The sequence below is a fragment of the Terrapene carolina genome, unplaced genomic scaffold, assembly GCF_002925995.2.
Source record: "Terrapene carolina triunguis isolate 2854851 unplaced genomic scaffold, T_m_triunguis-2.0 Scaffold62, whole genome shotgun sequence".
NCBI classification, from domain to species: domain Eukaryota; kingdom Metazoa; phylum Chordata; order Testudines; family Emydidae; genus Terrapene; species Terrapene triunguis.
Window position 1 is genome coordinate 49,460,177 of NW_020664413.1, and position 108,725 is coordinate 49,568,901.

The 108,725-nt window shown below is 43.1% G+C and overlaps 2 protein-coding genes across 4 annotated transcripts; one reads left to right on the plus strand and one right to left on the minus strand.

Moving 5' to 3' along the window:
• The first annotated feature begins 7,211 nt into the window (after positions 1–7,211).
• MFSD6 (major facilitator superfamily domain containing 6) lies at positions 7,212–46,522 on the plus strand. Of its 2 annotated transcripts, XM_024197758.3 has the most exons (8): positions 7,212–7,328; positions 10,137–10,203; positions 20,143–21,717; positions 30,819–30,916; positions 39,826–39,987; positions 40,646–40,744; positions 42,536–42,816; positions 46,172–46,522. In XM_024197758.3, the coding sequence occupies exons 3-8, from the start codon at positions 20,198–20,200 to the stop codon at positions 46,334–46,336; spliced, it is 2,325 nt and encodes a 774-aa protein (XP_024053526.2). In that variant the 5' UTR covers positions 7,212–7,328; positions 10,137–10,203; positions 20,143–20,197; the 3' UTR covers positions 46,337–46,522. The 2 variants fall into 2 exon arrangements, with proteins under 2 accessions (XP_024053526.2, XP_024053527.2); XM_024197759.3 differs by lacking the exon at positions 10,137–10,203.
• A 3,491-nt stretch (positions 46,523–50,013) lies between these two features.
• On the minus strand, positions 50,014–78,615 carry NEMP2 (nuclear envelope integral membrane protein 2). Of its 2 annotated transcripts, none has more exons than XM_026647637.2 (9): positions 78,407–78,615; positions 66,467–66,582; positions 64,832–65,060; positions 64,571–64,643; positions 63,022–63,115; positions 62,165–62,279; positions 60,292–60,517; positions 57,684–57,860; positions 50,014–50,224 (listed from the first exon to the last, which is right to left on the minus strand). In XM_026647637.2, the coding sequence occupies exons 1-9, from the start codon at positions 78,492–78,494 to the stop codon at positions 50,212–50,214; spliced, it is 1,131 nt and encodes a 376-aa protein (XP_026503422.1). In that variant the 5' UTR covers positions 78,495–78,615; the 3' UTR covers positions 50,014–50,211. The 2 variants fall into 2 exon arrangements, with proteins under 2 accessions (XP_026503422.1, XP_026503421.1); XM_026647636.2 differs by lacking the exon at positions 50,014–50,224 and adding an exon at positions 50,830–53,535.
• Positions 78,616–108,725: the final 30,110 nt, after the last annotated feature.

Below are 108,725 nucleotides of genomic sequence, written 5' to 3' on the forward strand. Positions count from 1 at the left end.
CCTTTGACCAGAGTGGCTCCGAGGCTCTCCCACGACTGTAGTTCAGCAGCGGGTACTGGTACGGGGTGCGGTGGAGTAAAGGAGGAGGCTGCAATAGCCAATGTGGGCATGGCTAAGGGTAAGACGGCAGCCATCTTGGCGGAGGCGTCAGCCAGGGCATTCCCACGGGTGACGGGGCTATCATCTTTAGTATGGGCCCGGCAGTGAACTACAGCCAGGACCGAGGGTTCTTGGAGGGCGTCCAAAAGCTTGTGGATGAGGGGGAGGTGCTGAATGGGTTTACCGGCAGCTGTCTGGAAACCTCGAAACTTCCAGAGGTGGATGTGACAATGCACAACTCCAAAAGCATACTTGCTATCAGTAAAAATGGTAACGGTCTTACCAGCGGCCAACTGGCAAGCTCGGGCCAGGGCATAGAGTTCGGCGGCTTGGGCTCCCCAGTTGCCTGGCAGTGAGGCGGCCTCTTGAATGTCCCATTCAGAGGTGACTGCATAACCGGTGAAACGCTTGCCATCAACATAGAAGGAGCTTCCGTCCGAGAAGAGGATGCAATCAGGGTTGTCCAGTGGCACGTCAAACAGGTTGTCCCTTATCTGTAAGATGCTATAAACTACTTCCACACAGTTGTGCTGATCCTGGAGGACTGGCAGGTCAGGAAGCAAGGTAGCTGGATTAAGGGGCCCACACCTTTCAAAAATTAGGTTAGTGTCTTTTAAGAGTTCGGCCTCTAGCTGTTGCTGCCGATGGGCCGAAAAGACTTGGGTTGTGCCCCTACGCAGAAGGGCTGACAAGGCATGAGAGGTCCAAACCGTGGTAAAATGACCCAGGGTCAGGCTCTTTGCCTTTGTGATCAGCAGGGCAGCTGCTGCCAGAGTCCGGGTGCAGAATGGGGTTCCCTGAGCGACAGGGTCGATCTGCTGAGACTAAAAAGCAAGCGGGAAATGGTGGGGCCCGCTCAGCTGGGTAAGGACGCCACTAGCAATTTCGCCCCTCTCGTGGACAAAAAGGTGAAAGGGTTTGCTGTAATTGGGGGGGCGGAGAGACATGGAGGAGGCCACACTGTCCTTGAGTAACTGAAAGGCTTGGATCGTGTCCGGGGACCACTGCAAAGGGTCAGGAGCAAGGTTAGCAGTGAGTCGGTGGAGCGGTTTGCTTAACTCCCCGCAGGACGGCAACCAGGGGCGACAGAAGCCAATTAATCCTAAGAAACCTCGAAGTTGTTTCTTGGTGTTTGGCAGAGGGCAGTTTTGGATAGTCTTTATGCGGACTGGGTCCATTTGTCTCCCCTCTGGGGTTAACAGGAAGCCCAGATATTGGACCTTCTGTGAGACCCACTGAATCTTGTTAGGGTCTACCTTGTGGCCTCTGGTGTGTAGGTATAATAAAAGTGCCTTACCATCGATGCGGAGGGCAGCTTCTTCGCGGTTACCTAATAGGATGTCATCTACGTATAGGACTAACGTGGATCCCTGCGGACTGGTGAAGCCTTCCAAGTCGTGGCGGAGGCATTGGCTGAAAATCGTGGGGCTGTCTTTGTAGCCTTGAGGAAGTCGTTGCCAGACATAACTTTGTCCCTCCCAGGTGAAACCAAAGAGATACTGAGAGTCTGGGTGCACAGGAATGCTGAAAAAGGCTGATTTTAAGTCAATAACAGTGAACCACTCAGCATCCCAGGGGATTTGGCTGATGATAGTAGCTGGATCAGGAACTACTGCATGAAGAGGGACCACATACTGATTAACAACCCGTAGATCCTGTACAAAGCGCCAACGAATAGGGTCTCCGTCCTTTTTAGGAGGCTTTTTGACAGGCAGTATGGGGTGTTACAGGGAGTGCGCTGAGGGCGGACTAGCTTTTGTGCAATGAATCCCTCGATAATGGGGCGGATGCCCTCCCGGGCTTCCAGCGACAGGGGGTATTGAGGGACTGACGGGGGGGTTAAGGAGGGCTTCACTTGAATCCTTACTGGCTCTGCCGAAAGGAGCAGGCCAACATCAGTGTCAGAAATTCCCCAGAGGGTTAAAGGCAAGTCAGTGAGGTCACGGGAGAGAGAGGGAGGGGTTTCCCAATTACCCTGAGTTGGGGCTGAATCTCCTAACACTGTCATCAATAATCCTACCCCTTCAGGAGTGCAGGTTAAAGTAGCCTCAAGCTTACAGAGTAAATCCCGGCCCATCAAAGGGATCGGACAAGCTGGGGAAAAAAGAAAACGGTGAGAAAAACATTTATCAGCACAAATAACATTTAGAGGCAAAGTGAGTCCCAGAGACTGTGGGTTGCCCTCCACCCCAGTTGCAGTTTTAACCTCAGAGGATAGCCAGGGAGAGGGGGCATGATTTAAAAGAGAGAAAGTAGCTCCAGTATCAATGAGGAAAGAGACAGGCAGTCCTTGGACTGAAAGGGTTAGACGAGGCTCTTTGCTGGGAGGGGAGAAAGTGAGGAAGGAGCCGGCTAAAGACATTAAGGAAATAAGACCATCACATTGTTTGCCTTCGCCCCCGGGGTACCGTCATTGAGGAGGCTGAGTTTGCTGCAGCTGCTGCTGTTGCCCGTAGTTGATCCAGGCCTGGGGAACGGGCTGAGCTGGTAGTGCAGGGGTGTATTCGTCCCTGGTGTAAGTATCTGCGGATGCGACCGGACCCTCTGGGCGTCCCCAGGGGCATTCACGTTTAAAGTGACCGGGCTGTCCGCACTGAAAACAATTTCCTGGTGGCTGGGGTTGCCAGGACCCTCTTCCCCGAGCACCCTGAAATCCCCTGCCACGGCCACGGCCACGGCCTCTGCCTCGAACACCACCGCGAAAAGCTAAAGCCATCAACTTATATTTTTCCTTTTTCTCTTTCTTTTTACTACTTTCCCTTTCTTTCTCCCATGCAAAATCAGCTACGTCCAACACTGAAGTGACTGACTCACCTCCCCAACCAGGGCGAAACTTTAAGAAATAATCCCTTACAGGGGGCACTGACTGATTCACAAAAAACGAAATAAGCCTTTATATTCCACAATATTAGTATGTTGTCCACAAAAGGTTGGTCGTGCACCTGTAAAGGCATTTCTCTACTTACACCTTTATCACTCACAAAAGGTTTGGCGGAGGCAGCCTCTGGGCTATCCTCAGGGGAGGGGTATGCAACCTGCTGCATCTGCTTGATCTTTTGCCTAGTAATTACTCCTCCCGAGGTGTGCCCTTCCATTTCCCCCTTATCCCTCTGCAGAGATTCCGATCTGGAGTCCTGCAGATTCCCCTCTGCGCCCTGGAGAGAGTTCCCCTGCGGAGGAATAGGGGCAGGTGCAGTGGGGACCAACTGACGAGTCAAAACACGCCGTGGTTTACACCCTTCATTGAAATAACATGGAGGGGGTTCACTCTCGGGAGAATACCTGACTGCCATAATTTTTAAAGATTTCCACAGCTCTGCTGCTGTGTCCCAACAAAACCAGTAACATAACTGTCCCGGATGGTCTTTTTTGATCTGGCTCCTTACTCCTCTTAAGGCAGCCTGTTCGAAAGAGCCATACGAAGGCCACCTCATCTCCGGGTCGGCCAATACCGCGGTATACCCAGTCCAATTCCTTACACACAGTGTGTACAACTTCCTCCTAGACATTCCTGTCTGTACTGGGAGTTTCCCTTTGTTCCATAACTTATTTACAATCCCCAACGGACTCTCAAGAGGCATGCTAGTCCCTTGACCCATGGTGTCTGACAGGAGCCCTCCAACTGGCGTTTATCCTGCTGTCCAGTACACGACCCCTCAATATTGAATTAGCTGGGAGAAATCTCCCGTGGCGCCTGCCAATTCGTATATGAGTGGTCTGACCACTGGACAGAGGCACCGCACCAGAAGGAAATCCCGGACGAGCCCCCAAATTGTTAGCAAGTCCTTACTCACCTCTCCAGCACCCGAGTTTGTGCGGAGTTGGTATGGGCTTACAATCTGTCAGAGACCAGACACCAATTCATTGATCAACCGGCTCACACTATTCTTAGCTTAAAAGGCTTCAGAGTAATGTGGCAAGTTTATTAGGGGTGAGCATTAATATTTATACACAGAAGTAAACAAAGTGATTAACAGATCATAATGGTCATGCATAATCAATCAAGATTCTACAGGATAAAACAGGTTAAAATGTAGATTTAAAAAGACAAAAGGGGAGATGGCTACTTAAGGGGAGGGGGGTGTCATGAGTAGTTCGCAGGTCAGAGCTTTGAATAAAAGTTCAGACAGAGACATCAAGTCTGGGTTAAGTTTAAGCTCATCAAAAGTTCAGACTCAACAAAAGTGCAACTTACAAATGTAGATTTGTTTTGGTTACATAACTGCACTCAAAAACAAAACAATGTAAAACTTCAGAGCCTAGCAGTCCACTCAGTTCTACGTCTTGTTCAGCCAATCGCTCAGACAAACAAGTTTGTTTACATTTACAGCAGATAATGCTGCCCTCTTCTTATTTAAAATGTCACCAGAAAGTGAGAACAGGCATTTGCATGGCACATTTGTAGCCGGCATTGCAAGGTATTTATGTGCCAGATATGCTAAACATTCATATGCTCCTTCATGCTTCGGCCACCATTCCAGAGGACATGCTTCCATGCCGATGACACTCGTTAAAAAAATAATGTGTTAATTACATTTGTGATTGGACTCCTTGGGGGAGAATTTTATGTCTCCTGCTCTGTTTTACCTGCATTCTGCCATATATTTCATGTTATAGCAGTGTTGGATGATGACCCAGCACAGTTTGTTTTAAGAACACTTTCACTGCAGATTTGACAAAACACGAAGAGTGTACCAATGTGAGATTTCTAAAAATAGCTACAGAACTTGACCCAAGGTTTAAGAATCTGAAGTGCCTTCAAAAATCTGAAAGGGATGAGGTGTGGAGCATGCTTTCAGAAGTCTTAAAAGAGCAACACTCCAATGCGGAAACTACAGAACCCGAACCACCAAAAAAGAAAATCAACCTTCTGCTGGTGATATCTGACTCAGATAATAAAAATGAACATGCGTCGATCTGCACTACTTTGGATTGTTATCAAGCAGAATCCATCATCAGTATGGAAGCATGTCCTCAGGAATGGTGGCTGAAGCATGAAGGGACATATGAATCTTTAGCGCATCTGGCACGTAAATATCTTGCAACGCCGGCTACAACAGTGCCATGAGAACACCTGTTCTCACTTTCAGGTGACATTGTAAACAAGAAGCGGGCAGCATGATCTCCTGCAGATGTAAACAAACTTGTTTGTCTGAGCGATTGGCTGAACAAGAAGTAGGACTGATTGGACTTGCAGGCTCTAAAATTTTACATTGTTTTAATTTTGAATGCAGTTTTTTTGTACATAATTCTACATTTGTAAGTTCAACTTTTATGATAAAGAGATTGCACTACAGTACTTGTATTAGGTGAATTGAAAAATACTATTTTTTTTTTTTTTTTTTTTTTACAGTGCAAATACTTGTAATCAAAAATAATTAAAAAGTGAGCACTGTACACTTTGTATTCTGTGTTGTAATTGAAATCAATATATTTGAAAATGTAGAAAACACCCACAAATATTTAAATACATAGTATTCTATTATTAATAGTGTGATTAATCACACGATTAATCGTGATTAAAAAAATTAATCGTGCGATTAATTGCGATTAATTATTTTAATTGCCTGACAGCCCTAGATATTACATAGTGTGGAGGGAACTAGCTGATTAGTTCAACCAGTACGGATTGCATGGGATACTGGTACTGGCTAATCTGTGGTGGGTATCACACAGGCATCAGTAGTAGTTAATATGTGGAGAAGATCACACAGTGTGTTGGTAGTGGATGATATCACATTGGTTTAGGGTGACCAGATGTCTTATATAGGCAGAAAAACTGTCCCGATTTTTCACACCTGCTCTTCTGGTCACCTTACATGAATTGTTGGTATTGGATGATCAGTGACACTGGCTGATATCACCTGGGGTATTAGTACTAAGTGATTAAGGGACGATATCAAGCGGGGTATTGGTACTGGGTGATTGGGGCAGATATCACATGGAGTAATCTGTGGTGGACACTGCATGGTGTGTTGGTACTGGATAATCCTGGTTAGATATCATATAGGGAGTTGGCACTGTCTGATACGGGCAGATATGTCCCCGGTGTCAGTACTGAGGGATGGGGGCAGATATTACAGTGCCTGTCAGTATTGGATGATCGGGGCGGAGCTCACCCAGGGTGTCGATATGGGGTGATGAGAGTGGATAGACAGGGGGTGTTGGTAGGGGGTCATGAGGGGCATATACCATAGGGGGTGTCGGTACCAGATGATGAGGGCGGATACCACAGGGGGAGTCATAGAATAGCAGGGTTGGAAGGGACCTCAGGAGGTCATCTAGTCCAATCCCCTGCTCAAAGCAGGACCAATCCCCAGACAGATTTTTACCCCAGTTCCCTAAATGGCCCCCTCAAGGATTGAACTCACAACCCTGGGTTTAGCAGGCCAATGCTCAAACCACTGAGCTATCCCACCCCCCCCCCCAGTCAGTACCAGATGATGAGGGTGGATACCAGTGGGGTGTCGGTAGGGGGTGATGAGGGCGGATATCACAGAGGGTGTTGGTAGTGGGTGATGAGGGCAGACACCACAGGGGGTGTCGGTAGGGGGTGATGAGGGCAGTTACCACAGGGGGAGTCGGTACCAGTGATGAGGGCGGATACCACGTGGGGTGTCGGTACCAGTGATGAGGGCGGATACCCCAGGGGGTGTCGGTAGGGGGAGATGAGGGCGGACACCACAGAGGGTGTCGGTACCAGTGATGAGGGCGGACACCACAGAGGGTGTCGGTAGGGGGTGATGAGGGCGGATACCACGTGGGGTGTCGGTAGGGGGTGATGAGGGCTGAGATCCGAGGCTTTCACCGATACCCCTGCGCCTGGGCGGACGGGGGCAGGCAGGGTTAAGGGCCCCCCCTGGACGCGCCCTTCAGACTGTTAGCGGGGCTGATATGCCCAGCTCGCTGCTCCTTGTCCCGGCGCACGCCGCGGGAGGGCGCTCACGCTGTGCCGGGGCTGCCCCCTGGCGTGCGGGGCGCGGAGCGCCGGGAGGGCGGAGTCCTGTCTGACTGGGTCGGGCCCTGCCCTCCGCGCTGTAGCTCCAGCCGGCACCTTGCAGCAGCCGCCGCTGGAGGCCGGGTCGGCTGCTGAGCCCCGCCGCGGTCGTGCGCAGAGGAGTTGGCAGCGGCGGCTGGGGATGGTGCGCGGCCCCCGCCCGCAGCACAGCAGCAGCGCTCCGGGAGCAGCGGCGGGAGGGAAGAGGCTGTGAGGGACCCCCCGCCACGAGGTGAGTCATTGCCCGTCGCCTCCACACGCACTCGGGGGAAGGCAGGGAAATCTGCCCTGGCTTGCTGCCCCCCCCCCCGCCTGCAGCTGGCTGAGCACTGGAGGGCCTGGGCAGGCTGCGGGGTGGGTGGGATTCCCGGGGGGCTGGCAGTGACTTGGGTCTGGTGTGACTCCATTGGGTCCGAGACTTGTGCCGGCAGCTGCTGTTGCTTTATTCCAGAGGGCGTTTTATTTACCCGGGTTTAACCCCAGTCCCCATCCCTTCCCCTCCCCGCCCCGGCTGAGGTGGACACGGGGCTTTGCGTGCTGCCCGGTCTGGGGAAAGCATCGCCGGCTCCACCATTGGTGTCACAGCTGCAGGGAGGTGAGACTGAGGAATCCGGTTCGTATTTGTTTTGTAATGTGGAAGCTGCTGCACCGCCCGGGCATGGACTTCCGCAAACGTAACTGCCCTTGCAAACAAAGGCGCTGCGGAGCCGGGTGCCTGGGGCTGCGTGCGGAGGAGCCATCGCTCCCCCGACACGCACCTGTCCGTCGGCACGAAACCCCCTGCCCGGCCAGCCAGCTGTTGTCTTTTTACATCGACAGATGTCATCTCTGTCCCACTGCCAAGCTGGGTCCGTTTGAATGAGTGACACCCCAAACTGAATGAATTACCTAGCAAAATGGAGTGAGATTTACATCTCTCTTTATCACAAGGAGGTGGCCTTTAAAATAACCAGAAATGAGAGTGTGGCCCTTCAAATGGGTAAAACTGGAAGAAGGGGAGGAGCAGGCATAATTGCTAGGACCAAATGTTTTTGTTAGCAGGCTTTTTCTGTGGTGCTGGGCCACTGTAGTATCTGAGTCGTACATCACAAACATTAATATATATATCCTCTCAACACCCTGTGAGGTAGGGAGGTAAGGCACTGAGAGAGAATAAGTGTCTTGCCCAAGGTCACTCAGGGTGTCTGTGGCTGAGCTAGCAATAGAACCCCCTCCCCTTTTCCTGAGAACTAGTCCAGAAACTCCATTCCATTTCTCTTCTCTGAGGGCCGCAATGGTGGGATGAAAGATTTTTGACATCAGGAAGATGGGTCAGGGCTCTTGGATGGAAGGAACAGGGTTTGGAAATTAAGAGGAGTGATCGGGTATTTCCATATAGGGTGATTTGGGGGTTCAGTTGAAGTGTTTTTCAGCGGTGTGTGTGCTGTTTGTGGGGGTGAGATGGGTCACAATTCTTCTTAATTGTGCAGGAGGATTTAGCACTTACAGGGATTGCCTTGAGGGTGTTTCTCACTGTGATAATGGGGACTTGCTTTGCTTCCTTTTTCTGACCACACACCAGTCTTCCAGCTTGTTCTTCCCGCATGTGGGGACCAGTCAGATTTTCTTTCTATATAAAGTATTAAGAGGCTGATAATCATCATACAGTAGTAGCTAAGCTTCTCTCCCAGCTAGTGCAGCCCTCTCTTCTCCCCTGTCCTGTAACCTGCAGTGCCTCCCGTCTACTTTGAAGACTATCTATATCCCCCACCCCCATTTCTCCAAGTATTTGCTCCCTTCCCTTACGCTGTAGTTGGGAGATGTTTAGGTATTTTCCTCAGGGTGAATCCTCTCTCATAGCACTTTCCTGGTATCTCTGAGATTTATTCTTCAAATATGTTTGATCTTTCTGATTGGCAAACAGGTTTCTGTTTAACCAGTTTTCCCAGGTCTGTTATAAGAACATGAATGTTTTGGGTGGATTGGCACACTTGCTGCTTTTTGAGGAAACTGGTCACATCCAATCTTTCCTCTTAGTTCAAATCTTTGGCATCTGCTGTGGTTAGACTATAACCTCCATCGGATGCTAGCCTCATTCTTTAGGGGCATGTCTTCACTACCCGCCGATCCGGCGGGTAGCAATCGGTCTATCGGGGATCGACTTACCGCGTCTAGTGAAGACGCGGTAAAATCGATCCCTGATTGCTCTGCCGTCGACTCCGGAAATCCACCTCGGCAAGAGGCGGCAGCGGAGTCGGCGGCAGCGCGGCAGCGGTCGGCTTTCCCGTGTCCTCACCGCCAGGTAAGCCGACCTAAAATACGCAACTTCAGCTACGGTATTCACGTAGCTGAAGTTGCGTATGTTAGGTCGGACCCCTGCTGTAGTGTAGACCCAGCCTAGGAATTGTAGCAACACAGTATTCAGTGTTGTGGGTGAGGCCTAACCACAGTCTATGTAATTGAGTCATTCCATGCCAAATTAACCAGTATTTCCCAGTTGAACGTCCAGGTTTTGATGGAATGTACTGTGCTAATAGCTCACATTTTACTGGAGGCACTGACCAAATGCCAAGTTTCCTCTAAAACATCTTCAGGGGGTGTGTGTGGGGGGAGCTGAAGCACAAAGTCTTCATCCTCATGTGGGGGTGGGGCCTGTAACCTGAGGTCCACCACCCAGGGCTGAAGCCCTGGGCCCCAGTAAGTCTATCACCAGCTCTGGCGACCCCATTAAAATGGGATCACGACCCACAGTTTGAGAACCGCTAGTCTATACATATAATAAATGCAGGGTCTCACTGCCCACTGTCTTGCATCTTGCGTTGTCATTTACATGGGCAAAGTGAGTGTAAAATGTTACCAAACCAGAAGGGTAGCATTTACATCCACTTTGCTCAGGTGTAAATAAATACACAAAGTGCTGGGTAGTGGAGAATTTACTGTTATTTCTTTGTTGTATTGCCTTAATCCCCACAAAGGGATTAGAGGATTTGGACAAATAAATAACACAGAGCCAGCCCCTGATCCAGAGGGCTAACAATCACATTCTCTAAATACAAAACAGGTGAATCAACAGAGAGATGGAGAAGAGGGAGGATGAGGCAAGAGCAGAGACCTGGGTGTTTGCATAAGTAAGTAGTCATAGAGGTCTTGGAAGTTTCAGGTGGTCACCAGTGTAACCAATGGTAGTGATTTGTAGGCACCACACCAAAGGACCTTTTAAAAATGGATTTAAAGGAGGATAAAGTGGTGGCTTTAGAAATTCTGATAGTACAGTACTGTGAGTCTGAGTCTGTTCTCTATAGCAGTGTTTTGGCATGCAAACTGATGCCCAAGCAATCAAGTTTTGATGAGTATACTCCTAAAAGGCTATATGAAAGGTCCCGCACATCTGTTTGTTTGTAACGTTAAAACAACAAAGCATAATACAGATATAGAGCACAATATTATGAAGACTTGCATATGTAATTTTGTTAAAGGGGGTAGTCCCATTGTAGTCAACATGGGACTACTTGTTTGTCATTGCAGATTCAGCCCTATTCTACTGGCGTTTCAATGGCAAAATATCCAATGGCTTTAGTAGAAACACCATTTAGCCCATAATTCTGCATTTGCTAATATTCTTTCATTTACGCATTCTTTGAAACAGATTGTCTTGTCAAGATGTTTGTGGAGGAAAGTTAGCTCTGTTACTTCTACAGCTCAACACTAGAAACAGAAACACCACTTCCGATACCTTACATAGGTTCATGCACTGTTTATTGGCTCTGATGGCTAGCAATGAATATTTAATAACTGTTAAGATAGAATTGCACAACTTGTAAGCATTGACACAGATGCATCTTCAACTGTAGCACAGGGGTATTTCTAAATTAAACAGTGATTAGCAAAATATTGAGTAAATTTTATGAAGTATTATTTTAGAGGAATGAGTGACTGAACACTTGAAAATCTGCTAATAGAAAGTTTCCTGTGAAATTTCTCTTGTTTCTTGCAATCCTGCTCTACTTGCCAAGTTTAACGAAAATTTGAGAGAGTTAAATGGGAACTTGATGCCATATTGGTAAGTGTGACATGGAAGGCCTGACTGATAAACTCTCCTCTGATTTATCAACGCCATGCAGACTGCAATCCAATCTGCTCTTTTTGCTATAGCTACATATGGGTTTGAAGGCTTTAGTTAATGCTTCCTGTTTTGGATGCTCTCAATGTATTAGTTTTCTGTGACATGTAAGTATAATTTTGTGCACATATTGTTGAAGATACTTAACTCATCAAAGTCCTTCTGTAAGTGTCTACCCTGTGTGTATAACAAATTATGGCTTTTGCACTTAATATGCTTCACCATTTGCACTTAATATGCTTATTTTTTGAGGCTTTCTAACTTTATATTGCTTTTTGATTCTTAACTATACCCAATTTCTTGTTAAAATCAAATATTTATGCTATATATTTAAGTATTAGCAGTTCCCCCTAAGGTATCAAACCTAATCACCTGTTGGTTTCTAGGTGGAATTTAAGGTGCTGGTTTTGGCCTATAAAGCCCTACGTGTATGTCTACACTGCAATTAAACACCTGTGGCTGGCAAATAGCCCAGCTGACATGGGCTAGCCACAAGTATTTAATTGCAGTGTAGACATATCCCAAGTGGCCTGGGATCTCCCTCCCTGGGAGGTTGCTGCTGTGTCCCTGCTATATTGCTGCATGGAGGCACTTCAGTTGTGTACTCCTTGGTTTAAATGAGATGGGGCTAATGATAGGACACTTTCTACGAAGGGGGGCCCCTCAATTCTGGCATTAACTCCCCTATCAGATTTGTTGATTTCAGGGCACACTGCAAAGCACACACGTTTTCTCAAATTTTTGGCAAGGGTAAGTGCAGGGGGAGAATTGAGCTTTGATGTACTCGATCCTTTCCTTTGATTATAGGGATTGATTTGTAGTGCCAGGTTGAGCTGTTGGGAATAGATTGGCTCTTTGTATTTTCCAATTCCTTGTATGATTGTGTTCTTTTAGCTATGAGAATGCCTAGAGTCAGTGTGAATAAGCACCTTTTATGAAATTAAAAATAAATAGAAATAAGTGTTTTAATGAGATACTTTAATGTGAAGAGAAACTACTTTGCTTTGTGTGCAACCTTCTTTATATTACTTTGAGTTTAAAAGCCTGCTATTCTCTGCTTGGCCTCTCCAAAAGATTCTGCTTGTTACAGGCTTGTATATGTTGTATGTCACTATAAGACAGTGGGGTGCCTCAAAAAACACATATATTTTCTATGGTTTTTCTAGCTGCCTTAGGAACAGATCAGATTGTTTTTCTCTTTTAAAGATTTTTTTTATAAATTTATCTTCATTTGATTATCTAAAACTCATTCTTTAATGTTAAGTATTAAAATAATCTACATAAGATGTCTGGTTAACATATAGTGGGAAATATTGTGACAGCTGGCTTCTGCCAGCCAATTGACTATAACAAGTCACTGGGGTTTTCTCTTAAGGGTAATATTAGATATTAAAGCTAGCACCAGACACCCACTTTATCTGTATTCATTTCTCAGAGCAAAGGGTTGCCTCCCTTTTCTTCCTGCATTTAACAGTTATTGTGGAAGATCATTATTAAGGCTAGATGATCCTTTTGATAAAATCAGCCACAAAAGGAGTAAAATGGTTATAGATTTGAATGTTTGAAATAAAACCTAAGTAAATACAGCAGAGGTGAAAGAATAGGAACACTGACTTATAACAGAAGGAATCCTTTATTTTTCAAAGTTTTTCTTGCATATAACTGATTATTTATCCTTAACTAAAAAGAAACAATACACAGTCACAAAAGAGAGAGGAAGGATAGGTTTGTAGTTAAAAGGAAGCCAGTGTACATTTACGTAAGTAGTCTCAGAGGAAGGGTGGTCTCATAGACTGAGTCTATGCATCTATTCCTGGAACAGCCACAGACTTCCTGTGTGATTTTCGGCAGGTGGCTTTCTCTCTGCATCTGTAATATGGGAAGAATAATACCTCATAACTGAGAGGGAGTGTTATGACCTTTATGTCAGGGAGGTGTTCAGATATTGGGGACCTACATACATAGTTCTCCCTTATGTTTGTGTGAGTGATTTGGGCACTTTAACTTCTGGGAAGTTTGTTTATTTGCCCTGTATGTTGGGGAACAAGATCCCTCTTGGTGGTATCACACAGGCGGATTTGTGCAACGTGCTACACCTCACCTCTTTGAAAAAGGTTTATTAGGCTGTTCAAGATCTACCACAGGCAATCCTTTAATCACTACAACTAAATTGGAGCCCACATGATCTTTGCTAGCAGCTATTCTTCACTTTAACCTTGTCACTTGGGTAAATTGGTAAAAGGTGCCTTCAGAACTTATGTTCACGATTTCTATGATGAGGTCAGAAATCAGTGTTCAGTAGCCCAGGGCTAAAACTCCACACTCCATCACCATGTTCTTCTAAGGCCTTGTCTTCATTAGAGTTTTTTTGGCTCCAGTTAAATGCCAGTTAGCTCAAGATAGTTAATACATTTGTAAGGGATCTAGTCTGGACATTCTCAACATGTTTGTTCCTGGCTACAAACATTTGTAGTTTGCCCAAGCTGATCCTTAGAACTATAGTCCACACACTGCCTCTTAGGACTACAATCTTGTAGATATGGAAAATGTTTTTATAAAGCAGTAACGTTTGTAAAATTTCAATAGTGATGTTGTAGTTAAACTAACCTTGGAATGGGGAAGGTATAGTCTATTCCTCTCACTTCAAATTATACATAACTTTAGAAATGTTTTTGCTGCTGCTTAGTTTGATTTCACTGAAGAGGTGCCCAATGGCCAAGCTGTGTTGCCTTTTTGTTATAAATTGGAAAGCCATTGTTAGAACCATTGTAGGAAATTCCAAGGAACCTGTTTGTTAGTTTGTTCATTTCCGCTATCTCCCCCCACCCTTTAATTAACACCACATCTTAAAAATTGACTCTGCTCAAAATCTGAAAAGTAATCCTGTGAAATTTCTGCTAATGCTGATACTGTGTCCTATTACTGAAGGGGTACATAGTGCATTACTAATAGAATTCAATGAAATATTTACTTTTTTATGAAATATTTTTCTATAACATTTCACAAAATACAGTGAAAATACAGGTGTTTCTATCACATTACACCTACATAACAAATTTAGAAGAAAATGGATGCAATAGCAGATGTAAAAACATCTGTGGAAAAGATCCATTAGCTTAATATTTTTAAACCCCAACAATAATAAGCAATTGTAATATATTAGTTATCCATAAACCTTATAAAGTTAACATACTCCAGGAAACCTAAATCTGAAACCTATTGCAATTGGAAAGGAAACTGAAAATAAAAAGACAAATTAAGAATCATGTTTGTTGTGTTTAAAAATTCCTTGTACGTTGCCACCCATGTATTTTTGGTGCTAAATCAGATAGTTTTGAATCCATATGCATAGGATTAGGAATACAATGTGTTTGTTTTTGTTTTTAATCAAGATTATTCTGACTTCTCCACATCAGGGTGGCTTCTCTTGACCTAAGAAGAGCTGATATCAAACTGCACAACATTTTGCCACTTGATCTTGCCATGTAAGAGAGAACTTGTCTATAACCGAGAGAAAACAAACTCTGACACACTAACTCTTAGCAGCTAGAATTAGATGAGCATGTAGATACTTGCAGGTCCGGCTCTAGGTTTTTTGCTGCCCCAAGCAAAAAAATTTTTGGCTGCCCCCCACCCCAGCCTGGGCTCCCCCCGCACCCTCCTGCCGCCCCAGCCCTGGGCTCTCCCCCCCACCCGCACCCCCTGCCACCCCAACTCTGGGCTCTCACCCCCACCCCACCCGCACTGCCTGCTGTCCCAGCCCTGGGCTCCCCCCCACCAGTGCTGACTCTGCCCGCTCTCCCCTCGCCTCCAGCCGGTCCAGCGCTGGCAGGGTCGGGGTAAGCAGCGGGGCTCCCGGGCTGCGCCTCAGCCCAGGTCCCTCCAGCTGGGGCTCCCGCCTCCAGGACCAGCCGGGACCCGGGAGGGCAGAGCCAGGGGACCGCCCGGCAGGGGGCTGAGGAGTTGGGACAGGGCAGCCCCAGAGAGAGCGGAGCCCCGGAGAGCAGCATGCGGGCCCCACACGGCAGTGCCCCGGGCACCGGTCCCCACTATGGCCCCGCTGCTGCTGCTGCTGCTCCTGGCCACCCTGCCGCAGTCCCTGGGCGGCTCGGGCTGCTTTGCCCAGCCCTGGCTGCAGCGCTGGGGGGCGGCCGCCCTGTGGCACCTGCAGCCCCCAGCCTGAGTGTTCCACGCTCAGAGCCTGCCCGGCCATAAGGTGCGGGCGCTGCTGCCCGACGTGAACCGCAGCGGCCCCAGGGCGCCCCCTGTGCAGGACGCGCTGCTGCTGCCAGGGTCGGCTCTAGGCTTTTGCCGCCCCAAGTGCAAAAAAAAAGGCTGGCTGGAATGCCGCCCCTGAAAATGTGCTGCCCCAATCACGTGCTTGGTTTGCTGGTGTCTGGAGCCGGCCCTGGATACTTGTATAGGTTCATAAGGTTAATCTGAGGGTAGAGAGTAAGGCCAAGATCCTTCAATTGACTCCTATTAAAGTCAGCGGGGTTCCACACACGTGTAGGGGTCTGCCCACTCACAAGTTGCAGAACCAAGGCAGGCCTAAAAGAAAAACTGAAGAACTCAATGGCAAATCTAACCTGGTAATCAGTAGAATTTGTTTTGTCTGTTTTTCAACCAAAAATGAGCAATAATAGAAAAAGTCCACTGTAAATGTGCAAAAGAACTTGCCTCAATGATTCCAGCACTCTAATTAAATTGATTAGTAATAGTATTTAACGTACCAGATCTAATGTATACTCCAAAAACTGGTTTTAAGAGTATCTTATGATATTAGTGAATAAGAGCAAGAAAAATTATTTTCAAATTTGACAACAATGTGCATCAGTTAATTAGAAATCAGTGTAAGCTTCTGCAGTTAGCAGTACTGCCAACTCCAAACATTTAAAAATCAAGATTCAGGCCACCAAAATTATGACACTGATTTAAAAATCATGAGTCTAAAAAAAAAAAAGACTTTTTGTTCTTCTTTGTCTTCTGGTTTTAGAGCCTTTAGGGTTCAACCATGAGGGATAGAACTTTTTTTTTTTTTTTTTTTTTTAAATGAAAAGAGATTCTCAGGTAGTAATATTCATCAGCTGGGGTTGGTGAGAAAAACACCAGATATTGCAACATTCATGGTAAAATCCTGGAATCGGCAACACTGAACTTGTTTTAAAATTGCAAATTCTCAAAGATGACTTTGTAATAAAAAATGCCTGCAGATAAAATCAACCACAATGCTGGAGTCTAGAGAAAGGGAAGAGCTTTCCAGAATAAATTTTAGATTATATTACTGGGCCCACTGCAGCTTATTCCACAAACATAAGAATGGCATATGGGGTCAAACCAATGCTTCATCTAGCCCAGTATCCTGTCTTCCAACAGCAGCCAATGCCAGCTGCTTCAGAGGGAATGAACAGAGCAATTCTCAAGTGATCCATCCCCTGTTGTCCAGTCCCAGCATCTGGCAGTCAGATGCTTAGGGACACCCAGAGCATGGGATTGCACTCCTGACCATCTAGCTAATAGCTGTTGATGGTCCTATCCTCCATCCCAATTTTTTCTTGAACCCTGTTATACTTTTGGCGTTCACAACATCCCATGGCAATGAGTCCCACACGAGTATACGTTGTGTGAAGAAGTACTTCCTTTTGTTTGTTTTAAACATGCTGCCTGCTAATTTCATTGGGTGACCCCTGGTTTTTGTGTTATGTGAAGAAGTAAATAACATTTCCTTATTCACTTTCTCCACACCTCTATCATATCCCTCCTTAGTCATCTCTTTTCCAAGCTGAAAAGTCCCAGTCGTCTTAATCTCTCTTCATATGGAAGCTGTTCCATACCCTTAATCATTTTTGTTGCCCTTCTCTGTACCATTTCTATTTTTAATATACATACTCAAGGTATGGGCATGCCATGGATTTAGATAGTGGTTTTATATTTACTGTCTTCTTATCTGTCCCTTTCCCAATGGTTCATAACATTCTTTTAGCTTTTTTGACTGCTGCTGCACATTGATCAGATGTTTTCAGAGAACTATCCACAATGACTCAAAAGATTTCTCTCTTGAGTGATAGTAGCTAATTTAGACACGATCATTTTATATGTATAGTTGGGATTGTGTTTTCCAATGTGTATTACTTTGCATTTATCAAAATTTACTTTGATCTGTCATTTTGTTGCCCACTCACCCAGTTTTGTGAGGTTCCCTTTGTGACTCTTCACAGTCTGCTTTGGACTTAACTATCTTGAGTAATTTTGTGGCATCTGCAAATTTTGCCACCTCACAGTTTACCCCTTTTTCCAGATTTATGGCTATGTTGGAAAAAACATTGGTCCCAATACAGACCCCTGGGGAACACCACGATTTACCTCTCACCATTCTGAAAACAGACCATTTATTCCTACCATTTGTTTCCTATCTTTTAACCAGTTACTGATCCATGAGAGGGCCTTCCCTCTTATCTATGACCGCTTACTTTGCTTAAGAGCCTTTGGTGAGGCACCTTGTCAAAGACTTTCTGAAAATACAAGTACATTATATTTACTGGGTCACCCTTGTTCACATGTTTAATGACCCCCACAAGGAATTCTAATAGATTGGCATGATTTCCCTTTACAAAAGCCATGTTGACTTTTTCGTTCATGAACTAAATCGTGTTCATTTATGTGTCTGATAATTCTGTTCTTTACTATAGTTTCAACCAATTTGCCTAGTACTGAAGTTAGGCTTACCAGCCTGTAATTGCCAGGATCGCTTCTTGAGCCTTTTTAAAAAAATTGGTGGCATATTCGCTATCCTCTAGTCACCTGGTACAGAAGCTGATTTAAATGATGGTTACATATCACATTTAGTAGTTCTGCTATTTCATATTTGAGTTTCTTCAGAACTCTTGAGTGAATACCATGTGATCCTGGTAACTTATTACTGTTTAATTTATCAACTTGTTCCAAAACCGCCTCTAATGACACTTCAATTTGGGACAGTTCCTCAGATTTGTCACCTAAAAAGAATGGCTTGGGCATGGGAATTTCCCTTACATCCTCTTCAATGAAGCCTGATGCAAAGAATTCATCTAGCTTCTCCATAATGGCCTTATCTTCCTTGAGCGCTCATTAGCACCTCAATCATTTGGTGGCCCCACTGATTTGTTTGGCAGGCTTCCTACTTCTGATGTACTTAATTAAAAAAACACCACCACCTAATGCACATTGTTTTAATATGGAACAGAACTTAATAAACATCACTGAACTAGACTAATACCTGTGAATACTATTAGGCCAGAAAGAAATCTTTTAAACTTACATCCCTTGTCAGTTATTGCCCTTAATGTTTGGGAGAAAATTCTGAACTATAATCAGTTATTTAAAGGGATAAACTCGGCTTATCTCAATCAACAATGAGTTTGTAAGCAGGCAAAACTAAGCTTCCAATTTGATTCTAAAATATTAGAGATTGGAATCTTCTGAGGGCTTCTTAGCTTTTTGAGAATAGGAAGTTAAGTTCCTTACAGAATATTAAAGGAATCACTGGAGAAACATGTTCTATATTTCACAATTTAAATATTATGACGTTAATAAATTTCAGTGGAACAGTTTATCAGCAATCCAAAAGAGCTTGAAACCACTATAATTAAAACTTAGTCCTTAAAAAATTCTACTTTGGAATGTAAGTTGATCCAGAGTGAAAAACAAAAATATATTGCTTCAGGCAAGAGAGTATCTATTAAATATTTAAGTTAAATTGTTTTGTGGCATCTTTTGACTTATCCAGAAACATGCACTGAAATATTTATTTAGAATGAAACATATTTACATTATATAGTTTGCTAATCTAATATTTTTTCCAGGTTATGCTCACAAATATTAATACTGCAAAATTTCAAATTAATGCAATATGTCTCCAATCTGGTAGCCAAGAACTAATGGACTGCACTTCTGTGTGGGAGACCAATTTTTTGTTCCCAGTAAGGAAAATTACTAATGGCTAACTCTACTATTATTAATAATTATTATTGAGTATGAAAGATGCTCTTAAAACTGAAATCTAAATCCTGCTGGCTTTTAACATTGGTTTTTAAATGAATTATGATTTGTAAAAAGGTACAGGCCTGACCTTCCTGAAATCCACTGTTTCTCCACAGAATAAGTATGGGCCCTGTAGTGGCAATATGATTTCTCCTCAGTCCCTCCTGTATTTCTGAACCTTGATTGGAAGGGAAAAAAGATCAGTTTAGTCCCATGTCTGTTCAATCCTTGCCCCCTGCTACTGAGGCTTCCAGCCTAATTGTGAGGATGATTTTTATGATGTAGGTACCTGTCCACTAGGAACTAGGGGGTCTTACTTTTCTTTTTCCCAGAGGTGCTGAGCAACCACAGTCCCACTGACTTCAACTGAAGTTGTAGATGCTCACCATTTCTGAAAATGGGACTCCAGTTGGAGATGCCTTCAGGTGGAATGGATATGACTCATTACTTGTCCCCTGAGTCACCTCATTCCCTGTCCTACGGTTATTTAAGCAAAACTGTAAATACTGGAGCTAGATTCTTAGGAAAGCAAATGATTTGTAGGGGGAGATTTCAAAGGCACAAATTGCAGTTAGTTGTTTAGCTCCTATTTGTGCCTTTGAAAATCTCTCCTGTAATAAATGTATAGGATGGTTATTGCAAAGAGCTACAGAACTGCTACTGGAAGATAAGTTGCTATAATAGTGGCAGTGTCGGTCACTAAATCCACTTTTTCATGATTGCCAGTATTGTCTATCATTATCAAAGTGAATGAACAGTTGAATACAATGTTTTTCTTTCCTCAGCTCCTGAGGTATTTATGGGCAAGGCATGTAGGTAATAAAAAGAGGCTCTCTTTCTTTTATTCCTTCGTGCCTGACCTTCCATGATTGCACCCTTCTTTCTCTGTGTTGTGCTTTAACCGTAGTCTATTTTATTTGCCCTACAGGATAGCTGCAGTCATTGTGGAGAGTGTGTTGAGTATCGGATGCTTGTGGTGAGCTATGGCGGCTGATGATAAAGTTGCCATTTTAACTGATGATGAAGAAGAGCAGAAGAGAAAGTATGTGCTTGCTGATCCTTTCAATGGAATTTCCAAGGAGCAAGATCTCCAGCCCCAAAATGAAACCCCTTCAACTGAGACCACCACTGTCCCAGATGAGGAGCTAGACTGGTTAGAAAGGCACTGTGTCAAAATAAACAATGATCTTCTGATCTCCAAGGTCTTTTATTTTTTCTTTTATTCTGCATATGGCTCCCTTTACCCATTGCTTCCTGTGTATTATAAGCAGCTGGGCATGTCGCCTAGTCAGAGTGGACTTCTGGTGGGCATTAGGTACTTTATTGAATTCTGCAGTGCTCCTTTCTGGGGAGTGGTGGCAGATCGCTTTAAAAAAGGGAAAGTTGTCCTTCTCTTTTCGCTTTTATGTTGGATTTTATTTAACCTGGGGATTGGATTTGTTAGACCAGCTACCTTAAGATGTGTACCAAAGGTCCCTCCACCACCACATCCTTCCAATGCCAGCCACCTTTTAACATCGCTGCCGCAAAATGCCACCATTTCTTCTCTACTAACTACAGCTAGTGCTACATTACAGAAGGGTCGTGGGAAGCGGGACCTGTTAGCCAACAGTCCCCCAACTTTGGAATTGTTTCCATTTTCTGCTCAGACCAGAAATGGAGACCTTGCCTTGGATAACAACAATACAAATTTTATTTTAAAGAATACCACCACTAACCCAGGACTGCCAGGAAATATGACCCACCCTACACCACCACCTGTTGTCACCATGAAACCAGTATCTTCTGACCACGTCATGCTGGTTTATGATCATCAAGAAGTAGAAGCTATCTTTCTACTCATTCTCTTGGTCGTTATTATAGGAGAGTTTTTCAGTGCCTCATCTGTTACCATTGTGGACACCGTGACTCTCCAATACCTTGGCAAACACAGGGACCGCTATGGCTTGCAACGGATGTGGGGCTCTCTGGGCTGGGGACTGGCCATGCTTTCGGTGGGAATTGGTATAGACTATACCCGTATAGAAGTGATCATCGAAGGTCTGGGGTGTAAAGCTCCTGAGTACAAGAACTACAGGATTGTTTTCATAGTCTTTGGTGTACTGATGTCAATGGCGCTTATTGTGGCCACTCAGTTCAGATTCCATTATAACCACTACAAAGAAGATGAAAACAAGAGGAAGGAAGTAGAGATCCCACAGGTGGATGGAAATGCCTCCACTGAATCCTCTGATGACACCCCTAGCAGCATAAGCCAGTCTCAGTCATTCAGTTTTTGGGACCTGATAAAGCTCCTTTGCAGTATACAATATGGGTCTGTGCTGTTCGTGGCTTGGTTTATGGGGTTTGGGTATGGGTTTGTGTTCACCTTTCTCTACTGGCACTTGGAAGACCTGAATGGCACTACCACCCTCTTTGGAGTCTGTTCTGTCTTGAGCCACGTGTCTGAGCTGACTGCCTACTTCTTTAGCCACAAGTTGATTGAACTGATTGGTCACATCAGGTAAGCAAATGACAATAATCTCTAAAGAACTGTGCATGTGTTAGTGGAGCTAAGTGTGTAGAGTATTAAATTGAGTTAGCCTCACGTTTCTCTATTTTAAAGAGTCTCCTCCTGTGAATCTGTTTTTTGACTATATTTGTGCTGCTTATAAATGAGACTTCTTTTAAGTTGTGCTCTTCCTGGTTGAGCTGGACCAAGAATGGTTCTGCCTGGAGCTTATACCCTCCCCTAGTCTTGCAGATAAGTGGGATATTTGGGCCACCTCACTTATCTCTTAACTGTTGGAGAGCACCATCTGTGAAGATGTCAGTATTTGCCAGCACCATCCCTAGAAGTATTTCAGGGAGTGATATTGTGTTGGTGCTAGAAAACCGTACATCCAGAAATAGTGTAGTCTCTCTGATACATCAGGCAAGGTAGGAGTCCAGTGCAATAGAAACAGAAGAGATAATATAAAGATCCCTGTAGCATTTACCCAATATTTAAAAAAAAAAAAAAAATGCTAGAAACTGGTGAAAGTTTACTATGAATTTTTTCTAGCAAGCCTTATTTTTAATGTGATCCTTTCCCCCCAATCTCTTTCAAATTCCTAATGTGACACAGTGAATCAGTAATATATTCCAGTGCTATAACTTTATATTACAAAAACGTATATAAATACCTTGAATAAATTCTCTAGAGAATGGAACTAGGTTACAGTCTCTGAATTGCAGCACTCTGTTTTACTGTGGATTTAAACAGTGAGGCAACACTTCTCCAAAACCACTCTTGCCCCTTATTTTAAAGATCTCTGTCCTGACCTGCGTACACTCAGATACATGACTGCCTGATGAAGTAAATGTTCATTTTAAACATGTATATAATATAACTTATTCATAACACCCAAAATGTTTTCTCAGCACTTTAGTGATATTTGGCAGTTTAACCTTGAAAGTATTACTTTAAAGTGCATCCTCAATGATTTTGCTTCAAAACTCCAAGATTTGTTTGAACAACCATCTCTTCTGGGCTTGTTTATCTTAAAGTGTGTAATATTATAACATCTCACGGTGGTCCCCTAAACAGAGGCAAAGCATATTTTCACAGAACTGTATATGTAGTCTTGTTCCCATACCCTCTCTCAATACACCTGAGGATCTGTTATCTAGATGTCAGTGCATTTTCAACCATATGGGTCATTCAGGTTTTTTTCTGCATCCTGTCCTGTTTGTTTTCAGTGAGTTGATCCCACTGTTGTGTTTCTTTTGACCTCCGTCAAAGGTATGTATCAAGTGATCTCTCAAGTTACTGTGCCTGGCACATGGGATATCAAATTTTATACCAAGTAGTCTTTAGGCTTTTAATTAATCTAGATCCATTATTTTAAGCAAACCAATATACATTTTTCTGTGCTGATCACAAGATGGTCTCTCCCTTCCCGTCGCTTGTTTTTATTGGTGAAGCAGGAGTTGTCATATTTTCATATCTTTCTTCCATTTAAGCGGGTTGCATAATAAGGATAAATAGCTTTCATAACTTTAAATTTTAAACATAATTAGTTTGACAAAATTTACTGGCACTTCGCAGGCAAAGGAAAAAAGAAGAGTTTCATTTTCAGCTCCTAGACCATGCTGAAACCTTGAGACAGTCTCTACACCTGCAGCATGAAAACGTCTTGTTTGGCATACTACATTTTGCTTTCCTCCTCTCATATGAAGTGTATTGAATATTAGCTTTGTTATGTGACAGGCACTAGATGGATTGCAGTCTAAAAAATATGTATTTCTCCTCTGACATTTACAGTGTCTGTTGGGAAAAGAAACATAAATAATCTGGTGGAGTAATGAGGCACTATGTTTTGACAAGAGGTCTTGTGCCAGATGTGTGAATGTAGTATATTCATTACTCTGGATCTAGATGCATTTGGATGGAAAAGGGAAGTGGAAGGAGTGATCATGGAAGGGAAAGTTTTCTTTTTAAGTAGAAGATTAGATTCAAGAATTATTTATTTGACAGTCCATGGCTAAATTCTATATACTGGAGGTTTTAGTAATGACATGGCCTAGGTAAGAGATACATATGTAGCACCTGATGTCACCAGAAAGTACTCCTTGATGGAGCTGAAGCCCTGAAATTTACATGTGTATATTGACTATAAAGGTATATAAATGAACAAGAGAGAATAATTAAACTTGTCTGTTTGTGTGTATGCAATGTAATTGTGGAGATAATCTGGACCTGGGACTTACTCATGTTAAATGCATAATTTTCTTTTAGGGTCACAGTGACATTGAGAAATGTATAATAATCATGGAAAGAACCGTCATTAGCAGACCATAGTCAAAATGGTTTTAAATCTGGGTATGATGCAATCGCTGAACAGGAGACTGCCAGTTTTGACATATATCTCCTACATGCAAAATTCTTTGGAATCTACAGTTCCATAGCTCCTGGCTGCCTAGAGTACCTTTAAACACTGCTTTTTTCATTAACCTTTGATGTTTATAATCTTGATATCAATAGGAGTTAGTTTACACAACACTAATTATAAAGCTCTGTAGTATAATGCTCCCGTGCAACCTTGGGAGTTAAGATCAACTCTTAACATGAGATCTAATTCCCCCTCTTAATGTTTTTCTTTATACTGCAGTAGAACCCACAATGTGCTATATATTGTACGCACATATATAGGAAGAAATTCCCTGCCCTAAGGACCTTAAAGCCTCTAAAAACATGTATGGGGAGGAGGAGCTAAAATATACAAGCAAAGTGGTCAGCGCAGTCAGTCATAGGGCTACATCAAGTTACTTCCATTTTCTGGTGTTTTCAAAATGTGCTTGATTATAGTACAAAAACTTAGGTTTAGTCCTTTTTCTTTCATGTGTGGTTTAAGTAGGAAAGAGAAATGGCAGGATTGTGGAAGTAAGAGGGTAAAATGGACAAGAATGGAGGTGTAGACCTTGCTGCTTTTGCTCTACATTTCCCATATTAAGGATTTCTTTTTAAAAAGAAATTCCATCTCTTCTAAACTTAGATGGATATTGGGCAGAGTGTATTGCGTCACTCGGCCTAAATTGCTTAGATACTAACAGTAGCTAGTGTCAATTTAACACATGTCCCTTTATAACCACAGCCAGAACAATGAATGTAAATGAACTGTTGGTCCTATTCTTTTCATATTTTAGTATTATCTAATACTTATTTATATTTTAGTCATAGCAACTTGCAAACTGTCCGCCCCAGATGCTATCTTTCTCCACTAGCTCTTTGAACTTTGCAAAATAATGTAGACTCTTGGTCCACTGCATTAAAGCCCCTTCTCCCAAAAAGTGAAAACGAACTGGCAAAGGTGAGGAGTTAATGATCCCGTATGTGATCCCCTTTGCATTGCTTTATACACATTGATTGGTATGACTGCTTTATTTTATTTTACTTTATTTTAAGGTTACTCCACCTATTAATAAAATGAGTAGCATTAGCTTTCAACTATACTAATGCATTAGGGATGTTTAATGTATCTTATGGAAAACAGGGATAACCAGATGAGACCAGGGCTGTATGTTGTACATCTGTATAATTTTTTAATGGCCCAAAACAGAATGTGAACAATTTTGGCATATACAGGGTTAAGTGTCTCCAGAAACTGTGCTGTAAGGTCTCATATAATAGTGGGCGGGGAAAGGTTCCTGCCACTCCACACCCAGCCCTGAAGACTTCCTAGGTCTGTTGTGAAAGAAATGACTATGACTTTTCTGTTACGGTGTGGAAAGGTCACAGCAGAAGTTTTTATCTTCCTTTAACTCCTACTACTAGCAAAGAAGTACACTGATGTCTACGTATTCTTCCTCCCATTCTAAAGAATAGAAGTTCTTGCTGTAATTTTTCTGATAGCTTAGCACTAATACCTTCACTATCCCTTCTGCCTGAGTTTTTGAAGACAGGCACAGGCTTGATTCTTGTAATCACAAGCTCTGACACAGATAAATAGGGGGGGAAATGTATCGGCACTTTTCACAGTAAGCTGTGCTTAGGTAGATCTGGGAGCTAGCTGAGCAAACACTTGTCTCCTCTCAGCTACTCACACAACTGTCATCCACCAGTATCCTGAAACTGCTGATTCCAGCATTCCAGGCTCAAACCCCTATGTGAGCTCTGAGTAGATCTGGGAGGGTAACTGATTTTTTGATTTGATGGAAGTTCTGAAAAATCAAAAATAATTGATTTGAGTTGAACTGAATCTTGAAAAAGTTCATTTTGGATTTGTTTCTGAGTTGGGATTCAAACCTGGGTTTCCCTCTATCACAGGTGAGTGCCCAAACCACTGGGCTAAAGACTACAAGAGGGGGGCAGTGGTGGCATCACCATCTCCAGCTGCCTCCTCCTCTGTGACTGGCCAAAACTATTCATGACAAATTTGCATATAGTTTTAGGTCCACCAGAGCTGCATTTTTCAGCAAATAAACTATTCATCTGAAAAATGTTGCCCAACTCTAGCTCTGAGACACACAGCAGGTTCACATATCACTGTATTGATACTCAAATTATGTTGTAAACATTTTAGAGATTACCATAGCACTTTGTGCACAATTCAATGCCAGCGAAGTAGTTATAAGGCTAACCAGAAAGTTGTTAAAACAGTGTTAATAGTATTTGTACTTCATATCTAGTGCCTTCCACTTGTGTCTCCGGGTATCTCAAAGCGTTTTATAAAGGTGGGCAGTATTCCCCATTTTACAGATGGACAAAAGAGGTATTTGAAAGTTAAATAACTTGCCCAGTACAACAGAACAAATCCATGTCAGAGCTAGGCTTAGCACTCAGGTGTCCTTATTCCAAGTCTCCTTCGTTAACCCTTATACCATGCTATTTGTCACTCTCCCCCTTTCTCTTCAGCAAATTGAGGTTTTGTGACTTAATTGAGTGATTACTCAGGTTAAGAAGAAGCATATGAATGCATTTCCTTGGCATGCTCTCTGATGAAGAGGTATGTAGGTGGTGGTGGGGTGGTTATTTTGCAGGATGTCTTGCTGAGAGTTCTGTGCTATGTTGCACTGAAATTCTGCTTCCTTTTTAAAAAAATTTTTTTTCATAAAGAAGCAGACAATAGAAAGGTAAATGACTTACAGCTTTTATAAGTTTCCAAATTTCACATGCTTCACAGGAGCTCTAATGGAATTATGCAGTCTTACAATTTGTCAAACCTGCAAGACAAGCCAATACAAAACCAGACAATAACACATAGACATAACATGTCAGGGTGGGGTTAACAGTAATAAGCTAGGAGATGATCTACATGAATAGGGAGAGGAGGGGGTAGGGAAAAAGAGGTTAGGTGGAATGAAGGTATGGCATTCTTTGAATCATCTCAATATTTTATGTCTAGATGTATCTAGAGAAGGGGTCCAAATTTCTTCAAATTGAGATAATTGCTCTCTCTGGCAATGAGCACTTCTTTCTTGGTTGCTAACTCAGACAGTTCTGAATACCACTGCTCTATTCTGGGCATAAGCCTACTCTTCCAGTTGCTTCCTAGTTTTTATATGCTGGCACTTAGCTGTTTTGTCTGCATGTCATATGGAGGGTAGGAAGTTTAAAGCATCAGGGCCAGATTTTCAAAATAGCTCTCATTTAGACACCTAAATTAAGTGGACAGATTTTCAAAATTGTTTAGCACCAATTGTTCTCCTGGGGAACAGTTGAGTGATGACTAGAGTTGGGCAAAAAATTTCATGTGTACAGTTTATTCAGTGAAAAATGCAATTTTAGTTGACCAGAAACTATTAGTAAATTTGACAGAAATTTGCCAAATAGTTTTGATCCCCATCTTCCCCCCCCCCCCCGGCCTTAGATGCCATTCATAAAATGGCAGGAGGAGGTGGTGGTGTACTATAAATTGTCACTGTGAATGACAATGAATAGTCATTGGGCCAGGGAAAGAGCATGAGAATGACTCTATAGATTGGTGGTTAGGGTCCTCACCTAGGATGTGGGAGGTCTCAAGTCAAGTCAAGTCCCTGCTCCACATGAGGCAGAGAGAGCAATTGATCGTGGGTCTCCCACATCCCAGATGAGTGTCCTAACCACTGGACTAAAAGTTTTATAAGGAGGGCAGTGGCTCCTCCATGTATTTTTGTAAATCTAGCCCTTTACAACTGCCCCAAATGGATTTTTTTTCCAGTTTGAAATTTTTCAGTTTTGGTTAATTTTTTCATAACTGTCAGTGAACAGAAAAATCAAATATTTGCCCAGCTCTGCTAAGGAGCTGTGTCCTAAGATATGAAAGATCATGGAAAGATGAGAAAAATCAAACAAGCAGTTGCTCAGAGGTTATGATGAGGGCTCCCTAAGTACTTACTAGCTCTTGAATTCAATGGCTCAGCCCTTCTAAAAATCAGGCCACTTTTAATTAGGTGCTTAAACTTTTGACACTCAAATGTGATCATTTTGGGTTCGATTTATAAATATCTAGCTGAACATTCTGAAAGACAAGTAAACAGGAGAACTCTGTCCGTATTCCTTACTTGATTTTTTGCTTCTGAGCTAATAGAGGCTGGCAGAAAGGAAGAGAAAGGGGTGAGGAGGGATATGAAAAGTGTGCTTCCTGAATAGGGCCATTTTTCTCTTTGGGAGAAAGTTGGCAAGAAATTGTATGCACAATCAGGGAAAAGAAGTGAAGTTGTTGGACAGAAAGATGGTAGAAATGAATGGATGAAAGGAACAAATTTGTTATAGCTCTTGTTCACTACAGATTTAATCTCCCTACCCGCTTTGCCTGTTAGTGTCCGGCCTTGCCATTGCTCCCCATTTTCTGCTCTAAGTGGTGATCCAGTGTCACTATCCTGGCAACACACATCGGCTATGGACCCCCTCCAACCTCCTGCCACACCTGTGGAAGCAGAGAGTCTGGAGCCGGCCTGTTGGGGTGTCTGGTAAGACTTTCTGCAAAAATACATGAATTACTATAAGGTATAAAATATTACAAACCTGGGCATTATTGCAGAAAGCACAGGCTTACCTGATGCCAGTAGGCTGGCTCCAGTGTAGTTATGTTTGGGTAGTGATATCATGAGCATAGTACATGCTGTGGAATTTGTTGAGTGGAAGCCAGAAAGACTGAACATCATGGGACCTCTTTTTAAAAAATATATATATACTGCATTTGTATTAGCACTTTCCATCTTAGATTTTTCAAAGTTTCTTAACACAATGTTGATTTAAGCTTCACAATACTTATGTGAAATAGGAAAGCATTAGCCCATTTTTACACATGGTAAATTGAATTAAATGACAATTAAATTACTTTGCTAAGAGTGCATAGTGAGTTCGAGGCTGTGGAAGAAATAAAGCCCTGATACTCAGAGACTCAGGCCTGTGCCTTAACCCCCAGGCCAACCTTTCCTTTTTAATTTTCCTGTGGGTCAATCCTGAGTAGCCCTCGTACCCTGGTTATTTAAGAGGTGCAGTGCATCATTCGAAGATTAGGGTTTTGTTTTTTTTAACATCTGTGGGTCCACCTTGAATGTTCTGCAGTCGCTCCCACTTGGAACAGGTCCACTAGAAACCTGCAAGTTGAATAACAAGATATTTTACAAAACACCTGAGTGCAGATCAGTAAATACTGCAGTCTCATCTTTGCCTTGTAGGGAGATGTAATAAGCAGGGTGCTAAAAGAGTGGCTGAAACCAAGAGCCAAAAATAACCTATTTTTTAAAAAATCAGAAAAGGTTATTGTAAAGTTAGGTGAACCTGGTACCTGTCAAATGCAAACCAGGGAGGAAGTTAATGTTACCCCTGTATGTATGGGTGAATGGTACGGGGGTTTAGTCACGTTCCTCTTCCTTTCTGATTTTAGAGATTGCATTTCCAGTCAGTGATGGACAACAAGGGAAAGTGACTTGTCACTAATTTAGACTAATTTAGTCTGTTATCCAAATCTACCTCTTTCCCTGGTCCTGGAAAAGAGATGATTTATCTCCGCCTACTAGAATATTTCCTTTTTAGAGCCACAGGAAAGATATGATGTACAACAAAGGTTGCTTCTAGTAATGACAGTTTAGCTTGGTGAGGAAGAAGCAATTGGGTTGAAGCCTGAAGTCAGGAAAAGAGAGAAAACGTTTGGTTAAATAGTGTGATGAGAAAATCAACTGGGAAAACTGGGCTTGAGCTTTCTGGTCAACAGTTATTTTAAAACCTGACTCTTAACCTCTTGCTTCCAAACTGGATTGTCCTGTTGAAAACAAGACCGGTGACAACAGTAGTGTTGTCACTACATGGAGTATTTATTGTTTTTTGTGGAAGAGTACATATTTCAGAGAAGTAGTGAGCTGGATGCAACTCCTGTAATGCTAACTTTACATGAGCATGGATGAAATAAATTCCTATAATAATATGGACCTATACTCATCTTAAACTGTACGGCTCTGTTACTAATTACAGGACATCATGATGTCTGAATCATTGAGGCATTTAAAAAGGCTGGTGTCAGGTGTGATGGAAACCATATTCTCTCTAAAATATAATGCAATAGGACATTGCATAAAATTAGAATAGACACTACACCTCTACCTCGATATAATGCTACCTGATATAACACGAATTCGGATATAACGCGGTAAAGCAGTGCTCCGGGGAGGCGGGGCTGCGCACTCCGGTGGATCAAAGCAAGTTCAATATAACGCGGTTTCACCTATAACACGGTAAGATTTTTTGGCTCCCGAGGACAGCGTTATATTGAGGTAGAGGTGTACCTAGTCAGAAGCTCAGAGGGTCTGTTAACCCTAGACAGAAACATCCCTCTACTTAGGATTAATTTGTTTTCCATTAGTGGTTTGAAAAGAATTCTCCTGGGGTTTTGTTTAAATTTAATCAATCACATTTTTATTTTTAACTTGGAACAAGTTTAACTCAATGCCTGCAGAGCGGGAAGAGGTTGCGTTTGGGTGTGGGATCTTTGTAAAGTAAGATTTTTGAGTAAGAAATTGTTATGTGTGAGCACACACTTCCTTGCGCTGCATTTCGCTTTCTTATTAGGATTTAGAAAGCAATCAGGTGTATTTATGGTACCATACAAGACATGGAAACTGCAAACCTCTATGACTGTTTTTTTCCCTTCCTCCCTTTAGAGTGCTCTATATTGGCCTTGCCTGTAATACAGCTCGCTACATTTATATCTCCTATTTGGAAAATGCCTGGACTGTTCTCCCTATGGAAGTACTTCAAGGTAAGATGATGCAGTTATGATCTTATAGTTTAAAGCGAGCCATTTAATTATTCATGTTGCTATCTGAGCTGTGATTAAGAGAAAGTCCAGTAGCTCTTTGCTTCTGACTATAAATATCCCAAAAGACTTTATGGTCTCATAAATTTTTACAGTGGTTGTCATGGAAAAGGTTTGACGTCAGGAGGTTGGTTCTGCATTTGATCCGCACACTGTTCTGTTTGTTGATCCAAACAGATCTGCTTGAGATCAACACACCCTATAACTAAACAAAGCGACAGAAGCATGGGTTGAATACACACCTGCGTATGCTGCTTGGTTGCTGCGGTTCTTAAGCTTCTTTATATCTATTAAATGCAAAAATCTACATGGTTGAAAGACAGCAGTTAAAAAGAATGGATTTATGCTTGTGCTAACCTTTTTTTTTTTTTTTAAATGCCCTAGCCACCAAAGAGAATGTTCTGGAACGTCCTGTCTGTTAAAATTTTCTGCAATTGTTTTTCTGTGGCATTGTGTGATTTATAGCTTAGGCTATTGTAACCTGACAGGAACTTAGGTTTCAACAAAGCCCTGTATGTGCTTGCAAGACAAGGCAAGCCTTTTAGTTTTACTTTTTATTCAAATCAATTGCTTACAGGGCCGTTATTTTAAATTAGAGATATTAATGATGTGTGGTCTGTGCAGAAGCATCATTTTGAGTCCTACTGTCAGATGAAAATTAATATTTTTTTAAAAAAGACCTTAGCTGTGTTACTAAAAGCATACAGTATTAGATTACTATAATTCAGATTTACTTTCTACCATTTATACTCTTAATTTACTGTAGCATGCAACACAGTTCACAGAAAGATCACCCCCCACACCATATTACCATTTTTGAGGTGGTTCTAATCTGAGACCTAGATTACTTGACTCTCCCATTTAAAGTGAGCAACATCCGATGAATCACTACAAGTTGTGGTGTTAATGAATCTTCTGTTTTGATCTAGTGCTTCTGGTTTCCAAATGTTTTTTTTTTAATTATATACATCACATGAGCGCATTTTAATGTAATATTTCAAAATTGTTGATTTGATAAGTGTCTTATCACAATATGCTCTAACAGTGTTTCCAATGCCTAATGACTTTTCTGTAGAATTATATACTTAGCAGAACTGATAGAGTAAAATATGGCAAACTTGTGCTGTTTATTACCTAGGGTGGGATTTGACGTTTGTGATGCCTGACGTTCTCTATGTAAAACTGTTTCATTTATTGGTCTCTGATTGTCAAATCAAAGTAAATGAAATACTTGTATGTAATGGTGGATAAGTTAATTTTAAAGAAGATTAAATATTTAATGAACATAAAATTAGAAATTTATATTGCATTTCTAGATAAGAATTCAAGGCCACCGCAGGGCATGGGGAGATTTTTGTGCAAACTGCATCTATTGATTGTAATTTTAACCATGCTACAATTTCGTTGCTATCAGTGTATATAAGTTGGTGAGAGCTGCTCCAAGCACGGCATCTTCTTAAGACAGAAAATGAGAGGAGTTTATTTTACACTTATTTCCTAATGAAAGAGTTTGGAAACTATAAGCCTTGTTTATTCACACATGCACGGTTATATGAAAATAAGGGGTTGGATTAACTCTTAAATTGCTAGAAGTGTCAACGCTGCCTGCCAAATGAGTGCCTATGAGGTATAAATACAATTCTGCATGTGTTAATTCTCCAAACATGCAAGGACATGAGTTAATGTAACCTGTCTTCAGTTCTTGTCAGGTTACAGTAGAGCATTCAGTAGCCTAAATTATAAGTTCAGAAAGCCATTGAAAACTTTAACAGAGACAGGATGTTCCAGAACATTTTTCTTGGGGGCTAGAGTATTTAAAAAAGTTAACACAAGCATAAATCCACCCTTCTTAACTGTTGTCTTTCAAACATGTTGACTTTTTGCATTTAATAGATATAAAGAAGCTTAAGAGCCTCATCAATCACTTTTCTGTCTCAATACAGTGACTGTCGTTTTAACACTAAAATACTCAGGCCATGTCTGTTTCAAAACAATGGGCTGAACTCTGTTCTGGCAAAGAATTTTTCCCAGTATAAAATTACCTCATCTGTCAAACAGCAGCCATTCTAAATTGGCCGGCTGGGTGATGAGACTAGTGACCTGAAAATATCAATTTTAAAGATATGGAGCTGTTACAAAGTGGCAACTGGCTAAAAAGCTCCAGAAATGAGTACCAGGACCAATCTTGCTTTCCTTTTGCACCTGAAGCTCCAGTTTAAGTTAGCAAAGATGGTTACTTTTGTGGAGTAAATCACTTTGGGGAGGGAGGGATGGTTTGTTTACCACAGTTTTATTAGACTCTGCCAGTTTTTTGGATAGGCTATGATACTAAAATCTTTTCCTTTTACACAATCCCAGTTTGTTTGAAAGCTCTTTATATAGGCGCTGACCATCTGGTTATATAAAGGTTATGATTTGATTGTGACTCTTCAAGGAGGAGCAATGCACAGTTGTTATGATCTGAGAAACAATGCCAGATTTGTTCCAATAGAATAGGTAACTGACATAAAATGGAACAGTGCTCACAAGACAAGACCAGCCAAGACAGAGCAGGTCTCTTCATGTGCCTTCTGCAATAGAGCTTCCTTTGTACATCAGGATTGTGTAACAGTGGAATGGGGTCACAGAATCAATTTGTGGCTATTTTAAACAGCTAGGTGGGAGAGTCGGAGTATATGTATCTGACTCCCCAAAGGAGAGAGGGGGATGTGGGTAATTAATAAAATATCTTTCCTTTTTTGTTTGGATGAATTACATCCCATAAAATATCCATGCTCTAAAGCTTAGTTTGCTAGAAGTGAGCATGAGTAGAAAACTTTGGTGTAAATTGTTACTGTAGATCTTGTGTCCAAAGAGATGCCAGTGGCTAAAGCAAGATAATGTATTTGATTTTTGATTTATATTTCACATGGACAGTCTCTCTTGAAACACTTAACTAGTTCTAATCCAAACAGATTTCTTACTAGGGTTCGGTTTTAAAGTAGTTTGAAATTGCCAATGCTATATAGACGTCCATCGCAAAAACCAAATGATTTAGTAACGCACAGAAAATAAAAAGCTAACTTCATCCTATTTGGCTCTAAAGGAGGGATTAGGTTCATTTTGAAGGGAATTAAAAACACCAGGCATTTCTCTGGACCATATTGTTCTAGACTTGGGGTGTATGTGCCTTTTTAGTATTGTAGCCTTTGTTTTCCTTACCAAATTAATTAGCATGGTACTCAAATTATTAAAAGTACACCAGAAATGTTTTGGATTTGCCAGGTTTTTAACTTGATGATTAATATTTTATTCTTTTTTTTTTTTTTTTGTAATGGACCGTCTGAATGCATTACATAAGCTTTTAAGTGATTTCCTTAATCAGCATGAGACATAGTTTTCTGAAAACTGAATCACCCTTGTTAGTTTACGCCTTTAAATTGGAGATCAAGAAGACAATAGTTACTTTCTACTTACAATGAGATCAATCAGGAATCTCATCATTATGTAACCAGTAGGTTTTTCAATATTAGTACTTTTAAAATTATTTTGGACCCATGTGTACTGTATAAAGTAGTCTGAAAATCATTCAGCATGTCTAGCATAAGTCATCTTTCAACAAGCTTGATGTGTTATAAGTAAGAACAGACTCACAATTCAAAAATTATTTCTAGATGTGTACTTAATCATGGTGTGTTCTGTAATCTGCTGACTAACCCTCCATTACTAAGTTTCCTGAAGCTCCCAGATATTTTTGTTGTAAAGTATCTAAATCAGACTTTTTGCAGAGTGAAAAATAAACATAGAACTTTCTAGCCATCAAATAGGCTCCTGACCAGAAGATCAATTCCAGTATATTGCCATTCATTAAATGAATACTGTGGAATTTTGTATGTCAGTATGCAACCTACAGATTTGTTACTCTTCTCTTATTTAATTTAGTTTATGTGGCTGTTCAGTCTATCTACACTGATCAGCAATTGCAGAACCGAACTGTCTCTCCCTGATGTTGGTTAATAAATCAGGTACATAGGACTGATCCTTGTTGGTTAAATCATCCATTCTCCAAACCATTTTTCTAACTGGCAATTGGACAAATGCTAGCAATGGCTAGTCAGGGGACAAGCTGTGACTATATTTAATTCCACCCAACCTCGAAAAAATATCACCACCCAATCCATGAGGGTTTTTTAAAGCAGAACCACAGTAAAATAGCTTCAGGTGTGTTCACCATGTAACTCTCTACAAAATTGCCATTTTATTCTTGCCTCTTGCCCCAAAGTCAGGATTTCAAATTGAGGCTGCAGATAGCAATCTTCCCCTCTCCCTGCCAGCCGATTGGTTTTTTTTATTTTTATTTTTTCTTGCTCCATGACATCTGACCACTATGTTCTGCCTTAGGCAAAATTGTCTCTGCATATTCTGTTTTTCCATGGTAAGAAAAAAAATAAAGGCACCCAAAATGTATTCTAATTTGATTAGCCAAGAGTGCTTCAAATGCATATGCATTATTTATATCTGAAAGGACCGCTACCACTGTTAGTAATGGAAACTGGTGATGTCTGACAGCCGGTGGGCAAAACTGTTTTGTAATGGCATGCTTAGTCAAAGCAGACTTACAACAGTGGGAGAAATCCTGTTGCGTCTGACTCAAAACAGCATAAGCAAAGCTTACTGTACCTTGCCTAACCCTGAGGAACCTCTGTGGTCTGTCAGCCAAGATCTCCCAAAGCCAAGTGCAAATGCAAAGTGAGTAGTGCCAAGAGTTTGGAAAGAATTGATTTTGAGATGGTTCTTAGAACATGCTTTTATTTTATTTTTTTTTAAACAGTTTGATTTCCATAGTGGTATGTCCGTGTACATATAAGGATTAGCCTTTGAACTCCTTCCAATGTGGCAATAATGTTAAGGCTTTTCTACAGTTAAAACATATATCAGCATAACTGTGTCAGTCATGGGGTGTGAAAAAACCAAAGCCCCAACAGTAGAGCCAGACTGACAGCACCCCGGTGTAGATGCCGCTATGCCAACAGAAGAGTGCTTCTGTTCACATAGCTAGCGTTGTTTAGGGAGGTGGTGTTCCTACCCTCGCAGAACTCCTTGTACTGTAGGTGTTCGCTGCGTCTAAACTACAAGGCTGTGCTGGCAGCTATAGCTATGCCTGCACAGGCTCAGTATTGCAAACGTAGCCTAAGAAACATTGTCAATGTGATTGCCCGTAAGCTATGAGCCAGTCTTAGGGTTTGTGAAGCCCCCAGCTACTTTCATGAGGAGGAGGAGCTATTGACAGAAAGATGGGTTGTTGCTAGGGCTGTCAAGTGATAAAAAAAATTAGTCGTGATTAATTGCGCTGTTTAATAATAGAATACCATTTATTTAAATATTTTTGGAAGTTTTCTACATTTTCAAATATATTGATTTCAATTACAACATGGAATACGAAGTGTACAGTGCTCACTTTATTTTTTATTAAAATGTTTACACTGTAAAAAAGAAAAGAAATATTATTTTTCAATTCACCTAATACAAGTACTGTAGTGCAATCTATGTATCATGAGAGTTGAACTTACAAATGTGGAATTATGTACAAAAAATATCTGCATTCAAAAACAAAACAATGGAAAACTTTAGAGCCTACAAGTCCACTCGGTCCTACTTCTTGTTCAGCTAATTGCTCAGACAAACAAGTTGATTACAATTTGCAGGAGATAATACTACCCGGTTCTTGTTTACAATGTCACCTGAAAGTGAAAACAGGCGATCACATGGCACTGTTCTAGCCAGCGTCGCAAGCAGGGCCGTCCTTAGGATTTATGGTACCCTACGCAGTATTATTAAACTGGTGCCACTATGCCGGACAGCAGCCTGGGCTCGCAGCCCAGGGGGGTGGGGGGGGAGGGACGAGTCAGCAAGGATACTAGGCTCCCCAGCCCACCTCTTCTGCCTGTGGCTACACCCATACTCCACTCCTGCTCTGCCCCAGGCCCTGCCCTCTCCCCACTGTCTCCCTCCTCTCTCCCCCCCCCCCCCCCCCCCACCCCCTTCCAGCCAAATCCCTGAACCCAAAGAAATTGCAGAAGAGTGTTTTTTTTTTTTTTAAAGAAAATGGAGGATGTTTTCCACTGCATGCCAGATGGTGAAGACTGCACATGCAGAAGGTACCTAATTAAAAGCACTAAACTTGGGAATAAAAAATGTCAGTTGCAGGTATTTTGATATGCCCTGAAGTTTGTCAGAGATTTATTTGCAGAAACTTTGTAGTAAGGGCAAGTCAGCTGTCTTGCTGAATACAACATTAAATATTATGGAATACACGATGCAGCTCTTCTCTGTTTTACATTTTCTTAATCAGTATTTCTAAATTGATTTTATATTTTAAATGTACTCTTAAGCCTTCATAAAGTAATCATTCCAGATTAGTACATATTTAACTCACTGAAACAAAGACATTATTTTAAATTAATCAGTCACAGAGGTTTAGTGTGTTCAAAACAATATTCATTGCTTTTAGAAAAAGAGAACACTAATTTACTTTGTGTGATCTCCGTACCAATAGACTTGTTTATGAAATTTCACCAACTTTAAAAAATGTTTCCAAAGATTTTAGGCATAACAAAGGATTTTATATCTTACTAAGTACTGATTTTGCTAGAGGGTTCTCTAGTTCATCAAATAGTCAGCAGTAAAGAAAGGGAAACTCATTTGTCCAGCTATCTGGAAGGAAAGGGGTGTTGTCCCTTTAAGGGCTCTTCAACAGAGCGGTGAAGGGAGATAGGGATGGACAGAAAGGACAGAAGACTTTGGAAGCAAGTTTTGTGTACTATAATAATTAATATTAAAATGTGTATTTTAGATAAGGATGGTCCTTTGAAGGATTTATTTCAAAAACTATGTCTGAAAATCTAAGCATTTAAGGCTAAAGATGAATACGGAGATTGTGCATCTAATAATCTATGCAAGAATTTTTTTAGAGATGTGATTTTATAATCTTCTAATGAAATATTTTTAAAGCAAATTTTAAACTAAGGTCCTGTAGACTAACATGTTCTGAGTAAATATTACAGTAATGCACAACTGTTTTTGTCAGTAAATTCAGAAACTGACCATATATACAGAAGCTCCCCGACTTAGGCAGTGTTCCGTTCCAGATCACATTGCATAAGTCGAATTTTGCGTAAGTCAGGAACGTATCTTTGACTATTGTGCGCGCACCAAAAAAAAAAAAAAAGCTTACAGAACTTGTTTCGTAAGTCCGGATTTCCGTAAATCGGGTTTGCGTAACCCAGGGAGCATCTGTACCTAGGGGTTGGCGAATGCCTGTTAAATGGCTTCATTACCACTTGAATGGCTCTTTAACAGTTTCAATGTTGTGCTAATAGGTCTGGAAGGCTTTTTCATTTTAAGTTACTAGATCCCCTAGGGAGGAAGACTCACCAGGCTAGCTGTGGGAGCCTGCAGGAAGGGTCAGAACAAGGATAGGAAGAGGTGGGAGGATGGACACTAAGACCCAGGGGTGCCCCTAATTTCCGGGTGCCCTAGGCAGCCGCATATGCCTAAGTATGGCCCTGGTTGCAAGATATTTACGTGCAAGATATGCTAAAGATTCATATGTCCCTTCATCTTCAACCACCATTTCAGATGGATGCTGATAATGGATTCTGCTCGATAACAATCCAAAGCAGAGCGGACTGACGCATGTTCATTTCATCATCTGAGTCAGATACCATCAGCAGAAGGTTGATTTTCTTTTTTGGTTGTTCGAGTTCTGTAGTTTTCGAATCTGAGTGTTGCTCTTTTAAGACTTCTGAAAGCAGGCTCCACACCTCGTCCCTCTGAGATTTTGGATGGCACTTCAGATTCTTAAACCTTGGGTCGGGTGCTGTAGCTCTTTTTAGAAATCTCACATTGGTACCTTCTTTGCGTTTTGTCAAATCTGCTGTGAAAGTATTCTTAAAACAAACGTGATGGATTATCATCTGGGACTGCTATAACATGAAATATATGGCAGAATGTGGGTAAAACAGAACAGGAGACATACAATTCTCCCCCAAGGAGTTCAGTCACGAATTTAATTAATGCATTTTTTTTTAACAAGTGTCTGCGTGTCCTCTGGAATGGTGGCCGAAGCATGAAGGGACATATGAATGTTTAGCATATCTGGCATGTAAATACCTTGCAACACCGGCTACAAAAGTGCCATGCGAACGCCTGTTCGCACTTTCAGGTGATGTAAACAAGAAGTGGGCAGCATTATTTCCTGCAAATTGTAACCAGACTTGTTTAAGTGCTTGGCTGAACAAGAAGTAGGACTGAATGGACTTGTAGGCTCTAAAGTTTTGCGTTGTTTTGTTTTTGAGAGCAGTTATGTAGCAAAAAAAAATAATCTACATTTGTAAGTTACACTTTCACGATAAAGAGATTGCACTACAGTACTTGTATGAGGTAAATTGAAAAATACTATTTCTTATCGTTTTTACAGTGCAAATATTTGTAATAAAAAATGAGCACTGTATTGTAATAGAAAGCAGTATATTTGAAAATGTAGAAAAACATCAAAAATATTTAATAAATTTCACTTAGTATTCTATTTTACGATTAATCGTGATTTTTAAAAAACGCAATTAATTTTTTGAGTTGCGTGAGTTAACTGCGATTAATTGACAGCCCTAGTTGTTGTATCTCTAGGCAGGTTGGGCATCACAGAAAAAATTGAAAGCTTTGTTATTTCATGAAAGACTGAGGAATATGGCTGACTTTTGTACTTTATTATGAACACTTCCTTCCCAGGACATTTAACTGCTGCTGTCAACTAATAAATGAAAACCGATCATGACAGCATACTTAGTGCTTTCTAAAATGTTTCCTCTCCATAGGTGTAACCCATGCAGCCATATGGGCAGCTTGTATTTCGTATCTTAGTGCTGCAGTGCCTCCAGAATTAAGAACTTCAGCTCAGGGGATTCTACAAGGTCTCCACTTAGGTCTGGGCAGAGGATGTGGGGCTGTGATCGGAGGGGTTTTGGTCAACTATCTTGGTAAGCAAACATTTTATTTAAGTGTGATTGCAGTTTCTTAGTAGTGCAGCAAAACTGGACTAAAAGCATATGTACACTTAATGTATTGCTAATGAAGCCATATTTGTTACACTCAGTCACATAAAAAATCTATTTATACACGTGTAGCTTTGTACATTGATATATGTGTATGTGTTTGTAATATTATGCCTTGAATTTTTAGTATTATGTGAGCAAATCCACTCCTAAGCACTGCCCTGTCCTCAGCTAGGCAGCTGGATGAATCCTTCATGAGATGACCAATGGCTGTTCACTATTGTGTGGTTGTCATGCAACCTCTGCACACTCAATCGAGAAGTGAAAGCATAATTTGTTCAGAATCCATGTAAAATAACCTGCTGCTGAAAGTGCCAGAGGGGGGGTGGGAAATAACCTAATGAGTTTGATCTTGGATGGACTCTGATGTGGTATCCGGAGTAGATCAAAAGGACTGTTCATCCACAAAGAGATTAGCAGAAGATCATACAAAATGGGCTGCTATGGTTGCAAACCTCCAGCAATGGAGATGCCATATAAAAAGAAAGTTTAATGGGATATTAAGCACCGAATGAAGTCATCACAATATCTGTCTTTTCCTGTATTACCTAAACAAATGCTCTAAAAATAATTCTCATTACAGGGGCTGCTGCAACATTCAGGGGGATAGGAATGGCCTGTTTAGTGATCCTACTACTCTTTGCATTAATCCAGTGGCTAGCTGTTCCTGATGAAAAAGAAGGTAAATACTCAGGTCAATGAGACCAAGACTGTCCCTATGTTCTTAACTCGAGACACTGTGTGATATTTGAGATATGTGGTCATAATACAGGAAAACTAGCCCAGAATCATTCCACAGGAGCTGTGACATTTTTTTCATTAATCCTATATATTATTATTTTTACAGACAGAGAATAAACCTGTTTCATAGAGATGAAAAATAATAAGCAAACATTTAGTGTTTTACCCAAATGTTATTTTTATTCCATACTAAAACCTAGGTAGATCTGAAGTTCATTTTTCTTTATCCTAAAAATACAAGTGTTGTCCTTCAATAGTTCTTGAGTTGCCTGGGTTTAAGAACGTTCAAATATTTGTTTTGCCTTAATTTCTTCCACCTGTGTTCAAGTGATAATGGCACAAAAGAGAAACTTGGACGGGATAATCGCTGTTTGTTGCATATGGAGTATATGTGTGAACCTCCCAAATGGATTCATATTTTTCTCTTGGGACATAGTTCTCTAGAATTTAATATTCCAATTATTCTTTTTCCTTCTGCATCTGTGTACTTGTTTGTAAATCTTAAACATAAATCTTGCATCCACTTAAATGTAAGCCTAACTTTAAGCATTGTAATAGTCTCATTGATTTAAATGGGATTACTCACATGAGTATAGCTAAGCATGTGATTAATTGTTTGCCATAGCAGTACCTTAAGTATTTTACTTGTTTGTATTTTATTTAAGCTTTCTTTTGAAAATGTCTGAGGAAAAATTAGTATATGTCATCTCTAGACTGTTTTACATGACACAGAGCTATTGCTATTTAATATATATATTAAAATAAAATAATAAAATAAGTAGGCTAGATTTTTTTAAGCAATATATATATTAAATTAATATCTATCTATCTATCTATCCTGCAGCAATCCAGAATCTTTAGGGCACAGTTTTAGGCAATAAATCACTGCATTGATCAGATATTTCCAGGCAATTGTTAAAACCATCTTGGTCTGAAACAGCATCATGTCACCTATAAGAACTGAGGGAAAAGTGGATCATTTCTACCCTGTGTTAGAACTGGCTGCTTGTAGCCAAAACCACCACGACAGATGCTTGGGTTTCCTTTGTTGTCACCAACTCCCTAATTTCTCTGTAACTTCCTGGAGAAGGGTTTTTCTCTGATCTGTCCATCAGAAGAACAGTAAATGCATAAATTTAAAGTCAAAAGACACTATCATGATCATCTAGTCTGATATCCTGTATAATAACAGGCCACAGAATTTCACCACATGATGCCTAGTGGTTATAACTATGAATGGTCAGTCACAAGGAAAGAGTTGGGTGTAAAGAGTGAAGTTTACTTTTTTGTTCAAAAGCCTTACTAAATTGCACTTAACATGGAAATACAAACATATACTGAAACAAAAACAGATTCCTGGAAACCACTCCCTGGACTTGTGGATTACCTTTTGGTGGTCTGTCTGAACTTGCAGACCTAAAAGAACATAATTTTTAGTGTATATGCATAACTCTGCATATTTTCCAAACATACATCTCACGATTATTTGATGACCAGTGTGACACGGGCTTTCATTAGAGACCTTACATGACATTCTTTTGGTGAGCCCAGAGGAATCCCTGTACCCACTGCCAGTTGGTATCAAGAGGTCCTTGAATCACAGTTAGGGAACAGAGTAATCCTCAGTGTGTTGCAAAGCATGTTTGTGTATGTTCATGTTCAGTGCTTTGATTCTCAATTTCCTTGTAATGATCACTGACTTCATTGATGATTATGTTGCCCTATACTTCAGAGAAGACAATGCTGGCAGAAAGGATCCCAGTGCCTTCCAGCCCTGTTCCCATAGCAACCATCGACCTCATACATCAACAGTCAGAAGATATCATGCCTCGAACTGAGCCCAGACTTCCTCCCAAGAAAACGAAGCACCAAGAAGAACAGGAAGATGTGAACAAGCCTGCGTGGGGGATCAGTTCTTCTCCCTGGGTTACTCTGGCTTACGCTGTCTATCAAATAAAGGAGATGGTACAGCTGTCTAAAAGCAATCTGATGCCTGAAAACCAGCCTTTGCAGGTAACCCGCTCTTAATACACAATGTTCATATCACCATTAATGTTAACCTAAAAATATCCTGCTGAAGGTTTTAAGACCAAATGTAATCTACAGCACCATAACATTTATTAATATCTGGCAAGCATTCTCCATCAATATATCAGAAACTTGGAGTTGTGTAAAGCAATAGTTGAACAATAGTAACAAATACAGTTGTTGCATGTGTATGATACAGGGGGAGTGTTCAGTAATTCATTTGAGCAGATCTTTCTGCTACTTATAGTCTAATTTCCACTTTCTCCTCTTCCCCTTTGTCATGACAAGCTGGGATATACTGGGATTGCCTCTTAAATTGACAGTGTTTTCATATTAGTTTGAACACATTTGTGTACTTGCAGAACTTTTGTGGCTTCAGGGTGAGCATTAACAAAGTTGCATAATTATTAAGGTGTAACATGCCTGTCTATCTTTTTTTTTTTTTTTTTTTTTCGTTTTAATTAAATGTTTCCTTTTAGAGATTAGCCTGGAGGCATGGGGGGAGTGAGAATTGCCAAACATCCAAACTATGGTGGAAATGGGCACCCCAGCGAATTAATAATGGAATATGAAGCCCTTCACCCACTGGAGCTTGGCCTGGGCTTGTGGTGACTGAAAGTGACTACGACTTGAGAGCTGTTCTGTGGCCTGTGTGAAATGAGTTGTTGTTTTCCAGTGTTCACATTACAGAATCCCCCAGCACCCTTATTAGGAGTCTTGGCAGAGGGGCCAAGGATTGGACGGACTCAGAGACTGGACTATCATCCGATCTTTTGGGGTGCTCCCTCCAGAACGGAGTTGGAGCACAATGGTTGTTGGTGAGGCAATGTAGGGAAACTTGTGCTGCTGCTGTCAATGCTGGTTTTTAAAACAGTGTGGGTAATAAACTTCCTGTCTGCCTGGGGGAGGAGTGGTGCAGTTTCCCCCTTACATATTTGCCATCCCATATGCACCCAGATGTCATTTCCACCAGTCCTACCTTTGGAAGGTGATGATTTTGGACATGACTTTGCAGATGTGGCAAAGCAACATTTGAAGAAATCCCAACTTCACCAGCTGTCTCCCTCCTCCCCCATTGGCCTATATTCTTGTAAACATCCCTACGCATATATTCCCTTCTCAGTATGCATGCTGAGCTTGCATTAGCTTTAATGAGACTAACTTGCATGCCTCAGGGAGGTGAGCATCCATATTGAAATGACTCTAGAATGTCTGTTTATACAAGAAGAATTTCAGACACACATCTTGGAAAAATCAAATGTCTCCTTTTGAATGACAATGAAATCCTCATTGACACAGTGCTGTCATGTTACTCTCTACACATGCCACTCGCCCAAGCAGTTTTCCATCAGTCTTCTCTTAAGCAATTATTAATATAAGCCCAGCCCTGTTGGTGGCATCAATTGGAAATTGGAGAATGGCAGTCACACAGAATCTGCCATACCTCCCAGGGCAAGAAAACTGGTTTTTTGTTTGTGGTAAGCTCTAGGAGAGAGAATCAACAAATGTTCATAGTGTTGGAGATACTCTCAGTAAATGACTTGAGCAATTAGGAAGGACTCTCAAGTCTTTTATTGCCTCCTATAACTCTCTGCCATCTTCAGGAACATGTTCTCTTAATAACCTCTTTCCCCTTCTCATAACTTCATGCAGCTATTCATGGAGCCTTTTTATTAATGCTATTAAATTTTGGGCATCGCATTATCTACTCCACACGTGACTGATAGAATTGAGGACCATTCCTTAGATAGGATTGTTAGTATTTATGGGAACAACAACATCTTTATTAGGAGAAAATTGTTTTATTAAGGCCCCAATCCTGCAGTTGGATCTGCACTGGTATATCTTTGCACCCATGCAATGCCCCACTGTCTCTCATTAAGGCCTGTGTTTTTAGGGTCAGACATCAAAAACCCTATTTCTTGCTCAACCAAATCCAAATTTTAAAGTTAGGCTAAATAGGACTCTTAATGTTTCCTCCCTCCCCTGGCTGGTTGCACTCGTATCAGGGCAGTCTGCTGTTCTGCAACTGGCCAGTTTCAATGATCTCTGTCCTCCAGATTGTGAATAAAAGATGGCCAATGAGCATTCAACCCTACCACGACAAGAAGGCACTTAAGCACCTGCAAAGCATAGCTTCTTTTCCCACTGTATTGTATGTAAATTTTTGGTATTTAAAAACTAGTGTAGACCCAGAATGAAGCAGTATTCCACACGCATGATGCATCTCAGCTCCATGAAGCTAAAGATATATTTAATCATTTCAGCTCCTTGGAGAAATTGCCTGCTTTTACAGAACACACCCACATTTTAATTCTAAAAATTAAAAAACAAACTCCCTATGCATTGCTGTTGCTTTATTTCACCTTATTCTTTTAGCCTGAATTTAACAAAACACTAAACCCAGAAAAGGCTGCCTAGCTATCTTGTTAAACATTTTAAATGGCATTCCTAAATAATTCACATGAAAGTTGGTCATTTGAAGGAGAAACTTGAGCATAGAAAAGGGGATTAATGACAGAAAAACTTCGGTTCCTCCTCATTTCACATTACTGCTTGCTTATAGTAATCCTTCAAGGAAAGAGCATGCTCACCACTCTAATTACTTGATACAAAACAAATCTTCCAAGATAAATCGTGAGGTTAGAAGATGTTGTAGTACTAATATTGTACAAGACTTTTTTTTGTCTTTGGCCCTCAGGGAATGCAGCTAGCATTTGTCTTTAAAATAAGATCACATAATCTGGGAAAGCTTTTAAAAATGTGCACTGAGCCTTTTAGAAAATTGTTCTCAACTATTTTCTTCTTGACTGAACCAGAGAATTGCCTGCTTGAATCACTGACCTAACTGTTATTACTAAGAAAAGGCCTATTGCTAAGTAAATTGGATGAAATTTATGTGCTTTTACTGCAAAAGTGCTGTCACTCAGTGGCTCTGAGAAATATCTTACTTAGAAAAAATGTTAAGGAAATATAGGTGGAATTGCAGAAGGGAGAATGAAGTATGTTTTTAGCAAACAATGCAGTCATAATGATTATTGTTGTCTGTATACAGTAGAAGACTATTCATAGTTTTTGTCTTAAAACATAGCGAGTTTGTTTTTTGCATGCTTCTTGTGGAAGTGCAGTTAGGAAAAAAAATGGAAGGTAAGTTTTCTGCTTGTTGTTACGTTCATATGTAGATAACATTACTATCTTATTGCTTTCCTGCTTTATGTTCACTTGCTGTGTTGCATGCATTCAGTGTAAGAACACTTTCCGAATGTGTCTGAATGCATTTTCCCATAGGGTAGTGTAATGAGAGTATGCACTTACATTTGCATGTGTTCTCTCTCTTTAGAAAGCCAGTGAGAATCAGAGTGCTCCAGCAGCCAGTCCAACAGAACAGCCCCCAAATCTGAGAGAAACTGATGAATCCAGAGATTGTTCAATACCTGCAGCGACACTCAACTCCCAAACTGACCCAGAGCCCCCTAGTGTTGGATCAGCTTCCCTTTCTCAGTAATGCTCCATCTGCTGCTGCAGGGCACTAAGATGACTTCATCTTATCAAATCCACTGCATGAAATTGTGCTGCTCTGCTGGGAAATGGTGGAACAAGAGCTCAAAAGAGCCCTTCACCTTATGTGACTAGGAACTACAGGCGCTCAGCACGTCTTGAAATCAGACACATCACATGATGCAGCACAAGCTTTTAAGACCATTTATATGACAATATACAGTAGCAACATTGCAGGGGAAGCTAAAGGTCTGGAAGGCTTGGTAGAGGAAATGGGACTGAATCTCACTGCCTTAGAAATTCTCAGTTGCTTTGCTAAAGTTTGGTCAAATGTTATGAGATTCTTTGCAATCTGTAGAGAAAGGGGAGCTTATACTGACAGTTGTGTAATATGAAGAAAAAACACTAAGTCACTTGATATAATTTCCCCTATTTGATGAGTTAGTTTAAATTTAATTTTTCCCCACAGAGAAACTAAACTGGAGAAGAAAACACTATGGTCTTTCTTTTTAGGAGAAAAATTGCATTTCCCTGGAAAAGTTAAATAAACTAAGAGACACTAGACAAAGTAAATACATAAATAAAGGTGCAGCCTAGTCTTTTGCAAAGACTTCTCAAAAACCTTGAATAGCTTCAGCAAGAATGTTTTTATAATGTGGTGATGGATGAAGTGACACCAAGTGGAATCTTTGAATAGTTAAGCTGCCATTAACGCTCTTCCGAGAGGTAGGTTTAGTTTGGCAAGGCATAAACTTTTGAAAAGGGCATTTTAGAAAGAACCAAATGGAGGTGAGGTTAAATCAACTCAGTATGCTTACAGCCCTTCACTAAACGGGGTGTTTGCTAAATGTATGTGTGTATAATTTTAGGTTTGATGATATGCCCAAGACCACAGACCTTGGTCAAGATTGGGCAGTTTGAGATTGATTGAGAGTGTCCACTGGAAACATCTTTTTATTTTATTTTTTATTTCATCATATTAAATATTGTTGAACTAAGTGTTCCTACTATGGTTATGTATAGAAGATAATAAGAGCTTCAAGTGCCTGGGGAGGGAATTGCCTATAAATCATGATGATTGGGGGTAGGGAGGGGGAGATGCTATTAACAGGAGTTTCAATGAGCAAAACCCTCCGAAATAAAGAAACATGATTAAATTGACCGTATGTTTAGAGACTTGTTTTACACAGACAGTGTCAGACACTGGAAGATTTTGAGTTATGTCTAGTCATGCTTTTCAATGTTAACTGTAGCCAGCCCACTGGCTGGTTCATAACACAGATTGCTGCTGAGAGGAGAACTTGGGTTCAAGGTTGAAATCAATGGGGTGTAAGTCAGGACAGTATTTGGCCCAGTGTCTCACATCCGTGAACTGATCCGGAGGGGCTGAGCCCATGTAGCTTCCATTGAAGTGACTAGGAACGGCAGGTGCTCAGTCTGTCTTGGAATCAGACACGTGCTCAGCAGGCTTCCTTGCGGAAGGTGCATGCTGCCTCACTTGACTTCAGTGCACAGCCTGTGGCATGATACAGCTGGGTGTGAGGGAGGAAGAGAAGAATGATGGTTTAGAATGAAGCGGTGAGTGGAAATTCCAGACCCTTTGATCCCCAGTTGGATGAACTAAAGCCTCCCCTGCTATCCTCGCACATGCCTTAGCAAGGCCTATGGGGCTGAGGTCGAGCGCACACATTGGTGCCTGGGACCAGCACCACAAAGAGAGTACAATTAAATGTTAATAACTAGCCACTAGTTATGTTTTGCACTTGAACTTAAATGTACTGTACTGTAAATTCTCATGACTCGTTGAAGTGTCCTTTAAAATCAGAAATGTATTTATTGTATGTTTGTATAACATTTTGGGAATGGAGAACTGAATGGGTGACAGGCTAAAGGTGTTAAAATTTTCTCAGCTAAGCGAAAACATTTATACAGAGTTAATGCAATATGGTGTTACCTCAACTTCTACTGAACAGCACCTACATTGTGAGGTGGAGATCTTACATATTGTGTTTACACTTCCAAATTGTTTTTTTGAAATGCCTGCTCTTTTGGAACTGTACATTCATTCCCGGTTGCAAAGTGAACATGTACACATGGGTTTTGATATTTGTGAAAATTGTAAAAGTGCAGTAAGAAAAATATAAAATATCTATAATGTGTTTAAAAGAACCTGTCTGAATATTTTTATTAAATTTCCCATTTTGCGTAATCACATATTGGCCACATACATGATGATAATCTGAGTTAAAAAAAATCAATCCTAAACAGCTTTGGCAAGGTTCTCCCATGAAAGATTTTGCGTTGCCTTAATGTATATGAGGTGAAAGGCAAATCAGTGTATCAAATCAAAATCTGTTTGTGAGGAAGAGCAGAATGTAGGAGCAAATCACCCAAGTCTCATGGTAATGGAAAGCTAGTAGTGGGATGATCTATAAGGGGTCAGTGCATCCCAAACAGCCCGGCATAGATGGATGAGTGTGGTTTGAGTTATGCAAGTTCTTCTTATTGCAGGCCAAGAGATAAAGTAGAAAGTGGTCTGAGCTGCCACTTGTAACCACATTTTCATAACTTTCTGAATATTTGTATCTTAGCCCCAATAAACCCATTTAAGCAGCCATCTTCAACGTCTGATTCTAGTCCTCTTAACTGCGAATTCCTAACTAAATGAATATATTTGCACCAGTGTGTCCAGTAGCAGTGTTTGTTGGCACAGTGAAGTTTATCTTCACAGAACAAATTTAATTTGCTTTTTTCTTCTGACTGCTTAATTTGTGGGGCATGTGGGAGCAGCAGAAGGGGGAGATCTTGGGAATCTATCGATCTTCCATACTCATTAAGTGGAAATCTCCTACAAAGCCCAACCAGAAGCTGGGAGTGGATGACGGGATGGATCACTTGATAATTGCCTGTTCTGTATATTCCCTCTGAAGCACATGGCATTGGCTGCTGTCAGAAGTCAGGATATTAGGCTAGATGGACCATTGGTCTGACCCAGTAAGGCCATTCTTATGTTCCTCCTCTTCAACCGTACCTATCTTACTATCACCACACTGTGGTTCTGCTGAGGTCTGGCTCTTCTGTGGGCATGGAGAAGGCTGGGAAGATTTCACTCTATGCAAACACTCTCTGGGGGTTGGGGGGAAATAGAGAAACACCTCTTTGAAGCAGCAGGGGAACTGCACCCTTTAGATGTGTTGTGAGGTACAAGACCAAAGGACCTCAACCTCCCCCCGAAGGACAGGTGCACCCACCTGTCTGACTGCTCTTTGTGACGTGTACTGTTTTCATAAAGTGATTAAAATGAACCAAGCAAACGTTGCTATTTTTATTTAAAAGCTTGACACAGCATAGTATGTCGAGTGCACTGTACATGAAATTCATATATTTCCAAAACCTGAAATTGTTGAAAAAAATAAATGAAGCAGAGGATAAAATAGTATGCAAGCCTTCGTTAAGGGAGGAAGGATGCTCTAATGGTAAAGACACAGGCCTGGGGCTTAGGAGATCTGGGTTCTGCTCTCACAAAGACTTAGTGTGTGACCTTGGGATGTCACTTTCAACTCTCGCAGTGCTCCTCTAAAATGGGGATAGTACCGACCTATCTCACAGGAGTGCCATGAGGATAAATTCCAGTGTTCTGTAAAGTGCTCAGAAACCAAGTGGGTGACTGGGGGAGAGGGGAAGGGGGGTTGTTTACATAGATAAACATTCATAAATCCTCAAAGTTCATGATCTTAGCGATATTTGGAGGCTTTAAAGGTTTGTTTTAATGTTCTTTCTGAGCTAGTCATTAAAACATTCGTGTGTATCTCGGGCTGCTGTTGCTCTTCTCTCCTGGGGGTGCGGGGCGAGGTGTTTGAAGCAGCCGCCCTACTTGATCATCTACTGAAAAATATTGAGAAAACAGGTAAAGTGCAGGAAAAATTCAACTGTATTGAATTGTTTTTTTCCCCCTAGTGAACATATTAATGTTAATAGTGAGCTATGTGACTATATCATTATGGAGGTGCAGGCAGTCCCTGTACATCACCTTGTGGCTCAGTTTGGTACTGCAGCAGTGCCCCCCTCCTTCATTTCCCCTGATTGGGGGGGCCATAGGTTTGCTTTAACACCCGGAGGGGAGCTAACACACACTAACAACATAAAGTTCTCTTTTATCAAGGCTTCAGGAGAGGAGTAATTCAATTAAAACCCGCCCATAAGGTCCTCACCTCAGAACCTGTTTCAACTTCAAAATTTAAATCCATAAACAAAGCCTCTAGTTAAGCTCCAGGACACTGACCAGCCTGAGAGAAAACAACCAACACCTGCTATCACATGCACAGTTTCTACTTCCCTCTCTCTTGCTCAGTTTCTTTTCTGTTTATCTAGCCCAGCCCTAGGGTGGAGCAGGGTCTCCTTGATTACACCCCAGGCGGTCCTAGCTGTAGGTTCCAGCCTGTCCCTTAAAGGGGTAGTACATTTCTTCACAAGGATAATATACTCCTGTGGGGGGGGGGTATCATCACCAATCTATTAGCTGCTTTGTTTCATAAAGCTCAAGGGGGTTGCCTGGATTTAAATTGGGACAAGATATGTCCCTTTAAAAAAAAAAAATCATGATTGTGAACCTTCAGCTACCTGAGCACTGTGGCTGAAAATCCTTTACTTGCTTCAGTATGGTGCAGAGAGCCTGAAATGTGTCATACTACGCTGCCTTTCCTTGACAGGCCAGATATTTATAACAATACATTTCAAGTACTTAGCTTCAACTATGTAGGTGTAACATAAACCTCCTCCAGCCATGTAAGGCCATTGTGCTAGAGGAGAGATCCACCACTCTGCAACGCAGCCAAAGACCTTGGACTTTATCCACCTCTCCTGTGGTTCTGACCACTGTTTGGTGAATGTATCTACTAATGTGATGGGTTTATCTTGCTAGTAGTAGAAAGCACCAAAGCAAGCCCAATATGATGCTGGGACTGGGATGGAGAGATGTGGCCGTGAATCTAGCAGAGTCCTCCCCCAGTATTTTATTGGTGACAATTACAGACTTGCTCAGTAGAGCCCTCTTGCTGCTAACACAATCATGGTCCCAGTTTGGTTTATAAATTTTAATAAGTAGGGCTTATCTTCTCTCACACACCCGCTGTATGGCTATAGAATGAGCTTGTCTTCCTGAATGAGCGAGATGGTCTAATGGTGTTTAATTAGGTGTTAGGCTTCTCTTTATTGAAAAACAGAAAAAATCTCATTTTAAAATTTTAATTTAAACTCTAGAGCTTCCTGGAGTCTCCCTATAATTCTCTCTGGGAAGTGCTAATATAAAGGCAAGCTCTGAAGACTTTTCAGTGTAAGGAGGCACCCATGTATATGGTAAGCTGTTTCTTTTTAGCACTGTTTTATGCTATTTGGGTCCCATCTCGTGTCTCCCCCCCGCCCCCCATGGGGAGACTAGCAACTGAGACATCTCCAAGCATGTTCACCAGCAAAGGGGAACTTTCCTTTTGAGTGTGCCCACAGAGTCAGCCTGGCTTCAAACCCAGCGCAGCCTGTTCTGTGGAGCGACACCTTTTAGAAAGAGGTGAATGTTGGAATGGGACAGTTCCTGGAGGGTTTGGAGTGGCAGTTGGGGGGAGAAATGATGGCCCCCGTTCTCCTACAAAGAGATACTTAGTGGGGTTAATGGGAAACAGAGTGTGTATGAAAAGTGAGGGGTAAGGGACACAGTCTGAAGGACAACAGAGAGGGAGATCCCATTTGTACAGGGGTAAGGGGAGGATAGATACCCACAGAAGGAATCTCCTATTCTCATATGGATGTTGGCTGTTGACTCTAATTATTTTCTTGCCAGGGTAAGATCCTCACCTCCTGAGGTAAACCCTGGAGAAGGCCACGCGGTCAGATCTCCAGGAGGATCTATCCAGCACTTCCTCCCTGCTTGTGGTCCTGGGGGCGAGGTTTCTTCCCAATCATGAAATGAGCTGCAGGACCCACTGCCAAAGCTGGTGGATTCCCAGGACACCAGGGCCACTTATGGGTGCTCTGTACCGCATAGCTTCAGCTTCTCCCTGGCCATCCTTACCCCAGGTACCCGCACTGACGGAGGCTCCTTGGAGCAGCTAATACAGTCCCAGGCTACATGGCCTTTACTGAGCACACTTGTGGGGCTGGAATTGTGGGGTTTTGGTTTTTTGTTTTGGTTTGGGGTTTTGTTAGTTGTGGGGGAAGATTGAGGCTGAGAGGAAGAATAAGAATACAGTGAGGAAAACACATTTCCCTCTGCAGCTCCCAGAGGAGGAGATGGAGAACTGGATCAGGTGGAGGGCCCTTGGCACAGGGGGCCACAATGAAGAGGGCAGAGATGGGTGGGAGAGGAAACAAAGATGGTGGGGGCTAGGTGTGTGGCGTGGCTAGAGTAGAAAGGCTAAGGGAAGAGCAATGAAAGCAGAGGAGCACAGTTGTGCAGGGCTCTCAAGGAGAGGGTGAAGAACTTAAAACTCATGGAAGGTGAGATGGAGGGATCAGAGCGGTAAGCAAGACACCTTAGGAAAGGAGTTCAAAGGAATTTATTAGCAGATAGAGCACTTAGTAAAAGTGCATCATAAATGACTTCCTCTTCATCTGGCACTCCCAGCACTGAGGGCATGGAGAGAGAACAGACCTCTATAGAGGCAGTCTCTTCAAGGGAGTTGAGGTACAGTGGTGGAACAAGTTTGCACTGCTGCTGCCTGGTACCTGCCCTGTAAATAAACAGGTGAGGTAACAAAATACCAACTACATGAACGTAACATTCACTTAAGAAACCAAGCAACTTACTACTGTTTTGAACAGTGAAGCTGGAATAAATCCTTCAAAGAATCTTCGTTGCCCTCTACAGCCAAGTCAGAAGTAGGGCTCTCTGAAACAGCACGCATTTAGCCTAGGTAGCCTTCCTTTCCAACTTGATTTCTTTTTCTTTCCTTCCAGGGGATTTTCCAAATGGTTCAGAATAATCCAATACTGTTGGAGTATGAAACATTTTCACTTTCGTTTTGTTCCTGCATTTCATCATCATCTTCATAATCATCCTCCTGAATGGAATTAGCTAGTTGGTTCTGCTGTGGCTCTGGCTCTATGCTAAAGAGCTGCTGTTCCAAGAAGGAGCCTCCAATGCCATATAGCTCATCATATGCGTTCACTTCTGCAGGTGACACGTGGGGAGATCCCAAAATAAAGTTTGCAAATCTGCCAGATTTAAAAAGGGGAAAGGATCAGGCAGGAAGAAAACCAAATACACAGAATGCTGCCAATTAAAGCTGACTTGAAGCAGAGACCTGCATGTTTTGGGTATGTGTATAGACAGCATTCAAAGCAGGAATCATGCCCCCATGGCATGCTGGAGTTTAACCCTGAGCTAAGGATTCACACACACAAGAGGGTAAATAGTAAAGGGCAGCATACAGTACTGAACTTTGTCACCTCAGTTAGCTGTTTTTCTTCGTCGTCCTCCTTTCAAATGTTTTCAGTCTTCGCTTCATGCTTTAATTAAGTAATTTTGGTTCCTTAGAGAGCGAGTAGGGCATAGTGACCGAGCCAGGCACATCTGACCTGTGTTTCCAGCTCTTACTGCTCACGGTGTAGACCTATGTAGGTCACTTGCCTTCTCTCAGTTTCAGTTTCTCAATTAGCAAAGTGAGGCTAATAATACTTTTTTCCCAAGAATGTTATGAGGATTCATTAATGTCTCTGGAGAACTTGAGAGAGAACCCCTGTAACTTACATAGTCCTTTATTTGAATTCAAGAAGTGCTGATACTCTATTCCTGACAGAAACAAGTGCAAGAGCTCAACACCCAGGAATTCCTGCACTACAGCATCGCATACAGCCAGGCCCTGTAGACTCTGCAGCAACTAGGCCTAAACTCTGCAGCAGGATCCCTGCTCTCTATGGCGCTCTGGTGTGACAGGCTGGAATTTCTGCAGCAGCTCCAGGTAAACTCCAAAATGGAGGATTCACTGAATAAAACACGAAAACAAACAGTACAGTAATATTCTGTGTACTACTTGAGAGCTTATATTCCATGTATTTGACACTGGCCCATGCATTTTGACATGCTGCCAATATTACTTTGATAAAGGACAGCTGCACTGCAGAAGTCAGAGGGGATGCTGGAGGTTTTTGGAAAGTGGGGGCCTTTTGGTGAGGGGTTGTAAGAAAAGCACATTAGCGAAACAGCTCTGTTACAGTGATCGCAAGTTAAATAGTTAATGTTAATATTCATATCATTGTCATTATATTTCTGAGCTAAAACTTCAATGAGTTGAAGAGGGCTGTTCACTCTTCTTACAAATGTACTTCAGACTCAGGCAGACATCATTGCTTTGGTTTCATTTGGTAGGTTTTCTTTGTTACCATAAGGGGAAGAAATATAATTATTCTTTAATGAAAGCTTAGAGACATGGTCAACTTAAGAATCAGACTTCTGCCAGACTCTTTTATTTACATACTATTGTTACAAATAATTCCTGAGAATAACTAAAAGCGATTGGAGAAAAATATCTCCTCACTTTGTTTACTTTGTGCATTTGGCAGCATGTTGCACATAACCAGTTAGTTTTCCCTCTGCTTGGTATGGGTTTTTCCATGGTAATAAGCGAGACAGACATTTTTGAAAACTACAAAAACCTGACTACAGAAAGTGTCATGGGAAGCCAAGTGCAGGTGCACTTCCCATTCCTGAAACTCCTTTGAACTCAGTTTTGATAACAGATTAAATTCCAAGCTGATGGTGCTTTAAATTCTGAAGCACAATTCAGGGGCGAGGGTGAGTTCTGTGGCTGCATAATACCTAGAGCCTGCTGCTAATATTTTACGGTTCTAATTTTGGTTTTCGGATAAGCATGTTGGAATTCTTATGTCCCTAACTCCTCTGGCTGCCAGCCCCTATTTTATATGGCCTCTCCTTTATAGCCCACCATCATTCTTCTAATTTGCTAGCGGTGTCTCTGTTGAACTGTTCCAGACACAGTCTCTCCATCCACTCAGATTCCCAGGGGCAGAGCATGCCATTTCCACAGCATTCCTAGTCCTATTTCAGGGCATGTCTACAATAAATACTATATTAGATCCTCACTCCCACTCTGCCCCCTTTATAGCCACTGCAGTAATTACTGTAGTGGTTCATGTCCACACAACCCTCCTTCAGTTCGTGGAGTGCTTCCACTGACCTAAGAGGGGCGGTGTGGGGAGCCCCAGGGCTTCCAGGAGCCCAGCTGCCCCACAGGCTCCTGGCTCCCTGCCAGCTCTCTCCTCCCCTCCCCACTCTCTGTTCCCTGCTCACCGCCCCCCAGCTCCTGCCTCCACGCTGGCAGCCTCATGGGCTTCCAGCACGGAGGTGGAAGCCTCAGAGCAGCCAGGCTCCCAGCCAGGAGCCCAGGGGCAGCTCAGCTCCGAGCAGGGAGCCTGGAGAATGACAGCCAACAGCCAATGCAAGTAACACAGTGTCTACATGGACACTGCGTCGCCCTAACTACACCGACATAAGCCCTCCTATGCCTCTCATGGAGGTGGAGTTGTTATGTTGGTGTAGTAGGGCACTTACATCGGTGGGCGCAAGGCTATAAGGTGGATAGAAAGCTGGCTAGATCATCAGGCTCAACGGATAGTGATCAATGGCTCCATGTCTAGTTGGCAGCCGGTATCAAGCGGAGTGCCCCAATGGTTGGTCCTGGGGCCGGTTTTGTTCAATATCTTCATTAATGATCTGGAGGATGGCGTGAATTGCACCCTCAGCAAGTTTGCAGATGACACTAAACTGGGAGGAGTGGTAGATACGCTGGAGGGTGGGGATAGGATACAGAGGGACCTAGACAAATTAGAGGATTGGGCCAAAAGAAATCTGATGAGGTTCAACAAGGACAAGTGGAGAGTCCTGCACTTAGGACAGAAGAATCCCATGCACTGTTACAGACTAGGGACCGAATGGCTAGGAAGCAGTTCTGCAGAAAAGGACATAGTGGTTACAGTGGACGAGAAGCTGGATATGAGTTAGCAGTGTGCCTTTGTTGCCAAGAAGGCTAACGGCATTTTGGGCTGTATAAGTAGGAGCACTGCCAGCAGATCGAGGGACATGATCATTCCCCTCTATTTGGCATTGGTGAGGCCTCATCTGGAGTACTGTGTCCAGTTTTGGGCCCCACACTACAAGAAGGATGTGGAAAAATTGGAAAGAGTCCAGCAGAGGGCAACAAAAATGATTAGGGTGCTGGAGCACATGATTTATGAGGAGCGGCTGAGGGAACTGGGATTATTTAGTCTGCAGAAGAGAAGAATGAGGGGGGATTTGATAGCTGCTTTCAACTACCTGAAAGGGGGCTCCAAAGGGGATGGATCTAGACTGTTCTCAGTGGTACCAGATGACAGAACAAGGAGTAATGGTCTCAGGTTGAAGTGGGGGAGGTTTAGGTTGGATATTAGGAAAGAACTTTTTCACTAGGAGGGTGGTGAAGCACTGGAATGAGTTACCTAGGGAGGTAGTGGAATCTCCTTCCTTAGAGGTTTTTAAGATCAGGCTTGACAAAGCCCTGTCTGGGATGATTTAGTTGGGGATTAGGTCCTGCTTTGAGCAGGGGATTGGACTAGATGACCTCCTGAGGTCCCTTCCAACCCTGATATTCTATGATTCTATGTAGTGTGTACACTGACATAGTTAGGTCGACATAAGCTGCCTTATGTCGATCTGTGTCATGTAGACCAGTGCTCAGCCTATGGAAAAAGATACATTGGCTGTCACTCCAATTGGTTTGTTTGGTAATGCAGAACCTTATGATTATAGGGCCAGATCCTGCCAGCATTTGAGGTGAGATCCTCACTCCCACCCTGCCCCCTTTACACCATGTACAAGACTGGGAAGCAGTGTAGAAGGATCCTAAGAGCTCCATACCCAGCCAGGGGATGATTCCCACGAAAGCAGGCACTGTGGGGACAGCCATCCGGCTGCTTTCTGAGGACCCCTTTGCAAGCTCCAATGTAGGAGGCATACCAGGAGCAGGAATGGGAGGATCCTATCAGGGACAGGGCTACAGGCATCACTGCAGAGATTCTAGGCTGCCATAACTTAGAGAGGCTCCCAGGTCTGTCTAAATTAGCTGAGAGGACCCAGCAGCCCAGAACCAGAAGGGCACAGAGGTCCCTTCAAGCCACTTTAGCCCTTTAAGCTGCAAGATCTGTCCCCTGGGACACCAACAGGACTATTCTCGTGAACAGAGTTACATGTTTGATTGAGTGTTGGCAGGATCAGGCCTATAAATTATGCTGCTTTAAGGAGTATTTGGCTCTTCTATGTAACAGTGACTATAAAATACATTCAGTTTTAAGAGATGAGTCTTTCTTACTTTTTAGGGGACTGGAGTTTGGACACCGCTAACCAGGAAGAGAAATCTGGACTCCTGCAGAATGAGCGTAGCTCGTCCAAGGCTTTCACAGTCTCTGTTTCCCCCTGCTCCCTGTATTCCTCTTCAGTAAGAAGCCGAAACACTAGTTTTTTTGATTTAAAAAAATTCTTGATTTTTCTAAAACAAAATGAAACACAATTCATATTTCCAAATCTATCGCACATGTTACAAATACACTGCTCCCCACATCACTATGACCTTTTCTTTCTTTCTGGCATCTACTATTAAGGGAACAGCATAACATCATCTTGCCTTTGCATGGGGAGAGGCAAATAGCTACTTTAAAAGTCCAACATAATGAGCCTGATTTTCATTCCCAAGGTCCATGTATATTTGCCTGCCTCGTTTGGGTCAGATCCAAAGTCACTGAAGTCAATGCAAAGTCCCACTGACTTTCAAAAGGTCCTTTATATACACAGAGAACCCTGATGGAAACTAATAAATGGATGCTTATCTAGCCATTTGCAGGTGCAACAGGGATTTGCACATGCAAAATAGGCACACAGGGACGATGGGGCTGAAAATCAGGCCCAGTGTGCGCTTGGAACTTTGCAGATGAACAGTGCTCTTAAAATCTTTTGCAAATTGTTCATATTGCGCCTTAAAATTACACAGCTGAGTAGTTTGAGACAAAAGTATTTATAATCTGATGTAGCTGTTATGATGCTGCATAGTAATTTATAATGTATTTAGATATCACTTAGACAGTCTGCTGTGTTCTGTTCCCTTCTATTGACTGCTTTCCATTTTTGTTGTTGTGGTAACTTTGGAGTTAAGACGAGCAAGGGCTGGATGCCCATAAACAGAGTTTAAACTCTATATGAATGTACCTGCGCTAGCCAGCTGTGTTTGACTTACTCCCTCAAGACAATGGGAAATGGATTGAGGCTCTTGTTTGTCATTGTTCGTGTGGTAAGGGTCAAATCCTGATGCCACTGAAGTCAGTGACAAAGCTCCCAGTGGGCTCAATGGGACCAGGTTCTAGAGCTTACTAGGAGAGCAGATTATCAGCAGTATGTGCAGATGGCTACTAAACTGAATTATGCAGTTTGCTTCCTCTGTGATCATTTTTATCAAACCGTCAAGGTTTGGGTTTGTTCTGTAGAATTAAGTAACAAACAAATAACTTTAAAATGTACTGTTTGTAAAACCCATCAAAAACTTCCTTTCTGAAAGAGATTTTTGTATTATATTGTATGTGCTACCACTCTCTTGGCTCTGCAGGAGCAGTCAAAACAAAAACTGAAATCACGCCAGAGGTCAGCACAGAAACAAAGACACTTTGACATGTCAGAGTATATACTTACGGTAAGGTATATTCTGGCTACATTCAGCACTGGTTTAAACTGGTACTTCTCCCATTGACTTCAGCGGGAGCTGAGCACCACTTAGATCAGATAAATGTTCTTACATGCTGCTGTTTAAAGCAGGTTCTTCTTTTCAGCTGGGGTGGAAAAATCTGTGTTTGTCAAATGACAAGTTGTGCTAAAAACCCCAAAACCCACCACTTATCCAAGCTTCTAGGGGAAGGCAAAGAAATAGTAAAATGGTTTTTAAAAACCAAGTGGTGGTAAAGCATAGAAAATATAAGTAATAATTAAGTTGCTGTGGTTTGTTGTAAAGCCAGCTTCAGTCTTTGACTTCCCGTAGGCTCCTTAGTTCAGTGTAACAGGTTGGGACTGCCTTTAGAATCATAATTTGTGTGTTACTGTTGACATGATAAAACATATTTTAAATTCACAGGACAATAGCAAACAGAAGCTTGTTCCCATGTGGCTACACCGCATATACAGGAAAGCAAAAAACAGGATTGAAAAGTGTTCCAAACTACGGTCTCCATCCTGGAAGCAGCTCCAGATGGGTGGACCCCAGCTCCAGCACACAGCCCCACTTCTATAGAGTGGGCTCCATGCAGGTCCAGGTTTCTGCCCCTATTGAGCTCAGTATAGTGTTGGGGCCTGGTAAGTGTAAATAAGGACGTCTGGGGTGAAAACCTGGGTCTATTGAAGTCACTAGCAAACTCCCATTGACTTCAATAGGGGTAGGAGTTCACCCCTGAACTCTACCCTTGACAGTGATGACCAATTAACCTACAGTTTTATCAGAGTATCCTAATGTCAATATCTCATGTCATCTTGTGGTAAGTGTTTTGTCCCATAGGAATCTGCAGGTAACTCTTGTTAAAAATCAAAGTCCTGTCAGACCTATTAAACCATGATGTTGTCACTGCAGTCTAGCCAATCAATCGAATGAAAAGCCATCAGTTACCAGATGCTGCAGAAAAGCTGTTCAATTTGTATTTATGAAGGTTATAGTCACAGTTCTCTATACAGCAAGATCCATGCTTAAAACTCCTGCATTGAGAATTATTAAATTCTTATGCATTGGGGTTTCGAGCCTTGTCTCTAATGTAAGTATTCATTAGGTAAGAATATGTACTAGGATTAGTAACTGACAGATAATTGTCATTTTATGTGGGTTTTATTATTAACCTTTTAATATTACCTTATAATACAGTGACTTATACGTTCAGAAAATGGATACCAACCTGCCCACAAAGCAGACCATGCCAAGGGGATAGCACAGGCCTTTTGAACAGAGAATGATAGCTATTACTGCATATGCAACCTGTGGGATGGTGACACCAAAATAAATCAAGACAAAGGCTATTAATTGTAATGTCCACGTCAAGAGGGTTATGCTTCGCTCATTGGTAAGTGGTCCATGCTTGTAACAAACCACAAAGCTGATAAATCCAACAGTCAGAAAATACCCTGTGAAAGCAGAAAAAAATGCCATATATAGAATGACACAAAGGATTAACTTTAATAATAGACTGACAGCTTAAAACTGCCACACAGCAAATCTCACTGTTACTCCTCATGCTGTCTACTATGTACTTTGGGAACATGAGGGGCCTGATATTTAAAATACATATGCAAAAAAATGCATACAGTGGCACACTGGACTTGAGTATGTAATTACGATGACTGCATATGCAAACTGTGTATCTGCATGTGCAGATGGCAAGTTAAAGGCATAACTGGCTATCTATGTGCCGAAATATCCTACATGTTTGTTTGTTTAGATTTAAATCATAACTTACAATGCTTATCCAAGGCGGTAGGCATTCTAAAACACCATTAGCAATACAATTACATGTCAGAATTTAATGGTCATTAAAATGATCAGTTTAATTCACCTGTATGTGCAATTGCAGGAATGGTGTGCAATTGCATTGTTGAAAGGTCCTAATTATACCTCAATACTTGTGTAAACATATGCATGGATTAGGCTCCATACTAACAATAAGTCAGTATTTATTTTCAAATAAAATGTTGGAAATGAAGCTGATAGGCTTGCAAATACAGTATGTGTATCAAATTAATCTCACTCATGCTAAAAGCATGTGGGCAAGCCATGGTTCCCCTCCTAATTGGTGAAGAGTGAATGCTGAAAGGTCTGGAGCTTCAGTTTGGATAAGCATCCAAAGGAGTCCATGCTTATTCAACACTGTACTTTTTGGTTTCAGCCACGCTGGCAATTCTGCAAGAACAATTTTTCTCACTGTACTTTTCTCGGTGTGCTTCAGGGGTGCCACCAAAGCAAAGGTGAGTGAACATAAAAAAAAATGGAAAAACTATATCGTATTCAACTGAGTCAAAAGCAGTTCGTGAATATTAACAGGCACAGAGCATAAGGGGCTGGCATAGTGGCCTAAGAACAGTGCTCTGTACTGCAAGAGCAAGCGGGGAGAACCAAGTTACAAGCTTGTATCCCAATCTCTCTCCCCCTAGGCCAGCAAGGGGCATGAGAATTCCTTATTCCTATATTAATAAATGCTTTAAGAATAAGTGCACCCTAGCTGCACCTCCAGGTGCCAGAGATGCTTGCTGTGCTCAGGGAAGATAGCACTGTTTCTACCATTATCACTGTCTGATGGGGCTAACTCCAGGGAGGATGGCTTTAGCTGATAATAGAGGCTGCACAGCTGTTTTGACCAAGGAAGATGCTGAGGAAATGTGCTGAAGCAATAGGTCCCCAGCCCCCTTGGCAACTCCCCCTTTCCAGGCAGCACAACCCCCACTCCAAGCTCCAGACAAGAGAGGAGATTGTAGCTGTCTTCTCCCACAACCACCTCCCTCTTTGCTTCCATGGTGGGTGTGAAAAGGAAATGACTGGAAACATAAGATGGGCAAAACGTTCCCTCTTCTTCATGCCTCTACAAACCAACATCAAACTCCCTATTTAAGGATCTAATGAGAATAAATGCTCATTTGAATGGATTAGGAGCCTTCAGAATCCTCCCACACCTCACATTCATGAGAGAAAAATATTAATCAGATGCAACTTTTACAAACTGTTTGTTCTGACCTCTTAACAAAAACCTGTCCGCTGTACATTTCTGCTCATTCTCTTACCCAGTAAGTAGTTTCTATATTCAGACCACAGCCACTTCATTTCCCCTTTCAAACAGTAAATAAAGTAGAGAGAGGACATCCAGCCGCCACTCATTAAAATCCCAAAGGTGCTGTGCTGGGAGTAAAAGAAAATAGTTAGTGAACCAGCTAGCTTGTGGTTTATTATTTATATGATGGTAGCATCCAGAGGTCCCAATCAGGACTGGGCCACAGTGGGCTAGGGATTTCACAAACATACAGGTAAACGCACTATCTGTACTGAAGAGCTTATGAGCTGATTCACTTGTTAACCCTGCTATATCCTGCTCTCAAGTCTCAAGATAAGTGAGGTGAAGAGGAGCCACTGCATGGGATTTTTGTCCAAACTTCTTGAAGCTGCATATTACAATAATAATAATTAATACTAAACTCTGACATGTTTTATAGAGACCAAGGCATTGTGCGGGAGGGGGGGAAGGGTGGCATAAGATTCAGCCCTGCCTTTGTGAGACAATTTTGCTACTGGATATGAAAAATAAAGTCAAGGTTACAACTGCCACAAAAATTATGATTTCATTTTGACTCATTTGTTGACTCACGACATAAGCAAATTGAGCTGAGAGACTAAAATCACACCCCTGTAATTATGGTTTCAGAATAAATGCTCGTCATTGTACATCAGCAAACGTAACTGTTTATTTCAGACTTTGGAGGGCAGTCTATCTAGGGCCTAATTCTGATCTTAGGTACACTGGTTTTACACTGAAGTAAACCCCCATCAAAGTCAATGGAGTTATTCTGTCATAAAACCAATGAGAGATCAGAATCTGGCTCTAGACTTGCTATTTGCTATTTTGTTTTCCACATGGTACACCTACCTTTGGAATAAATCTTTTAAGTGTCAACAGGAGAAAGACTAGTGTAGCAAGAACACCCAATGCCACTCCAGCAGAGTAATAGAACATAGCACTCCTGTTAGGGAACAGCAAGGTGGGGGACACTTTAAAAACCTTTTACTGAGTTGCAACTGGTTTGGAAGTACCAGAAAGTGTAATGCTGTACTTAATCACAGAGATTTTCAGCTCTGGCTTCATCTGCTTTGCACTGCGGAGGCAGAACGAGGCAGCCAGAAAACTCCCATAAAGAGGCAGCTGAGAATTCCCTGACAGAGAGGAATCTTGGGTGTCACAGATGGCTGTAGGTTGCCTGCTCGTCCCCAACCCCTGTGTTAGGGTGGCAAGAGGTTTGTGGGAGGGTGGGGGGCAGTGCATGGCATTCCAGATGGTCCCTGAATGGTGCCCAGATGACCTTGTGGGATGGGGGCAGCTGGCAGAACTTAGAGCTGCTCTTAAGTTACACAAGGGTCACTTTAGGTCCCAGCCAGTTCCCCTGCTGGGCTGAGTGTGAACTCAAGGGACCTGAGGATCTAGTACTCTTTAAAAAAACAAACAGCATTAGATTACTAGAGTTGTGAGAATTAAAAATAATCTCATTGCCTTTTCCTTATTTCAGCTTTTATTTACTTTTCCATATCTCAAAATTTCAACAGTGAAAACATCTCCTCAGTTCCACTTTTGTTTATCATGTTTCTAGTCAATTTCATTTTCTTGTCCACAATGCTGTAATTTTTGGATTGCACGAATATTTTTATTTTACTTTTTAAAAAACATTTTGATGGAAATAAAAAGAAAATTTAGAAACTCTCTTGGTTTTGTAAACTTATTTTTACAAAATCCAAAGGTTTAATAAAATTTGACCTAATACTGTTTAAAATTTGGTGATTCGCAAATTTTAAAAGTGGAACAGAACTTTTGAGATGAGTCACAAATGAACTGACTGTACGATGCCAAACTCCACATGAAACAAAATGACTGCAAATATCTTCCTTGCTACACTACACAAAATATGAGGGCTAGCTTGTGCTCTTTAATGTGCAGCCATGAGTACAGGGTGAGGTGGAGGCGGGGAGCAGTAGAGACCGTGAGGCCCAGATGACCTCATTTGACACACAGTTCCTCCCTAAGATTCCCACACTCTGTGGATTGGAAATTTGCAACCTCCCTTTATGCAGCACCCCCCAGGGCTTCATTGGGAGGGAGGTGATGGCTCTGCTTACTCTTTGCTCACTTGCTCATAGGGAGAATCCCAGGTGCAGTCCTTGTACACCCACAAGTGCTAGGAGCCATGATCTGGGAAGCCTTAACACAGCCACGCAAGTGAAAAATCTTTACATTACATCTCTCCTCTTCATGGCTACATTATTATGATAGTTTACATACATTTTTTTATTTCATTTTTTAAAAAGCAAACAGTTGCTTGGGATCATTGAGCTATACAAATAAATAGAGAAGACAATGCATGAATAGGAACACACCAAGAATGCAATGACTCTGGAAAGAATACCAAGATAAAGGGGCTAATACTTACCTACTCAAGGTGTTTGCAAAATGGAACAGAAAAACACCAGCTACGAACAAAAGGATGAGTTTCCTATCCACCACTGAAAATCCAAAAAACAGCATTTTAGGCTAATTCATCTGGGTGATTTTAATTGTACAAACATTATCAGACAAGTCTCAGCTGTTCCATTACGGTAACTCACAACTCAGAATGCACTATTCAGGCAATAATGTTGGCAATATTATCCAGCCCATTCATTGGATGAATGGAAACACTCACTCTACTTACTATTTCGTTGTACACTCACGGTGTAGGGTACTTTCTTGTAGGGTTGGACTGTGAAACACATATTCTCTCCATATTGGTTTATGTTTATGACAGTTTCTTTAGATGCCTCTGATTGCCAAATGATTTGACCAATACACTTGAAAAATGCAAAAATAGTTTCTGAATTATGACAATTGCTTTCAGCTGTGATAGGCACAAACTTGAACATTTCTGTGCTGTTAATTTTCACCTGTAAACAGAGCAAAACAAAACATACATAGTAGGAACTCGGATCGATATGTATCTTTCAAAAAGACTCCCAGTATTTGAACATAACATAGGGAGAAATAACAGAGCAGAAGCCTATCCCACTGCAGTCTCTTAAATCAGGTACTTAGTCCTACTGTACTTAATGATTCATATACAGCCTCACTGAAGTCAGTGGGCCCCCATGTGGGTGCATGGATCCATTTGAAGAACCAGATCCTAAGGTTACAATTCCATCATGGGCACTGTGATGCTACAGATGTTTGACACACTACTAACATTGACTGCCCACATTTTCTTTGGCAGATGCCCAGGCTCACTTTTCTCATAGGCTATGAACCCACTGTTCCTGAATCTTCTTGTGGATAAGGATGCTAACTGCACATTAGATGTTAAGGGAGAACAAAAATGGAAATTGTCAGAAAGCAGAAGAGAGTGCGACAAAAACTGGAATAAAAAATCCAGCCCTCTTCTCTTCAAGAAGGACTGAGCTGTAACACTGATCTTCTCTACCTTCTGAACAGGAAAAGTCCTCCTGATGCTTAAATTGTGAACTAATGAGCCCGGGCATCTGAAATAATGGATGCCCAACGACAAGGAGAAGCACTATCTCATCTAATAAGAGAGGCTTCTTTATTGAAATGCAAAGAGTGATCTGCTGGGGAAAATCTTAGCTGCCCACTTTTAAGCATTTACATCAAGAAACTTTCCCAGCTGCTGGATGTGATCACTGCCTAAAGTCTGCCACCGCTCATAAAAATGACCATACACATTGCATCTGCCTGGAGAAAAATGTTCTGGGCAGGGATGAAGAGGAATCTCCAGTTCCTTACACCTGGAGGTGAAGTGAAACTGTTTCTTTCCCCACCTGGGGAGTCAACTGCTCAGAAGAAGAGCCAAGGAGAAGATCCTGAACTTGCTCCTTAGCACAGGGGTTAAAGAGGTGTTCTAAGCTTCTAAGTAGTTGAGACTTAGTACTTTGCAGCTAAAGGTGAATATCTTACAAGGTGCACTCTTGCCACTCCTGTCAGTATTGGAAATATGCATCTGATGTTATATAGCCTTGTTCTTGTTTTGCTGTCAAAAAGTCATCATATAACATCCAATACACACAACACAGTTGAGTTGACATTTCTCTGCCTCTCAGCAAAGAAATAAAGCCCCCCATCCATGCAACAAATAAGAGACATCAAACTGCCAAGTCAGCCACACTAGAACTGAAAGCAGCATGCCACTAAAAGATGCTTCTTTCTAGGCTCCGTCTATGCAACCCTCGGACTGATTTCATACTGAGATGCACCTGATATCTTATATCTTGATCAGATTGGTTGCTGGGAAAACATGTAACATATTAAAAATCTGAAGGCAGCTCCAAACACAGAATCTTACCTGAAGAGCTGACCAAATATATTTTAAGTGCATTGTTCCATTTTGCATATAACAGTAACAATCTGCATCTGGTTTTTGGATGACATCCATTTCCTTCAAATGGCTACAGTTTTTATCTAAAGAAAGAAAAACACTAAATGAAGTGCATTTCAAAGTGTGGGCATATGTTCACTTCCTCCATTCATGCTTTTGTTGTATTGTAGTTTGATATTCCAGCAGCCATAAGCAATTTGCAAAAAGTCTGACACAAAAAACCTGCTATAGGTTAATATTTTCAGAAGCTCTGAAATGACTTAGGAGCCCAATTTGAAAATTCAGACATGGCCTAGGCACTTAGAAGCTTAAGTCCCAATGATTTTCAATGGGATTTAGGTGCCTACATCACTTTGGAACATTCTGACTCTAGCCTGTTTTGGCTTTTTACTACATTTAGAAAAAAATGGTTTTTGTGCTAGTATTTTGATAGCATTGGGATAAGGTCCATGGGCCAAATTCACTATTGGCATAAGTGGGTGTAACTCCAGTGCTTAAACCAATGGTGAATTTGACTGTAGAAGTCTAATGAGGAAAACAGGCTTTTAATGTTAAAATAGTCATTTACCACACGATGTTGCTGCTGATGGAAGAAGTTTTAACATCATAACCTATTTGAAGTGGAGAAATTGTGTAATTTTGTTATTTTTAAGTAGTATATTAAAATATGTAATCAAATTATTTCTCCTACATGTTCTGAACGTTAACATAATTTTCAGTGATGACACCTTGTGGTGAGGGTAATTAGCTGTCTCTAGCAGTCCTAATGGCATTGGCAACTTGTCTAATCAATCATTTCCATTGTCTTGCTTCATGGAAATTTTAGAGACTCCCTACTGCTTTCAGGATTAGATACATACCTCACAGTATAAATATCCCTAACTGATTTGTGGGGCGAATTTTCAAGAGCATACATGCAAACCTGCACACACACACAAAAACTGCCGTACAGTGTATCACCTCAAGATTCCAGGAACATAATTAAAGAGCAGAATAAAGAAACATAATACAGCTGTTAACTCAGGGAAGAATTTGGTCCACTGAAGAGAAAACTAGGTATGAATGTAACAACTATCTGAATAATACAGGACAGAATGTTATCAAACACTGAGGATAGCAAAGGGAGTTCCTGTGCAGACTAGGGGCTAGTCTACACTTGCAAAGCTAAAGCAGCAGCGCTTTAACATGGTTTGTGTGGTCACAGCGCAGCGCTGGGAGAGAGCTCTCCAAGAGCTCTAAAAAACCACCTCAAGGAGAGGCACAGCTCCCAGCACTGGTGCACTGTTTACACTGGTGCTTTACAGCGCTGAAACTACCTGTGCTCAGGGGGGTGTTTTTTCACACGCCTGAGCGAGAAAGTTGCAGTGCTGTAAATTGCCAGTGTAGACAAGCCCTTAATTTAGTCAACTCAAAGAAATGCTGTTTGTAGGTAAAATCGATCTTTCTAGATGAGAAAGTTGCACCAGTTTAATTTAAATTGTGCTTTAAACTGATTTAGTTAAACCGATGCAAATTCCTGTCTGGACACACTTATCTGGGTTTAAGAAGCCACTCTGAAACTTAACTAAGGCTACGTCTTCACTACGAGGGGGGGGGAGGGTCGATTTAAGATACGCAAATTCAGCTACGCGAATAGCGTAGCTGAATTCGACGTATCCGAGCTGACTTACCCCGCTGTGAGGACGGCGGCAAATCGACCTCCGCGGCTCCCCCGTCAACGGCACTTACTCCTACCTGCGCTGGTGGAGTACAAGCGTCGATTTGGGGATCAACTGTCGCGTCCCGACGAGACGTGCTAATTCGATCCCCGAGAGATTGATTTCTACCCGCCGATTCAGGCGGGTAGTGAAGACATAGCCTAAGACTGTCCACCCAAGGGTTTGCACTGGTTTAACTAAATAGGTTTAAATCCACACTTTAGATTAAACTGGTGAAACTTTCTTCTGCAGCCAAGCCCTTTGACTAGTTAACTCTCACCCACACTGAAGCCAACAGAAGCTGGAAACTCTCAGGCCAGGACTGAATATGGTCCATGGATTGACTGGCAATCCCAATCCTTGAGTACAACAGTTTAGCACCTCACTCATCAAGCTATCAGCACCAACAGCTTGAGATGGAGATGAAGGACTACTCCTTCAGAACATAAGAACGGCCATACTGGGTCAGACCAAAGGTTCATCTAGCCCAGTATCCTGTCTTTCGACAGTGGCCAATGCCAGGTGCCCCAGAGGGAATGAACAGAACAGGTAATCATCAAGTGGTCCAACAGAGGCTAGGGACTCCGTCCTTGCCCATCCTGGCTAATAGCCATTGATGGACCTATCCTCCATGAACTTATCTAATTCCTTTTTTGAACCATGTTATAGTCTTGGCCTGCACAACATCCTCTGGCAAGGAGTTCCACAGATTGACTGTGCGTTGTGTGAAAAAATACTTCCTTTTGTATGTTTTAAACCTATTTATTTCATTTGGTGACCCCCAGTTCTTGTGTTATGAGGAGTGAATAACACTTCCTTATTTACTTTCTCCACATCAGCCATGATTTTATAGACCTGTATCATATACAGCCTTGGTTGTCTCTTTTCCAAGCTGAAAAGTCCCAGTCTTATTAATCTCTTCTCATATGGAAGCTGTTTCATACCCCTAATCATTTTTGTTGCCCTTTTCTGAACCTTTTCTAATTCCAATATATCTTTTTTGAGATGGGGCGACCACATCTGCACGCAGTATTCAAGATGTAGGCGTACCATGGATTTATATAGAGGCAATATGATATTTTCTGTCTTATTATCTATCCCTGTCTTAATTATTCCCAACATTCTGTCCTTCTAATGAATTGCTTCTTAACTCCAACAGATTAGCATCTGAAGTTGCAATGGACAAAAGATTTGGGAGCCCGTGGAGGGGTAAAGTTAGGTACCTTTCACCTGGAGCCCTATGAACAGGGAGAAGGTGTTTGCTCTGAGTTCACAGGGAAAGGGTGTTTGCCTGGAGCCCGCGGAGGAGTAGATCCCAGAGCCCATGGAGTAGTAAAGTTAGGTGCCTTTCGCCTGGAGCCCTACGAACTGGGTAAAGGTGGGTGCCCCTAGAGTGTGTAAGTAACAAAGAATTTTGTGTGGGTAGCAATTAAGCCAACCAGTAATGTACAGCAAAAGAGCACTCTTTGACACTCGCCTGGCATAGCCCCTGCTTAATTGTGAATCGGGCCAGCCCCAGTGTTTATCAGGTAGAAATCCTGAATGGAAAAAATGGGAAACCCTGGCAGAAATGGTTTCATTTCTCACAGCTCAAAGAGTGGAAGAGTAAACCACCTGACCCACAAGGAATAGTATAACTGTCTTCTCCATCCTGCCAGCCCCCCTTCTTGGCTAGCAAGAAGGAACGGCTTGGGGCTGTTGGAAAATATGTATCGGGTGGGCTTGGCAGTGCCTACCCCGATGTTGAGGCAGGAAAATGCCAGAGAAATCCTCGACTTATTATGGCCACCCTCACGTAAGTCACTGCTTTATGTTCACACTGCAATATTGGTCCCAGACTCTCCCACTATATATGGGGGGAGTGTGGGAGTTTGTTCTCTCTTCTCTGCCCCCTCACAGGGCCTGAACATGAGCCATGACATCCCACTGTTGCACCAGCACTCTGCTGTTCATAAGTGTCTGGAGTCTGATGCTGTCCAGGCTCTATGCTGAACCTCTGATCCCTCTGAGCCTCTGGAGGTGCTTACCAGCTGGAGCCCAGGAAGTAAAATTGCTGTGCCACATGCATGGATTCTATGGGAATGGAAGCAACCCCCTGGCCCTGCAGCGTTTCTACCAGTTCTATGCTGTTGGCAACTCCTCAGGTTGCCCCTGGGAAAACATTGCCAATTGCACGCAGAGTGCCGCGGGGAGTCACTCAAGTTTTGTTATGAAACTAAGACCACCCCAGACTCCATCCCATTCTTCTGTAAGTCACTGTGGTCTCGAAAGAGACGTACACTATTAAATGCAACCAGTAACCGCCTCCCAGGTGGCGGAAGGTGCAGGATAGTCATGGTTTCCTCCGCTATTTGGGGAGCAACCATGCCCTACGTGTCATCATTGTCGTCAGAATCCAGACACCTCCGTTACCCAGAGATGAACTGCAGCTGTCTCTGATCACGCCAGCAGGCAAGAATATCACATGGTTCCTCGTAAACTGGGAACCACTGACCTGGACTTTAGCTGGACCTGGCTTGATTCAACAAGGTCCCCCAGACTGGGTAGTTCCATTAAAGGGCACACATTGTGACAAGCTCATGCCAACAATTTGGGCACGTTGCCATTTCGGAGGGATTCCATGCGCCCAGATTGTACAGAATGGAATTGGGCCAACAACAAAAAACAGTTTTAAATTTTGACTCTCTGATCACAAACCTCGCTCCCCTCTGACATTTAAGAGCCCCAATTTCAGGACTCCATGTGTTAAAACTGGATCAAGAACATTTGGTTCCTAAACCTCAGACTTCTCTAAAGGAGGTTCAAATCCACTTAAAAGGCATGAATATCTCTCACATAGCACCTGTATGTGCTCCCTTGATTGGAAATAGCCATAAGGGTTGGGATGAATGTGGCAAGGGGCTGACCATGTAAATAGAGTAAAAAGGGAATTAAGTGATTGGATTGCACCTGTAGGAACAGGAATCTCTTTAGTTGATGCCGCAAATATAAAAGTTCTGACTAATAAACTATCATATGCTACCAAAAATAGAAAAGATGGGAACCCCATTAACAGCATCTTTGAAACAGTTAAGTGAGGAACAGCAGTTAATAAGTAAGGTATTTCCTGGGTTGAAAAGACTTATGAAAAAAATGAAGAGTTAATAATGTCTGGTGCACAGTCCCTCCAGAATATTGTCTCATTGACCTCAGCGTGTGAGCAAGCTCAGGCTCTCACCCAGAACATAATAATGGGAATGATTCGGCAAGCCATAGCAGGACAAATTCCCATGGAAGCAACCAACTTGATTCAGCCCCATGTAACGGAGGAAGAATTAGTCCTTCGGCCCTGGTGGAGACTATTAATGCTTTGTACAATCACCACCAGCAAAGCTTGCAGTTATTCTGAGGAGTAATCCACCCAGTAGTCCCACTGGGATTACAGATTATTGACAACTCACTAATGTACTCCAGAGATCCTAACAATTGGGCCTACCAGCAAGATAATGTCTGGAACACAGTAAATGTAAAGGGGTGTAGGAGAAAAGAAGGTTTGGGCGATATCTGTGAAAACCAAGCACTGGAGGAACATGATGAAGGCTTCTTCCCACAACCTGGGAATAGGTCTCACTTTTCCTTCGATGTTATCCAGGAAGAGGGGTCTGTTATTATGTGTTGGTAAAGCATGTGTGTGTGTAAGAACAAAATGTAATATTGTATTGCTTAATGGACATTGGATTCAACCCATGGTGCCTTACATTAATCGCTGTTTCTGTGATGTAACCACTATTGTTAGTTGTGATATTAAGCCTATCCTGTGCTTTACAAAGAGGTTTCCCCCATTTCACTGGGAATGGGTCTCACTGCCATTAAGGGACTATTAACTCATCCCTCCTTACAAATTGAGCTGCAGAAGCTCCGAACTTTGGGGGAGAATGGCAAACTCGAGATTCAGTACTACAACCAGGAGATCTCTAGGCTAGCAGCTACAGTTAAAAACACAGGCCATCACTTCTGGTGGGACACTTTGCTTGGGTGGAGCCCCAGTGCAACAGGTCTTTTAAATATCATGCTTCACCCTATTGTGGTGATAGTCAGTTTCCAAATTATACTAGCAATTGGTCTGTTTCTACTCATTTGCTGGATCCAGTGACTGATGCAGCGGCTGCAATGGATTGAAGATCAGATCACAGAGAAAGGATGTGATGGGGATACTCGCTCGTCGCAAGCACCCCATCAACTGGGGGACTTCATCTTCTCCTGACTGATCATGCTGGGGGCTCTGCCTGTCTCCAGCACTCCGGACCCTCAGCTACCCCCACCACCTGGGACCCCTGATTGATTCAAGCTTCATGGAATGGTGAGAACCCAGCTCTCTCTCTCTATGTATAGCCTTCTGACCCTGACTTGTGTGATCAGTTATAGTTTTCTAAACCTAACTTTTATAATCAAGCTTAAGTTAGATTTAATATTATAACTGTTTTGTTTGTTTGGCTCCCCTGTGGTTATTCATGATTAAGCTGGTTGTTTCTCTCTCTCCCCCCACTCCCTTGGGTGTGTTTTGGTTTCCTCATTTGCTCTGCAGCAATGCTCCTCGTACCTAAGCTAAAAGATCCCTGCAGCACCCAAAAATCTTGTGGGGTTTGCTCATCAAGTAGATTACTACCAGAACAACTGTAATGTGAAAGTGGGGATAAGGACGTGCTGAACCTGGAACATATAGGGGGGCAGCTTGCTCGACCCAGTCTGCTGAATCCAGGGGCATATGAGGGGGACAGATTGAAAGTGCTGCTCGACCCAGCCTGCTCAGGTGTGCTCTATTCCGGTGCGGTGCCCAAGGCATATGAGGGTGACAGCTTGGAGGTGCTGCTCGACCCAGCTACTGAGTCCAGGGACATATAAGGGGTCAGCTTGGGAGTGCTGATTAACCTGGTCCTCTCAGACACGCTCTGTTAATGTGTGTGTGTATATTTATCTAATTCTGGGGCTGGAAGAACCCAGCCCTGGGGAACCGAGGTCCTGCAGAATAGCTCCATTGGGAAGGAACTTGCAGCAGGGAGAAGTAGAGCTCCGTATGAGAACACCAGTGACACAAGCAGTACCTTGATAGAAGTACAGAACCCTCCCCCAATCCCAGAAGAGTAACCCTAATAAATGAGCATTCCCCAAAGTAACGGACAAAGCTGGTAACAGATTTGGGGGCTGGAGAGAACGGTCACTACCTGTCCATATACAAACCTGTAAACCAAACCCTTCTGGGTCATGAAAGAGTGAATATGGCTCTTTAGTCTGGCCAGAACATTTGAACTATTTTATGAAGAACTAGGGGGGATGGACGAATAAAGAATGACATTGGAAAAGGGAATCACAAAGGCATCCATCTGGCTCGATAGAGGATCCTGGTACTTGCTATATTATCTGGGGAATTTGTTACTTGCTGGTGTCAAAAACAGGTTCATGGATGGGCACCATCACTGGCTAAAAGTTAGGTGAACCTAGTAGTAAGGGAACTCCATTCTCTTAGTAGGACTGCACCTCAGCTTAGACTGTCTGCAGGTAATTTATCTTCCCTGCTAGGTAACAGGTTCTTAGGGCAGGGAGATTTCTGCCTGCCCAGGCAAAAGTAATTTGGATTCCTTCCAGAAGCAAGAGCTGAGGGTGCTGCCCTATTTGTTAAGTGATTACAATAAACTGTCTATTCAGATTAGAACTGGTTTCCCTGCTAGTTATTCCCAGAGAGCTAGTAGATGTTTTCTTATCAGCACCACCCTAAGCATTAACATATCAATATGCATGTTCTCTCTGAAGAAAACCACCTGACCCAAGCCATCCTCCACTTCAAGGATGCCCTCAACTCCATGAGAGTGACATCTGGGGTAACTATAAACCAACTGAGTTCCAAGAGGAAGATCCCTTTGAACAAGTGACTTCACCATCAGGAGAAACAAGACTTAACCTGAGGTAAGGAAGGGAAGGCAACTGTCTAAATGTGAGAGATTACGAGCTGTGGAATCAGGATCAACTGTAGAATCCTAAAACAAAACCAAGGGCAGAGACCTTCAGTGCAAGAAATAAGGAAACAAGCAGGTAAAATGCCTCTTGAACTATGCATCAGTGCTGCAACTGGAATCTCAATAGTCCCTCTGACTTTCATTGTCCTCTCTGATGAAAGCTACACTCTGCCTCAGCTATCATGAACCAGACTACAGGGAGAACGGAAGGGACACCATCACCTTAAAAATCACACTTCTGTGTGAACTGGTTTTATCTACTATTACAAGAAAGACCTTGGTTTATTGCAACTGAAAAAAGATGAGGGGCAAATATTTTTCTTTATTTTTTCCAGGGTGTTTACTTTGTGCATTTGACAGCACTTTATTTATAGGAATTTTCATGGTTTTCCCTGTTCAATCAGTTAATAGTCAGCTGCCCCTTTGTGTTTAAGTGGGCTTCTCACACAGCAACAAGGGAGAGAAAATATTGTCAAATATAGGAAAGTGTGATTGTAAAATCACAAAAATAGACATGGAATACTGGGACAAGTGTGGTATCTGCAACTGTTTTAACTCTTTTTATTTAATTGGCTAGATTTCAAGTAGACAGTTTCCCTTGAAATCCTGTCTCAGGAACAGTAGGCTCTTTGATTCATTCACTACAGGTTCCAAAAAGTTCCAGTGTCTTGTGTATAGCAAACTGAGTGTTCAGAAAGGAGGAGCTAGCAATGAGTCAAGTATGGAAGTACTGCATTTTCCTGATTCTTTAAATGCTGCCACTATCAGCACACATTTTATGGGAGCTGTTGTATGAACAGTGGCAGTCTACCATGCAGCTCACCTAGGCAGAATCAAATAGATTCATAGATTCCGAGGCCAGAAGGCACCACTGTGATCATCTAATCTGACCTCCTGTACAACACAAGCCAGAGAACTTCCCCAAAATAATTCCTAGAGCAGATCTTATGGTAAAACACCCAATCTTGATTTGAAAATTGTCAGTGAGGGAGAATCCACCACAACCCTTGGGAAATTGTTCCAATGGTTAAGTATTTTCATTGTCAAAAATGTACGCCTTATTTTCCATTTGAATTTCTCTAACTTCACCTACCAGTCATTGGCTCGTGTTATACCTTTCTCTGTTAGACTGAAGAGCCCATTCTTAAATATTTTCCCCATGTGTAGCTTATACCACACTACTATTATCTCTTGAAGTTCTGTGGGACTAGGAATTCCTCAAGAGTCACAGCAGAGATGGTTGAGTAGGTAGGCTGTATATTGAACTTCTTGGCTGGGGCTGGGGGGGTAAGACAAATAGATGTAACCATTTCAGGCTGTGAATGGGATGATATCTATTGTTCTAATTCAGAAATAAACATAATTGAAAAATATTGATTCTAAGAGATTTGTAGGCTTCAGGCCTCTGGATCTTTCTACAGGGCAATGCTAAGTTTGGGTAGAAGTGGAAATTTAACTCTAGGATATTCCTCTCGGCCAATACTGACTGGAGGCAATCTGCTTCCACTACCTTTGAAACTCTAGAAGCCTACCTTCTCTCTGAAAAAATGCCTGATTTGGGATGTAGTCTGGATCTTCTAAAAGGATGGAACCGGTTATCCCAGAGCTGATCTACACTGCCAAGTTTTTTTGCCAAAAGACAGCTTTTGGCGATGAAACAGCAGACGTGTACACAGTGCAAAGCCACTTTTTGCGACAAAACTCCTCAGTTGCAGCGCTTTAATAAAACCACCTCAATGATAGTGATAAGGTTTTCTGCACAAAGATTTTATCGCCAAAGTGCCAGTATAAACACCTTGCTTGCTTTTATCGCTGTAATTGGCCTCTAGAGGTGTCCCACAATGCCTGAAGTGACCGCTCTGCTCATTGTTTTGAACTCAGTAGCCCTGCAGGCGGGCGCCCCACTACTTTCAAAACTCCATTCTGACAGCCAGTGTGCTGTGCTGCTCTGCTCTGGGGAAACAAAGAGCAAATCGTTAACTGGGGTTGCCAACCCTCCTGGTTTGGCCGGGAGTCTCCCAGAATCAGGCTCGATTTCCCAGAGGCTACTGCAGTCAATCTGGGAGATTTTAGGCCGCTAAAAGTCCGGCAGCGCAGCAGGGCTAAGGCAGGCTCCCTGCCTGCCCTGGCTCCGTGCCACTCCTGGCATGTCTTGCAGAGGCGCAGTTAGGGGGCCTCCACGCGCTGCCTCCGCCCCAAGCTCCGACTCCGCAGCTCCCATTGGCCGGGAACGGGAATCGCGGCCAATGGAAGCTGCAAGGGCAGTGCCCGCAGAGCCGCCTGGCTGCCCCTGAACCTAGGAGCTGCTGTCGGACATGCTGCTGCTTGAGGGAGCTACCCAAGATAAGTGCCGCCCAGCCAGAGCCTGCAAACGCCCTCCCACACCCCAACCCCCTGCCCCAGCCCCCTCCCACACCCAACCTCCCTTCTGAAGCCTGCACCCCTCACCCCCTCCACACCCCAAACCCTTGCCCTAGGCTCAGCCCGGAGCCCCCCTCCCACACTCCAAACCCTTTGGCCCCCACCACCCCCAGCCTAGAGCCTGCACCCCCACCCTCTGTCCCAGCCTAGTGAAAGTGAGGGTGCAGGAGAGCGAGAGACAGAGGGAGAGGAGCTGGAGTGAGTGGGGCTGGGGACTCAGAGGTGTGGGGCAGGGGCGTGGCCTTGGAGAAGGGGCGTGGCCTTGGAGAAGGTGCAAGGAAAGGGGCAGGGCAACGGTGTTTGGGTTTGTGCGATTAGACAGTTGGCAACCCTATCATTAATGAGGAATGCTCCTGCTGTCTCCCACATTGAACACAAGAGGCAGGCAGGAGTATGTGTGTGTGTGTGTGAGAGAGAGACAGACTCTGTGCTGTGCAGAGCCAGGGAGGGAGGGGCTGATGTCGGGGTTTCCCCCTCCCCCTGCCTCAGGACTGGTTGCTTCCCATGGCTTTCCGAATTTACAAGCCTGCATGCCAACACACTCACTCTCCCTCACCACACTCTGTCTGTCTCTCCCCCCCCCCCCCGACCCCACCCTGTCATACATAATGGCTCGAAAACTATTAGGATGTCCATGAAACAATGGGACTGAGAAACCTGCATCATGTGATGCTGTACCTATCCCATGAGGCATTGCAAACCCTTCCATAAGCACCCTGCGGCCAGTTGTACAGTGGGATAGCTACCTATAGTGCACTGCTCTCATTGTTGCAAGAGCTGCTAGTGTGGATGTGCTCCAGCGACACAAAGAGCAGAGTGTGGACATGCAACAGCAGTTTAAGTAAAGCGCTTTAACAAAAGTGGCATAACTTTTGGTGAAAAAACTTGGCAGTGTAGACATAGCCCCAGACACTACCTCTGGCAGAGTTACCTTGATTGGAATAATTATAGAAAGGCTATCTCCTACCTGGCCAATAGAAGAAAAACAGCAAACATTAGAGTTGGATCTTTTATAAAGCTAGCAGAAGGATAGTTGAGTCAGTCTTTTTACAAGTATCAGAGGGGTAGCCGTGTTAGTCTGGATCTGTAAAAAGCAACAAAGAGTCCTGTGGCACCTTAAAGACTAACAGATGCTCCAATACATCTGTTAGTCTTTAAGGTGCCACAGGACTCTGTTGATTTTTACAGTTGCACTGGTTTGGTCAAAACTGTGTAATTGGTTCAATGGTGAAAATGGAAATAAGTTGGCTAGGGTGCATCTGGGGCAGATAAAAAGTATGATGCTCAAAGAGCTAAGAGTGGAGAGGAGACTCCATTATTACATTTTACTTACAGAACTGCCCATCTTTCCTTTTCGACAATGTGTGTCTTTACCTTTGAAGAATGACTATACTGACAAAGCGAATCACCGAGCGTGTGTTGTGTTTCGTTTCATAAAACCTTTGTGGATTGGGGGAGGGGTGTCACCAAAATCCTGCTTCACGTGGATTTTTATAGAGAAACTAAGTTTCTCTCACAGCGTTTGTTCTGGGTACGTCCCAGCCACCGTTGCGGAATCTCAGAGCTCAAACCCCGCGTATGCCCGATACCCGCGCTCTCCTGATCAGGAAATAACATGAAGCGGCCAAACGGCCAGCTCCGCGGGGCTGCTCCGGGTTCGCGGCGACAGACGAGAACCTGGGGCTTTGCAGAACCCCCGTCGGCCCAGCGCCGAGCCCCGCGCGGATGCGGCTCCGCGGGGATGTCTGAACCCCCCCCCCCCCTCCCGCCGGCCACGGGGCGGCCGCCCCAGGCGTTACCTGCTCCCGCCGCCGCCCCGCTCGCCCTGGCCGCCCTGGCCAGCGAGAGGAGGAAGAGGAGCCGCAGCGGGGAGCCCGCGGGCTGCATCGGCCCCGCCGCCGTTTGAAGGGGCGCGTCGGAACGTGGAGCCGGCAGCCGAGACGCCACGAGCCCGGGCCGATGGATGGGCCGGCGCCGCGGGGCCCGACGCTCCGTCAGGCTGCGGAGAATGGCGGCAGCGGGAGGCCGGGCCGAGGCGATGGGCTGGCGGGGGCTGGAAGGGGCGGCCCCGCCTCTGGGGCGGGGAGGGAGGCGCGCGGGCTGAGGCGGGCGCCGGGCTGGGGAGGCCCTAGCGGGGCGGGGCGAGGAGGCGCGCGGCTGGAGCAGGGCCCCCAGCCGCGGGAGCTGTGCGGCTGCTTGCGCTCCCCGTCCCCTGGAAGCTGCCTCGGCGGCAGATCGCGCTCCCGCTGGTCCGCGGGGGGGGGGGACCCAGTGTCCCCGGGGAGCCTCTGAGAGGGGCGGTCTCTGCAGCTGCTGTGGATGGGAAACGTTTAAACCTTTGCGCCTCCCATTAGTGGCCCAGGCGGTGTTTGGGGTCCCTCCAGAGCAGGCTCAGGCTGGGGCTAGGGTGTGAGTGGTCGCGCTGAATTCTCCCCTGCTGTTCACCTGAGGTTTTGGTCACACCCGAACCAGAAGACAGGGCGCTGATGGCTTTGGATCTGGCTGGGGTTGGCATTTTTGGTTGTATTCCTGGAGGTTTCATTATATGACAATCTTTAATTAAAAATGAATCTTTAATTCCTGGAGACTCCAGGACAATTCTGAAGGGCTGACAACCCTAGATCTGCCCTGGAAACACATCCCAATATCCAGGGCTGGCTCCAGCTTTTTTGCTGCCCCAAGCGGCGGAGAGAGAGAGAGAGAGAAAGAAAGAAAAAAAAAGCCGCGATCGGCGGCACTTCGGCGGCTGCTCTACAGCACCGCTTCATTCTTCTCTCCGAGAGGGACCGAGGGACCCGCTGCCGAATTGCCACCGAAGACCCGGACGTGCCGCCCCCTTCCAAGGGCCGCCCCAAGCACTAGCTTGCTGCGCTGGTGCCTGGAGCCGGCCCTGCCAATACCCTGGAGTTGGAAGGGTTTGAATTTGATGTTCTGGGTTTGATCCATCTCTGCTTTGTTCGACAAAACATCTATATGTGTCTGCTGAACTCCAGTCCACAGCTTCCTATTTATTTCAGGATCTAGTTCAAAAATTCCTTCCTTATGCTTAAAATCATCTAACAAGTTGCTCCTGCCTTTCTCAAACCTGGGCTACACTCAAAAATTAGATGGACCTAGTTACATTGCTCAGGCTGTAAAAGATCTTGTGCCCTGTGTGCCATCAGGGCCATCCCTAGAGATTGTGGTGCCCTACACAGCCCCCTGTAGGGGGGCTGGCCCGGAGTCTCCAAAGGGAGGGGGTGTTCCAGGCCTCTGCGGGGGGGGGGGGGCTCCCCGGCCCCCGCGGCGGGGGGGCTGCGCCCAAGGGCTTTGAGAGGCAGGACAGCCAGTGCAGGAAGGCAGCAGAGGTTGGGCCCACCCGCACACTAACAGGGCAGCGGGAAGTGGAGCGACCCAGCCCTAGCCTGCTCCGCTCTGCTCCCCCGGCTTCCAGGCTTGGGGGAAGGGGGGAACAGCCCCCCAGTACTCATTGGCAGTGTGGCTGGGGCTGGGTCGCTCCACTTCCCATCACCCGGTGAGCGCAGGGCGGGGCCGACCCTGACCCTGCTGCAGTCCCCTGGGGGGGTTGGGGGAGAAGGGGCAGGGCTGGGACGGAGACAACTTTCATGGACCCTGCTGTGCCTAGCTCGCGAGGGGCCGGTTCAGCTGTCCGGGGGATTGGGCTGGCCACTGGAGCTGGATGCAGCACACAGCTGCGTAGGGTGCCCCAAATTTCCTGGTACCCTACGCAGCTGCATAGTTTGCGTATGGCTAGGGACGGCCCTGTGTGCCATAGTTAGGTTGACCTAACTCCTGGTGTAGACCAGGCTAGGTCAGTGGGAGAATTCTTGGGTCAACCTAGTTACCACCTCATGGAGGGGTGGATCAACTACATCAATGGACAAACCCCTTCCATCGATGTAGGAAGTGTCTACGCTATGATGCTATAGCGGCACATGGACCTTGTCTATCTTCTTCCCTATTTCCACAGTTTTAGCACAGTCTTCCTCTCTGTCTTTTTTGAAAGAGTCTCATCACTGTTGACATGAGACCCACTTTCTTTGCAGCTATTATCATCTGGAACAGGCTTTGTCTCATCAACTGTCCATTTTACTTTAATCTCACCCAATTATGTATCTTTTCTTGTCTTAATCTTTTAATATTTCTGTCCCACTGTTTGTTATTTAACTCTAGTTTTGTTACTTAACTTTGTTTTGACACGTTGGGAAACAGTTGGATTTGAATTGGAATAATCTGCAAGAAGTCTCTGAGCTACATGTATTCTAAACTTTAGACAATGTAGTAATAAGGAGATTAAAGAGCAGATGATACTTTAGGGAAAACTTTGAAAAACATTCTGTTTAGGAGCCATTCTGTTTTATATGTCATATTTTGAATCTCTTCCTAATTTTTTTCCCCAATGGTAGGGACACTTGCATGAAAACAGAATTGTTATTTCTCAGGAGTCTTCTCTGCCTGCTGGCTAGTCTTCAGGTAGGGCCTGATGCTGCTTCCAGTGAAGCCAGCGGCAAAACTCTTACTGACTTTAGTGTAGGGTTGCCAACTTCTAATCACACAAAACCAAACACCCTAGCCCTGCCCCTTCCCCGAGACCCTGCCCCACCCCTTCCCTGAGGCTCTGCTCCCCGCTCACTACATTCCCCCTCCCTCGGTGACTCGCTCTTCCTGACCTTCACTGGGCTGGGGCAGGGGGTGTGGTGTGGGAGGGGGTGAGGGCTCTAACTGTGGGTGTGGGATCCAGGCTGGTGCCAGAAATGAGGGGTTCAGAGTGCGGGAGGGGGCTCTGGGCTGGGGCAGGGAGTTGGGGTGTGGGAGGGGGTGAGGGCTCCTGCTGCGGGTGCGGGCTCTGGGGTGGGGCTGGGGGTGAGGGGTTTGGGGTGCAGGAGGGGGCTCCAGGCTGGGGGGTGGGGCCAAGGGATTCGGAGTGTGGGATGAGGCTGCAGGTTGAGGCAGGGGGTTGGGGTGCAGGAGGGGGTATGAGCTCTGGGCTGGGGCTGGAGATGGGTTTGGAGTGGAGGAGGGGGCTTTGGGGCGGGGGGGGGGGGCGGGCGGGGGGGAGGCGGCTCCGCCGGCCCCCCCCCCCCCCCCCCAGGAACCAGACCTGCTGGTTGCTTCTGGGGCACAGCGCGGTGCCAGGACAGGTAGGGACTAGCCTGCCTTAGCCCTGCAGCACCGCTGACCAGACTTTTAACAGCCCGGTCGGCGGTGCTGACTGGAGCCACCAGGGTCCCTTTTCGACCGGGCATTCCAGTCGAAAACCGGACACGTGGCAACCCTACTTTAGTGGAGCAGAATCAGGTGCATACATGATCCTGTAGTTAAAGCACAGGACAGGGCATCAACAGGTTTTGGTTCTATCTCTGTATCTCAGTTTCCCTATGTGTTAAATACATATTTAAAAAAGAAATATGGGGTATTAATTATTTATCATTGATAATGTATTAGTACCAAAAAGCCCTATTCAGGTACCTGTTTCATTAGGTGCTTTTAAAACGTATATGAAAAAATCAAAGAATTTGCACCAAAGAATTTACAGTGTAAGGCCCTGCACACATGCTTAACTTTACTCTCATGAGTAGTCCCATTGAAGTTGTGAAAAGTTCACGTTAGCTCCCATTAAAGTGTGTAAGTGTTAACAGGATTGGGTCCTTTGCTTATATGTTACGTTCCATTTCCCTCCCCTCATCTGTTTTTGGTCTTTTTAGAGCCTGATTCTGCAAATGCTTAACATTATGCATGTTAAAACAGATCACATGTTGGGTAATAATGGACCGCATGGTCAATGTCAAATACAAAAGCTTCCTGGAGGGACATCACCACCACTCTGTCCTCCCCAAAAGAAATGTTGACAATCTTCACCAACAATGGACTCAGTTCTTCTCAATTGGTCTTCAAGAGCCAAGATAGGATTGGGCTTGGGTCCAAAGCACAGGAGCTGGCATGAGGTGCTTCCACCACTTTAGCACCTCAGATTGAGAAACCAGCCAAAACTCAGGCATAGAGGATTTAGTATTTGTCCTCTCAATCTGTTACTCTGCACACTTTCCCCTTTCCTCTCCAGACACATAAAGTTTGGTCTGGATCCACACAATTCTATTTGGAAAGAAACAAGATTTCCTCATTAAAGGGGATGCTTGTGTCAGCCACCAAGCTGAGACAGCACAGATTAACCAGGCCCTCTGCCCCCCCAGAAGCAATCTCCTGAGTGAGGTTTTGCAGATGCTATGGTGTAGATAAAGAAACTTTTCTTTGCCTCCTTCATAGCCACAGCAGAAGACTTCTAAAAAACCTTTAGTCAGACCTATCAAAACCTTTGCTAGGTCAGATGCAGTCTGAGTTCACCACAAGTGCGCTACTCTTCTCTCTTGCTTCACAGGTCATCCGCAAATCAGGGCAAGATGTGAGGATGTAGCTGGAGAACAAGAAGGATGTTTAAGCATTTGTTTATGTGTCTGTAAAATGTTTTCTTTTTTCGTATACTGTGAAAATCAATAAGCACAAATATGTCAAGACTTTTTGGCATTACTAATGTTTAATTTTATAGCCGATCCTTTATTTGCCCTTTACATTCTGCTTTATCAGACTTCATACTTCTTTTTGTCACTGCACAATTAATATGTGTGCCAGATGGTCATCGTCTTTTTTTTTAATCTGGATTATTTAGCACCTGATCCAATTCCCAGTGGAGTCACTGGGGAAGTCCATTGCATTCAATGAGAATCGGATCAGACTCTTGAATAGCTAACCCTTTTCCTTCATGGCCAATATTGTTTTTCATCTTGGCTTTTTTTAACATGTACAAGGCCTGCCCACTGCCTTGCACCTTGTCTAGTCATTTACACCTGTGCCAAGTGGGTGGTTAAGCACTGTCATTCTGATTTGGTAGCCTTTTACACCCACTCAGCACAGATATAAATGTGGATTCTACCTTGCAAGCTGCAAGGCAGTGGTGAATATGGCCCAAAATAGTTTACATTAGATACAATGTGCAATATCTTTGATTTACTAAGCATGAACTTCAGACTCTAAAGAAAGGAGCCACCAACAGTTTTGTTTCTTCAACGGTCTTTATCCAATTTGGATATTTGTAAGATTGCCTTTACCAGCCTCTCTGTCACAACCGAAGTCATGGCTGAAATGTTGGACATATTAGTTATGTTTATTCATGTAATGAATCAATTCCTATAAATATGTCACCTCTCAGTTATATTTATTAACAGAACTGGTTTGTTAATAGTAACATTTATTAAAGGAATCACTCTCAGATTTTTGGTTTGAGATATTCTATGTTAACCTATTTGACTTGTTTTTTTGTTTTGTTTTGTTTTTCTGAGAGAGCAGATCTGTGTTCAATTTTCTGCCTTTGCATTTTAATTCCTAGAGTTCTTTGCACTTCACTGCTAGGTAACTTTCAATAACTGTATTAGGATTACAGTCAGTCAGTGTGAATCAGAAGTAAAATGTAGCTTTAGGGGACCACACTCTGTCAAAAACTATTAGAAACCTTTCCAAGGAGAACATATTCAGTCAAGCAAGGTACAATATTTATTAGACAGTGTTCTACCACACTAAGTATTCCTTGATAAAAGAGGCTATAATTCTGTTATGGTGGTGTCTGCTAGTGTTGTTACAGTTAAGGATGTAATCATTTCCTATTTGCAACTCTTATTTTCAGAGTGTTTGACCTCAGTTGTAATGTTGCCCTAGCTCAGGGGAGGGCAAACTATGGCCTGTGAGCCAGATCTGGCCCATCAGGGCTTTCAATCTGGCCTCCGGGATTATCAGCCCCGTGGCGCAGCGGGGCTAAGGCAGGCTCCCTGCCTGCCCTGGCCCCACGTCACTCCCGGAAGCAGCCGGCACCTCATCCTTGCGGCCCCTGGGGATGGGGCAGAGGGCTCCGTGCGCTGCCGTCACCTGCAGACACTACCCACTGCAGCTCCCATTGGCCAGGAACGGGGAACGGTGGCCAATTGGAGCTTTGGGGGTGGTCCCTACAGGCGAGGGCAGTGCACGGCGGAGTCAACTGCCCCACCCCACCCCCACGAGCCACTGCCGGACATGCTTGCCACTTCCGGGAGCAGCACAGGGCCAAGGCAGGCAGGGAGCCTGCCTTAGCCCCGCTACGCACCACTGCCACCCCAGAACCGCTCGAGGTAAGTGGCACCAGGCCAGAGCCTCTTCCCTGAGCCCCCTAACTCCCTGCCTTTAGCTCCCTGCTGTACTCATCCTGCACCCCAGCCCCCTGCCCTGAGCCTCCTGCCATACCCTGCACCCCAACCCCCTGCCCTGAGCCCCCTCCTGCACCCCAACCCCTTGCCCCTTCCTGCACACCACATCCCCTTCTGCACCCCAAATCTAGCCCTACATTCATGGTCCTGCATACAATTTCCCCACCCAGATGTGGTCCTTGGGTCAAAAAGTTTGCCCACCCCTGTCCTAGCTAAAGCATGGTGTTCAAGCTTAAAGGCAAATGATTTTTTTAAAAATACATTTATTTACAAATATGATATGAAAGAATGGGGGAAGTTATTTACTGGTTTCATCCATACTAGCTGAAGATGTTCCTTCACCATACCTTATAAGGTAAGTAGGACTGAGCAGGATTAGAGTATTTGGTTGGGAGACAGCTAGAGAAAATTTAAGTGTTGCAGGCAATGATGTTGATGATTCGGTAGACTCTCAGCCAGTACTGAGCCAAACACTACATCAGTGTAGAAGACTTTGTGCTCTGTTTTTGATGAGATATAAAATCAAGGTCCTGGCTGTGGCATCAGGAGCTCAGATACCACAATGATAGTCTAACTTTCAAGTTTCTTTTACCATGCCTATCTGTGGTGACTAAAATTTCTGTGGTACATTTTGCAGTATTGTTAATGCTGGTGTCTTGGGCACATTCCAATTTGGACCATTCTATTCTGATTTAATACACTCCCTGTACAATTCCAGTTACATACACTTCCAGTCCTTAACTGTGTGCAGTGTGCTGTTAAATAGTAACCTTCAGTGGTGGGTAGAGAGGATCCTAAGGTGTGGCATAAAACACCCAAGAGGCCATGGTGAGTTGGAAGATTTCCGAGGTGAGAGCCATCAACTTCTTCAGCATCTAAGCTTTTATTATGAAAAAAATGAGTTTTATCTCTTATGGTTGACAAAGAGAACCTTTCAAATGGGAACCAAGTATAAGCCAGTGCAGTGCTGTCCCATGATGTCTCCTGAGCCTTGGTTGCTTCTCATGGCTTTCCCAAGCAGCAGCAGGGTGAAAACTCCCCAGAGTCATTTTAGTTTTCACTGCTGCTTTTCAGAATCCTCTGGACCAGATGAAGATAAGATTAAGTTACCCTGGACACACTGCTGTTATATGATCCTCTGAAGCAACTGGGGATCCCACAATAATCCCTGATGGGAAACTCAAGTAACAAACAGCAGGCACACATTCAATCAAGTGTAGCATCAATTTTAGTATCTGGTTCATCCTCTATCAGGGACCTGCCGCAGTTGGACACAATGAGTTTTTTTTCCCATCTGAAACTTCCATAAGGCTATGTTACATCATCCAATATTTGAGACCCCCTAGCATAAGATCATATAATCTGCAATGATTGCATGCAACTGTTTGAAAAGTTAATACAATTTTTGTTATAACACTGAAGCCCCTTTCAACTCTCCCTCTCCTAGCCATTCTGCCAGTGTCTCTTCTTCTTGACCTTTCGGTTAAGATCCTTAATTTGGGATATTGCAGATTATGAACTATATGCATTTTATGACTTTTTAAACCAAAGTTGCTACTTTTGGATAATTTAAGCATTATACCCAGATGAATAGAAACTTTTTCATTAATCCGTGTTTTAGATCATTTTAATATAAGCTTTAATAAAATTTTAAAATCTGAAACATTCTCTGTTGTGGGGCTGGTGAAGAGTATAAACTGCCTTTGCAGGAGGATTCGATATGGTTGCCCATTCCAAACTACTGTGATGCAATGATTTGTTAAAATGTATTTTACAGCCTATTGCATAGCTCTTAAAAGCTAGTAGAGGATTCTAATCTCAACACTCAGTTGAAATCGCTACACGAAGTCAAGATGACTAAGGACTCTTTCTCTGGTCATTTCCTCTTTTTTCCCCTCCCTCCTCCACCTTTTCTCTTTTGACATCAGCAAATGGTATGATTTGTTTGCATTTATAGAATGTTTTATCTTTTTGGCCGGAACCAGTGGTGCAGGTTTGTTAGATCTACAGCTATTCTCTTTTTCTCAGGGCTGGCAGGTGGGTGTTGGATTGTGTGTCATTCGTAGGAGGTGAACGTCAAAGGAAGTGGGATTGACTGTGAAAGGAGATTTGTAACCCAAGTACTTAATATTTGGCTTCGTAGAATAGCAAGAGAAAATGGCAAAACAGACAGCCTTTCTGCTTTTAGCTTGCCCTATGTAATCAAAATAGCACAGTATCTGTATGACTTCTGTCTTTGCCTTCGTTTATTTGGAATTGAGAGCTACTTTATTTCCCTTTAAACAACATCACATGCTTTGGTGTATTCTGTTGAATGTTTATTCTGACAATACAAATCATTCATGCTCCGTAAGTGCTCTTGCAAATAATACAGTTTATAACCAAGTACTTTATGGTGTCTTTTTATATTTGATTTAAATGAGCTCTCATAGTTAAAAATAGTCAGAAGAGCCATTTCACACTATTTTGTTAATCTCTAACTGTCTTTTCAGAAGTGCATTAGTTTGAAATATTTTTCAGCCAAAATATGGTGGTGTTTTTTTGTGGGAGAAAAAATGATCTACAAGAAAATAGGTAGAGCTACTTGTTGTTACAGTAGTTTTATGCTAATTTCTATGCTTGACATTTATAGATTGTGGGCCAGATTCTGCATTGTTAGGAATATTTACTACTTCTAAAATGTAAGTACCCTAGATATCTTTCATAATGCATGTTGAGGTTCAGTTTGGAACTGAACAACAGAAATTATTTTTGAAAGGTTAGTAAAGTGTCGCTTTTTACTGATTAGGCAAATGGATCATGTTCTTTGCACTCTCTTACACCCTGTGTTTTTCTCTTAACTCTTTGCATATTTAACCTGAGTGCCAAATACTTATGTTCAGGCTAACTGCACATTTGAAAAACAATATGTCAGAATGTCTGGTTTCCAATTATACCATAGGTATGAGGTGGGCAGTGTTTGGTTGTCATCTCATAGCATGTATCCAAGTGAAAGGGGGAAGCAATCTGAAGTTTCTTTAAGTAGGCTGGTGTGGATAATATGGCCCCTTTTCTTTTTGCTTGGCTTCTGGTTTTTGTAGATCCCTGGGGCCTGATCCCACATTCATAGGACACCCACATTTTTTATTGACCTCAGTGGGAAGTTTGGGTCGTAAGTGACCCTGCCAGCAGGTAGGGGATCTTGGGGGACAACTACTGCACTGGTGGGGTGCAAAATAAACTTTATAAAGAAAATGCAAAAACAGGGAAAATTCAATAGTGAGGGGTATGGGGTTTGTTAAGGTAGACAATTGGGGAGGGGTTTCTTTTAGTAAATAGGATAGGGGGTTTCAATAGTGGGGTACAATACAGTGGGGTACAATACAGTTGGTAACCAATTAACACTGAAGTATAAATGTAACAGGTAGCTAACAATTTCTATGTAAAGGGTGTGTCACAGCAGCATATAACCAACTAAAAGTATGGGTAAAATGTGTTAAATAACCAACAACTTTAGGTAAAAATGTCACAGTGGTGTAAATGTAAAATGTGAGGGGTGTTAGAGAGAAAAGGGGTAACCAATGGGGTTTTATGCTAGACTTCAGTAATACAATTGAGGTTTGGCAGCAGTGGGAGCGGGGTGAGCACGTGGGGGAAGGGATTAGAAGAGAGAGAGAGAGGAAGAAAGTGGTAGAGGAGTGAGGTTGGGGGATGGGGGAAGAGGAGCACATGGTGAAGCAGAGACCAAAGGCAGAGGCGCTGCGGAGGGAGATTTAAACTCAGGGAGACACAGAGAGCAGACAGGCTGCAAGTTTAAACAGCAGAGAGACAATTATACAGAACACAGCAAAATCTTATCTATGATTTAACTTAACCAAGACTACACAAATTAGCAAGTAACAAAACACAATGCAACAATTCTTTAAGCCTAACATACGGAGTACAATGCAAGCAATTTTCTAAACCTAACTTAACCACAGCTATGCAAAATGAAATTACAATTTATCTAGACTAAAGGCTAAACCTAACCTAATGGGTGCACCTTATACTAGGGGTAGTTCCAGAGGGCAGAGTGGTGTGTGCCCAGGATACAGCTTCAAGGGGGGGGTGTTTAACTAGTGGTGGCTGCAAGCAGGCTTATTTCTAGCAGCAAAGGCACTGCGGAGCTAGAAGCAGATTACAGATATAGACCAAGGAGTTAGCTTGGGTCTGCCTGCTGGGGAAAGGAAGCCAGCAGCTAGAACAAGGGGAGTATGCAAGAGGTTTTTCCTTACCAATCCCCAAAGCAGCAGCAGGAACAGCAGTTTCAGCATCAGAGGACGCAGAGAGGACTCGATTCGCTTACAATAATCAGGAGATCTCCAGGCACAAATTCGTCGTTCGTGGGAGGGGAGTTTAAAAACGGGGGTATGCTCAAAAACAAATGAGAGCGGGGAGAGGGCCCCCTCAAAGACCCCAAGCTGATCAGACCAGGTGGCAAAGCAAGGACCTTCTCCGGGGGTCTGATCAGAAAATGTCTGGTTTTAAAGGCAAACTCAGGCAGTTTCCCGCCAGTAACTCTGATTGGTTCCCCTTAATCCAGGGGAGGAGGGAAGGCAGGGAAAACTGCAGGTAGGCACAGGACATGTCTGGGCAAGTTCTGAGTCACAGGTATGACTCATATGCTCAGCTATGTGGCCACTTTAGGTCTTGCATACCTGGGCAGAGCACCCTACACCGAGCTGGGTCCGAACAAAGAAGCGAGACAAAGGAGCGAAAAGCCCCCCACCCTCCCTGAGCAGAGCAATGGCTCCAGTCAGTCTGCACAAGCCATTTCCATGAGCAGGGCCAGGCTGTGACTTTGGTCAGTTCCATGGCCGGGGGGGGGAGGGCGGCCACTCAGCACAAACAGAAAGGAAGGGGGGGGGGGGGAAGGAATCCAGCAGGGGGATAGCTGTAACAGACAGTAAGGAATGCAGGATCAGGCCTATGGTATAAAAATGTTCTGCAGGTGGATATGCCCATGCTAATGCTGGGAACATGTTGAGTCTATTCTGATCTCATTATATATCCTCATGTAACTTCACTGGAATTATTCCTGATTTAAACAGTAATGAGTAAGGGCAGATTTAGGCCAATGTTCTCTAAAGCATCTTATTAGTAGTGGGCCATTAAAATATATCTAGTTTATTCTTAGTATGTCAAATTTAGCTTTTTCTGTGACATGCAAGCAGTATTCTAAATCTTACTGGATTTCTTCTCTGCTTCGGGACTATTTAGAAAAACTGGACGTGCACAAGTCCATGGGGCCGGATGCGCTGCATCCAAGGGTGCTAAAGGAGTTGGAGGATGAGATTGCAGAGCCATTAGCCATTATTTTTGAAAACTCATGGCAATCGGGGGAGGTCCCGGATGACTGGAAAAAGGCTAATGTAGTGCCCATCTTTAAAAAAGGGAAGAAGGAGGATCCGGGGAACTACAGGCCAGTCAGCCTCACCTCAGTCCCTGGAAAAATCATGGAGCAGGTCCTCAAGGAATCAATTATGAAACACTTAGAGGAGAGGAAAGTGATCAGGAACAGTCAGCATGGATTCACCAAGGGGAAGTCATGTCTGACTAACCTAATTGCCTTCTATGATGAGATAACTGGCTCTGTGGATGAGGGGAAAGCAGTGGATGTGTTATTCCTTGACTTTAGCAAAGCTTTTGATACGGTCTCCCACAGTATTCTTGCTGCCAAGTTAAAGAAGTATGGGCTGGATGAATGGACTGTAAGGTGGATAGAAAGCTGGCTAGAGCGTCGGGCTCAACGGGTAGTGATCAATGGCTCCATGTCTAGTTGGCAGCCAGTTTCAAGCGGAGTGCCCCAAGGGTCGGTCCTGGGACCGGTTTTGTTTAATATCTTTATTAATGATCTGGAGGATGGTGTGGACTGCACCCTCAGCAAGTTTGCCGATGACACTAAACTAGGAGGCGTGGTAGATACACTAGAGGGTAGGGATCGGATACAGAGGGACCTAGACAAATTAGAGGATTGGGCCAAAAGAAACCTGATGAGGTTCAACAAGGACAAGTGCAGAGTCCTGCACTTAGGATGGAAGAATCCCATGCACAGCTACAGACTAGGGACCGAATGGCTAGGTAGCAGTTCTGCAGAAAAGGACCTAGGGGTCACAGTGGACGAGAAGCTGGATATGAGTCAACAGTGTGCTCTTGTTGCCAAGAAGGCTAACGGCATTTTGGGCTGTATAAGTAGGGGCATTGCCAGCAGATCGAGGGACGTGATCGTTCCCCTTTATTCGACATTGGTGAGGCCTCATCTGGAGTACTGTGTCCAGTTTTGGGCCCCACACTACAAGAAGGATGTGGAAAAATTGGAAAGAGTCCAGCGGCGGGCAACAAAAATGATTAGGGGTCTGGAGCGCATGACTTATGAGGAGAGGCTGAGGGAACTGGGATTGTTTAGTCTCCAGAAGAGAAGAATGAGGGGGGATTTGATAGCAGCCTTCAACTACCTGAAGGGGGGTTCCAAAGAGGATGGAACTCGGCTGTTCTCAATGGTGGCAGATGACAGAACAAGGAGCAATGGTCTCAAGTTGCAGTGTGGGAGGTCTAGGTTGGATATTAGGAAACACTATTTCACTAGGAGGGTGGTGAAGCACTGGAATGCGTTACCTAGGGAGGTGGTGGAGTCTCCTTCCTTGGAGGTTTTTAAGGCCCGGCTTGACAAAGCCCTGGCTGGGATGATTTAGTTGGGAATTGGTCCTGCTTTGAGCAGGGGGTTGGACTAGATGACCTCCTGAGGTCCCTTCCAACCCTGATATTCTATGATTCTATGATTCAGATGTAGAACTGAGGCAGAATGTTTTGACCCAGAATGCTACTATTTACCATGTGCATCTTTCACTGATGAAAATATCAGTCTTCATTCTGTCAAAGTCATTATAGGGAAGCCCTAATGGGACCCAGGTGAATTTCTTGAGGTCCCCATTTAAAGGTAAGAGAGCCTATTTCTCCTTCAAAGAATGATACCACCTAAGGAGACAAGACAACCATGACAGTCCATCAGCCACTTTACATGAGAACCCTCAGGGCAGTTCCAGATCATTCAGACACAATACCCTGGAAAGTCATTGATTGCCTCTCGAAAAAATATCTCTCACAGTTTGGTATCCACTTCCAATATGTGCCCACACAAGTCGAAGTGGTGGAAGTGCACTGACCTGTTGATTAATAAGTCAGCTCTATTAATACAGGCCATTTTAAACTGTAAACAAACACTTGGAAAAAATGTCTGAAAGTCCTTCAAAGTCTCTTGAAACAAGAGTGCACATAAGATAACTAATTTCTCTGCACTTTGAATGGGTTGATTTATGAAGTGCCCAACCCATCCACTTTATCTGAGGCACTGTGTAACCTCTACACAGGGTTAAACAAGAACTTGGCTCAGTACCTAAAAAAAAAATCATTCCCTCCCATAAAACAAGGCAAAAGAAACAGTGCCAAAAGGAAAAGCTGCTAAATACAAGGAGATCAGAATGGTCAGAAGAATCTATCTGAATAGAAAGGTTTTGCACTGGGCCCTGAAAACAACTAGGACTCCAGGGAATTTCCTCCAGAGACAGGGTTCCTGAACCCTCAAGCTGGGGAGCAAGGACAACTTGGAAACCTCAGTTATTTTGGATGGACATTGTGGAAGATGTGGTCCCTCAAGCACCCAGGGCTGCATATTTTTTTCAGGAACTGTAACAGCAGAGATGTTAAGACTGTAATGCTTTCTTTGTGTTTCAAATATTTTGCCATTTTTTAATATAATTTCATAAATTAAATTAGGAGCTGGGTGTAAGTGAGAGCGGTATTGGTCAGAAAGTGGATTGGATCTCAACAGAGGCTATGATCCTTCAGAGAGCTAATGAAGCAGTCCTCACATTGATATCCTCCTTCCTTAATGTCACATACTGCAACCGCCAGAATGAACCTCTGGGATATTTCCTGGAAAGTGATCCATTTGATCCTGAAGCTATAGTCAGATTGTATTGCACTGGTGTGCTGGATACATATACCTTGCATGGATCCATTCCATGTAGGTTCTTCTCAAATATAGCGTATGTTGTGTTATCTTTTCTCTTTAAGCTTGGGGTGCACATTGTCCCAGAGAGAGGCTTCTGCAGGGTATAGGAGAAGAAGATTGTATCATGGATGTCAATGAGCCCCCTTCCATGCAGGAGTATAATGGAGAGAGGAGATCCGTATATGGAGTGACCCTCAACCTCATGGGAGACAATCTGGGTTAATGCACAGGGATGCTATAAATTGACACAAGATGATACAAGATGACTCAGAGAATTATCAGTGTGGTATTAGATAGCCTTTCGCTGCAAGCCTAATGGTTTCAGTCCAGGCCAAACCAGTAGTTACTAAAATCTGTTACTACCTGATGGTTTTTGATGGTCTGTTTGAATTGAATTGGTGCTTTAGCTGATAAGTAACCACATCACACTCCACCACCCTGGTTGGCACCCTTGTTGGCAGTCTCAGAAGAGTGGCCAAAGCTTGAGTAGGCATGGGAATTGAACAGCCTTCACGCTTAAAGGTGTTCCCTCCAGTTTATGATTGAGGCAGAAAGGCTAGGCAGTGGCTTTCAGGGCCACTGATCATGCTGTGTCTGTTCTGGGACTAAACAGAGGATTTCATCTCCAGACCTGTCAATCAAACAGCTTTCAGGAACAGTACATTCACAAGATGTTTATTTTTAAATATTGTCTAAAACAAGAACAAAGACCTAACAGAAAAACTAAACCCACCCTGGCTTCCATTAGAATTCACATCACACATAGTCTGGCTTTGTTAAGAGACTATAGGAACAATGTTTGTTTTGTTTATGGACGTATATGTATGATTCTCTGCCTTGTATTTGCATTTGCATTCATATTCATATAAACAGATTTCCTTATTATTATATCAATATATAGTAGAACCTCAGAGTTCCAAACACCTCGGGAATGGAGGTTATTCGTAACTGTGAACAAAATGTTATGGTTGTTCTTTCAAAAGTTTACAACTGAACATTGACTTAATATAGCTTTGAAACTTTACTATGCAGAAGAAAAAAAATGCTGCTTTCCCTTTATTTTTTTAGTAGTTTACGTTTAACACAGAACTGTACTGTATTGGCTTTTATTTTGTTTTTGTTTTTGTCTTGTCTCTGCTACTGCCTGAGTGTGTATTTCCGGTTCCAAATGAGGTGTGTGGTTGACCAGTCAGTTCATAACTCTGGGGTTCGTAACTCTGAGATTCTACTGTAGTAGCTTTTATTAAGTATTCTGGAGCCTGACATTACATGCTTGGAAAAATGATTTGCTAACAACATTTAAAAATGTTAAAAGAATGAGTGTCTTTCCAAATTTCCTTTATTTCCTGGGATTATATTTTAAATCCAGTGTGCTAGACTACATTAATGATTAATCTTTGCGTTATCAAAGGAGGTTGTCACGTATTTTTAGATCAAAGAAGGTTGTTTTGTAGAAAAGAGGTTCTTGAAAAGAGTGTCTCTTATTTTGAAAGAATACATTATAATTATAATTGGGGTTGTGTTGGTTGATTATTAAGATACATTTTTGGAAAAGTCATGAAGGAGTAATGGTAACCATGTCATAAATCATGGAAATTACAGCAAAAGTTCTGAAAACCCATGAATGTGTTTGGCAGACACTAAAGCACTTTTTATCCAACCAAGACTCTGTGAACCCTCCTCCTCTCCCCGAGGACTACAACAATTTCTACCAGCTGAAGATCTGGCCTGTATGTTAAAGGCTATAGGGACATCTTATTCTCTCCTGGGTACTTAATTACTGATCTTTCCTGTTTTATGCAGTCCTGCTTGAGGGTCTAAGGTTTTTTAAAATATTCTGATAGAAATCTTAGGTCTGGATTGTACCCTGTCCTTGCACAGATGTTCAGGAGGAGAAGAGAGACAAGAAGCTATCGTGCACCCCCAGCACATCCTAGTCAAGCATTAGGTATAATCACAGGCCCCGCACTCAAGGAAGTGCTGGGAGGGATTTCATGGACACGAACACTCCTTGAGGTGGTAGGCCATGGCCTATGCCCAAGAGAGCAGCCATTGGATTTAGCCAAACAGATGGTGGGAGAGATGCAGGGGGAGAAAATTATACCATTGTAAGGGATGGTTCTTGCACTGAGGAGATCTAGTAGGAGTTGTGCATCCTACAACAACTCCTGGAGCAATACAGCTCTGCCTCAACCCACAGGAGACCTGTGACTTTCTGCTACATTCTGGCCCTTAAAGTTTGTGGGGGCTTTTCTGAAACTTTTTTTTTTTTAAACCTGCATGTGCTTGTGACTTCACGTTACTAATCCACCAATATCTATCCACAGTCTGTTTAGTGTTGCTGCCTATTCCTTGCCCTTGGCTGTTCTCTTAAGACTTCTAATAAAGTTTGTACCGATCTTCACTCACTCCTTTCCCATTCATACTAGTGCAGTGTGCCAGTGTGGCACTCAAAAGTCATGGATGTTTTGAGATGATAGAATTTCTGCCTTTCTTGTTGTGACAGACCCTCGTGCTTAATTAGCAAGTTTATAGCCATCTATATCCCTTAACAATTAGTGCATAAGTATCTGTGAAAGGTACTGTTCGTTTTCTTCAAGTGCTTTAAAATAATGGGCTTATCATCTTCCATGCTATCAAGCAGATTATTTCTAAAGGTTGTAGCTATATTCAAATATTTCTTTCCTAGCCTATTATGAATGTTTTCACTGGTGCATTTTTCTGTAACTAAATGTACACATGGGTGAGACTCTGAGAAACTAATACTATGAATGACTTGTAGTGGTGGTATAGATGTGTGAATGGCTGTTGGAACCTATAAAGTAATTGATGGGTTTAATCAGCCACACATTATGTTGGAACCTTTCCAGTGCCTGTCTCTGAAATTAGGTAATTTGCTTAAAGGGATCACCCTGTAAAATACAGATAAATAAAATATGAATATTTGTACATGCATAAAGTATAGAGTTACGGAGAGCCAGGATGTACAGTCATTTTGTCCATGCTGATAATTGCAGTTCTTGCAGTTGCTTGGGGTACGCAGGACATGCCTCACATAGGCTTTTACAACCGTTTGCAGTTATTCAAGCCTTTTATATTATCAACATTAGCTTTAATTGGCTTAATAAGATAATGTAATTACAACTGAGGATTTTCAGGAACCTGAGTGTAGCAGTGCACAATTGCTGATGTCCCTGCATTTCTGTCATACCAGGCAAAAGAGGATCTTTTCAATTCTGGCATGTGTCCCATGGAGACGAAAGAATAATGTAAAAGCACAGTGTTCAGGGGTGGGGTATTTTCTATAAATAAAATTTTCTAAAACTTTCAGTTTTTAGAGACGTCCCCATGTGCAACAAACAAAGAGTGGGCAGCCACATCCCCAACCTTTGTCTTGAGCATATTACACAGATATGGGGTGGGATTTTCAGAAGTGCTCAGCACCTACCTAACTCTGCTTCTGTTGATGTCAGTGTTTTTACTATTGCTGAAATGAAAGCAGAGTTAGGCCAATGCTGAGCACTTTTGAAAATCTCACCCTTACTGACTATGGGCTAAATCTCTGATGGGCAACCTACTGAAGTCAGCATCACAAGCAGCTAGGCTCCACAGTTCTTTAAAGGCACAATTATTGGACATTTTGGCCTTAGGGGTCTGGCTTGCCAGATCATGTATACACTTATTGCATATAAAATGCATAAGGTATAGTTAGATGGTGGAAAACAGTAATGACTCCATAATTAAGGCCGTACCTCCCTTTGCATTATAAGCCTGATTTTTAAACTCCATCTAAATTTTCTACTCAACTCCTCTCTTCATGTATTTTGGCTTGTGTTGATCTTAGTACTAAGGCAGATTTTACTTGTGTATGTATTGTTTTTTGTTGTTGTTGTCAAAAGTTTCATGTTAACCAGATGATGAGTTTCTGACATATGGGACTTTGAACATGATGTCTTTTCACTTTTGGAAGAGTTTCTTAATGTTTGTTAAGTGAAATCTTAAAAGTGACATGGCATAGAAATTTCACATTTTAATTACGGTATTTTATCATGCCCCAATTTCTAGTGCATAGGACGGTTTTTCCAAAAGTAGGGTACCAATTTCAGGAGTGATTAGCCAAGTGATCTGCACTTTCCATAGTTCATGATTCCTCTGAGGGAGCTTACAAACTGTGCAGACACCCTACAGAGCTTTTAAGCTACCAAAGGAAATTCTCTGCTTCAGAGATCTTACAAGTGGAGGATCTTGCCAGCTCCATAAGCCAAACAGCTCCATACATACACCATACATATACCAGGAAACTACGACCCTAATAGTTGTTGCTCCAAGTGTTCAGAAGCTCTGCAAACGCTCTAGCAGTGTTTGTAAAATGTTTAAGCCAGACAGATGTGGCTCAGGCAGCTTAGATGCTGAAAGAAATTCAGTAATCTTCTAAGTTCCTTGGTGGAATAGCTGTTTATTCTGTGAAGATAGTAGAATTTAAATTTCTATGTTTTCTCCTACCTGTGTCTTTGTGCCCCCGGTGTGAAGAGAACCAAGCAGGAGTGCCAATCTTCTGACTGTAGAAAGAACAGGAAGAAGAGCATCTCGTGGCCATGCTGGTTGGCGAAGGAGGTGACTTCCGGCATCAGGCCAGGATCTCCTCAGGAGCAGGTACTTCTCTCGCTGACCAGTGCAGCTCTTCTAAACAGGTGCCCAAGTCTCTGCAGCACTGATCTCTGCTTCTACTTTCCCACCCACCTTGCTCCCCAGTCAGTGATAACTTCCAGTCTCAATGGCCTACATTTTCCAAAAGAATTAGTGATTCTGGATGTCCATTGTGAGATATCTTAAAGGAACCTGAGCTTCAGAGGCTGGGTTCTAGGCTCTCTCTGAAAATCAGGCACTTTTAAAGTGTCACATTTAAACCCAAACTAGAGGTACTCAGGATTACTAGTTACTCTCAGAGGCATACATTTTCCTTTATTCTTCTGCCATTCTGTGTTAGTGTTATTTTGGCTACCAAATTACTATTTGGCTTCAACATGGAGTTACATTAGTTCCTTCCACCATGAGTCACAGAACCACAACCCTGAGAGGGACCATTGTCAGGTCTACAGAAAATGGAGGATAGAAGCATCTGAAAGGAAATGAGAGTAGCGTGAGGGATTTCAGTCATATGCATGGAGAAAAGCTATAAAGGGATAAACAAACCTTTCAACTTACAGAATTATTTGGTTTTTACAACTGCAGACACAACACAGTCCAGAGAACCTGGGAGGGACAATCTTTGAGAATCTGCATGCCTCTGGTTCTTCAGTTAGGGAGACAAGGAAGAGGCAGAATTGGATTAGGAAGGAGGGATGCGTTTGAAATCTGAAACTCATATCCAGTGGGATAGAAAGTGCCGAGCTTCCCCTTGCTTTGGGAAAGTAGGATGAGGGGTGCCAGCACTATGGTGTTCATAGCTTTCCAGCATCTTCCTTACTGAAATGTCTGTCACCCTGATACCCACTCTCCTTGGGCAAACGAAGCCGACTGTTATGCCTGTTTAAGATAAGATGCATGAATCCACAAAAAGCAGTGTGAACTTCTGAGGAGAAGAGTAGCCAGGGGATTGAAATGGGGTTGTTGTGGAGGTTGCTCCTGTACCTGCCTCAGCAGAGTCACAGATCAGACCCACAGACTGGATCTGTCAAAAACAATTAGAATAGCCTGGAGATGAGTTTCATATCATGAGTATTTATGAGGCAACAAAGCTTTCACACCCTCAGTTTCCTGGGCAAATGGCCAACTTGCAACGAAAACGCTCAGAAAAGGAATATGAACAGATAAAGTGACAAGTATTTGCACTCTGACACCACCTACCTTTTAGGGTGCCCACCACTGCACCTTTGATTACTACCTAACCCAAGATGGGTTGGAACATGCTCCCAATGGGAATCTACACTCAGAGAGGAGTGATGTCTGGGGTGTATTGAGTGTTGTAAGTATTCTAAATAGAATCTTCTATCTCTTATGTGAAATATTTGACTGGTTTTGCAATGCTTCAATTTTATTTACTTACTTATTGTGATTTTATTTTAATTGTTCGTGCAGAGGCTTGTCAAGAAGCAGAGTGGTGGCATTATGAATAACAGGCTTTTGTTGTTCATAGTAGTAGTGTTCATTTTCAGGATCACCTACAGCTAGGTGGGTGCAAGCCTTGCAATGCAATGTTTAATGGTGCATATGAGGTGTGTTCGTGCAGGGAGCATCATGCTCCCCTCTCTTGTTCCAACACATTGTGTTCTCTTCAGTGCAAACACAGCCTGACCCTCGTTACCTGTTTGTTTTATAACAGTCTTTCACAGAGTTGACATGTATATTTTCAGCTCTAGGCTGAATAAGTTACATTAGGATCTCTGTGTTTTCAACTGTGCCCCAGAGAATCCTAGTGGACTTACTCCTGATGCGCACCAGTGTACAGTCAGATCAGAATCAGGCCCTCTGTTCATATTGGCTTCACTTATGTATGTGAAAAGACCATGTGTAGTCATTAATACTAATCACAAGTTTCTAACACCTCCTTGTGAATTGTAGGGAAGCTAAATACACTGTGAATGTGTTTGAATTGATGCAGTACCCCGTCATTTCATATTTAAGAATTATTCAGTTGCAACCTTTTGCTCTGCGGTAGTCATACTCTGAACATGAACCTCTTGGTATTGCAACAGTTATCATGTACACCCCCACAGGAATGATGTTGTTTGATCTTTGCTGTTGCTTGGTTCTGTCCGTAATTATAGGAGCATCAGCTTTCATAAACTGAATAAGATGATGCTTGTAACAAAGAAAAGCAAGCCTGGATTTGGATTTCTTTGTACAAGTAGGAGTAGTGCTGGCATCAGTAAGCATTCTGGCAAAGTTTATTCTGCTATCTTTTAGTCCAAAGTGGGGGAAACATTGAATTTCATTTTCTGCTGCTGCCATACTCTGAGTGTCCAGAGGATGATTGTTTATAGCAAGTGTACCCCTTCATGATCTCTGCCTTAATGCTGATACAATTCATGGAATAGAGAGAATAACAACTAGTGTAGTTTCAGTTTGTAACTGAAATCCTGGCTGTTAAATTGGATTTGTGTTGAGCACATAAATGTTTTTACAGTTTTGTAGTGAAAGATTTTGTGTGTGTGTGTTTGCTATTGTAAGACAGCTTCCATGAGGGGTGATTGTGTTCAACAAGTTCCCAGTGCCACTGGGATAATGTCAGACTATACTGTATGTGCACATTGCTTTTCAAAGACATTTTATACAATGCATGATCCTCAGTGTTTGAAGGAAGAGGAGATCTTGTTTTTTTACTGAGGAAAGCTTTTCTGCTTAATGTAACAGAAATTCTCTCAAAAGCCTGTCATATTACTATGGAGAGATAATCGCCTTTCTTTAAAGAAATGTGGAACTATTTTTCCATTATAAATCCAATTTTGACCCCTACCCACCATATCTAACTTTGCCAAAAGTAAATCAGTCCATCTACAGTTTTCTAGGTTTGATTTGAAGCCAGAGTTCAGTTTTTTTGTTGCTGAAAGTTTGAGGCAAACTGGAGGAGGCATTTCATAGATAAGTGAGTTTTAAAAATGAGGTGATTTTCTTTTTGAAAGTTTCTTAGTTTTTATTTGGTTTGTTCCTCACATAATTTGGGCTAGAATTAGAATTGGGCTCACTGGTTTTTGTTTTTGTTTTTTTCCCCCCTGCTATTTTTGATGAGGACATGTTTGGTTAAGAGAGTCTTGTAGGTTAATAATGTTATGCTTGGGATTGGTGAATCATCCTTGAAGCTGGTGAGTGTAACAGCAGCCCTTCCTTCAGAATATATGTAAAAAAACAATCAAGCTGAAACAATAGGAGCTACTACCCAATATACAAGCCACATGCAAAGCTGGAGTAGGATTGCAGGGGTGTGTGTGTGAGAACTTGCAGTTTGACCCTGAAAAAAAGCTGCTTCTGGGTAAAGTGCTGGCCAAAAAGAGGATTGGAACTGTTAGCAAAGAAATTGTCTCCTGCTGGTTAGTTCTTAGTGTGCTGAGGGATACCAGATTTTGTACATTCTTTGTAAATAAATAGGATTGCATCAAAGAAATACGTGACTTCAATATCAGTTTTTTTCATTGTAACTGAAACAATTCACAAGAACACAAATTTTGGCTCACCATTGGGTCAATAATTTACAGCTCCAACACTCCTCTTCCCCTCTCCTGCCAGTGCCACCCAGGAGCAGAACATTGCCCCTCCCCCCCCGGGTCTACTCCTCCTTAGGGGGAAGGCAGGGAAGATGGGAACCACCAATTGCCATAGTGCACAGAGCCTCAAAATTGTTTAATTTGGCACTAGTTCTGTCCCTGCCTGCAGGCAAGTGGAGCTAGCTGGAGGCAAAGCAAGGAGTATGCTACATTGTGTAATGGTTGTCAGAGTATATTCCACAAACACACACCAGGACTGTGAAGGAACAGAAACTCAGAAACTGAGGCATAGTTTCTTCCCAGTGCTTCCCCTGCAGCTGTGTACAAACTTGGAACTCAGGACTGAGCCTAAAATCTCAATGTTGCCTTTAGTTATTACATGGAGTTTTCCTTAACATACTTAGCCCCGCATAACCTAGTGCAGGCCTTATTAACCCTTTATGGAGTCCTGCCACAGAGCAATTATTTAAAAAAATATGTACAAATGCTGAATTAAATTCCAAAGCAAAAAATCTCATTATGCTAGACTTACGGTTAAAGATATGTATCAGTAGCTTCAGGAAAAAAAGGGGGGGAGGGTTCCATGTTTATTGTTTCTCAACGATTTCCAGGTCAACTCTGTTCCATTTACACATTAAATGATTGTTATTCTATCTGCCAGCCCTGCAAACTCAATCTACGCTCCAATAGCCAAGCTGAGTTCTTTCTGACTGACACATCCCCATCAATAAAGTTTCCACAATCAAACTTAATTAACAACCCTCTTGATGATACATGAACCAGAACTGAATCCTACTTATTCTCCCGGAGCTGTATGGGGCCTGCACTGCTGACAGGAGTAAATATATTAAAAAGTTGCGTTAGCTATGAGGGAAGCAGTTATGTCACTGAATACACACAAGGAACTGTTCAGGTTGAGTCTGAAGGTGCCATTTTTACAGGCTTTTTTCAGAGGAGAACCACACTTTAATATCAGAGGAATATAGGGGCAGATTCATCCATTGTATCACTGGATTGCACTGGAAATGAATTTGGCCCATAATATAAATTATCCCATTGGGTTTTTTTAAAGTGACAGTGCAGTTTTCTGTTTGATGGGAGTTCAGATATTAAATGCCATGTCAGCCTAATTCTTTCATTCTTAACTGTGACAAGCTTTCCCAGCCCTTCTAAAACAAAACTGAGTCATGATATTCTATCCGGCTGAACAAGATTCAGAAACAAAAAGTGTTCTGAAACCCTTTATATTTTTGTTCTGAGTAATATCTATCTATTTATACATCTATTCCCAAATGGATTTTTGGATATCCCAAACTGTCGAATATAATGCATTAGTTTGAGTTTCACTAGCAGTTTTTTTTCTATTATGCTCTGTCACCTTCAATACTGTAACTCCTCACTTAACGTCATAGTTATGTGCCTGAAAAATGCGACTTTAAGTGAAACGATGTTAAGCTAATCCAATTTCCCCATAAGAATTAATGTAAATAGGGGGGGTTAGGTTCCAGGGTAGCTTCCCCTACTCTGCAAGCACCAGGGGCTGGGGGCTCAACCCTCAGCCTGCCCACTCCACCCCCTCCCCCAAGCCTCCACCCTTAACCCGCCTCTTTGCCCCCCCCACCTCCTCCCCCTTTACTTCGCACGCTGAATCCTGGCTCCTCCCCCCTCCTTCCCCTCCTTTCTAAACGCCGCAAGCCAGCTGATTGCTGCTTTCAAGAGGCAGGGGAGGGAGGGAGGAGGCGCACCGAGTCCTCGCTCCTCCCCCCTCCCTCCTGCCTCCAAAACGCCGCAAGCCAGCTGATTGCCGCGGGCAGGAGGCGGGGGGAGGAGGGGGGAAGGCACTGGTCCGCAGGGTCTGCCAGCGAGCGGGAGGCGCTGGGGGAGGAGGGCGTAGGGAGGCTGCCAGCTGTGGAGAAAGCAGGCAGCCAAACAACATAAGAGTGGAGCATTGCACAACTTTAAATGAGTATGTTCCCTAATTGATCAGCAATTCTAACAACGAAACAACATTAAGCGGGACAACTTTAAGTGAGGAGTTACTGTATTCCATCTGCTGCTTTGGAGAGGTGGCATTGTGGGGTATCGTTTTTAGCTAGGCTTAAGAACATTTTCCAGTGGGCATCCTTTGGGTGGAAGATGGGAAGGTCATAAGAAGAGAGAAAGCTGTAGAATCCCTGTATGGAGCTGGCTATGCAGTAAACAACACAGTCATCTGAAAGCTACAGAGAGCTAACTGGACATCCTTGTGACCAAGCAGAGATGGACGGAAAGAAGGAAAGGAAGTGGAGAGTGGGCTGCAGATACAGTGCTTCAAAGGGCTATATTGTTATATGACATGAAAAGAAACCAGAGTGCTTAGGAACCTACGAGCATTCAGTGACAGTTAGATGGAGCATCTGTATTACAAAAACTAGCTTGAAAGGCACAAATTACTTAGAAGCTTGCAATTATGCTTAGCCTGCCCCTCCCTGTGGAAATCACTGCAAATTACATATCATTTTGATATGAGTACTAATGATGCAAGGAAGTGAGAAAAAGCGCACCAACACCACCATCCTCAAACACATATGTGCAAAGATGCCGTAAGGTAATCAGCTGCTAAAAGTGAATATAGTGGTAGATCTCTAGATAGCAAACTCATAATGGAACTACACTGATTTATGCCAGCTGAGAACAGAATCTAAGTGGGACACTACAGCTGAAAGCAGAGTAACCATACACACAAGTGTCAGATAATATTTCTTGTGGGTTGAGTAAATGCAGATCAGCAGATATTTATTGTGCATTGAAAACCTGGCCCTACAGTTAAAGTTGCCTGCATGTTGTGCATGTATTTATGTGTGCACACAAGAAACCAAACTTGCATGTGGAAACTTTTGTGGGTCCAAACCTGTTAGATGTCTACCCAGTTTCCAGGAGCAAAACCATGTTTTAGCAAGCACAAAAGCTTCCTTAAAGAAGCCAAGAATCTGGTCCACTCTTTAGTATCCAGATATGCCCCTCTCTTCAATCCAGTCATGAAGTCCAAAAAATAAGCCATTTTATAGATACAGTATTGCACAGTAACAATGACTCATGCAAAAACATCACATTTTCCCTGCATAGAATCATAGAAATTAGGATTAGCAAAAGGTGTATTAAATCATGGATAAAGAATGTCGCATGGTGGGTTGACAGTCTAGTTTTCACCCAGCCTCAACCTAGCCTCTAATTCTGTGTGCACAATTACTATGGGTAAGCATGAGACTTTATAGCTTACCCTCAGTAGGGAGTGGCATGTAGCTACATCTCTCAGACAGGCACTATTCTTTCCCTGGTTTTCCTATAGCTCCGGGTGGTAAGGAAGGAAAGCATGTTCTGTTTCTCCTTTACCAAGCATAGTTAACTTCTTCACCCCATCCCAGCTCAGATCTACTGGTTGCTGTGGTATGGGAGGGTGGACCCCAACCTCTGCCCACTCACACCTCTTTTTCCCACCAAAATGGGCACACATGCATGGCGGTAGGTAGTGCCGCATGGACAGCTATCCGCATGCACAGAAAGCGATCTGGGTAGCTAGTTTACGTCCCTTTATTCCATTCTTTATTCTTTATGCCCCTTTATTCCATTGTGTGGCAAACAAGGGCAAGTTTCTTACAGTCTTGCCCTGTATCTGCAAGTGCAATAGAGGATTTACATTTAAAAATCAGGTTTCAGAGGGGTAGCCATGTTAGTCTGTATCAGCAAAGAGGAGTCCTTGTGGCACCTTAGACACTAACACATTTATTTGGGCATAAGCTTTCATGGGCTATAACCCACTTCTTCAGATGCATGGAGTGAAAAATACAGTAAACAGGTATAAATATACAGCACATGAAAAGATGGGAGTTGCCTTACCAAGTGGGGCGTCAGTGCTAATGAGACCAGTTCAATTAGGGTGGTTGTAGCCCATTCCCAACAGTTGACAAGAAGGGGTGAATATCAACAAAGGGAAAATTATTTTTTGTAGTGACCCAGCCACTCCCAGTCTTTATTCAGGTCTAATTTGATGGTGTCAAATTTGCAAATTCCAGTTCTGCAGTTTCTTGTTGAAGTCTGTTTTTGAAGGGGTTTTTTTGTTGAAGAATGGCCACTTTTAAGTCTGTTATTGAGTGTCCAGGGAAATTGAAGTGCTCTCCTACTGGTTTTTGAATGTTACAATTCTTGATGTCCAATCTGTGTCCATTTATTCTTTTGCGTAGAGACTGTCTGGTTGGCCAATGTACATGGCAGAGGGACATTGCTGGCACATGATGGCATATATCACGTTGGTAGATGTGCAGGTGAACAAGCCCCTGATGGTGTGGCTGATGTGGTTAGGTCCTATGATGGTGTCCCTTGAATATATATGCGGACAGAGCTGGCAACGGGGTTTGTTGCAGGGATTGGTTCCTGGGTTAGTGTTTCTGTTGTGTGGTGAGTAGTTGCTGGTGAGTATTTGCTTGAGGTTGGGGGGCTGTCTGTAAGCGAGGACTGGCCTGTCTCCCAAGGTCTGTGAGAGTGAGGGATTGTCTTTCAGGATAGGTTGTAGATCCTTGATGATGCACTGGAGACGTTTTAGTTGGGGGCTGTAGGTGATGGCTAGTGGCATTCTGTTTCTTTCTTTATTGGGCCTGTCCTGTAGTAGGTGACTTCTGGGTACCCTTCTGGCTCTGTCAATCTGTTTCTTCACTTCCCCAGGTGGGTATAAAGACTGGGAGTGGCCTGGTCACTACAAAAAGTAATTTCCCCTTTGTTGATACTCACCCCTTCTTGTCAACTGTTGGGAATGGGCCACATCCACCCTGATTGAATTGGCCTTGTTAGCACTGACCCCCCACTCGGTAAGGCAACTCCCATCTTTTCATGTGCTGTATATTTATACCTGCCTACTGTATTTTTCACTCCATGCATCTGATGAAGTGGGTTATAGCCCACGAAAGCTTATGCCCAAATAAATTTGTTAGTCTCTAAGGTGCCACAAGGACTCCTCGTTGTTTTATTTAAAAATCAGTTCATTACAGGCCCAGCTACTTGATTTGTACAGGCAAGTGTGATAATTGTGCATTCAAATGATGGGTGTACAATTTTTTATATGCAAAATCAGAAGCCAGTTTTGAAATCTGGTCCAGAGGATCTTTGAAGCTAAAGCAGACTATTGCATACCATATACTGAATAAAATCTCTGAGCTTTCTATATACTCAGTACAAACTATTTTATTTTATTTTTTGTATTTTAGTTGTTGTTAAGGTAAGGGTGAGTATTAGGTATCTGAGTGAATAACGTATAGAACTTTGGCTCCAACAGCTTAGCCAAATATATTGCTAAGGGAAATGAGTTGGTGATTTGGTATAAACAATTTGTTAATTTCACTTAAGGTAATAGGTGCTTTATTGAGGTCCTGCTCCTCTTTCAGTTATGTGGGAAGAGGCAATGGATCTAAAATTCAACCAGGTCAGATATTGGGGTGGCGTGGATTGGTTGAGTCCAGCTCCCTGTAACTGTTTTCAAATTGGACACTTGTAAGTCCCTGGAGACTCTTATTGCTATTATTAGGCCTGCTTACCATCACTGTTCCCCTACATTCTCCCCTGACTCCTAGTAGAACAGCTGGACACTAATCTTTTGTTTCATATTTATTTCTTATTCCATTGTAATTGTGAAAATCCTCCCTCTTGCATGCCCCCACCTGAATATACTCAAAACAATTAATCAAAAAGCAAAAGTCACCTGATAACTTCAGCGCTCTCTCAAACCGTAGTCTTAGCTTTTTGGATATACACTGGAGCTCAGTGCTGACTTTCAGCAGAAATAGAAATGAATGAAATATTAGATGAAGAATTTACAGTCAGATGCTATGAAACATTAGAAAAGCCAGAGGAAATGATTGTCTATCATTGTACAATCAGACGCTATGAAATATTAGAAAAGCCAGAGGAAATGATTGTCTATCATTGCCCAAATGCTCCAGACCTACATATCTATGTAACCTTTGCTTACCAGAGATTTGCTAGCTATAGGAAAGCAGTGGGGACTATGAATTTCTCTTGCTGGATAGAGAGGGATATTTATGTTTCTCTGAGACAATTTTAAACTGTTAAATGCAGTTTTTAATTATTCATCAACACTTTTTTCTGTATTTCCAATTTTACACATTTTTCTATCTTCCCTATAATTCCCCTCCTTCTCCCAGAAAACTGGAAATCATTCAGTTAAAATCTTGGTAATAATTGCATAGTAGCACACAGCATTATCTATTTTATTAGATTATGACATTTTGCCACAGGCCTGGGCTGGGGCAGTGTGGAGCCAGGAGCTATACTGTCTCAGAGGAACACTAGAAAGCATTCTGCTGCCTGGTTATAGGGAGGAGAGAAAGTATTATGTGATGCCACTTTAAGTGATACAGCATACTCATGCGGCACATGGTGGCTAGGTCCACTGCGTGGTGAGCAGTGGGGGTGGAGCCAGAGCTCTGCCTACTCCTTGTCCTATTTCCATGTGGGGGAGCAACTTGGTAGCTATTCTCATGGGACCTTAGGGTTCTTCCTTGCTTCTCCACCAGGATGTGGACATATGAGGGGGTCTGCAATCTGGCCCTCATTGATTAGTACATTTGAAAGGTGTACAACACCTCCTCAAATGTAAAATTAAATACATTCCACTCTAGGATAGTTGCACAGTTTCATACACTGGATATCCATTATAATGAACCAGGATACTAGTGAATCTAAAAATATCACTCACATCTGACCAACTTAATGAGCTGGGTCTTCCAGTGCCAAACATAACTGTGTATTTAAGATTTAAATAAGAATGTATTTAGGATTTAAAGGCGGATGGGGCAAAAAAATGTATAGATGCCCCCAAAGAGTTTTCATTTATAGACAGAGACGAGAACTGATCAGTCTTCTGCATCACATTTTCCAGCTCCTGCTTTCTTGTAGGAAAACCAATCCTCCTTACTCAGCTCAAGAGTGCAGGGGATGCAAGGAAGGGTTGCAGATTGCAATATCTCATCTGGTAAGCGCACCCATTTTGAGACTTTTGCAAATGGGTACTGACAAATATTGAAAAGTTTACAGGGAAGTTTCTGGAATTAGAAAGGTTTTCCACTTAGGGTAGAGCAGTGTTTCCCAAACTTGGGACGCCGCTTGTGTTGGTGAAGCTGGCCCCATCTCCCTTACAGGGGCCTGTCATCCTAAAACAGTAACATAGAAGGTGAATCATTTGGGCTTTCTGATCCTCTACCCCAGTGTTTCCCAAACTTTGGACGCCGCTTGTGTAGGGAAAGCCCCTGGCGGGCCAGGCCAGTTTGTTTACCTGCCACGCAGGGCTGGTGCAAGGATGTATCGTGCCCTAGGCGAAACTTCCACCTTGCGCCCTCCCCAAGCCCTGTGGCAGCTCCCCGCCCCCCCCCGGCCCTGAGGCGCCCCCCCGTGGCAGCTCCCCACCCCGGCCCAGGGAGCCGTGCGGCAGCTCCCCACCCCAGCTCACCTCTGTTCCGCCCCCTCCCCGAGTCCTGTGGCAGCTCCCCACCCTGAGGCGCCCCGTGGCAGCTCCCCACCCCAGCTCACCTCTGTTCCGCCCCCTCCCCGAGTCCTGTGGCAGCTCCCCACCCTGAGGCGCCCCGTGGCAGCTCCCCACCCCAGCTCACCTCTG

Bases quoted from the DNA above. Each gene is read 5' to 3' on its own strand.
- MFSD6 (XM_024197758.3), top strand. From the start codon at position 20,198: ATGGCGGCTGATGATAAAGTTGCCATTTTAACTGATGATGAAGAAGAG. The intron at 30,917-39,825 runs GTAAGATGATGC...TCCTCTCCATAG, and splicing joins CCCTATGGAAGTACTTCAAG to GTGTAACCCATGCAGCCATA. The intron at 39,988-40,645 runs GTAAGCAAACAT...TTCTCATTACAG, and splicing joins GGTTTTGGTCAACTATCTTG to GGGCTGCTGCAACATTCAGG.
- NEMP2 (XM_026647636.2), bottom strand. From the start codon at position 78,494: ATGCAGCCCGCGGGCTCCCCGCTGCGGCTCCTCTTCCTCCTCTCGCTG. The intron at 64,644-64,831 runs GTAAGTAGAGTG...TTGGATTTTCAG, and splicing joins CGTGAGTGTACAACGAAATA to TGGTGGATAGGAAACTCATC. The intron at 62,280-63,021 runs GTAGGTGTACCA...TTTTACTCCCAG, and splicing joins TTAAAAGATTTATTCCAAAG to CACAGCACCTTTGGGATTTT.